The sequence below is a fragment of the Hyaena hyaena genome, unplaced genomic scaffold (assembly GCF_003009895.1).
Source record: "Hyaena hyaena isolate Hyena2069 unplaced genomic scaffold, ASM300989v1 scaffold_956, whole genome shotgun sequence".
In the NCBI taxonomy this organism is placed as follows: Eukaryota; Metazoa; Chordata; class Mammalia; order Carnivora; family Hyaenidae; genus Hyaena; species Hyaena hyaena.
This window is the reverse complement of record NW_024081590.1, coordinates 370,052-514,230: the sequence shown is the minus strand read 5'-3', so window position 1 is coordinate 514,230 and position 144,179 is coordinate 370,052. Positions and strand designations below refer to the sequence as shown.

Genomic DNA, 144,179 nt, shown 5'->3' with positions numbered 1-144,179 from the left:
CCAACCCACATCTCTTTTGCACCTTCCAAAGTGCTGAGCAAGCTATGTGTATCTTCTTGTTTCAAAGGTTCAACCTCCCTTTGGATCTTACGCAAAGATCAGTTTTCCTTTCAGAGACAACATTTGGCTGTTATTCAAATCATTTGCAGAACACAGCTAAATGAGATTCTGAATCTTAGTGAGAATCCAAGTCAGTTTATGAACTTCCATTATGTAGTGCATTTCTTCCCTCCATAGCCTCCATAAGAATGACCCATGGCGCTTTAGTAATTTACATATTTAGTAATCATAACAAAATGATAACTTTAATCAAAAACAAAAGAAGCATATTTCCCTTAAAGAGGAAAAGGAGCTGTTAAACAGTTTTCTAGATTAAGGAAGCACATTCTCAGTTGGCTCTTATTAGTTTTATTTTGTATATTGAAGTTAAAACAAAATTCTTTTAAGTGTTCAGGTGTAAAATAGTGATAGTCTTAAACAAGAAAACACTGAGAAAAGAGAGGAACTTAAAGCAAACTTCATCTTCTTCACTGATTGGAGGGCTACTCTTCGCAGTGTGATAGTGATTATACTACTCTTTCGCCTCTAGTCCCCAAAAGAACTCCAGTTCCAAAAGGGGCATTTGTTCTCACTTTCAAAACTAATTCTCATCAGCAAAAGGATAAATTTTTTCAACCTTCAGTTATGATCCCATCTATTCATCCGTTGCCACCACAATCCCAAGTCTTAAACGGAAATCTGTTAATTGAGATACTTATTGAGATACTTCCCTGTACACATCTCTATTCTTGGCAGAACATGAAACTCCAAAGAAGTGTCTCTACTTTCCATGCAATTAACATCTGGTAGAGGAAGCCCTGAGAAAGACATAATACAGAATGATAGAAGAAAATATATTCATTATATTATTAAGTCTTAGGTGTTGTGGTACAGCATATAAAAGTGATTGATTTCAGGAAGACATTTATATGAATGGAACAATAAAAGGCCTTATGGAAAAGAAGAACTTAAATTGTATTTTGAAAGGTGTCATTGGACAGGTAAAGATCACTAAGGATGAGGGGGCAATGGCTTAAGTGTTAAGAAAATAATGCAAGCCTGGTGTGTTCTGGGATAGTCAATAAAGAAATGAGAGTATCTATATATATTTGTTCCTGTAACATTTTTTCTTAAGTTACAAGTACAGGCATTGTATAACATATTTCTTAAATCTCAGGAGGTGGATGTTAAGGTAATAATAAATGGGTGAGGGGCATTAAGGAGGGCATTTGTTGTGAGAAGCACTGGGTGTTATAGGTAAGTGATGAATTGCTAAATTTTACACCTAAAACCAATTTTACCATACATGTTAACTAACTAGAATTTAAATAAAAACTTGAAAAATGTATAGCACATATCTCACGTGTCTACTACAAAGGCATCTTCCCCCCGCCATTTTATTAGTTAGACTTTCATTCACCATTTTAACTCTATTTACTAATCTCATCATAATAGAGCAAGATTATATTACATTTAAGCTCAAAGCTCACAGTTATCTCTGAATATATATGCTTCCTTGAAACATATGTGGTGCTGTTTTATATGTACATCTGTTTTTAAATTATATACATGACAGTATACTAGCCTTCATTCAGTTTGTAATTTTTAAATAAATATTCAATTAATATTCACCCATGCTGCTGTATGCAACTCTAGCTTATTGCTTCTAAATGCTGGATAGTATTTTACTGTATGTATACACCATACTTTATTTACCCATTTCTGCAGTGATGAGCAGCCAGTTACTTCTAATCCGATGCTACAATGAACATCTTTGTGCCTGTCCCCTTATGAACCTGGGCTCAAGTTTCTCTGGGATGCATCCCTGGAATGGATTACTGGATCATATTCATTTCTAGTAAGTATGCTCAGATTGTTCTCTACAATGGACATACCACTACACTCTGCCATCAGCCATGTGCAGGAGTGCTCATTTTCCTATAGTTCCTTAATAGCTGGTTTATCTCTAATTTTCACCAATCTGTTGAAAACCAAGAAATCAGCTTCTCTTTATATACTTGCTAATTCAGATTTGATTTTCAATGAATTGCCTAGTTTTTTTTTTTTTTTTCATATTTTATTTTGGGATTCTCATTTTTTCTTAAGGATTTATAGATTCCTTATGTATTTTAGGTGTTAACTTCTTTATAATTTTGATTATTTAAAAAAATCCTTTTCCAGTTTGTCAAATATCTGATAACTTGGTATGACACCTTTCATAGAACAGAAATTTGTGAAGTCCGTCAATATATTTTTCTTCTAAGTTGTGCATTTGACTTTTTATTAATGTTTTCTTCACCCATAGATTGTGACAGTACTTGCTTATACATTTTTCTAGTAGTTAACCAAATCTAATCCTAAGAAAACAGAAACAATTTAGATAGAGACTGGGGAGGACAGCAAAAACGTTTGTGTGTGTGTCTTGTAGATTATAGAGTAACTATAAAAATTTAAATAAGAACCAATGCCTAGAACTTTTTAGAGACATTGTGAACTTCGGCATTTTGCCCATTGTCTCTAGGAAAGGGTTTTCAGGTGCTCCTTTTCTCAAAAAAAGAAAAAAATGTGTCATAAGTCCTTTCCCCCTTGCCTTATTATGAATTATAGCAGCTTCCTGGAGACCTTAAAAGAGTTTTCTTAAAAATATTCTAATGTACTGCAAATCAATATTATATAATATTAATCATGATGTCAGGGCATTTATATTAAGGACAAAAAAAGTAAAAGCCTCCTATTACAAATCACATGAGTGAATATCTTGGCATTTCTTTATGATTTTAACAGGCTTATGGGTTTGTTTCTTAAAACAATTATTAGGTACTATAGTTTCTCCAGACACTTTTAAGTGGGAATAGCTATATGAGAATTAACCCCATGAATACATATAATTACTAATAGAATTAATTACTTGATTTTAAGAACAAACAGGTAAAAGTGAAAAACTAAAGCTCTAATTTTTATTGTCGTTGTGCCTATTATTAGAATTTTCTGCCATTAATATACAAATGCCCACATTTACAAACCTATCTTTATAGAAAAGTTACTTTTTTACAGTTTTACATTGAAAGTATCCTATTCTATTTACTTCTTACTTAGAATGCACTTATTACTTAGCATAAGTTTGGTATATTGTCTAATCTTATAATATGAATCCAACAATTGTTTGCTTACGGTTTCTAAGAAACGTAGAATTGCTTAAGCCTTGAGTACATTTACCTTTCTTAGCAGCTAACAGATAATAAAGAAAACAGAGATGAGGATTTCCTCTGGCTGAGTTTTCAAAACTAAATAAAGCTTATATTTTCAGAAGAAAGAGAAAATCTGGATAATAAAATAGTAGTATTCATAAGAACTTAATTTACATGCAATTCAAGGAATGACCAGTTTTCAAAGAATTTGAATACCGGAAAGTACTACACTGAATGGCAGTCTGGCAGTGCTTTTGTTTGTTTGTTTGTTAATTCAGAGAGCTCTTAATACCTTTACAGTGCCTGTTATTTTGAACACTAGCGGCCTTTTGTAATGGAGGTTGTTGTGCCAGTTTCAAATAGCCTTTACTGGAAGGTGCATCCATCCCAGCTGTTGAGTATGTTGGCTGATAACTCATAGCTACTTCCTTCTCTGAAGAATTGCCCTTCTTAGGAAGAGTACTGCCATGCCTAAGAGATTATGGTCTTCACCATCAGGAGGGCATCCCACAGCCAATGGCTGACTCTTGGATACAGCCTAGCCTTTGACTGAAGGTGAGCTAAAGCCAGTATTCATGTAAAACCACATCCTTGCTTACCTGTCTTCTTCCCTACTGCCCTAACCTCTTTCCCTCACTCATGAGGAGTCATCTCTAATAAATCACTTACACAGGAATCCCCCTCTCAGTCCCTGCTTCTAGGGAACCTGACCTAAGGTCCCTTTATAGATATATAGTAGTGCTGATTTAATGACCTAGTGCTATTACTAAAAGTTATTCTATCCCATGCCCAGCTATACTTGAGTTGATAATAACTACACAGAATATTAACTATTCAGTGCTTTTGATAATTCTCTACATCTTCATAGGTTATTTTCATTTTTGAGAAGCTTAGTGTAATACTTCAGTCAATGGTAGTCAGTAAATAATTTGCTAAATGACTGAATAGATGAGTGAATGGTGTGGTTTTCAAAAACAGTTCTTTTGGGTAGGCAGAGAGATTTTATGTATTTATTTTTTAAAGTTTATTTACTTATTTTGAGAGACAGACAGTGTGAGTGGGAGCGATGCAGAAAGAGAAAGAAAGGGAGAGAATCCCAAGTAGACTCCACGCTACTAAGGCAGAGCTTAATGTGGGGCTCGAACTCACCAACCATGAGATTATGACCTGAGCCGAAAACCAAGAGTCAACCAGCTGAGCCACCCAGGCACCCCCTAGAAAGGTTTTATTTAATGTTTAGGATTAATATGTTACTATACATATCATTTTCCATATACTTTCTTTCATGTCCTCATAACCTACCTGTGATGTTATTCTTCCCATTTTTATGTTGAAGACAGTGACCTGACCAGAAATCAAGAGTCTGATGCTCAACTGACTGAGCCATCTAGGTGTCCCTTAAATAATAATTTTTAATAAACTTATGACACAGGTGAACTTACCACTAGGCGAAATTAAAACAGATATCTGTGCCATGTCATTAATTACTCACAGTTTTTATCATTGGGTATTTCCATTTTAAATTAAATCACTTCTTCAAATTTTGGAGAATGAGAAGATAAGTATCTCCTTTTTATTTTTTTATTTTTTAAATATTTATGTATTTATTTGAGAGAAAAAGAGACAGAGTGCACCTAGGTACCACTCAGGCAACCACCCAGGCACCCAAACATAATTATGTTTCTTAACACAAGTAGTTTTTTTAAATGTTTTTATTTATTTTTTGAGAGATAGAGAGATAAAATTATAAAAAGAAAATAAAAAAAATTGAACAGCCAATTGAATCTGTCAATTGGAACTATTTGACATTTGTAGACACTCCACTCAACAATAGCAGAAATGCAAATTCTTTTCAAGGCAGTTAGAGCATTCACCAAGATAACCTTAAGAAATTTGAAGGAATTGTAATCGTCAAAGTATATCTTTGACCATAATGAAATTAAAGTAGAAATCAAAAATATGATACATGGAAAATCCCACCATAGTTGAAAATTAAACAATACACTCCTAAATAGACCATGGGGCAAATGTAAATAAAACTATAATAAGGTACCACTACACAATATTGTAAATTTCTTAGAATGGCTAAAACAAAAGCCAACAGAGGCTAGTATGAATATAAAGATACTTGAAATATCAAATTTTGTTGATGTGAATGCAAAATGTTATACATACTCCGAAAAAACAGTCTCTTATAATGTTAAATATAGATTTAACCATTTGACCTAGCTACTCCTAAGTATTTATCCTAGATAAAAGTAAACATATTCACACAAAGCCTGCACGTAAATTTATAGCAATTTTATTCATAATTTCCAGAATTTGAAACCACTCAAAAATCCTTCAACAGCTTAATAGGTAAAGAAACTGGCACATTTATACAATGGAATACTACTCAGCAATAATAATAATAATAAAAAAAAGAACAATGATTGATACTCAACAGTATGAATCTGAAAGGCATTATACTGAGTAAAAGAAGCCAGCCTCAAAAGATTACATTCTATATTATTTTATGTATTTGACATAGAAAAGGCAAGTTTATAGGTACAGAATGGATTAGTGGTTGGTAGAGAGTAAGGATGGAAGGGCGAGAGTATGTTAGTATAATGGATGGCACAAGAGAATGTTTTGTGGTGATAGAAATAGTCTGTATCCTGATTGCTATGGTGGTCACATAAATCTGTACATCTGTTAAAGCCCAAAGAACTATACCAAACAAACAAACAATTTGCATATAAGTTTTTAAAAAGTATGACGGTAAACCAAAATACCAGTTTGTGATTTTTTTAATTTACTTCATTCATTAGAATAGAAATAATGAGGAAGCAGTCAGAGAGTAGGTCAAAGATGAATTTATTGCTTCTTCAAGTAGATTAACACACCTAGTTGGTTGACCATTTGACAACATCTTGGAATTAAAAATGTACTTTTTAAGTTGTCATAATGGATCTGAAGATTGAAAGCAAACATATGAGTAACTTCTTGATATAATTTTTCTCTTTATAGTGGTCATATTTGGGATTTCTTGGTACATATGCTGTTCCACTGTAATTCAAATATTATTTTATAATAATTTTAGTAAAAAGATATTTATAAATGTGAGGTTCCTTTCATAGTACTTTAGACTTAACTTTTAAAAACTGAATGCCAAGAAGTTTGACATTAATGATCTTGTTCCTTTTGAATTCTTGTACTTCTAGCCTGCATTCGATCACTAACTAACCATGTAGTTCTTGAGCAAATCAATGAATACCTCTGTCTTCAGTTTCGTCTTTTATGAAACAAGGATTTTATACTAACTCTAAGACCCATTCTATCTTGAAACAACAACATTTTGTGATTCTAGTAGTATTCTGTAGCCATTTATGGAAGGAATAGCTTTGGGTAGGTTTTGCTTCAATCAAAAATATCTTGTTAAAAGCTTATCTTTGCATTGCTTGATGCATTGTTACATTAGGCAGTGGAAAGCCAGTCTTAAGAATTATTAGTAATATCTTCACTCTGAGTCAAACTGTTAAGGTAGGGCAGATTATCTACTTTAAAAGACTTTTTTGATTAACTTCTAAGTCTTTAGACTAGGACAGATGTGTTGGAATCATAATCCGATCTCCTATCTCCAGTGACTTTTGACAAATTCATTGATTTAAGTTTCTCCATTTTTTAAATTTTTATTTATTTATTAAAATTTTTAAAAAATGTCTTATTTGTTTCTGAGTGAGAGAGAGAGACAGCATGAGCAGGGGAGGGTCAGAGAGAGAGGAAGACACAGAATCTGAAACAGGCTCCAGGCTATGAGCTAGCTGTCAGCACAGAGCCCGACGCAGGGCTAAAACCCACGAACTGTGAGATCATGACCTGGGCCAAAGTTAGACACTCAACCAACTGAGCCACCCAGGCGCCCCTCAGTTTCTGCATTTGTAAGCAGAGGTAGTAGTAGCTCTTCAAAAGGCTGTTGTGAAGACTAAGTCAAGTGATACATGAACATACCTAACAGAATGTCTGGCACATAAGCATTTACTTCATTAGGCTCAGGTAACCTCCAATTTCTATTTTTCTTGAAATTAAGTCATTGAAAACTCAGAAAAATACTCTATATTTTCAGTACTCAAGAGTGATAAGCATACCACTTATCAGGATTCACCTAGAAACAATGTGTTACTGCTTCTTTATTTGTGGAAGGAGGAGGCCAGGATGAATGTGTCTGTTAGAAATGCAGTAGAACAGGGGCACCTGGGTGGCTAAGTCAGTTAAGTGTCCAACTTCAGCTCAGGTCATGATCTCACAGTCCGCGGTTCAAGCCCCACATCAGGTTCTGTGCTGACAGCTCAGAACCTGAAGCCTATTTCAGATTCTGTGTCTCCCTCTCTCTCTGCCCCTCCCCCACTCATGCTCTGTCTCTCTCTGTCTCAAAAATAAACTATAAAAAAAATTAAAAAAAAATGAAATACAATAGAACAGTGAGATACACCAGGTGAACAAATCATTTAAATGGGTAATTTTACTCACTACTCCTTTAGCACCAACAGTGGACATAATATAAAAGTCCAGGAGTACTTTGGAAAACTCAACTGCCACTAACACTTCAATTAGGCCATCTCTATCCAACTGCAAAATTTTGCATTACTCAGAACACATATTTCTTGCATATAGCTTTCAGTTTCCTAGCCATAGTTATTTACGTATTCTTTATTGATTACTGTGATGATTTGAAAAGAAGTTCCTCTGTATTAATTTCCTAGAGCTGCTATAAAAAATTACCACAAACTGGTGGCTTAAAACAACAGAAATTTAATTTCCTCCCCTATGTCCTCTATCTTCCCTCTGTTACACTCCCATTAACTATATTAGCTCATTCTTATCATTAAGGGTAGAGATCATGTTTTTATATTTTATTTCAGTCCCTCATTAAATCCAGTATCATGCCAGGCCCTAAGCATGGATTTTTAATCATTATAACTCTATTTTATAGTTCCAAGAAGTTTTGTTGAATTGAATTAAACATCAGAAATCTTTGAAATGGGAAATTTTGAGGGACTTGTGAGGGAGAATTTGAAAGCTAAGAGAAGAGGGAATAGTATATAACAATAAATAATCTGTCCATGAGAGAATAGCAGGAGTATTGTGAAGATGATGCATTTTGTCTAACTTATTCGTCAAGATGCAGAGCTTCCCCTATAATAATAATTCTCTACTTCTTGCGTGGGCGCTTTGTGCCAGGCATGCTGCTTAATACATTCTTTATAGTGTTTCAGCTTACCCTCTAAGCAATCCCATGATATAGGAACTGTTTTTCCAACTGTGGCTTAGAGAGGTTAAGTAGTTTTCTCAAAGTCACACAATTAGCAAATGACACAGCTTGATTTCAAAGCTCAGTAGTTTGACTCCAGCAGCACATTTTTTCTGGAAAATCAGAGGATAATATCGACTTGTTTATTTATAGTCACCTGCTTCCTAGTCCACAGGCTGGGAGAATTGACAAGTAAGTACTTTTTTTTAACTGCTTCTCTTTTTGTTGTCACTGATTTAAATAAATATTTATTTCATTTTTTAAAATAAAAGACTTCTTTATAGTTGCTCATTATTTCGGAAATGTCAATATATAATTGATATTTTCTGAAATTTCTTATTAAGCTTCAGACTTTTGAGAATTAAAGTTATTGAAACTATTTCTTTTTAAGTAAAGACTACTGTAGTTTTTCTATTTGTAAGTACTAATTTGTATTTTATTAAAACTTTTCAAAGTAAACTTCAGGAAAAAATAGACTAAGACAAATTTAGCCATGTGCAAACCAATTGATTACTTCTCTCAAAACAGACTTACTATTTATTATAGTTCATTATCTTTATGTTAGCATATAATTTTTCAAATGTTAGGAAGTGCCCTCAAGCATCATTTTCAAATTATGTATTATATTTTCAAGCTTGCGGTTAATTTATGTAATTCATAATCTAAGAGGGGATACAAAATTCCCTTCTGGTAAAGTAAACAATGCATAGTTTATATTTGACCTTTACTCATATTTTAAGAGTATTGCAATTGCTTAATCAAACCCTTTAAGACTGAATATCATGAGGTATTTATAAGTATTTAAACTTCTTGTGAGTAATTTGTATTGAATTCAGTTTTGTTTAAACATTTCTAGTAACGTGGAAAATCTTGAGGAATACCAATGAATTAAATGATAGTAAAACATTTAGGGAGTGTTATTATTATGTAAATAATATTAGTAACCAGAGCAAGAGAAGCAAAGGAAATGATGCTTGGTCACCCCCTAGTGGTTTTTCATTGGGAATTAGTACTGTTTAGCCTATGCCCAGAAAAAATTATGAAAGATACATATAAAGGGCTGCTATGATTCAGAGTTTCCATGGTCTATAAAAATATTCTGTTGTTTCAAAATCTGAAAACTTTCTGTGAAATGGAGCTTTTTTGGAAGGGAAGAGAAGGAAGAGAGAAAAAAAGAAGAAAGTAATGTGTTTGAAGGAAGAATGGAAGAGTGTAGGCCCTAGTAAAAAATAGTAAATATATAATCTTTGCCAATATTTCTATAAAAGAAGGAAGGTAGGGAAGTTATTTAGATAATATAGTTGGATTACTGGTCTATTTATTACTGATTAATTTAGAGCAAGAAAATTGGAGCATGGGGTTAACAAGAATATAAATGGATGTTAGCAGAATGTTTCTGCACTATATTTTTAGTATAGAAATCCTCTGGTGGCACAAAATTATTTAAGAAACATGTCCTTAGTTCTCATGTTTATGTGAAGAGTAATCATAATGCTAACATAGCTGTTGAGTTAACAGAGCTCTAGGCATTCCATTTCTAATGGCCTCTTAGATGTTTTCTCTTAAATCTCATGTCATGATCCTAAACAAAATATGTAGTAGTTAAAATTAAATCTATCAACATCCCCCAAAATTCTTTCTCCCTTCAGAGCTTCCTCAGTTTTTGTCAGTGATTAGCACCATTCTTCAGGGCTAGAGGCCATGATTAACTTCAGTATATATATTTTTTACCTTATGGTAAAATTATCTTGAAAATAAAATTTCATATCTGTGAAGAGTTTTGACTATGTATTTTAAAAGACCCACTTGACATAAACTTGGATCTATAACAAAGGGGCCATTTAATTCAGAAAACGTATATAGCTGATACTAATTAGTATGGTAATTAGGGATGATTGAAGTTTCTAAGTAAATCAGTTTGAAGTACTAAGAAACACTGTAACTGCCACCAAAATTCATACCAGGAAAGGAAAATTGCTTTTTATACATGGATAGTCAAAGTTATGTGTTAAAATTAAAAAATAATAAAAACCTAATTATATTTCCATAAGTCCTTTCTCCCAATACATGGAAGAAAACCAGAAGGCAGAATCTTTTAAAATAATATGATAGACTTAGAGCTTTTCCTCCATACTGAAGTTTTCTCCCTCTTAATCATACATACCATAAATGTGGCTTTTGGAACAGTTTCAGGAACTTTAATTCAAAAACATATCAGAAAAATTGAATGAATCTGGGAAGGTTCAGTACTGAAAAGTCTAAGCAAGAGAAAGAAACAGAAAAAGCAGAGAATATGTTGCTAAAAGCTATCCAAAGGTAAAAGGGCACATACACAGTAGACGTTATAGGAGATTATGATAAGTAGGATAATGCTAAATTATATACAGTGCCTTTTTCAAAATATTTTGTTTTATCCTTAATATTTTTGGATAAATACTTTTACTTTTCTGTTCTTTTTTTGTCATTATGTACAAGATGTGAAGTTAAATCTGATTCGTGTTGCTCTATCTTGGTCAAAAGTGAAGTCCATATTAACAATTTGATTTAAAATATATGCAGCAAATTTTATAAACCAATGTGATAGAGATTTCTTGATCTAGATTTAGAATAATAGGTAGTGAAGAGACCCTATTATTTGTTTAATGTACAGTCAGTGCACATGAATATTCTTTGCAGTATCTAGACCCCATCTCTTCCATTCGTATTACAGAACCATCTCATAATGTTTGTTGTGAATGTGCCATTCTTGGTGAACGTAATGTCTCCCATCACAATAATTGTTATGCCAATGCCTTGGCTCTTTGAAAATTATATTGAAAATATAATATATCTTCTTGCCTATTCTTCCCAAATATGATTTTAAAACCATTTACACCATTACTCATGATGCTTTATCACTCATCTTACTACATGTGAATATTTGCTTCAACTCTGTCTCAAAGTTTGTTGCTATACTTCATTGACAATGCTACAAATTCAAAGCTTAATCAGAATGTGCAACAAAATGTAAACCATATTAATTTCTTATTCGTGTTCAATCTAACATATTTAAAATTTTATAATATATACTAAGCACAATATCTTCCAACCATGTCTCCTCTTGAACTCTTTACTGTGAAATCAGTACATTCCTAGAATACAATCTCTTTAAAAAATCTTTTTTAAGTTTTTACTTATTTTTGAGACAGAGAGGTAGAGCATGAGCGGAGGAATGGCAGAAAGAGAGGGAGATACAGAATCTGAAGTAGTCTCCATGCTCTGAGCTGTCAGCCCAGAGCCCCGTGCGTGGCTTGAACCCACAAACCGAAAGATCATGACCTGAGCCAAAGTCAAAAACTCAACTGACTGAGCACCCTAGAATAGTCTTTTTTTGATGTTGACTATACCTCTGCATTCTACACATCACTCGCAATGGTAAATATATTCAGATTTAGAAGATTTGTTCATTTGGACGAAATAAAGGTACATTCTTTCTCTGTCAACATGATGTCACACATCGGTCAGAGATAAGAGAGGACATCAAATTAGTAGAAAGTTTTCAGGTCATATGTTACAATCAACAAAGTATGTATAATGGTGAAAATCAGAAATTTTGAAGAAATAGAAATTGAAATACTAAATCCCACTAGCTTTTTAAAAGAAAGCTACTCTTAAAACCTTACTGAATAAAATTAGATCAATAAATGTTAAAAGTGTTCCCTTGCTGGCTTAGTCGGTAGAGCATGTGACTCTTGATCTCAGGGTTGTAAATTCAAGCCCCACACTGGGTATAGAGGTTATTTAAAAATAAAATCTCAAAAAAAAAAAAAAGACTGTCGTGTGTTTATGTGTGTGTGTGCACACAAAGCTGCACGTTAGACATGAGTTTTTTTCCAGATGAAATTATATATAACAGTCACTCTCCTCAAGCATACTTACAAGTTGGAAGATATATGTGTACACAAATACACAGAGAAACAAACACATGCCAATAGTGGGAAGGAAGGGAAAAAGAGGAGGCTTTGAGTAGGCTGTCTTTTCCCTAATATGCTTAAGACTGTCAAAGCAAGATATACTTACTACAAAAATCTAAATAGTTTGTGAATAAGAAATAGATCATAAACTGGATATCATGTTAGTTTCCTGTTGCCAAAATTATTGCTCTGTGATGGCATGTTTAAGTGTTCACCCTGGAGCTCTTGTTATAGGTCCTGTTATGGAGACTGAGTGGGGGAACTGAGTTGAAGAAACAACAGTAACAGTTGCTGCTAAATATAAACCTGATACTTATGTAAGCCACTATACCAAGGGCAGAGTTAGCTGTTTAATTCCCTTCTGTGGAACATGTACAAGAATATTTGTAGCAGAATGAAATGAATTTGAACATGCAATCGACCATTCAGTTGATAGCTTTGGAAAAAAGAGCTAATTCTATGCATCTTAATCTCCTAGATGAAAGGGGATCAGAGCATTCAGCACTCAAGGACCAGGTGCAGAGACCTTTGGTCCACATTGGTCCCTCCTCTGCTGACTGTAAATTATCCATTTGTAACACATTTATTCTCTTCATGTTGTCCTTGATAATTCATTTTATGCTACTTCTATCTGAATAATTTTAGAGACTAAGAAGAACGTACCTCATAATTTGTCTAGCAACACTCACTGGATGGCTCTTTTTATACTCCAATTTTATAGTTCACAAAACTTGCACAACATTTAATCTGTGACAGTTCCAGAGCAATGTGACAGGGTATGTTCAACCACAATTGGAGTCAAAATAATTGCCTCAGACCTTTAATATTATTGTATCCCATATCCTCAGGATAGTAAATCTTTTGAGGCAACTGTAGATGCAAGTTTATTTCTTGGGGGAAAGTTTTCTGTGGATTTGTAGCAAAAGCTTTGTTACTAAACTTTTATGTTATTCTCAATAGCATAACTTTTTAATAAACTAACCAAAGTTAGGAAAGAATAATAATTCTGTTATTCTTTAAATTAAGCTGTTTTCTAAACAAGTAGCCTATCCTAATAGGCAAACTGGGACATAAAAAGGCCATTTGGTGGTTTGCTTAACAGACAAAGGCAACTGCAGGACAGCCAGGAGACACATTTAAATTCTGTTAAGAACAGCAGGAAGTATTTTGGTTCTCAGCACTGTACACCACTTGTGGTTTCCTTGAGCACACAAGACAAGTCAGCTCAAGCCTGTGAATTTTTTGCGTGAATGGAAACAACTCCCTTCTGTCCTTGTTTTTTACTGGAATGCTGACATGTGCAATGCTTGAAAATTCAGATCATTTATTGGAATCAGCCAGAGTTTACCCTGGCACTTGAAAAGGAGAAACTATTTCAGTAGTACAGCAGCGTCCATTTTCCTGTTAGCAGAAAACATATATAATAATGTTTAGAAATGTGAGATTTGCTGATTGTGTTACCTTTTGGGTGATACGAGTACAGTATGGTAGGTGAAGAGATGAGAAATCTTGGTTAGCTGTTACATTTCTTAAACTGGGCAGAAATAGTAGACAGGAACAATCATTGAAATACCATCCCTTATACTAAAATTCTAGAATATAAAGAACTTATGAATCTTAGATTAAAATTCTTCATACATTTCACGACTACTCCACAAATTTAAACCTTTCCAAGTCTGACTATGTGTGTGGTTTGGTTTTTCAAGTGCTTATGGGTTCTATTTGTGTTGGCTACCATGAACACAAATGCTACTCAATAAAAAAATCAAGTGGAAAATAAAGGTATAATTGGCAGTTAAAATAAGAATAAAAATTTACTGAGAACCATGGATGGGTTTACATTCAATTGAATTAGTGTTAGGGTTGATGGTAGTCACAAAGTAGAATTGTATATCCTTTCATCAAAGCCACTCTCAAAGATAACCAACAGAAAGAACCAACAACCTGCTGTCCCCACGTGGGCAGAAAGCTAAACCCAGTTATTCAAATGAGAAAAAAAAAGAAGACAGTAGCTATCTCTGGCAGTGAAAGAATCAATAATCAATGGGTCTAGATTTGGAAAGGAAGGGACAACATGAAATTTTATTTTCCTCTTTCAGCTGGACACTACAGACAGATTTGGAAGAGCTGATTCTGGTAAGAATTTTTGCCCTCTGCTGGTTTTGGTATTTACCAGAATTTCTGCTTGGCTATTTAAGGGAATAACATAGCAGTTTGCCAGAAAATCCCTAATTTTGTTAACTCTAAGAGAGGCCCATATGGGGGGGCCCTCCTTTGAAAATAGATATAGAGGTATCTTTAAGGCCATTAACTTGACAGATTTTGGTTTATGGTTGTTAGAGTACAAAAACAGTTTAGACAGAATGAGTACTTAATGGAGGAAAAAGGTGGAACAGTAAGAGTTACATCAATCTTACTGTCTTGTTATCTCCTACATTTTTAATTTTTCATTAGCATTTTGTAATGAATCTTTTACTGAAAACTATTTTGAAATTTGGTAAAAACTTTTGGAGATTTCTGCTTGCCAATTAGAACAGGTATCTCATTCTGTTTAATTTGTGAGCTGCTGTTTTTAAGTGCACTCCTTAAATGATCTTATCTAATTGAAACATTTTCCATAATGGCCATTATATTTCTAGATTGTAGTTCCCCTAAGGGCTGGTGACAATTTGATAGGATCCTGACTACAATTGGAGTTAACCCATATTTTTGTCCAACCATATCTAGACGCTAATGGGGTGCAATTCACTTTTCTGTCTGGCCTTATTTTGGGACTCCCAACCTGACAGTTGCTAAGCCAAGTTCCTCAAAACATGAAACAAGCTTAGTAAGATTTTGCTGTTTTTGCTAGATATCTGCAGCTCCCTGAACATAAAACAAGCAGATGTGCTGGAAGGTGGTATACTTGACTCTTTAGAATTCAAGGGTCCCATTAGCTAAGACTTTGGGCTTTTCAGAACTGAAATAATACCTAAAAGGGACTTGCTGCTGGGTTGGGAATATTGTGTATGTTTTACAGAATACCTCATTGCATGGAAGTTTTCTTGAGGGTGATGGGTGGACTAGTGCTAATCTAACCTGTTCTAAGACTAACTTATCATGGGAGACTTCTTGAGGTCGTGAGTGCTCTAACATCCTTTAAATGCTCTACCCATGCCCACCAGTTTTTGAGGCTTTTTGGCCTCCCAGATCTCCCACTAGCAATAGCCTTAATTTACATAAAATAAAACGAACGTGTGCATTTTAATGTATCAGCAGTAACCAAGAGATGTTACGAATTGCAGGCCACGAGAAGGCCCTGTGTGCACCATCACAAATTCCTGTGGAACGTTGCTGAGGTTTTCTACTGGGGACTTGTGTCTGAAAGGCTAGGAGCTTGGCTCTGGGCATATACTTCTGCCAGTTGATTTGGGCTCCAGGCAAAACTGCCAGCGCAGTTGCGCTCCAGGCATATAGGCCAGCTCAGTTTGCTCTGGGCAGAACTGTATGCCAGCTCAAGCTGATCTGCCTTGTAAAGGAAAGCCAATCATATTGGGAGCACAAGTGCACAAAAAGTAGAGCTCAGAACCCAGAGGAGTGTACCCACAGCCCTCAGAAGTGGCAAGAAAGACAGTGAACTCAGGATTCTGGGTTGCCTGTGTTTTCTTGTTGTCCCCAAAAGCTGCTGGAAGTTCTAATCCCATCACTTCCACAAAATCTGTTAAGGAACAAAAATTCAACTGAATAAATTTTAAAGATTTAATTGGTTTATTAATCGATTCATGAATCGAGTAGCATCTCATCTAGCAAATAGGGGCTCCAAAGGGCTACAGAAAAAGGAGTTTTTAAAAGTAGAGAGGAACTACAAAAAAGGAAGTTATTAGCAAAGAATCCATTGTTTTAGGCAAGGTTGCCCTTCTAAGGGGAAAGGAGAGGGTCTATCAGTAAACTTCCTAGTGCTGACCAGAAAATTCTCATGTTGACTAGTTAAAGTTTACGTTCCTGGGGATTTGAAACTACTGACAGTTTAGGTATTAACTCTTGGTTTATTGACTTGGGGTCTTAACCTAAGTGATGCCATTTTGGACCTGTGGTTTTCTTTTTAACAAGTCATCATATCATTTTCCATGATAGAAGTATCGTGGAAAGAGCATAGCAATTAATTCAGTATGTAACGATTAGTAGCCCTTGGTACATATAAACAAAATTTAACAGAAAAGATCCTACACAGTATAATAAAAATGAAAATCAGCCAACTACTCCCCATGAAAAAAATCTTAAAACTTGGCATGGACTTGAAAAGAAATGCTCAAACCTATTTGGTAAAAACTATAAACTGCTCGTGTAAGATGCAAAAGAAGGATTAAATGGGAAACAAATTACATACTTGAAGAGAAAAACACTATCAAAACGATGTCAACTGAGTTAACGTGTACATTTTACATGATTCCAATGAAGATATCAGAATTTTTTTCTGGAGCTTGAATCTTTATTATAAAGTTAACTTAGAAGAACAAATAAACAGCAAGTGGTGAGGAAAAATAAATGGGGGAATGGGTGGAATAGTGTACATGATAGACTACTGTCCTTAGCAGATGTTAAAGCGTATTATAAAATCACTGTTATAATAAGGGTATAGGGTTATTGGTGTGTAGACATACTAAAAATAGAAGAGAAAACAAACTTCAGAAAGACTCAGTTGTATATGAACATTTAATATATGATAATGGTGGCATTCCAAATATATGCAATATTATCTTCATAGTATTTTTTAAAAAGGCTTATTAAATAAGTGGTGTTGGGATACCTGTGAAGCCATATGAAAGAAGATAAAATGTGATTTGTTCTATCATGATACATTCCACATGTGGTAGATATTTAAATATATATACTAAAAAAGTGAAATCACCGAAGAACCAGAGAAAGCATTAATTCATCTGCAAATTGAGAATGGGAAAGACTCTCTTTGATTCAAAGTCCAGAAGTAATAGTGGAAAGGATTGATACATTTTACTACATAAAGTGAAAAATATTTTTATGTGGTAAAAGCACCAAAATGAAAAGGTTTTAATGACACTGGGAAAAATATTAGACATTAAATATGTTAATGTTGTGTGACTTATATCAGAAACAAAATATTAATATGTCTAATATATAAAGAGATTCTCAAAAGAATAAAGTAAAAGGCCAACAGTAGTATAGAAAAATGGGCAAGTAATCTGTATATTTCTAAGAAGAAGAAATACAAATGGCATACATCACCTAATGAAACACAAATTAAAGCTGTATTGTGATTCCATTTCTCATCTAAAATACTCTGTTGGCAATCTGTTGGAAAATAGGCACTCATACAAAAATTCCACTCAGTGAAAATGCAAACTTTTTCACTCCTATGAGGCAATTTTGTCACTATCAGGCAACATTATATATGCATTTACAGATCCAGAAATCCTATTTATAGGAATCTATTCCTAAGATGCATTAAAAACAAAATCAAAAAGATTTATCCACAATGATATTTGTTGCTGTACTATTTGTAAGAGCAAAATATAGGAAACTATGCAGATGCCCATCAATGGAGGGCTGGTTGGTAAATTGGATGATATATCCAAATCCAAAGAACTCTGCAGATCTAAAAAAGAATGAAGACTATTTTTATGTTCTTCAACAAGTATTGTCAAGTGGAAAAGGCAAGGTGGGGAAAAAAAAGTGTGTATCTTAAGTGACCAAATGCAGATATGTATTTATTTAGAGGAAAAATTTTAAAATACTGAAAAAAAATACTATATAGATACAGGTTATCTATTGGAAAATTAGAAAATGGTATGAAGGGCATAAAGATAGAGGCTTGATTTCTTTGATGATTTTTGTTTTAGAAAAACATATACAAAACTAGATGAATGTGAAATTAAAATTAAAGCAATGTTAATAAGCCTAATTTTGTATGGAGTTGATGACATAATTACACAGAGAGGAATAATTTCAAGTGATTTTATGAGACATTAACTATACATTCATAGTAAGCTGTACACTAAGGATAACAAAACTTGTATAGTCCTACATTGTTTTTAGTAATCCTATTGTGTCTGTAGGGTTGTGTGTATACATATTCTAAATATATGAATAACAAATTATTTGCTTTGACATTTATGTAAAATGCCATTAAGATAGAAAAATTTTAGTATGAAAGATACAAATATCAAAAAAATTAAGTAAACACTTCAATTCTAAATTTGAAATGTAAGTACCAATATGAACTTATGATATACTATCTTTGTTTAGTTATTTCTTTCCTCTTTTCACTGATGCCCCTATAAAATTATGCCAAAGCCAGTAGCAGTGAGCATCTCTAGCCATTTAGCACAGGATTGTTGTCTTTAAATAGAGAAACGGTGGTGCACCTGGGTAGTTAAGTTGGTTAAGCTTCCAGCTTTGGCTCAGGTCTTGATCTCATGGCTTGTGTGTTTGAGCCCCGTGTCATTCTCTATGGTGACAGCTCACACCTTGGAGCCTGCTTGGGATTCTCTCTGTCTCTGCCCTTCCCCTGCTCATGTTTGCTCTCTCCTTTAAAAATAAATAGGCATTAAAAATTAACAAAATAGGGAAATGGCTAATTCAAGATCTATAGCATAAAAGAGAAGCCTGCAATATCTTGTCAATGGGAAAAAAAATTTAACGAAAACTGCTGGGGTCTTGGTAAAAAGAACTTTAAAACCATTAAGAAAGAATACGAAATGCACTGTGTGAAGACACACTAAATATTAACACTTATATATTTATAATGTCATTTTAATATAAAAAGATATAAAAAAAAGAAAAATTTCCTGGTCACTTATGCGTGGGAGAACTGCCAACATAGTTTGTTGGAGACAGTCTCAGTTAAATCGGATATCTCATTGTAAAAATGGAACAGAATTGTCCAGAATATTGTCTATCTTGGTCAAAGTTCCATGTGATCTTAAGAAGAATTTGTATTCTGCTGCTTTTGGATGAAGTAGTATATAGATGGCAACTATATTCAGTTAATTGATGATGATGTGGAGGTCATCTATGTCCTTACTGATTTTCTGACTACTGGAACTGTTCATTTCTCATAGAGGATAGAAGTCTCAAACAATAGTAGTGGATTCATTTCTTTTGGTTCCATTAGACTTGCCTTTCATAGTTTGATGCCCTGTTGTTAGACTCATACATATTAAGGATTTTATGTCTTCCTGGAAAGTTAATCTCATTATTATTATTATTATGTAATACCCTTCTTTATTCCTGAAAACTTTCTTTGATTTGATATTTGCTCTGTCCAAAATTAATAGAGCTACAGTTTACTCTTGAACAACACAGGTTTGAACTAAGCAGATCCACTTTTATGTAGATCTTTTTACAGTACAGTGCTGTTTATATATTTTCTTTATGATTTTCTTAATAAAATTTTTTTTAGCTTACTTGTAAGGATGTAGTCTATAATGCACATAATGTACAGAATATGTTTTAATTGACTGTTTATGTTATTGGTAAAGTTACCAGTGGATACTGGGCTATTAGTTGTTAAGTTTTGGGGGAGTCAAAAGTTACATGTGGATTTTTTACTATGTGGGGTTCAGTGCCCCTAACCTCCACATTGTTAAGAGTCAAATGTATTTCTTATTTCTTTTGATTAGTGTTAGCATGTTATATTTTTCCTCATCCATTTGCTTTTTTATCTATATGTGTTCTTTATATATACTGTGGGTTTCTTGTACAGAGCATATAGTTGGGTTTGACTCTTGATTCACTCTGAAAATCTTTATCTGTTATTAGGTACATTTAGAGCATTAACATCCAGTGTAATTATTGATTTAATTGAATTAATAACTCTTACATTTATTATTTTCTATTTGTTGCCTTTATTCTTTGTTTCTGTTTTTGTCTTCCACACTATTTCTGCCTTTTGTGGTTTTTAATTGAACATGTTATCTGATTCTATTTACTCTTCCTACTTAGTATATCAATCAATTTATACTCCTTTTTTTCCCTCTTTTTTACCATTGTTAGTAGTTGCCCTAGAGTTTGCAATATACATTTACAATAATCCAGGTCCACTTTAAAATAGCACTATATTGGGGCACATGGGTGGCTTAGTCATTTCAGTGTCTGACTCTTGATTTCGGCTCAGGTCACGATCCCAGGGTCATAGGATCGAGTCCTATTCCACCTCTGCACTGATCTTCGAACCTGCATAAAATTCTCTCCCCCTCCCTCCTTCCCCCTCTCTCTCTCTACCTCTGCCCCTCTCCCCTGCACATGCACCCTCTCTCTCAGAAATAAAAAATAAAAAAATAAAAAATAAAATAGCACTATGTCACTTCATGGGTAGTGTGAGTACATTATAGTAACAAATAATTGTAATTCCTTTTTCTTTTTTTTTTTTTTTTAAATTTTTTTTTTTAATATATTTTTTTATTTATTTCTAGGAGAGAGAGAGAGAGACAGCATGAGCAGGGGAGGGTCAGAGAGAGAGGGAGTCACAGACTGAAACAGGCTCCAGGCTCTGAGCTGACAGTCAGCACAGAGCCCGACGTGGGGCTCGAACCCACGAACCGCGAGATCATGACCTAAGCGAAAGTCGGACGCTTAACCGACTAAGCCACCCAGGCGCCCCTGTAATTCCTTTTTCTTGTCCCTTGTATCATTGTTGCCAAATCAAATATGTTATTGCTATTATTATTTTAAATAAGCTCTTATCTGTTAGATTAAGAATAAGAAAAGTAGAAGTTTTTATTTTACCTTCACTTATTATTTCATTGATTTTCTTTCTTTGTGTAGATCCCAGTTCCTGATCTTTATTATTTTCCTTCTCTCTAAAGAACTTCTTTTAACATATCTTGTAAGACTTGCCTACTGGCAATAAATTACCCCATTTTTATTGTCTAAAAAAATTTTTTTCTCCTGTTTTGAAGGATAATTTCACAGTTATTTTTGTCAGGTTTCTCCTTTAAAGTTATTCTTTTGCTTTCCACTCTCCCTGTCATGAATAAATGAATGTCCTTGGTAGTTAATATATTAGTTCTTTTTATGAATTTATTTTTTTCTTCAATTATTTAAGGGCATTTTTCTGTGATGCATCTCAAATTCTCAAAACAATAATATAACAAAGAAAAGCTCAGTGATTTATGTTCAGTTAATTTGCTAAATTTATTATATTAAAATAATATCCATCAATCCTTTCCCTTCTGTGGACCAACACTTATCAAAAAACATTATGAGATATGTGGAATAATGCATGAATATTTTCTGTATCACTTTCCCAATTAAATCCTCATATTCATATTGCAATCAAAAGTGTAAGTGCTAGCGGTCCCTGGGTGGCACAGTTGGGTAAGCCTTTGACTCTTGGTACTGACTCAGGTCATGATCTCATCATACATGGGATCAAACCCCATGTCAGTGAGGATCCTACTTGGGATTTTCTCACTCCCTCTCTGCCTCTCCTCCAGTCTCTCTCATGTATGCTCTCTCTCTCTCTCACTCAAAATTAATTAATTAATTAATTAACTTTAAAAAGTGTTATAAGTTCTTAGTCTTGAGTTTATTCATCTAACAATTTCAAAATTAGATTTTGTCAAATTAATTTTAGCTGTTAAGATTGTCTATCGAAACATGTGGCTTCTATTTAAAAATAAATCTATATCATAAGCTTATAAGTACTTAGGTTAAATATTAGTGATGTGATATATAACATATGTTACTCTTATTTCTACTGAGGCAACTCTTCAAAAATTGACTTAGATTTTGATAAATCATAGTTTTAAAAATTGCCTCAATAAATTATTGTTTTGACAATACCTCCTGCATTTCTGACATGGTTTTTGTGAACAATACTATGTTTCTGCTAAGGCATGTTTGATACTTCCAGGTTTTATTCTATTGCCAAGTACAGGTACTTAATCAAAGAAGCATACGTTTCTAGGCCATATCTGATTGATACAATTGACCTTACATCAGGAGGTATATCAGGAGGTAATATATATTATGAGGAATATTCTGTTTACTAATAAAGGCATATTGCATTCCAAGCTTAGGATTTTGACACTGAAGGGAAGATATTTGTAATAAACATATTAGAAATCCCAGCTAAACTTTTTAATTTTATCAAAACTGGTTTTCATGAAGACTGTGGAGTTTATGTGCATATATTTATGGACTATAAGCCAGTTGAGTCTAAAAGGAAATGGTGTTTCACAATGTTCGTGGAAGGCCCCATGTCCTGTTGGCTCCCACTGCTGCTTTTTCCCTTGTTGGTACTAATCTGACCCATCACTGCTTTCCAGAGTGAACAGCTTTCTAAAAAAAAATTCTGAAACAAAATCACTGCTGTGTTTTAGAGACACGGGGTGTTTTTTCCTCTTAGAACTGCCTATGACCACCAGGAGGCAGATATCTATTACTTATTATTTATCAGTATTTAGAAATACAAAGTAGAAAATAGAAATATAGAAAAATATAGAAACATAGAAAAATATAAAGCTATATTTTTTTTTCACTTGAGATATGTACAAAAAAAGACTGGTTTAACTATTGTTAAATAACTTGATTTTCCTATCGTATTGAGAAATATGCCTTAACATAGAAATATTTATTCAAAGGCAATGATAGTCAATCTTTGATTAACCAGAATATCTATTACCGAATTTGCTTCAGATTAAGAATAAAATACTTTTGGGTCATGTGGTTAGCTCAGTCGGTTAAGCTTCTGACTCTTGATTTTGGCTCAGGTCATTATCTCATGGTGATGGGATCGATCTATGGGCATGGAGCCTGCTTGCTATTCACTTTTTCTCCCCTTCGGGCTCTCTTCTCTGCTCACTCACTCTCTCTCTCCCTCTTTCTGTGTCTCTCAAATAAATAAATATTTTTTTAAAAAGAAGAAAATCCTTTTTATTAAAAAATTATTATTTATAGCAATAAAATTTTAAAAGTCTACTTTTGTGATTGAGTAAATAGGCTGATATGCTTCACAACCCCTGAGTGTGCTGGTTGAGATTCTGAGGAATTTGGGACTTTTTTCTTTATTAATCAACAAGTAAGTACTTAAGTATGTATGAATAATGTGTAAGTGTTAAATTAATCATGTAATTATTACTGTATGCTTGAAATAGATATTTTTTATTTTTTAAAGTTTATTTTTATTTGTTTTAAGAGAGTGATAGAGAGCAAGTAGAGAGGGGCAGAGAGAGAGGGAGACAGAACGCCACGCAGGCTCTACACTGTCAGCACAGAGCAGGGCTTGAACTCAGAAACTGTGAGATCATGACCTGAGCCAAAATCAACAACTGACACTTAACCAACTGAGCCACCCAGGTACCCCTAGATACTTATTTAAAGGTAGTTTTCATGATATATCTAACTAGTGGAAAAGTAATTCCTTAGTCTAGGAATTATGATAGAAGGAAGAGTCTATAGATGAAAAGGGAGCATTTTCTGGATGGTGTCTCATTACCCTTAGAGGATCTCATGGATAATGGGAGGAACTTGATATCCTGGACTGAAGTCAACTAGATTAAAAATGAGAAACCTTCCTTTAGTAAGTAAGCCAATCTATGTATACTCTTTTTTCCTTTGGTCTCCTTGGTGTTTACCAGATTCTGCCTGATTTCAGTTTTATCAAGGGGAACCAAGAGAATAATCTTCTGTCTATAGTTGAATCAGAAGACTAAAATGAAAACAGCTCTCAGGGTGCCAGCAAGAGTTGACAGAGGAAATCAGTGTCATCAAATGACTAAACCTGTCTGGTGGTTCCCCCCATCCTTTTAGTGCCAATCCCTCATGGCTTTGCGTTTTATTTTGTTATGGGAACTTATGTCTCCTTCTACTATTTATTAACATTGTGACACTGCAAAGGTAACAGTTGTAAGAAAAAATTAGAGATGAACTTCAATTCCCCTTAAGGCAGTCCTGAAGTAGTTTCCCTTTCTCTCTTTCCTCCTGAATGGAATTTTGCTCCTCATAACTTGGCTTTCCTGCAATATGCTAGACAAAATGTTCTAAGTATTCCACTTGGTAGGATCCAGCTAAGCCAGGCTTTACCAGTCTGTGAGCTTTACATGGCTGAAGATCATTCCTATAGTTAAATTATTATATAGTTAGCATCCTGAAAGTACCTGCTACATAGAAGGAACTCATTCATATTTGTTCAGTAGATGAATAAGTTAAGCCTTTGTGCCATTGGGTGGCACTACTCATTAAGAGGTAGATGCCATTTGACTATGTTCTCTGAGTTATCTGAGACTGCATATCTCATAACAACACAACTATAGCATTAATAGCTGACATCTACATGAAGTGGCAGGCACTTTTCTCAGTGCTTTACATATATTAACTAATTTGAACCTCTAACATTATTTTTAATATTTTTAAATGTTTATTTATTTATTAAGAGAGAGAGTGAGAGGTTGCACAGGGAAGGGGCAGAGAGAGATGGAGAGAGAAAATCCCAAGCAGGTGCCATGCTGTCAGGACAGAGCCCGACCCGGGACTTAATCCTGCAAATGGAGATCATGACCTGAGCTGAAACTAAGAGTCAGACACTTAACTGATTGAGTCAGTCAGGTACTCTATAACATTTCTCTTAATATTATTCAGCATTCCTAAGAGATGCTATTATTATTTCTTCCTAAAGACAAGAAACTGATACCCAGAGTGGTCAAGAAAATTGGGGGAAATGATATATTTAGTTAGTAAGGAGTCTGGGTTTTGAGCCTGTGTTATTAAATTTGGTCTCTCCTAAATGTATTTTCCAAGTGTTTCCTAAAATTATCAATCATTTAGAGTTTCAGTGAATGGACAAATGACAGATTAAGGGTCTCTCTGTTATTTGGCGAATTGGTAAGAAACTTGCCGTGGTGGCAGTTGGTGGCATTGTGTATCTTCTACCCCCTCTCCCATAGTTGACAAATGACTTAGTGGAAATCTGTAGTAATAGAGGTGAAAACTACTCTTGTCACCAGTGTTATTTATATCTTATGCCCCTTCATTTTTTCTTTCTTTTTAAAATATTTATTTATTTATTTATATTTGTTTATTTTTGGAGAGAGAGAGTGTGAGCAAGAGAGGGGCAGAGAGAGACACACACAGAATCTGAAGCAGGCTCCAGGCTCTGAGCTGTCAGCACAGAGCCTGACACAGAACTTGAACTCATGACCTGAGCCAAAGTCATCACTTAACCAGCATGTCACCCAGGCACCTGGCCTCTTCATTTTTTCTTATGCCTTTCTTCCTCCCCAATACCTAGGAGTTATTCCCATACTTTGAGAAAACTTCAGATTGATCTTAGAAGCCTAGGCATGGAATGAACTCCTTTCCTTTTTCCCTTTTTCCCACATAAAAGTTAGGTAGGGCTAAGTAGAGTGCAAAAGATGCTAGGCAGGGGGCTTAAGGAAGAAAGCTGGACTTGGGAGGATGGAGATTGGAAAGCAATTCATTGAGTATTGTTGAGGATTTTGAGAATTATGAAGTAATAAAATGTAGGAAAGTAGTGCTATGTGAGCAGGAGGAGAGGAACATGGAAAGACACAGTGTAAGTGAAGAAACTCAAGTGGGAAACTTGTAGAATGAGGCAGGTGGGCTGAGAAGGTTGGAGTCAAGGAAGAAGACAACTGTGTTAGGATATTGTCAGATTGAGTCATGAAGGGAGAGAACAGATGGTCATGTTTTGCTATTTTCAGCTGCAAATGCTGTCTTTGCAAAGTCAGACTCATTCAAAATATTCTTGTATGGGCTGGAAGTACAACAAGGCACTGTTCTGAGAGCAGGGAAGAAAACAATACTGTGAAGCAATTGTAATTCCAACAAATGGCAGACTGAATATTGCTGGTTATTAAATACTTCTCAAAGTTTTACTTAGGACTTATTGTAGCATGAGACTCACAGATTCGATCCGCTTTTATATTTGCTCAGGTTGGCTTGAGTTAGGAAATGCCTTAATTAATGTTTTATTTTGTCTTTTTTTCTGATTAAGCCAATGAGGGAACACCTATTGATAAAACAAAGTTTACATTTTCTTAGAAATGTACTTTAAAAAAAAAAAAAAAAGAAATGCACTTTAAATTACTTGAACCTGGGCGGATAAAGACCAGTGGGAAAAACAAATGCTGTTTCCAAAGAATTGAATTTATAAGACCAGGGTGTCTGTGTAGTAATGAGAAGGGCTGGAGCAGAAGGTTGGGGAATTATGTACCAAGGAAAAGGGCATTAGCTTAGGACTTACATTAAAGCCTGTTTAGCAGGAAATTGAAATCTCTATTACTGATGTTACAAAACTGTCATCCATTTGATCTGTTGCTACTGAGGGAAGTAAAACTCGGGTGAGAAAATGGATGGGTTGTGCAGGAGGGAAGAAGACCAAATCTTTGGAATCATGCACCTAAAAGGGGCTGAATAAAGACAGAGCCAGCAGTTCAGGGCTGAGTGGAGATTGGACCTGTGTGAACCAGGGGATCTAATGGTTGGAAGGACCTGTGTTTCCTTGGGTAGAATCCTCTAGAAGATAGATGGGTTGGCATGTGGTTTGTTATTTCTGGGGCTACAAATGGACCTGAGAAACCCAAGCATAGAACTTTGCAGAAGAGCAACCTGCAATGAGCATTGATGTTTTAGGTGACAGTTCTGGGCTGAACTCCAGGGCCTGCTCTGTAAGAACAGATGGACATTCACCATTTTATCAGTCTCAGGGGATGAAGCTCTTTGTAGGGGGTGGTGACTAGAAGAGAACTTGACAAGGACTTCTAGAGTACTGGAATATTCTGATCTTTGATCTGGGTGATGGTTACCTGAGTGTGTTCGTTTTATGGACATATGGAAAACTGCACACTTATTAGCACATTCTAAGATTTGCTATACTTCAAAAAGTTAAAAGAAAGTTGATGTCTTACTTTGCAATACAGTCAAAATAGAGATGAGGCTAAGTTCCTAATATGTTTACAATTTTTTTCTGGTGATTCTGACAGGAGGCCAGAGTTGAGAATCCTTGATAAAGAACTATACACAAACATGCGCACCCTAGATCCCCTTGCCCCAAAAGTGAGTCCTTTCTGTTCTTAATCCTTGGAAAACAGAGTAGGGCATATAGTTTGTGCCCTATGATATGTGTCCTATGGTATGGTTGTGCCACAAAGTAGCCAGACCACTTGAAATGTAGCTAGCCTGAATTGAGATATAGCTAGAAAACAGACACTGGATTTTGAAGAATTGGTACAAAAAATGTGTTATTAATTTTTATATTGAGTATATTTTGATGTCAATCTTTCAGATATATTGGGTTGTTCACTGCTTTCTTATTTTAATGTGACTACTAAAAACATAAAAATGCATATTTGGCTTGTAGAATTGTTCTTTTGGACAGCTCTGGTGTAGTTGAAAGAGCATGGGAAATTGTCATCAGAGAAGTTTCAGCCCTGGCTTTGCAAAACATGCAAACTGCATGGCCTTGGACAAGCCACTTAACTTCCCTGTGCCTTAGGTTGGTCATTTGTAAGGAGAGAAGTATATTCATATTTCAGAGTAACTGAGAAATAGAAGCAATTTAATCAAGCATCTAATACATATTCAGAACCTGAGAAAAGGTCAGCTTTCTACGGTGCTATAAAAAGACCTCTTTCTCTTATTCTTGCGCCACATGCCAGCAGAGAAGTCTGGTGCCTTTAAAAACTGAGGAGTGTCAGGGCATGAGTAGAAAGCATGGATAAAGGACAGCAGCAGCTGCTTTGCCAGGCAGGATCCTTTTTGTGCCCCTTGTATGCATTTCTGCTGCTTCTCACTTTCCCTTTGACGTTTGGACTTTTTACTGGCTGGAATCTTAACCTTGGAGTACATCCTTGTGTCTACTTTTATCTCTTAGTCTGCCTTCAAAAACTTAACTCTCGTGTTCAGAATTCTTCTGATTCTATGTTAGGCTCCTTGTCATGGACCACATCTTTGTCTCAGGGTCCTTGTGCCTGGAACCTGCTCAGATGCCCACACTCTTCCCTCTGAGTGATCTTGTGGAAGCTAGTCTGTCAGCCACTGCTGTCAGCTGACTCCTGTCAGCTGTCAGGCACACCCTGGAGCCCTCAATGTCAGCTTAGGGGTCTTTGAGCTCTTCCTCTTTAGGGTCTCAGATTTCTACTTCTCCGCCTGACCCAGTGTCTCACCTCAGACTTAACACATGAACTGTGCTCTAGCTAACTTGGATTATTTAAAAAATACATAACCCCATGTTTTCCTATCTGTGTATCTCAGTTTACAATGTTTCCTATCTAGAGTATCTAATCTCTTTTTCTTCAATGAAATACATATTTTAAGGAATCATTCTATTGTGTCCTTCTCCATGATCTTTCCTGTTGAGTGACATTTCTCCACCAGCATATTCATGGAATGTTCCAGGTTCATCCATTATTGCTCATCATATTCAGATGAAGTTATGATTATTTATGTACTTGTCTTGCCATTGCTACTAAATTAGTATACTTTAATAAGCCAGGTCTCATGTGGCCCTGTCTTTGAATGGAGCCACATAAGAAAAACTCTCATCTAAAAACCAGAACTAATTGAAATGCATTCCTAATATTTGTATGTATCTCTTGGAAGGTCTAGTTCACAACCTATAAAAATGCTGTTTACTATCCTTTCTAAAATTTTCTTTGACTTTTTCTTCATTGAAACCTCCTGTCAATGCTCTCAAACTATCTTTTAGAAACCCCAGTTTTGGACGCCTGGGTGGCTCAGTCAGTTAAAGCATACAACTTCAGCTGAGGTCATGATCTCAGTGTTCCTGAGTTCAAGCTCTGCATTGCACTCTGTGCTGACATCTCAGAGCCTGGAGCCTGCTTCAGATTCTGCGTCTCCCTCTCTCTCTGCCTTTCGCCACTCATGCTCTGTCTCTCTCTCACAAAAATAATAAATATTTTAAAAAATTATAGAAACCCCAGTTTCATTGATTTTCTAATTTCCGCCCTAATTCTTAGCTCTTTGTTGTGCAAACTGACTTAAACATATTAGCTTAATTTTTAAAAAATTTTTATTTATTTCTGAGAGAGAGAGAGAGAAACAGAGAGAGACAGTGTGATCAGGGGAGGGTCAGAGAGAGAGGGAGACACGGAATCGTAAACAGCCTCCAGGCTCTGAGCTGTCAGCACAGAGCCTGATGCGGGGCTCAAACCCACGAACTGTGAGATCATGACCTGAGCTGAAGTCAGACATTTAACCGACTGAGCCACCCAGGCGCCTCTTTATTAGCTTAATTTTTCTTTTTGGTTTATCTATAGCAAAGAACAACTCGTGTATTGATTCTTCATGAAAAAACTCATTTTCCTCCTATCAGACTAAACTGTGTCTTGATCTGTTCTTCCAGTTCTGTGTTACAAAGGCCTGGGAATCACCTGAGCAAAAATAAATTCTTATTACACAGTGGAATTGAAGGAAAATTCCTTATAATAAGGGATGGCGCGGCAATGGGAAAAGGCTGGGAATACTGACAGAAAAAACTATGGTTACTGTCACATATTCCAGTTTCTACTAGTTAAAGAATTTGTGGTATTAAAAAAAAAATGTACTCCTTCCTACACCTAACACAGTGACCTAAACTTAGTAAATGCTCGACAAATATTTCCTAAATAAAATTGATGACTTACTGGATTTTATTTAGGACCATCCAGGAAGATAGATTCTGTTTAAGTTGTCACTCCCTAGCTATATCTATTTTTGCATAACGTTTTGCCCTTAAAATTCATTGTTATGTATTATGGATTTTAAAGAATGTGTGGGATACAAGAAAACTTAAAAATAAAACAAGACAGTCATACTGGTCACACTATCCTACTCAAGTGAAATGTGTAAAATTAATCATGGTAGCCAAAGTGCAAACATGTGTTCTCTTAGGAGTAGCCTATATCTTTCCTTGGCCATTCTTATTTCTTAGTTTCAGAGTCCAAAAGCACCCAGTGCTTCTTTAGTACTGCTAGATTTCAGTGTTAATTTCATTACTACTATTTTTCTGTGTTTTCCAAAAGATGCAGTGTTCAGGAAAAAGACCTTAAGGTTCTGTACATATATGTCCATCAGTGTCCTTTCCTTGTTGAGTATATAAAGACATGTTCCTTGGTCCCTTTGTATTATTTTCTCCTTTTTATTCTCTGCATTCCTACCAAGTTCTTTATATTCTACCAGAAGTCTTATTTTTTTAGCCTTTTAGAGTACATTATGTTTTATTAGTGTGAAGCATATTCTTAAAAACTTCAGTGTCCCCTTCTATAAAGATTAAAAATCTCCCCAAAGATCTTGTTCTCTGACTAATGTGTTGCTTAGGCTAGGAGACTATGGTACAACCGCCTCCTTTTTTTGGTGGGAGGTATTCTCAATTCCAGCAAACTGAATGGGATTTATACTACAGAAATACCTTTACCAGGATTACTATTTAGCTGGATGGCTTACTCTGATTTACTAATTTATACATACATTATCCTATTGGACATCTCATTATCTGTATGTCCTATCAAATCTGTGTGAGTGTGTGTGTGTTTGTGTGTTGGTGCAAATGTGCAACATACAATCTGAGAACAAAATTTTAAAAGTTACGTTATTTAATAAACAAGAAAAAGATGATAGAAATTAAGTTTTTATGTTCTAGAAGGCAGTATTATGCAGACTTCACTATTTTCAACTATCAACTGTATCTCTGAATTGTATTTTTCCCTAATCAACCTGTGTGTAAATTTTGTTTCTTACTTACATTGTGAGCTTCAGAAAGCAGACATTCATTTACAGATATTTATTATTAATAGACAATGAGGATACAGAGATGAATAAAAGAGGGCTATTTCCCTCAAAGAGCCCATATTCAAGTTGGAGAGATGCACATGTAAACAAATAGCTATGATCTATGAAGGTACATTTGCAGATAAAGTGTTAGAGGCTCAAGAAGTATAGAATAAATAATTTCTAGAGTGGGGCTTCGGATGGGGATGCAAGTCAAAAAGGCTCTAGAGGGTGAAACGGGACAGAGTCTGGAAGGACCAGTGAGAACTTGCCATAAAGCATGAAGAGGAACATCTTAGGAACAGGAAAGCAGCTAACATAGAATAAGGAGTTATGTAAAAATAAAATGGGCACTTATATCAAAAAGTTTTGTCTGGCTAAATTTAAGAATTTTTTAAATTAGGGGAGTGAAACAAGCAGACATGTTTTAGAAAGATACATGTGGTTGCCAAATGGATAGAGTGCTGGATGAGGCAGTTCCTGGTGTGCAGGCTATTGCCTTATATTAGATAAGTGATGATTTAAAGGGTTATAATCCAGACAAAAAGAAGTGGGAAGTTTCAAGGAGTAGGTAAGAATTAGAACTGATGGACTGAAAATCAAACTGGAGAAAGAAGAGTTAGGAGAACTGTAAGAATTTTAATTCAAGGTGGGGGCGCCTGGGTGGCTCAGTCCGACTTCAGCTCAGGTCATGCTCTCATGGTTCGTGGGTTTAAGCCCTGCATCGGGCTCTGTGCTGGCTCAGAGCCTGGATCCTGTCTTTGGATTCTGTGTCTCTCTGACCCTCCCCTGCTCATGCTGTCTCTCTCTCAAAAATAAATAAAACATTAAAAAAAAAGATTTTTAATGAGCACTGAGTGTTATGTAGAAACTAATTTGACAATAAACTATTTGTAAAAAAAAAAAAAAAAAAAAGATTTTTAATTCAAAGTTGCTGGGAAACCAGTGCTTCCATTATATGAGATCTGCAGCATATGAAGAAAAGCAGTTTTGGTAAAGGACTCATATATTGGATTTGGTGTTGGAATGTTGAATTTTAAGATGTTTTTGGGAAATTCATATTGAGCAATCCAATAGGTCAGGTGATCAGGAATGGCCTCTGGAATTTATCATGGTAAAAGTTGTGATTGATTGTATTGGCCAAGAAGTCATGTGAAGACTGGGATTAGAGAAGAGGAATAAAGCTATAATCCCAGGGAACCATATGTTTAGGGAGGTAAAGAAGTATGAACTTGTCAAGGAAAGTAAGGACTTGCCAGAGAAAAAGGAACAAAGGATTAAATACATATATACATTCACCCAGAGGGTGGGAGTTGGGGTAGGAAGGTAACTGAAGCATCTCAAAAAAAGATTCCATGGTGAACAGAATTAAACAGGATTAAATGCCACCCGTAGACTAGTAAAACATATATAAACTATCCATTATACTTGGCCAATGGGACTGATATACTCACATAGGTCTAATTCAGAGAGCTAGTACCAAGAAATTGAGTGGTTTTGCTTGTACATGGCTGCTGTGAAGAGGAGCTAGTGATACCAGTGGAAGTCATCCTGGAGTATAATGGGATACAGAACTCTAAAACATCACACCCTAATCTTGCCCGTCTCTGGATGTCCAGTCTCCAGGTTAATGCCTAGATATGTACAGCCACCCCTATGTAGAAATGAGCACTGTAGGATGTGGGGATGTCACAGACATTATGGGGAGAATATTCTGGAAGAGAAAGGGCATATCCATATATGATGGAAGACTTGTGAATCTGGAGAATTTGTTTCTTGGGATACACAAATTCTTCCTTTAGGAGGCTTTATTATATAGCCACATGAATATCAATTAGAATTATAGAACCGCCAAATTTTATTTTAGGAGAAGCTTGAGTCCTTTGGAAGATCATCACTTTTTAATTTCCGTATTAGCCAAGTCTTCAGTGACACTTACTGAGAGTCCAGAAGCTACTAAAGACATTGTTGGTAATAAGAAAAATTTAATTGGAGGTAAAATTGCAAAAGGATAAGAAATAAGGAGGAGAAACATGAAAGCAAAGAGCAGTGATTCCTATTTTCAGAAATACAAGCAGTGAAGTTAAGAGGGCAGCTGAGAACTTGAGTATATTTGTGGGAAAGGGTAACGTTGGTGAAGAAAAAAGAATAATTAACAGACGTCCTGAAAGGAAATGTTTTAAAAGCCTCAGATGATGACAACTTACATCTTAGAAGTGGGAAACTTCCTGTGTCCTGAGGGACATGACCAAAAAAAAAAAAAAAAAAGAGCTGTACAGTACTTATGACTAAACTGAAGTTGCAGCATTGTTATAAAAATGTCTTTTTACAGACATTCTGAAGACAAGTAGAGTGAAGGCAGATGGTTTGATGGGTTTTGATTGGGCACAGGTGGCAGAAAGATAAGAAAGGAAGACAATCAGGAACATTGAGGAGAAGGATTAACAGTGGATTCCAGGCTGGAGGAGAGTTGTTAAGGAAATACCCATCTTGATAAAAACAGAAAGTAGATATGGTGCAAACTAGAAAGTTTTACATAGTCAGATAGTTTTGTTAATTTTGACTTCATGGTGAAAGATTGCCAGGCTCTCAATTCCCCACATTCTGGCCTAGATAGAGGCAACAAATATACACAGAGAAAAAACACCAGAGACAATGCAAACTTGTTTTGCACTAGCTAGCATTTTGTTCCAAATCCTTGTTTACTGTTTTATCCTTGTGACCTGAGTAAGATGAACTTAAAAGATTTACATCCTCTTTTACCCCTACTGCCTGAGACCTTGCCTGAACTCAGGCTGTGTTATTTGATGCTTACTTTCTCCAGAGTCCCACCTTGGATTCTGCTTGGTCTTTGCTGCCTTTATGTGGTAAAAACAATGTAACGAAAAGAGAGCAACATCAAAATAAAAGTTCTGCTTTTCTAACCCAAGATGCTGTCCTTTTTTTTTAAATGTTTTTTTTTTTTATTTATTTCTAGGAGACAGAGAGAGACGGTGTGAGCAGAGGAGGGTCAGAGAGAGAGGGAGTCACAGACTGAAACAGGCTCCAGTCTCTGAGCTGGCAGTCAGCACAGAGCCCGATGCGGGGCTTGAACCCACGAACGGTGAGATCATGACCTAAGCGAAAGTCGGATGCTTAACCGACTAAGCCATGCAGGCGTCCCGATGCTATCCTTAATATAGTGAAACCATGGGTGTCTGTGAGTACTCCATTTTGTTATTGACTAATTTTAAAGCTTTTTGTCAGATGAACAGGGCTCTTGCATCTGGAAACTGTATTTTTTCTAGATCAGTGATTGACAGGTTGTAGAGGTGAGAGTGTGGACAGAAAAGGATGCTTGTTATATAGGGAGTGCTTTCAAAGGGGAAGTGTGTGTGTGTGTGTGTGTGTGTGAGAGAGAGAGAGAGAGAGAGAGAATGTATATGGATGGAGGAGGGAGTGTTGTAAAACTTTCAGGGAATTCTGATAAACAGTGGTCCTTCTTCTGATTGAAAATCACTGCCCTGTAGATGAGCAAGTAAGAACCAAAGGAGTGATATTGGGGCTTATGATTTAAGAGTTGGCTCTGGTAGATGATGAAGTCCAGGAAATGGGCCACCAGAGTGTAATGGATGTGAAAATTGGAGTAAAATCCCAGAAAAAGAGACTGGAATGCCGGTATGTCCGCCACAAGAAGGCCAAGGCTTTAAATTTCTCCTTTATCACTCGCAGCACTTTCTCAGTACCAAATACATAGTGTATGTTCAATAAATACTCTTCATAGACTATGTACATTTCAGAAAAAAATGTATTACTTTTAATATCAATTCTGTGAGCATGCAACATTACTAAATACAAAAGTCATACAAGCTCACAATGATTTCAGAGACTGCTACTTTTTAATTAAAGAACAATTTGGGGCCTATCACGACATCATATTTCATAGATGCTTTCTTGGTTTTACTTGGTAACTATACATTGTCTTTCTATTACTACAAGCTTCACTCAGAAGCTTGGCTACCTGGCAGTTATATTTCTTTACCCGTTATTGCTTCTCTGAAGAAAAAGAGCAATATCATTCATCTTCTAAAACGGTGCATTTTTACTGTGTCTGAATAAGACTCAAGTGTAGGGCATTTGGGCATTTACAGTGAACAGTTCTGGGTGTGTTGCCTAAAATTGGAAGCCTCTCTGTTACCTAGTGAAAAACATCTATATGACTTATGATAACACTGTTGGCATAGGATGTTTACAATTGATAAAAGATAAATTTGACAAATTCATATTTATTGCAAATGAGTTGAAAACTGAAACTGTCATGTTTCTAGTTAATTAAATAAAGCAAGTAGCATAGAATATTAAAAAAAGCTGAACCATGTTAAATAATAGACTACATGCCAGAAAAATATTTTTGGGCAGGTATAACACAAAAAATAAATTCTAATTGAATTTTTTTTTTTTTTTATAAATGTAGTCTTTCTGTGACTTGGTCACATCTGTGTCATTACTCATCTAGGTAACCTTGAGAAAGACAATTCCCTCTTCTGAGACTCACTTTCCCTCTCTAAAATAATGGAGAATGAACCAATTCATCTCTGAATGTTCCCCTAAAGATAAATATGCTCTATAAATTGCTTTAGTTTTATGACATGTGTAGTAGAAAGCTTCTTGGAGACAAACCAATATAGGTTCATTTCTTAATTTCATCATTTGTTAGCTTTTTAAACTTGGAAAAGTTATACTCTATTGAGCCTTAATTTCTTAATCTGTGAAATGGGATAGTATACCTCTTTAATCAAATTGTCTGAGGAGAAACAATTAAATGGAAGAAAATGTGCTGATAAGTTATTAGCATTATGTCAATTGGTTAGTAGGCATTGAATGCATATTATCAAACCTAATGTCTTAGTTGTCTACCCTTTCCTTCCCTTCTTAAAAATTCAATTCCATGTATATTATTGACTTGCAAGGAAAAGATACTACAGTACAATTTGGAAGACATTGTGAATTTTTGCTGAGCAACATTTGTAGAATGTGAACATTTTGGAAAGTAGATTTTTATCTTCCAGCTTGGGAATGCCTCTGGGTTTGAATATAGCAGACAAAGTAGCAGTAAGAGGTCAAAATAATTCAAAAAGCTCCATATGACTTTGCAATTTAGCACTATTATATATTCAAAGACAAGCATGACACCACATGCATTAATAATAATATATCACATAGGAATATAAATTCTCCACATACACTCAGCACTAGTCTTACCTAAACTTTACAAAACTACATGAAATCAGTTTGTAATTCCACAACTTTAAGAATGGAGAGAACTTTACCTAGATTCACAAGAAAGCTATGAGAATAGTATGTGGGGATGTTGAAAGAGTGATTTTATGGGTTGGATGTTTTAAATGGATTATGAGAGATTGTCAAAAAAAAAAAAAAAAAGCCTCAGGAGCCTCTTTTCCCGCTTGTAAGATTATTAATAGGTGCATTTATTTGAATTTTTACTGGGTACTTTGGACCCTAGTGGATTAGAATGAAGTACTCTATTATTTAGTCTTCCTTCTATTTTCTGAGAGACTCACCCATTAACATTTTTTTCTAGTAATATATGATTGAGGGCAAATGATACCCATGTCCTTATCCCACTCATTTGGATCATACTATAAAGTTAGTCTTAAGTACAGCTGTAGAGAAGGGCTGAGCTCCCTCTATGTCCATGGAGATTATCTGTGGAGATTCTGCTTAACCTACTTCATATGGGACTCTATGTAAGACCTCAAGGATAATTAAGTGGGGCCTTTATTATAAAGGGTCTTCCTGTTACTTGTTTGTCCAGTAATCCATGAGCCACTGGCATATTACTGGTTCCTTATTTATTACCATTGATAAGTGATTTTATAATACTGACCAGAGAGATTAAACAGCTCACAGAAACTTTCCATATAAGAACCATGATGTCAAAACACAGCAGAGGCTATCAACAGTATTAATGATGATTTTGTTAGCTTCTAATGATAATTATTATTGTATCACAATGCAATTCACACTAATTATTAGTAAAAGTTTACAAACATTAAAAAGTGCATAATAACATTTGTATCTGTTAGGGCTGAAAAAAGACATGAAAAACACAATGCAAGGGCTTTACTTTTGTGATTGGTGTCCACATGATTGCAAGATAATTTTTTCCATCTGTTACAGCTTCATGCAGATAAGTTGTCCTCCAAATTTAAATAGTAGCATACAGCACTGAGAAATTTGATTCCATAAGAACAAAATATTTCCTGTTCTTAAAATTATCTTGTATTCACTTTCCCACCATCCTGATTCTCCAAAATCCTCATAATTAAAGGATTTAAAAATGTATATTAGTGGGAAAGATTCTCCAATTGAAAATAAAACAAAATTTACAGATTGAATTCTGGTCTGTGCAGACACCAAACAGACTGAATTCAAGTAAAATTCACATTAATGGATATTTTCAAATGCCTGTTTAATAAAGCAAAGGGGTCTTCATGAATTGGTTAGACTTAATCAATCCATCAACAGTGAATCAAGGGAAAAGATTAAGTTAAAAAAAAAAAGTGTGATCTATCCTGTGTACACCACCACACTGTGGAGAAGGAGAAAGGCAGCCCTTTTAAAAATGAGTGGTATAAAAATTCACAGTAACGTACATTGTTTTTGTTTCTCATAAGCAATCAAAGAAGGGGGCAGTGCTGAGTGTCTATATTGTACAATACAAAACAGTGTAAATAACACAGCAGGAACACACAGATACATAATGCTAAAAACAGTGCTTTCTGGATGGTTCTTTTACTGGGTGAATACTTGAGCCAGAGATCATTAAACTCTGGGTTCAACCAACCTTTTGCAATTAGACACAATTAAATCCTCTGACATTGTGAGGGGCCAGATGCTACAGGAAGAATCATCATCTAGGTCTGTGCTACTCTCTACAAGCGTTTTATCATATGGTCAAGTGAAAGGATCCATACAAAAATGACATCCAAACACAAGCCACATGATTTCAACCATTGCTAAAGACAGAGGTAGAGAAAAGTCTGTCTGCAGCCACAGCCTCTGCCCCCATTTTTAACATGACAATGAGCAGATTCCTACAGTGCAGCACAGCCATTTTTTTCCCCCCCTTTTCACTCTTGGAAACAAATGCATTCCAGCCAGGCCTGGAGATTTGAGACATTGTCAGGTGTTGATGAAGTTATCAAAGTGGGGTGTTAGCTTTCAGATTTTGCTGTTTCCCCTTGGGCTTCCCCACTTTGTTCTGTGGAATTTCGTTGTGCATCTTCTTCACCTTCTGTAAGAGACAATGAAAAAAGGGAAAAGACAAATGAAAACTATTGCTTCTATTTACCAACTCTTCAATATATCATGTTGAAAATTTCAAAAATATTCAAAAAGTCTGAAATCCTCACAGAGACAAGTGTATTTTATTGGTGATCAATTTCTCATGAAGAAAGCATAAGTGTTTCAAGGGCTGGCTAATTCTGGTGCTATGAACTTGGGACAGCATGGCTTAAAAACAAAATAATAACTGAATTTTTACAGTTGTTAGTGATCATCTACGCTTTTGATAAATAGCTAGAAAATCTCAAGGTCAAGTAATGGCACTTAATAGTTTCACAGACTGCAGAAATCAGAAGTGATTTTAGGCAGAAATCAGAAATGAGAAGCAAGTTATCATTTCACTCCTGTCTTAATTTAAGAATATTTAAAAATTGCATTTTACATTATTTATAGTACTTGTTGATAACCCAGCTGATTTCTCAGAGATTTAATTAATTTAAATTAACAGCAACAGTGGAGGATGAAAGGACATTAAGTCAGCTGGTTGGTCCCTTGCTGGATAGTTATGACGGCCTCTGGTCTGCCCTTGCGGAGCATATGTACAATGCCAATAAAACCACTCTCATAACTGAATCCTCTGCAGCAGTCTTAGCTTGTGACATAGCAGGCAGTGAAATTAAATAATGTTTTCTTTTCATATTAGGTCACTTTATCTAAAGCTCAATACTTGCAAGCTGTAGGCAATCCTTGATTCAAAGGTTCCTATGTTTGCATGTATTAGTTCATCATTAAGCAACCAATATGGCTTAGTGGACGAAACATTTTTGAACTTTGCAGTAACATAAATTATATCAATGTTTGCTAAATGTTTGTTACGATAATTAAAATGGATAGAGATAAGTGGGCTGTTTCATTCTTTAGATAGAAATGTTGAAAGGCAATTTCTCTTTTAGTCTTAACAAGTATACACAAAACATTTCATCATACACCGTATTTCTAGAAATTAAAAGCAGTTCTACATAAATTATATCTATATCTATATTGTGATATATATTCATATATTCTGTTCTAAAAGGGTCCTCAGGGTATGTCCAGGCATTATATATCATGTTCATAAACTAGTTTCATTATTACAGCAATGAATAGCCTCTCAAGATGTGCAGATGGCCTGCATCTGAGATGTGTAGATTAGCATGCAACAAGAACTTGATAAATAGGAAAAGCTCTTAGTAACCGAAGGAATGAAGTCAAATTAGGGCAGATGCAAGACAGTAGAATATTTAAGGATGAAAGTGACTGCATAAATACAAGATGAGGAACTTGACTCCCACGAGGCTTGGGATTTCTGGGTATCTGGGGACACTTCCCAGGGTTTCTTAGCATGCTGCTGCAATTACAGAGCTGTGGCTAAGTAGAAGCTTTTTAACAAGTCAAGGTTAACATGGGACAACAATATTGTTGAATATAAATTAAAAAGAAGTTGAAACCCTCATGAGTTACTGAGGAAGTCCCTTATGGTACTCAGCTATTGATATTTTGTTTGTCATTCATTATACGTCAGTGTTGTACAGTTATTATTTTTAGTTCTTTGTACTTAGAATAATAAAAAAGTTACTACTGGTTATATTTTGCCTGGGACTTTAGGATTTAAAAAGAAATAGAAAGATTTTCAGGAGCCTGGAGAATAGCAATTAACACATAGAAATATTTACAAAAGAAGACATTTGGAAGCATAAAGATATCTGAATTATTTTAAATTGTTTAAAAATATAAAATTATTTTATTATATTTGTTAATATAAAATATCAATTTATTATTTCAATTGCTGTATACAAATTTAATATATTCTCTTGTATAAGAAAGGTCTTGAAGCTGTTGAGTTTCAATTTCAGTGAAGAGAAAAAGAAGAAATATAACTGTACTATGAATATATTAGGGGTGGCTAAAATTAATGCACATTATTTAGAATAGAACATTAATAAGAAATAAAAATATAAATCTTATAAAATATATTAGCAAATTTCAAAGACCACAGAAGAAATTTTACTTACCTCATACCACCAAATTTCAATTCCCTAAATCCTTTCCAAGAGCTATTTTGAGAAGGAACTTCTGGTAGTGATAATAGGGAAACAACAAAACCTAAAATATACATAGGTCTGTATATTCCAAGATGGTGATGTTAAAAGTTTTACTTTCAATCTGAATTTTAAAGACCAATCTGTGACCTGGTGACCTTTAGCCATTGAATAAAGTACTGTCCCTAGGTATTTTAGGGTAATGTTGCTGAGCTGTTTCATTAACACATATTCTGACTCAGTTTTCCAATAACTGGAAAGCTTTGCCATAAAAATTCTAATAGCAAAGAAGTACTGAATAGTTACCATGAGTCAGAAACTGACTTCATGCACATAACATTGTGGTTCCTTAATTGTGAACTCCTCTTTTAATTTTTAAAGGTTATTTTTGCACAAGATTTGTCAGAGAAATACATTCAGCTTTAATACTTGCAAAAGCTATGGATGAAAGTATTGGGATTCATTTAAGTACTCAGAAGTACTTTGACATGTCAAACTTGTTTTACTTTATTTTTTGGTAAAGTTAGATTGCTTGAGTAAGAAGAGGGCCAAGTCTCAATAATAAGACAAATTTTCCACAAACCCATTCTATTAAGAAAAGAAAACTGAAAGACCTTGTTATCTAAAACATTGATATAACTAACTGTTTTACTCCCGTTCTCAAAAGAATTGGTCCTGGAGATCCTTTTTCTTTGAAATGGTTATTGAAATGTTATAGGTGGCCAATACTGTCAAAGGTTGGAGCTCCAACTTCATTAAATATTTTATATAGAAATTTCAGAGTTTTTATGAGATTGGGATTTTTTAAAACCCATGTGCTTTATTGATTGCATTAGTAAAATCAGATTAAGGACTCTGCATTTGAGTGGGAAGCCCTATAAAGAGAAGTCACTGAAAATGAAACAGGAGTGATTAAGGGATTGTCCCTGACTTTTATCTTACCTAAGATTGTTTACAACTCTACCAAATTATTTTCAAAGGTGGTTTTTCATGTTTTAATCCTATGCAGGAAAATGCTACAAATCATCCCAGGTTCATAGAGAGATGTGTGTCAAACTTACCTGTCTTGTTGATATCAAGACCTGCTAATTTCAAGGCTAATTCATTGCTGTTGCCACTTGCAGAGGAAACCAGGATATCATGTATTGCATTTCTTCTACCTGTTCTTCCTGAAGCAATGAAATCTGCATATGTAGTTTCCACATCAGTCATTGCTAACAAATATCCACATAGCAGGGACTACAAAACAAAGAAAAACATAGGTAAATATAAAGTTGGTCAATGGTAACATTTAACAAAGATGCTTGTTAACTTACTGGTCTACAATATGAATGTTAAATAATTGTCTTGCTTTCATGTCCAAAAAGCAAATGATGCTTTAATTATTGATCAAAGGTCAAGGAATTCTTTCCATAAAGGCCTGGCGGTAAATATACTAGGCTTTGAGGGCTATATGGTCTCTATTCCAACGACTCAATTTTATGATTATAATGCAAAAGTAGTCAAAGTAAATGTGTTAAATACATATAATAAATTGTATTTGCAAAAACAGGAATAAGACCAGATTTGGCCTGAGTACCATAACTTGTATTGGTTTAGATCATAAAATTCTCCTTCTCTAATACCACTTTAGTCAGTCTTTAATCCAGAGAGAAGAACTTGAGATCAATAGCATACCAAGGTTGGGGGTGGAATGGAAGTGGTCCATCCTAGAAATAAGCAGAATGCAAGTATACTGTCTAGAGAGTCCAAGAACAATAATGGAATTGACCAAAATTCAGTTTGCTTTTTATTATTACCATGTACCAACAAGTCTAAACCATGTCAGTGACCAAATAACTGCTCCCAGTTCAGGGGAACAGCTTCCTTATGGCATCCCCCTTGTTAAGTCACTGCTTGAGAGGAATAACAATATTTCTTGACTGAATCTTCAAAATAAAAATTTCAAGTTTAACAAGGAATCAGTGAAAGTCAGTTTTCCCAAACTTGTGGTACACTTAATAAATTAAAGACTTATTGCAAAAAAAATATTTTCTACACATAAAATATGCTGTGTGTTAATAAAAGACCACCAAACGTAAATCTTTAATTTTTTCTATGTTTAAATTTGTGTCCTTCCCTAAAGGCCAAAAGAGGAATGGATAGTAAGATATGAAACAATAAGCTTCTGTTGTACTAATTTGTTCAAACAGAACAACATAAATAACATAATTTCCTTCCTATTCCTAAACATTCCAATTACATTTACTATAGTTTAAGATAAAAAACACACCAATAATCAAGAGAAAGGAATATTTTCAAAATATAAGAAATATGGGAGAAGCAAAAATGGTGCACCCCATATATTATCATGGGCATGCACACAGGCACTCTGAAATAACTTGATGCCAGCTATACTCTAATTTAGGATGGCAGTCAGTAGCACATTCTTTTAGGCTTAGTTCCCCCAAAGCATATTGATAAGCTGTTCATTCAATCTGGAGAAAATTTCTATTTTCCTTCTTTAAGAGGAAGAGGGAGGAGTAACATAATACACTTTTGAAATATGAAATATATGTATACTACATGCTGACTGTGACTATATTATGGACAACATTAGTTTCCATTCACTCACTATATCTACCATTATTTTTTAAGGGGATATTATTTAATGGTTATTATTTTATTTAAAATTTCAAAATGCTCCTCAAAAGATCCTGGATTTATTCATGGAATGACTTTTGAAAATCACTTGACCTCTTGGTCTTCCATTTTCTAGTAAGTAATGGGACAGCTGAGTGACATGATGATTAATGACAGCTCAAGTGAAGATGCAAAAACAATGATCACTTAAAACTATCTCATTTCTGGGGCGCCTGGATGACTCAGTTGGTTAAGCATCTGACTTCAGCTTAGGTCATAATCTCACAGCTTGTGGGTTTAAGCCTCACATTGGGCTCTGTGTTGACAGCTCAGAGCCTAGATCCTGCTTCAGATTCTTTTTCAGTCTCTCTCAACTTCTCCCCTGCTCATGCTCATGCTCATGCTCTGTCTCTCTCTCTCTCTCTCTCAAATATAAATAAATATTTAAAGAAAACTATCTCATTTCTAAAATTTTGAATCTGGAGATTCCCTGCATGGCCATACCACCTATCATTTTTTCTCCTCTTTTAATGAAGCTGTTCTTCACACTGGTTAAATCTTTAATTCCTTTTAACTTTTTTTTTTTTTTTTTCAGCTTTCTTTAGGTCCAGTCTGGATCAACTGCTGAATATTTCATGTAACTTCCTATTGGCATCAAGAAGTCCCTTTCACCTACTCTCACCTTGACCTTCCCAAGCCTCATCTAGGAAAACAGCATCGTGCACTTTCTCTGATCTCATTAACTGGGTAGCTGAATGTTACCAGAAAAAGTCACAAAATTGTGCCAATTGGCTCAATCAGAAATTTTTGACTCTATTATTAGTATACACTCTGGGTTGTGCAGAAATTCTTTGGTTCACCTCTAGTTGACTCCTCCTTATGCCTTTCTCTGTGGGAAGGATTCCAAATGCTTTCCAGGCCACACAACCAGATACCACCTGCCTTAAGATATGACTTTGCATCTTCCTTATCTGAGAAAATACAGGACATCTGCTGCACGTTCTCTTAACTTTCTTCCTGTCTCAAGCTCATTTCTCTGTAAAACACTACTCTTTCTTTTCTAGATGAACTCTTTCTTTCTAAGGCATGCTATTGATTCTGTTTCTTATCCCCTCCTGTAGGACCTTGCCCTGTCCATTGTTTTGTTTTTTTTTTTTTCTTCAATAATTTGAATCTTCTTTCTCCTCTGGATTTCTCCCTTAAGTCTGTAAGCATGTTAAAGTCCTCTTACTAAAATAAAACAAAAACAAAACAAAATAACTAAGCCAATCATTTAACCAAATATTCTTTTCTCAATCTTTATACATCTTTGCAATACCATCTCTTTCCTTTATTAAACTTCTCACAAGGGCTCAGTTACTTTTATTTTCTCACCTTTCCTTGAACAAACCTTTAGAACTGCTGTATTCCATTGGCTTTTATGTAGAATGTTTTATGGAGATTACTTTGAAATGATATATATTAACAGAAACTAACTATAAAGTTTCTTTTTGAGTGTCCATCGTGTTTGAGCTCTCTACATTACATGACATGGGCAATTACATTCTCCTTGAAACTGTCCCCTACCACATACAGCAAGCTACAGAGGCAGGATTATTACAGGTATTGTCATAAGTATTATTATAGCTATCTGTATTTGAATTTAGATTTTCCATTTAGTTGTTATTCTATATTTAATCTTTCTGTACTTAGGTTTCATCTATACATTGTGATAAATATACTTAGCTCTCAAGGTGGCTATGAGAATTTATTTGTATTATGTATCTAAAGAGCTTAACACAATGTTTGGCACATGGTAGGTGGGTCCTGATTTAAATAACAAAGAAACAAACAAATAAAACAACTGTCATTTTACTATCCTGGTTTCATCCTATTTTGACTTGTATTCTTGATAAATTTCTCTTCCTAGGGAACATTTTATAGGAACTTAGGTCAGTCCTTGACCTTTTTTTCTTCTTTTGTTTCTAACTTGAATACCTCATCTAATCCTGAGGCTTCTAATTCCTCACTATGGATAATGCAAAAGTATCCATCTTTTCCAGGCTCCTCACACACAAGGCCAACTTCCTACTATACAGGTATTTTCACCTGGTTTTGCACAAGCACTTCAAATTCAATAAGGCAAAATAAGACAACAACAAATCACAAATAGAGTAAACTGGCCTCACCAATACACTATGTTGGAACATACTTTTGCTTATTGCTCTCACTTGATATCCATGTCTAACCAATGGACAGGTCATATTGATTTTTATTTGATGTCACTTATATTTACTTTATGTAAAACACAGGAAAAGCTCTTCCTTGGATTATTGCTGAGTTTTTCCATAATCTGGAAAGAACCTACTTTTGTTGCTTTAACTTCAGCCACTAGCTCTCATACTTTGTATGCTGTAGGTTAGTGTACAGTATTTCTCCAGAGCTTTTCTGCTGCTATATTGCTCAAGTCTGTTATTCCACCTGGAATGCCTTCCTGTAACAAATCTCAGTGAAGTGGATTTAGCCCTCAAAATTCAGCCAAATGCCATCTTCTCTCTGTCTTCTTTCCCCTGTCTTTTCAGCCGGCACTCCAACTGGCCTTGATTTGAGCCTATACAAGGCACTTAAATTCTAAGTAGCATTGTGGTTACCTCTTGTAGATATATCACAAGTTCTGACAAGACAGGAACTACATTTTAATGTTTTAATTACATACAATTCCTAGTAGAGTCCTTTGTACAAAGTCAGTGCTAGATAAAAGTATGTTGCATAGAACTAAACAATGAAGAAAAATTATATTACATCTTTCATCAGTAGCCACAGAAAACCTCCCTCTTTCCTGTTTATACTAAATTATAAAATCCTAAAAATCCAGAAATTTTTACACATAAATAATCTGGGACCAAAGAGTTCTATGGTCTGCCCATCTTCACTTAACAGTTAAGTTCTGGAATGAAGGTCTACAAAGTCCCAGTTTACTTTTTTTGCTTTACCAGATTGCCTGTCTACGACTAAGTTAGGAATTTGGGTAAAGATTTTGACCTTGGAGTAATTTAGTGTATTTAGTTGTAAAGATATTTTTATTATCTACACTATCACCAATTAACCAATACAGTATCTAGGTTCTATGTTACTTTGATGATTTTGAATTGGACATACATATCAGCCTAATAAATGTTACCTCATAAAAGTTTAAGGAAAGGTGAAGTTACAGGAATAAACTTGTCCCACAATCACTGTTACTATCTTTCATGTTAGTCTCTTTATGGCTTTTTTAAAAAACACACAACTGGTATTATATCTCATCTGATAACAATGCTATGAAGTATGCAAAAATATCCTCATCTTCAGATGAAGAAAATAAATCCCAGAAATAGTAAGTGACTGCTAAATAATTCACAGAACTATGACTTAACACAGGTGTATGGGTTTGGCGTAGAAAGCACTGTATTTTGCAATAAAAGTTCTTTTTTTGCCATTATCACTTTTCTATGTAGACTGTCACAATACATATGCCTCTGGGGGTTTAGTTTCTAACCCACTTTGCTAATAGTAATTTTAAGGAGACCTGAAATGTCAAGGATGAGACAGAAAAAGTGGTGACATTTTCCATGAGAAGATATGAATTAAAAGAATGCATACTGTGTAGTGATTTGTATATCTGGGAATGTTAAAAGATTCTGACAGTATACCTATTTATAAAGAGGAGAACCAACAACTTAACTTGAATTTTCACATGTATTCTCTTAAGTAACATGAACATGAAATAAGAAACAGGGTTATGACATATGTAAATGTATATTATGCTCACCTGTAAAATGCGCATATATGCTTTTCAATTGGATTGAAAGACACTAATGATTGTGAGAACAGTTTATTCGTATAAACTTCTCCTCTCCTTATGCACTTATGAAACATATTTAGTAGGTTGATATGCTAAGTACTGGACATTCAATTATGGTAGCCATCATAATTATTATTATAATAAGAGTGATCATAAAAGCAGTATTTTGTTTTTATTTTCTTTCTCTGGACAATAGACATATTATTCAGTAAAAGGAAATATAGCTGACAAGTAGCATACATATAAATACATGAATGAAGGAAGAATACATTTTTAAACAAAATATATAGATGCTGTGAACTCTTTTTTCTCTCTCTCTTTCCATGATTATGTTTCTTTTAGTGAATTCCCATTAGGTGCTCAGAAAGAGTTATTTTTACATGCATGGTAGCTATGTTATTTTTTCTTTTTGTTAAACATTTAGACACAGCTCTTCAATTTAGTGCTATGACTATCAGAGACCAGAAATGTTTTTTACATTGAATACACCACTGTATAATGACTTGTATTTTTTTTTTTGACATTTTGGGGAAGCTATTGCCAAACAATTATGTCTGATGGATACTCACTGATAAATGATAAAAGTTAAAAAAAGTCTAATAAATGTCAGCAGCTGATAGAGGTTTAAAAGAATAGTGATTAGCACACATTCTGGCCTTATAAAAATATAGTAATCAAAAATATAAAATAAAACCTGCAAAATTTACCAGAAGTGGCCTTCACTAGAGTTTCCTGTTTATGTTGCTATAATTAGGATTTTGTAGATATCACAAAATGGTAGTCTGGATAATAACACGATAAAATGTTTTTTTTTTCATCCAGTTGTACAAAACAGCCAATTATCTTAATACTCACAGTCTGATTAGAGAGAGAGAAAAAACAATTTTACTACTTAAATGTACCATTTAAAGTTAAATTATAAAGCACAAATCTACAAATATTGATACCTAAAAATCCAATAAAAATTCATGACTAAGAAACAAGCTTGCCTTCTTTTCCCCCTTCTTAAAAAAATCTTACTTTCTCACTCTTTAACAAAAGAAACAGTACATTGGTATCCTAAAAATTCTTCACTTGTATAATGGATTTCTGAACTGAGATTCATGATTCATGTTAGTCTGTCCCTTGTTTATGTTCTTTACATTTCTAAATATTATACTTACAAATTATTTGTGAAAATAAACCAAAAGATTTTACCATAGTAGAGTTTACAGGTTTAGATAGATTGCAAGAGGCTAGGAAAAGTATGTACTTACGTCTCCTATATTAAACAAATTGAAGCATTCCACATAGATGTGTATCCTAAAAGAAGTTGGGCCTATGAAGCTGCTAAAATGATTTTTATAGTGACATTGAGTCATGAGCCAAATGGTGACTGGATAACATGCTAATTTTACTCCTGTAAATGGGGACACATGAAATGAGACTCACAGACTTGGAAGAAAGAATGGAGAGAATGCCATCAGCAAGCACTGAAGTCTTCTCTCTAATATGAATGGTATGATCTCTTTTAAGTTTAAAAGAGAAGGAAAATTCTTCCTGTCCCATATTACAAATGCAATTACATAACTTCTCAATTGTTACTTTATGAAATCATGCAAAGTGTGTTAAAAGCCCCTGAGTAGTTCACTGTGTGCTTAGGGCTTAGTCTACATTAGTGTTTCTGAAGAATTTTAGACTCAGATATTCATTACATTCTCAAAAATTTTTAAGAACACCAATGAGCTTTTGTTTATGTGGTTATATTTGCTCACATTTACTATATGAGAAATTAAACTGAAAATTTTTTAAATATTAATTCACTTAAAATATAAATAATAAACCGATTAAATGTTTCCATAAATAATATATTTTTAATGAAATATATATTTCCCAAAGAGGAAAACAAAACAACTAGTGACAAGAATGGCATTGTTTTTTATTTTGTAATTTTCTGGTTTAATTTTGTAAATGTCTGGCTTTATAAAAGACATCTGGTTTCTCATATCTGCTTCTGCATTCAATCTATCTCAATATGTTGTTTTAGTTGAATTATATGAAGAAAATCTGGCCTCACACAGATTTTTTTACTTGGAAATGTGAGGAGAGTTTTAATAGCCTTTTCAGATGATTGTGGATTTTTTTTTTTTTTTTTGCAATGTGGAACCTACAATTATATCAATATGCTTTCCTTACTCTTTTTATTAAAAGTTATTGTCTACCTTGCACTTTAAATGGATCTTTTGCTTATGCATATATATATATATACACATGCATATGTATATATATTTAATATCAAGTATTGGTCATTTGGAGGATATTGGTTCACTGGATTATACAAAATTGCCAAATGGTACTATATTGTACAATATCACATTTGTTGGTAACACCACCTAACTCATCAGAAAAGTCTTCATGAATTGGGAACCTGACAAGGTCACAGGGGCAGATAATAAGTTTTCCAAAATTATAATTTTTGTTTGAAAGCTCATATTTAATCTTTGGCAACAGACGCAGTTGTCCCTTGAAGTGACAAGCTCATTTTGTTCATTTTCAAGAATATCTCTGCCAAATATCAAAGTTTGAAAAATCACAGTTTGCCTGTCAGTTGTTCTTTCAAGTAAAAATGGTGATTTATGAAAAGTAACTAGTTCAGGTCTCAACTGAAGTAGTCACCCAAGTACTTGACTTGAGACAGCCATCTACTTTGGTTCCTGGCAGAAGTGCTTCATGTGACATTCCATTTCATTACAAAGAATTTTCAACAGAATCTGTCTGTATTTGAGGGTCAAGATTTGACAAAATTAACATTTTTATTGCTTCATCAAGTATATCTGTAGGTAAATCAAGCATTTAAAAAATATTAACTATGAGCATGTGGTGAAGAATACCAGGGTTACTAGTAGAGTTTGGTGTTGCTGACTTGACTTGTGCTAAGGTGCTGGCAGTTTTTCCCACCATGCTTTTGCACCATTCGTGCAAATCTCTGCCAAGTGAAAAAGGCAAATATCCTAAGTATTATTATGAAAATAAGTTTGAGCTTGTGAACCTACTGAAAGTATCCCGAGACTTTCAGTAAAAGGGTTTGGGAGACCTGCAGGAGTCCAGGGACCAAATTTTGAGAACTGTTGATCTCACAGTAATAAGGAAGCTATATGATCAATACTATAGATTATAGAAGGAAACTCTTTTGTAAAGAATTTAGCAAGCAAATTGTCCATTCCTAAAATATTCTCGAAGTATCAGCTGCTTTACTTCCATGCTAAGTACTGTCCATCTTTTTTTTTTTTCCCTGTATAAAAATACTACTTACTTATCTAATTCAGGGTTAAGATTCTAGTAGCTTATTCCCAAAAAGCAACCTCTTAATCTCACAAATCAGCAAGCTTCAAACTAGGTGTCCTGAGCTCAGAACAGAGTTCCAGAACTTGATGTTGCCTCAATTCCCTTTTTCCTTGAATTGAGCTATATTCTAGTCATACCTTGGAGCAAATACCAGCAAAGAAGAAATAAAAATAAAAAAAACAAAACACCACAGCTCTATAAATAGAAGCGATGTTAAAAATTCCACAAGTTTCCTCTGTTAAGGCATAATTACTGTACCAGGTCATGACATTGCATGCTCTAGAGTTATTATTTGGTATAACCAGGGCAGGTATTGCACTTCAGAAGTTTGGTTAGAATCCTATCAAAAGTATACTTTCAAAAAGTAATCTCACATACTGAGTTATATCACAGAGAAATGGCAACATGTATTAACTAGGTGAAGTCAAACCTTTTTTAATTCTGATTCCAAGGCAGTGACCTCTTCATTACAAAAACATTGCTAGAATGCATTTTGCCCAATATGAGAAAAAGAATAGAATGTCTTTGGATGGTTTTCACAATAAGATTTTGACTATTAGAGATACTATCCCATTGACTCATTGAAGAAAGTTCTTCAATTTCTCCCTGGTTTTGAGTGTATAAAAAATTCTCAAGTTCAGAAAATTTGCAATAATTGATACTAATGATTATTCTCCTTCTTCTCTCTATTCATGAATTCATCTCTGATCTCAGTGATGTGATAATTGTTACCCTTATGCCTTCATTCAAGGTTTTATATATGTATATATATATATATAGAGAGAGATCTATATAGACAAATAAACATATATATATTTCCTTTTTTATTTTTTTTAATTTTTTAAAAATATTTTTATTTCTAGGGGGGAGAGAGAGAGAGAGAGACAGCATGAGCAGGGGAGGGTCAGAGAGAGAGGGAGACACAGACTCTGAAATAGGCTCCAGGCTCCGAGCTGGCAGTCAGCACAGAGCCCGACGCGAGGCTCGAACCCACTAACCTCAAGATCATGACCTAAGCGAAAGTCAGACGCTTAACTGACTAAGCCACCCAAGTCCCCCTATATTTCCTTTTTTAATGGGCAAATTTTAAAATTGTTTTTGTAAATTCATAATCTAGTCATTTGTGTCATTACTTAATTTATTCTCTGATTCAAATCTTCTATTTTTCCTTTCTACTTTCCATTCTTAACAAATCAAAGCTTTGTAATGAGAAATCTAAGTCTAAAAGTGTTATAAGGCCAGAAGCACAGGATATATTCCTTTAGGAAATAATTTCATTAATTAGGCAACAAGTGACCTCAAAGCTACTCATAAATCCTTTTGTTCAATTCTTGCTGGCCTCTTTACCGTCCCTAACAATAGCAATTTCTTTGTGTTTCTCAAGTCTTATTTATATTTCAAATTCTTTCAAATTCTTATTCTCCATAGGAAATCCTGCCTAATTCCTTTATGAAGAAGATCAAGGTCATCCTGTATAATTTTTTTCAATTCCTCTTTCTTTATCCTCACATCAAAACTGTCCATCTCATTAATTCAAGAATCTTTTGCCCAACATTAATACCTGACTGGTGCTTTTGATTCTATCTTCTCTCTCATTATTATTCCTTCAATTTTGCTTCTTTTCCGAATTTCTCCCGTGCCTATAAAATTGCTTTCAGTTCCCCTTTTATAAAATATATTTCATCTTTTAACTCTGTATATTCTTTAAGTCACTCACTTGTTTTACTTTCATTTTCTCCCAAACTTATAGGAAAAGAGGTAGATACTAATTTTTCCTGCTTCTTCTATTTTTCTTTGGAGTTTGACTTACATTTACCAGAACTGCTTTCTCAAAGAAAAACCATTACAGATTAGTCACAAAATTCAAGGTTTTTCACAATAATCATCTATATCAAACTGTATACAACATTTTACATTATTATTTCTCTCTTGAAATGTTTTTCTCCTTTGGCTACCATAGTTAATGCTCTTGGTTTCCCCATAATTTTTTCTTTATATTTCTTCTTGCTGTTTCCCCCACTTACCTCTTAAATAATATTTATTCTTCTTGTTGTTATGTTCTCTCTGATATTCCCACTTACCCCAATAGTCTTAACTGTCATAGAGAGATAGGTAGATAGATGACTAAGAAATCTATAATTTGGGGGCCTGATATATATTTTTTTAATTTTTTAAAGTTTTATTTATTTCTGAGAGATAGAGAGAAACAGTGTGAACAGGGGAGGGTCAGAGAGAGAGGGAGACACAGAATCTGAAATAGCCTCCAGGCTCTGAACTAGCTGTCAGCACAGAGACTGATGGGGGGCTCGAACCCATGAACCGTGAGATCATGACCTGAGCTGAAGTTGAACGCTTAACCAACTGACCCACCCAGGCGCCCCCTGATATTTTTCTAAAGTATAGCTAGAGAATATTTATTGCCTATTGAAAATCTACCATGATTGTCCCCCAAAACTCAAATTCAGTAAGTTCAAAACGGAATTCCTTTGCTGTATCTCTACCTCCAAACTATTCATTCTTCTCATTATTTTAGTGTATATTACCACTATTTTGTCAGGCACCTATGATAGAAATCTTACGATTGTCTTCAATTACTCTATCCCAATAACTACTCACATCTCATCTTCACATCTAATCATTTTTCAAATTTCATTATTTTAATTTTGTCTATTTAATGTCTCTTTTATATTGTTCATTTCCATTTTTTCTCTGGTCACTATCTTCATTATCTATTTCTTGACTATTGCAATTAAATGCTAACTACTTACTCATCAAAACATTATTCTCCAATTTACTCTTTACACTATCACCAGTATTAACTTTATAAAACATAAGGTACTCAAAAATCCTCAATGGTTCCTGGAAACCCACTAAACATAGTTAAAATTTTTTGCATGGTCTTCTAGAATTTGAAGGAAGCCTACTTTACCTTTCCCTATACTATCTCTCTCATGCATGCTAAGTTTCATTCATAGCTAACATTTGCCATTCTTATGGTTTTCTAATGCTGTTTTCCTAGCCTAGAATGCCCTTCTTTCCCAGTGACAACAAAATCTTGGTAATGTCTCAAACCAAATTTATAAACCACACCCTCTTCCCATCTCCAGGTATAATGAATAACTGTATTATAGTGTTTAATATGCATAGCACCATTAAATTTGGTGCTATGCAAGAATTATTTTCATGTCACTTTTCTCTATATATTATATTTTCCCTGAGATATGGGTCTTTGAATTTTTAGTCACTTGCAGTGCTTGGCACAGAAGTCTGTATATTGTTCTTACACTATAAAAAGTATTTTGTAGGTTTATTAGAAGTATCTTACTATACCACTATCTATAGTAAAAGTAGGCTGAGGATTTTTGTTTAGTTCTTTTCCTATCTTGAACACTTTCAAAACACAAAACAAAAAGCACTCTAGAATTCCTAGTAATCTATCCTATTTTCACTCTACTGAGGGTTACCTCTTTTCAAGGTGTTTTATATATATACATATGTAAAATATATATGATAAAGTAGCAAATTAATGCATAGAATGATTTGTTCTGTCCTTCTCTTGTTAGAACTTTTTACATCATTTACTTAATATTTCAAAGGGTTTATAAATCATTTATCAGCTAATCTTTGCAACATCCCTGCTGAGACAGTCAATTAGCTGAAGAAATACTGGTGGTTGGCAAGTGACAAGTAATATTACTTGCACATTACAGTTGAAGAAACTAAAGCAGAGAGAGGTTAATCAAACTGACCATGTCTTACACAGTTTCTGGTAGTACTGATGTCAGAATGGGAGCCTGGGGTTATTCACATCAGAATTATAAAAGCATTTAAAGCCCAGGGCTGGTGCTGTTCTTTGTTATATAACACTTTCTAAATCTTTTGTCTTTTCTCCTCCTTTTCTGGGTCTGTATGATTCCAATGAGGAAAGGTACTTTTAAAATCTATACTTTCTTATTGAACTAAGACTATTTTTTTCTATATGAAATACATATTTAGCTTTTGAAAGTATGTTAGAATATGGACATATTTCTTTTCCAAATGACTCATTAACTTTCTCATCTTTAAAATAACAATGAAAGGTCAAATCAAGCTCAGTAGTATTTTCTGGTCTGCTCCAAGTTGTAACAATGACCATAAAAATAATGGAACAGTTTTTGTTTACTAGTGCTTTATCAGTAGTAACAAAATACTGATCATTTGCCAGATTCCACACTCAACAATTTATTAGAATTATATAATTTAAATTTCTCAACAACTCTGTAAAATAGGTATTCTTATTATCTCAATTTTAAATATGAAACAACAAAGGTTTGGAAACATTTAGTCATGAAACTGGTAGGTAATTTAGACTTACAAAACCAGTATGCCATTTAAGAATATATGAAACTTAATTTTTCTGTTGATGGTTTGTCAGCAATATTCTTTTAAAAGGATGTAAGCAGTTCACATACTGTTTTGAGACATTACACTATAGAATGGTATTTTATTGACATCCCTAAAGTACACTGTTTTTTAATATTATCATCTGATACACACATTCAGTGACACCACCATCTCTTTCTTGATTTCTGTATTTGTTCTAGAAACATCTTGCATTCCAGCTCCCACAGAACTGGTCTACACATGCAGGTGATGGTCTTCATCTTCAGCTGCCTCAGTCAGGGCTGTTCAGCCTTGTGACTGTAAAAGGGACTGTGACACTCACCAGGGACTATGAGTTTGAGAAGGACTTATTAAATCAACACCTAAAGAAATGGTTTCGAAATATGAAAAAAATCTGCAATACTGAGATAAAAACTTGTTTAATTAGTTTTTTGAATACTAGTGTTTGTGCAGCTTATCAACTACAGTGTTGTTAGCTCTCATAGAGTTAGTTATCAATAAATAACACTATGTGATATGGATACATTTAAAAAAAATATTATGAGAGAGAGAGAGGAGTGGAGGTGCAGAGAGAGAGGGAGAGAGAGAATCTCAAGCAGGCTCTGCACTGTCCACACAGAGCCTGATGCCAGGCTTGATGTGGGGTTCAAACTCCCAAACAGTGAGATCATGACCCAAGCTGAAATCAAGAGTTGGATGCTTAGCCAACTGAGCCACCTGCGAGCCTCTGATATAGATACATTTTAATACAACTGATAAGATGTCATGTGAATCTTCCAAAAGTACAGTTGCCTAGGATTGAGGAATGTTTAAAAAAGGCCCTACTCACAATGAACTAGAAGTGACTTCAGTAGGAGGCTGAAGCAGAGATCTTGGGCCCAGAGAGTGAAAAGGCAGTCATGCATTGGAAAGAGCTGCCTAGTATAGGAGAGACAGGAATTTGACTTATTGAGTGGGGAGCATGAAGGTAGGGAGCCCTTCAGTGAGAATACTGGGATTGCTTCTAGAATTCTACCCTAGATGAATGGCAAAATGTCATTATTTGGTGAATGCTAAAGGAAAGCAGCTGTAGCAAAAATCTAAGAATGGCACTTTAAGGTATCACAATGCCACATTTAAAGTAAATTTGGCATTCTTTTCCTTTCTGAATGAACGAAAATGCATTAATCGAAAACACACATTTTCACACATGCTAATATCTGCTCTTCTGCAATCAAGTATTTTCTGCATGTCTAAATATCTATTCCAATTGAAACAGTACTTAAGCACTCCAGTATGCCTTTTTCCAGCCAAAAAGAAAAAAACAGTTGTTATGATTATGTTTCCACATATTTAAATATATATATCATCATTGCAAATTTATCTGCTTTGCAGATATGAATTTTCTGTATAGTATTTAACATTTTCCTTTATTGAAAATGTCATTGTTCAGTATTAGAATGTTTCTCATTTTTATTATATGTGTGAATGTTAGAATTATTGATTAATCTCTTTATTAATGGAATGAACTTCAGCACAATGGTTAATACTGTTTTTCTCTACCATCATTATATTTTAAGATTTTCCATACATTACTTTATATGGGATTTTCAGATTTTTCAGAGTTTTTGAAATCAGTAGGAGAGACTCGAGAGAGAAAAGTGATTACTAAAGAATAGCAGCATGTATTAAATAAACACTTTAACAAATTAAGAAAATATTAATGTAGCCATTGAGTGATATATGTGAATATTTACATCATATCTAGTGGATATATAAATCAGTATATAGTTTGAAGATAATACATAGAACTATATTAAAATATGAATTTTAGGGGTACATGGGTGGCTCGGTGGCTTGTAAGTCTGACTTGATTTCGGTTGAGATCATGATCTCAGTTTCTGAGATCCAGCTCTGTGTATGGCTCTGTGCTGACAATGTGGAACGTTCTTGGAATTCTCTTTCTCCCTTTGTCTCTGGCCCTCTTCCCCACTCTCAAAAATAAATAAATAAACATTTAAAAATAAAATAAAATATGATTTTCTAAATGTAAAATCACTATATTAATCAGTAACTTTTTATAAGGTGAGAAGACAAATAATAAGTGTCTTTTTGTCTAGGAGAAAAGTTGTTATTCTGGAAAACCTCATGACATTTTGTAGATTATCAAAATCACTTTTCCATCAATATCGAGCATCTCTAGTATCAACTCTATTATCAGTATTGGAAATTATCATTATTACTCAATTTCATTATTAGTAACATTTAAGAAACTATTTAAAGTGGTAAACATTGGTTTTAATAAATAAAATACAACTTATATGATGAAGTTACTAAACTGAGAAACTAGTCTACTAAACTGAGAAACTAGTCTACTAAACTGAGAAATTAAAATATGTCAAAATAGAGATAGTTCATTGACCACAGTATAAACTAATTTAGGGTGGAGAGTTTCTATTTTTCTTGTTTGTCTTCTAAATTTCAAAGAAGGATTATATGTACAGTGTAGGGTGCTAAGTAAGTATTTAACAAATAAACTTTTTGACTTCATTACCTTGTGTTATAAACTAGGATTTCTTTTGTACTGACATAACTAGAAGATTTTTATTTCAGCACTATGAATTATTAATGTCTTTATTTAATTTCCATAATGTCTGTGTCAACCAAACTTATTTCAGTGTTAATAAGGGGACCTCATGCTTATTGGATCTTCTGGGCTTTAATTTTTGCAAATCACTTCATTAATTCACACCCACTTTTGATAATTTATAGCACAGCCAAGTAGTATAAAAACACATAGAATTTGCCAAAAAACTTAAACAAAACAGGTCTCAGAAGCCAAATACCATATAATTTCATTCATACATGGAATGTAAAAAACAAAACAGCTGAATAAAAAAGCAAACATAAAACAGAATCAGACCTATAAATACAGAGAACAAACTAATGGTAGTGGAGGTAAAGGGGCAAAATGGGTGAAGGGGAGTGGGAGATAACAGGCTTCCAGTTATGGAATGAATAAGTTACAGGAATAATAGGCACAGAATAGGGAATGTAGTCAATGATACTGTAATAGCGTTGCTTGGTGACAGATAATGTTATGTGAGTATAGCATAACATGTAGAGATAATGAATCACTATGTTGTATCCTTGAAACTAATGTAACATTGTATGTCAAACTATATTCAGGTAAAATGGAACAAAATAAAATAAAATAAAAAAGCAGATCTCAGATAGGAAAATAGGGCCCTGTTTGATTACACTTCCACCTAAGTGTTCAGCTTAAACGAGACCTTCAACCCTGCTGCATGTATAAATCACCTAGGGTGGCTTTTAACCTTACCAATGGCTGCCCCACTATTATATCTAATTTTCGTCTAGATGACAATAATAATTTTTTTATTGAAAACTTTATTTCATTGGTTGCAAAGGCAGCACAATAGTTATTAGGAAATGTGTGTATGTGTGTGTGTGTGCATATGTGCACACATACAGTCTCTAGTGCTTTTAAAATTATGGGGAAGGGTTAGGGCACCTGGATGGCTCAGTTGGTTAAGCATCTGACTCTTGATTTCAGTTCAGGTCATGATCTCAGGGTGTGTGAGATTGAACCCCACGTCGGGCTCTGCGCTGACAGAATAGATTCTGGAGATTCTCTCTCCCTCTCTACCTTTCTCCCCCACTCATGTTTGTGCATGGTGTGTGCACACACTATCTCTCAAAATAAATAAACATTTAAAAAATTATGGGGCAGGGTTAATCATAAATATTCAGCTAAATTCCATATATCAGCTTATTAAAGTGCAAGCAAGCAGAGAAAATAATTTAAAGACAAGTCTTGTTGTTTTTATTTATTAAAAAAAAGTCTTATAGAAGCCATTAGGAAATTAATACAAAATAGTGGAATACAAAAGTTGTGTTGCTTTGTTTACTCCCTAGTCTGTGGCAATGCAAACAACAGAAGTTAACGTAGAGTTTAAATTAAGTTAGGCTACATTGTATTAGGTAGAGCCAGACATTAACTTGTCATTAATTTTTCCAAACAAATCACATTTTTGTTCTCTTCTTTCTCTCCCCATCTCCCTTTAAGTTACTACTCACTCTCCTCCTTACCATATTGCCCCTAACACTTATCTCCTCTACCTGAAGGTGTTTCTATGCTTATTACTATTTTAATAGTTCAACAGTAAAATATTGTAAATGTAGGCAGAGGCATTTCAAGAAGGAAAGAAAATGCCCTTACACATTATTAACAGGGCAATATCATATAACAAAAAAATTTTAATTTAGTTATAGCTAAAGTCTGCAGATTGTTGTCATCCCTCTTAAAGAAGTAAGAGGGATAAGTCGTAGAAGGAATTGTTGAGGGTAATGAAAACAAGCAGGTATTTCAAGTTACTACATGCTATCCATGTTCAGTGGATTTAGAAGACAGAGGCTTGAGTGCCATCATTATTATTTATTTACCATTTGATGCTGGACAAATTACTGAATTTCTTGGGCTTCAGTTTTCATGATTCCAAAATGTGAGTTTCCAAACAGAAAATACTTCAGAGCTTTTCTAGGCCTAGAAGTCGCTAACCTTAGTGTCCGTGTGTCCTTTATAAAGGCCAAGTTTTCACAAAAGATAGTATACTTCTAAAAGCTTTAAGAGAAATGAAAGGCTATATTTAGAGTCTGTTGAGCGTTCCCGGGTGTTCTCAAGTCTTACTACTATTTTTAGGCAGGTGTAGGCCAGTAGGACAACACATTTGCTTTAACTAATGACTGCCCAGTTTTCCTGGAGTCAAAGGTAAAGTTTTCATTATTCCAAATGGTGACTTAGTAAATTATTGAAAACAAGAATTGTTGCAATTTAGTTACTGAATTGCCCTGCTGTTAACCATGACCTGACATGAAATGTGATTTAAAAGGTTGTATTTTGGTTTCAACATATAGTCTTTATTCTGCTGTTTCATTATAGACCTTATAGTGTTTTTGTTTTGTTTTGTTTATGAATTGCAGGCCAATTTACCTCAATTTGAATGCAGGTAGGAATCTATTAATTTCTTCAAGAACCTATTTTCATTGAATCATATTGATTTTTTAATACAAATAAGACTTTACCAGATTCATAGATATTTGGTAGAGTAAAAAACAAAAAATAAAAAGGTCATTAGGAAAAAACCTAAAACCCTCAAATGGAAAGTGATATAACTGACAGAAGTATATAGTGTTAGTATAGAGTAATTAGCACAAATAGACTGAGAAGTGGACTACCATTGTAAAGTTTTAACTATGCTGGTTGCCAGGAGGAGAAGGATTGCCTGACTCAGGAATCTCTTCCTTTATCTTTGTAATTTTTTTATAATCTCAAAACTTACAGAAGAGTTGAAATGACAATAAAAATAACTCATCACCCAAACCATTTGAGAGTAAATTGCCAATGCAATGCACTGTCATCCTCAAATACTGTAATATATCCTATAAACATATATCCAAATATACTCATGAAAATCAAAATCAAGAAATTAACATGACATGTTACTACTATGCTATCTAATTTTCAGACCTCTTTTAAATTTTGTCAACAATCCCAGTCATTTCCTTCAAAATAACAGAATCAGTCCCAAGTCACATGTTGCATTTAGTTATCCTGTCTCTTTAGTTTTTTAATCTGGAAAATTTTCTCAGTCTGACCTTCATGATTGAAACTTTTAAGGATTACAGACCAGTTATTGTGTGGGATTTAGTTGCTTGTATTTGTCTTATAATTAAATTCAGGATATATGTAGTTGGAAGGAATATCCCAGTAGTAAAACTCTATTCTTAGTGCATCCTATCAAACAATTTTGGCAAACTTTTAATTTATACCCTTACTGGGATATTAATTTTACTTATTTGGTTGAGGGGTGTCACCCAGTCTTCACAATAAAGGTATTTTTTCTCTTTCCTTCATTCATAAGTTTTATGGTAAGGTACTTTGTGAGTATGTAAATATCCTGTTCCTAATTAACTTATAATTCAATTTAATTATTTACATCAGTATGAACTCATAGAGTCTTATTTTATTCAATGGACTATAATTTGTTTCTATCATTATTTATTTTGAGACTTAGATTGTTCAAGATTTGCCCAGTGGGAGCCCCTTCAATTTGGCTTATCTGTCTTTGGGTGTTTCACCATTCTTTTTTTTTTTTTTGTATTTATTTACTTTTGAGACAGAGAGACAGAGTGTGAGTGGAGGAGGGGCAGGGAGAGAGACACCCACACACAATCTGAAGCAGGCTCCAAACTCTAAGCTGTCACCACAGAGCCCGACACAGCGCTGGAACTCATGAGCCGTGAGATCCTGACCTGAGCCAAAGTCGGACACTTAATAGACTGAGTCACCCAGGTGTCCCTCATCATTATTCTTTAATATCTTCCTTACTTCTTGAACCAATAATATATTCTAGAATCATTTTATATTTTCTGTGCTCTAGCTCTGGAATCAGCCATTTCTCCAAAAAGCTTTAGTTCCTTCAGTTGGAGAACTATAATTAGAAATCAGGATCTGGGGGCGCCTGGGTGGCTTAGTCGGTTGAGCGTCCGACTTTTGCTTAGGTCATGATCTCGCGGTTCGTGGGTTCGAGCCCCGCGTCGGGCTCTGTGCTGACTGCCAGCTCAGAGCCTGGAGCCTATCTCAGAGTCTGTCTCCCTCTCTCTCTGACCCTCCCCTGCTCACGCTGTCTCTCTCTCTCTCTCTCCTAGAAATAAATAAAAAAAAAAAATATTTAGAAATCAGGATCTGGACACAAGATGTGCTCATTGCTATTGGCAAGCAGCAGCCTCAGGTACTCTCAATAGACAAAGCTAGAGCATTTATGTAAATATATACATACACACATATGAAAACACATATTCATAAACACTTATATGTTCATGCACACATTCACATTATATCTGTTTATTTATGTATCTGTCTATATATTGAAAATCATGAGTTCACATTATCCTTGATCCCTATTCAACACTGCAAAGTTCATTTTAGTTTTCATCCTTTTCATATTTTAACTCCTTCCTCAGATATTGAGAAACACTGATTACCATAGCCTTAATATCCTTAGTTATTTGATCAATATCCCTGTTAGTTAAGCACATTCTTACAGCTGCCATTCTCCCATCCCATACGTTTTCTCCACCTAGCACAGGTTATGACTCTGTATTGAGTGGCTGCCATGGCCACTCCTTCATAAGGATGTCCTTCACACGCCAATCAGACTTCAACACTCTACACTTGTGCAGGCATCCTCCTCCTCTTTCTCAGGCTCTGAGATCCAATGCCAAACCACTGTGGTTCCCTGCATGCCCACCATCCCCACACCAACAAAGGCTAATTTGACCTCATCTAATAGCTTCTAGACTAAATTGTTCAAGAAGGGAAGTGGATGAGAAAAGAAATGGACAGGTATTTTGTTTCCCTACACAATATTTGAAGAGGTTCTTTATTCAGAGAATTATAAAGACATTATGAAGTATCAGATGAAGAACTGAACCTAGATTACATATTTTTGCAAATCTATATCCTTTAACTATATCTATGACACACATGTACACATAACTTTATAGCAAAAAATATGCAACAAAAATACACTTTAATACACAGCAACACACACACACACACACACAACGCTATTTGACTGTTAACTACCAGTCCATTTCTATGAATGGATTTGCAAAAGTCCTAGCTTGGGATGGCATCTATACTGGTTCTTATTGGATCCTCTTCCTCTTTTATTGCTTAGGTTTTAGGGCATCTGTTGAGTCTCAGCTGCATCTCATTAGTAAGTTGTATGATCACTGCTAATCATGTCTTGTCTCCATGTATCTAAGAAAATACACCAGCCTAGTGTCTCTCAAAGGGCAGTCTGCAAACCATTTGCAACAGAATCAGTTGAGGTACTTGTTAAAGTTCAGGTCCTTGGATCCTGTCCTAATTTCCTGCTTAGCATCTCTGTAGGGGGTAATGGATATTTGGAAAACATCTCAGCTGATTCTTATGCATTAAATACTGACACTATGCTGTAGCTCACATGTCTATAATTCTTTAAAGCTCACTGTTTAAAACACATGGGTCTTACTAACTATAGCAATTTTGTTTTAGCTCTATTAGTTCATATTTGTTATTTAACCACCTTAGACATTGATACATAAATGAATAGTCTCCAAAGTAAAATATATCTATCTTATGCAAATAAATTCTACAAAATGTCTCCACAGAATAAAATATAAATGCCTTCTAAGATCTTGTTTGAAGGAATCTTACAGATTTTCCAGATTTTAGGGAGTAGCAAATGCAAAGCTCCTGATCCTGGGAAAGTGATTACAAAAAGAAAAATCCTGAAGGAGACTGTGTGAGAGGATAGCATTATAAATGATGGGCTTGGAGAGTAAGGCCGACGAAATGTTGAATAAGAGCATGCAGGAAATGTAAAGCAGTTTAATTTTTATTGTTAAAGTGATGGAAATGGGTTTTGAGAAACATTGTGATCTGATTTATGTTTTTAAAGATTGGTCTTGGCTGTTCTACTCATAATAAGACTATAAATGTTGAGGCAAGAGAGAAAGCAAGGAGACTGTGGAAGAGGCTGCTTATTGCATTAGATGAGGCAAACAGTGGTGGCTTGGAGTGAGTTGAAGATGGTGAGGTAGATGAATTCAGAATATATTTTCAAGTTAGACCTGACATGAATTTCTCATGGACTGGATGTAGGAATTGTGGGGAAATGAGATTTTAAGGATGATTCCAACATTTTCGGTCTGAAAAACTGGATGAGTTATGGAGCGAGGAAAAACTGGAGTGGAAGGGGTAGATCAAAAATTGAGTTTTATTTGCTGACTTTGAAATGTCTACTATTCGTAGAGTGGGGGTAGTGGGAAACTGGAATTATGAGTCTGGAGCTTGGATGAGTGGTTAGAGTTAGAAGTATGAATCTGGGAACCACAGTCATCTACCCATTAAAGTGACAAGACCGGTTTAAAACTCATGAGTAGTGAGTGTAGATGGAGAGTGAAGAGGCAATGAAAGTTAGGGCATACTAAAGTTAGACGTTGAAGGATGGAGTCATGACCAAAGAAGACTGGTAAGGAATGACAAGTGAGAAAGGAGGAAATCTAGGAGAGTATGGTGTCTTGAAAGCTAAGGAGACAAAATATTAATACTAGAAATTATGAAAGCTCATTTTCCAAAATTTCCTGTGTTAATGATAATTTAATGTTTGATATTGTAAAATGAGCTTTAGCAAACAGAAAAGCAAATAGTTCATGACTGATTGCAATGTCATGGAGAATGGGAAAGTTGTGAAAATATAGGTAATTTTATAATTTTAACAATTTTAAACAAAAATATCCATATTAAAAATACATGCACCATATTTAGACATATTTTGCCTTTGTGTCAACTGCAGCTATAGGTGGATGACAAATTATAATTTATGTATCAAATTCATGGGAAAAGGGGGCTATGCCTACATTTTTATATAATTTTTATAGAATGAGTGTTACAGATTTTGAATCTTATCATATTTTGAACAGAATTTTCTGATTAATCATAATGATTTTAGAATCAGGACAAATCTTATATATAAAATTATTTACTTGAATGCATTTAGTTCATTTTTATAGGAAAAGACTAGGACTCAGGTCTTCTGGTTATCAAGTATAATTTTTTATTGTAACACATTGTTTAAAATATATAGATTTTTTTTAGATAATTTTTAAAAATGAGCTTACCAGAATATTTTAAGTTTTTTATAAAATGTAAAGTAATTAAAGTTAGAGGAAACAAATCTCATGAGGATTCATTTACAAAAAGAACTCAGAATAGGGTAAAAAAAATAATAGGAGATGCATTCTTGCATGGATAAATATGAGATTTTTAGGAGAAAATAATTGAAACTACACTTAGAAGGGCATAATACTAGCTGAATGAAATAAAGATAACTATCATGGGAATAGTTGATAATTTTGAAGGTGGATTTTGAATATGAAGACTGATACAGTTTAATATTTTTTATTTTTTTATTTTGAGGAGAGAGAGAGCGAGACAGCGTGAGCAGGGGAGGGTCAGAGAGAGAGGGAGATACAGACTCTGAAATAGGCTCCAGGCTCTGAGCTGGCAGTCAGCACAGAGCCTGACGCGGGGCTCGAACCCACGAACCATGAGATCATGACCTAAGCGAAAGTCGGACGCTTAACCGACTAAGCCACCCAGGCGCCCCGAAGACTGATACAGATTAATATGTGCTTATAAAAATGACCAAGGAGGTAGTGGAATAAAAGCTTCTTCATCCAATCACAATTACCAGTAGTGAAGGGAACTTTTGATACTGTGGTATGTGCTACTTTAGGACAGTAAAGTAAACATTTAATTCTAGAAGCAGATTATGTAAAATATAAATAAGATTCAAAATATTCATGAATGGGGGCACCTCAGTGGCTCAGTTGGTTAAGTGTCAGACTCTTGATTTCAGCTCGGGTCATGATCTCACGGTTCATGAGATCAAGCCTTGCACTGTGCTCTGTGCTGACAGTGCAGAGCCTGCTTGGGATTCTCTCTGTTCCCCTCTCTTTCTCTCTCCATCTCTCTCAAAATAAATCAATAAACTTAAAAAACCATGTCTGGTGAAAGCTAAGTTGGATTATTTCAAAGAGTTAGGGATAGATGGTTAGGTTAAATGACTTTTCTTTTTAATAACAAGAATAATTGTCACATAGAAGACTTTACTGTGACACTGACAAAAAATCCTGGGACTGCAGGTTTCCACAGTCTGATTGTTTAGAATTATGTTGTCCAGTATGGTATGTATTAGCCACATGTGGTTATTGAATACTTGGAATGTGGGCTACTTTGAATCAGAAACTGAAACTTTAATTTTGTTGGCTTTAATTTACATTAAAATTTTTAAAACATGTAAAACTAAAGGCTATAGTATGGAATAACAGTAAGAACATTTCCAAAATTACAGAAAACTCTATTGACCAGAGCTGACCTAAAATTTTAAAAACATTTTACATTTATTTCTCTTTGCTAAGAAAATCTTCTCTCTTCTTCTTTTTTTTTTTTAATGTTTTATTTATTTCTAGGAGAGAGAGAGAGAGACAGCGTGAGCAGGAGAGGGTCAGAGAGAGAGGGAGTCACAGACTGAAACAGGCTCCAGGCTCTGAGCTGGCAGTCAGCACAGAGCCCGACGCGGGGCCCAAACCCACAACCGTGAGATCATGACCTAAGTGAAAGTTGGACGCTTAACCGACTAAGCCACCCAGGCGTCTCTCTTCTCTCTTCTTAATAAGCAATATTAGCAAGATGGTTAGATATAAGCTCAAGATGCAAAAATTTACTGCATTTCTATAAGCCAGAAATAGTTATTAAAAATCATTTAAAATTTAAAGTTACCTAGGAATAAACCCAAATAAAGATGTACAAGATATTTACGGAGAAAATAATAAAGCCTACTGAAAGATATTTAAGAGGTCCTAAATAAATAAGACCTTGTTTATTGATAGAAAGACTCATCATAATGATATAAACTCTCCCCAACTTCATTTATACATTCAATACAATTTCAATCAAAATACTTAACAGAGGTTTTGTGGAGCTGCTAATTCTGAAATTTTTATGAGTGGTCAAATGGCCAAGAATAGCTCAGAAATACCTAAAGAACATTAACATGGAAGGATTTACTCTACAGATATAAAGATTATTATAAGCCTATATTAATTAGGACTGTGTAGTCAAATAGATTCCTGGAACAAAATAAGAAGTTCAGAAATTAACTATAATATACAGCATTTGGAAATCTGACATATCACAGACTACTTCCTAAATAGTCCTGGAAAACTTAAGTTATTTATCAGGAAACAAAGAAATTGGATAATGCATACAAATACATTCTAGATGAATTAATTGCTCGAATACAGAATAAACAAAAAATTTTTAAAAATTCTGCTATATCTGTGTAACATTAAGCTTTTTAAGACAAAAAGGCACTAACCTAAAAGATAAATTTGATTTCATTCAAATTAAGAGCTGCAGTTTATCACAAGATAAAAAAAATGAGAAGACATAACCTATTTGTACCATGTATAGTTGATAAGGGGAATTAATTTGTATTTAAAGAATAAAAAGAAGCTAATAAGAAAAAGATAATCCAAAAATGGACCAAAGATAGTCTCTGGAATTTCACAGAATAGGAAACATAGTAACAAACAAATGAAAGGATTCTAAACCTACTGGTAATTAAGGAAGCACAAATTAAAACTGTTTTAGATGGAATTGTAGTCTCTAAAATTCATATGTTGAAGTCCAAACTCCCATTGTGGCTGTATTTGAAGATATGGCCTTTTAAAAGGTAATTATGATTAAAAGGAATCATAACAGAGGCCCTAATCTGACTGGTGTCCTTATGAAAAGAAGGACCGAAGTAAAAAGGCCGAATGAGGACACAGTGAGAAGGTAATAGTCATCTGCAAACCAAAGAAAGAGGACTCAGGAGAAACCAAACTGACCAACACCCTGATACTGGACTCCAAACCTCCAGAACTGTGAAAACTGTGAAATTTCTGTCTTTTAAGCCTTCCATCAGTCGGATTTTGTTAGGGCAACAATAGCAGACTAATACTAAGACCAAATGAGATTTTATACCAATGAGATTGGCCATTCTAACTATGAGATATAGAAAAAAGGACTTCCAATTGATTTCATAACTTGGGAAAACATATTGTCATTTTCCTTAGAGTTGAATATTTTAATTCCCTATGACTTAGCAATTCTACTTTTACTTAACTATGGTTAAAATAAATCTTAAACATGTGTACTAGGAAACAGTAAAATATATGTTCATGGAAGCAGTGTTCATATGTCCAAAGCAATCCAAATAGCATCAATAGAGTAATAAATAAACACATTTTCTTATATTCACAATGACATACAGTAGTGAAAATTAATGTACACTAATACAATGTGGATGAACCTTAGAAAAATAATGTTGAGTGAAAATAAGGAAGCACAGAAGACTACATAAAATATGAAATCAATTTTATAAAGGTCAATAATAAGCATAATTGTATATATAGTAAAAAAAAATACATAAAAATTAAGTGAATGTTGAACATAAAGCCAATATCAGAGTTATTTCTTTGTTGAAAGCTGGCATGTGGGATCAGGGAAGAGCAAATTGATTCAGCAGTTTTTATTCTAGTTCTTAGTTTTAGTGGTGCATATTCAGGAGTTTACTTTATAATTATATCTCATAACTTAATATATTTGAATATATTCTTTTGCATGTATTATTATATAATAGCATTTTTAAAATTTAAATCCCCAATATGCCAAAGATGATCTCTAGTCATTAATTATAGAAAAGGGAGTCTACTTTGACACAATATACATATTTTACTCATTAATCTTTTACAGTTGAAATCTTTCTGCTATGGAAGTTTTCCCTCTTCACATGAGGACTTTATTTTCCATAAAGAGACATCATACTTTGGGACAATTTATTGTCGTTAATTAAGTGATACAAGTACTGTGGCTGCCAAGGAATGTTAAAAACAACTGATAACTACATCTCCTGCCTCAAGAGAATACAGAAAAAAGATGCGGGGGAGGTAATATGATACATTATTGATAAGTACTTACAAAGACAAAAATATTACAAAGCTATTTCCCCATCTAGAAACTTAGATTTTATTAATAAGTAACACTGGAGTATCCTATATTAATAAAAAAATAAAATGATCAAATACAAGTGACTTTCCTCTTACTTTGCAATGAGTTCCAAGGTATTTTAGATGGTTACTTCATCTTCATATCTGAGAGACAGAGAGAGAGAGAGAGAGTACATGCGGTTTTATGGAAATTGCATTATGTTAAAATTTACTTGTCCCTTGGAAATGCAGAAGATACCAATAGCAGATTACAGAGAAATAGCCACTGACTCAGTACTATGACTATTCTACCTACCTGTGGAAAAATATAAATACCGATTTTAGAAGGTAGTGATTTTGAAATTGCCCTTACCTTTGTCATTATAAAAATGCTCCAGAAATCATGTTTTGCAAATATTATGGCACAGAAACTTTTCTGGGGATTTTCTGTCCATATTTGAGTCATTTAATAATATGTCTAATGTAAGTATTATGCCTAAATGTAATAGGATGATATGTTAATGATTTAAACTAGATAAATTCTCTACAAAGCTGTAGTAATCAAAACAGAATGGTACTGGCACAAAAATAGACACATAGATCAATGGAACAGAAGAGAGAGCCCAGAAATAAACCCAGTTATTTGGTTAATTAATCTATGACAAAGGAGCAAGAATATATAATGGGAAAAAGATAGTCTTTTTCAATACATGATGCTGAGAACACTGAACAGCTACATGCAAAAGAATAAAATCAGACCACTTTCTTATACCATACACAAAAATAAACTCAAAATGGATTACAGACCTAAATGTGAGATCTGAAACCGTAAAAATCCTATAAGAGAGGCAGTAATTTCATTGACATCAGCTGCAGCAACATTTTTCTAGATATGTTTCCTTAGGCAAGGGAACAAAAGCATAAATAAACTCCTGGAACTACATCAAAATAAAAAGGTTTTGCACGATGTGTATGATGAAGGAAACCATTAATAAAACAAATAGGCAGCCTACTGAATGGAGAAGATATTTGGAAATGATATATCCAATAAGGGGTTAATATCCAAATATAAAGAACTTGTTTAACCCAATACTAAAAAAAACAAAAACAAAAAAACAAAAACACCCAAAAAAACAGTCCAATCAAAAAACTGGCAGAGGACTAAATAGACATTTTTCCAAAGAAGACATACAGATGGACAACAGATATATGAAAAGATGCTCAATGTCATAATCAGGGAAATGTAAATTAAAACCAAAATGAGCTATCACCTTACACCTGTTGGAATAACTAAAATCAAAGACAAGAAATAACAAGTGTTGGTGAGTATGTGGAAAAAAAGGAACCCTTGTTAAGTGTTGGTGGGAATGTAAATTGGTACAGCCACAATGGAAAACAGTATGGAGTTTCCTTAAAAAGTTAAAAATAGAAATACCATACCATCCAATAATTCCACTACTGGGTATTTATTTAAAAAGCAAAAACAGAAACACTAATTTGAAAAGATATGCACCCTATGTCTATTGCAGCATTATTTACAATAATCAAGCTATGGAAGCAACTTAAGTATCCATCAACAGATGAATGAATAAGAAAGATATGGTACCTACACACACACACACACACACACACACACACACACACACAGGAATATTACACAATCATCAAAAAGGATAAGATCATGCTATTTGACACAAAATGGATGGGTCTAGATGGTGGTATGTTAAGTGAAATCAGTCAGATTGGGGGCGCCTGGGTGGCTTAGTCGATTAAGCGTCCGACTTTCGCTTAGGTCATGATCTCGCGGTTCGTGGGTTCGAGCCCCGCATCGGGCTCTGTGCTGACTGCCAGCTCAGAGCCTGGAGCCTATTTCAGAGTCTGTATCTCCCCCTCTCTCTGACCCTCCCCTGCTCACGCTGTCTCGCTCTCTCTCTCTCCTAGAAATAAATAAAAATATTAAAAAAAAACTGTATAAAGGTAATACCTTTAAAAAAAAAAGAAATCAGTCAGATTGATAGAGACAAATACCATATGATTTCACTCATACATAGAATCTAAAAAAGTTTAATAAATAAGAAATAACCAGAATCAAAACTATAAATACAAAGAACAAAATGATAGTTACCAGAGGGAATGGGGGTAGAGGAATGGGAAAAATGGGTGAAGGGGAGTGGGAGATACAGGCTTCCAGTTATACAATGAGTAAATCAGGGATAAAAAGCACAGCATGGGGAATATTGTCAAGGATATTGTAATAGTGTTGTATGGTGACTGATGATAGCTACACTTGTGGTGAGCATAGGTGAGAGATGTGGAATTACTATGTTGTACACCTAAAACGAATGTAACATTGTGTGTCAACTATACTAACTAGATAAATTCTAGCCATACCAGTAGTGTGAGATCTAGGTTTTCACCTCATGGATACTTTAGTCATAGACCTTCACAAATATGGGGTCTTTGTTGGTCTTATAATTATCCTTAGAATCATGGAGACTCATTCTTTCTTGCAACAAATTTTATTGCTTATATGCAAAGTGTCAGTTACACTACTGGATCCTGAGAATACATAAGTCAACACATAAGGAAATAGAAGGATAAAACACATTTTCTAACACGTTAACTTTTCTCATTAATTCATCCATAAGTCATTCAACATGGATGTTATATTAAGTACTGAGTACGGATCAAATGGTGTGGTAAATGCTGAATATATAACTGCTAATGAGATGAATAGGCCCTGATTTTGACGTCACTACTGTCTTTAGTCTTTCCATACAATGAGATGTCTTTGTTATTCATTTTGCTTTAAGTTTTAATCTCAAATTGCTAATGAAAAATAAAATGGTTAGTGCAATTTTGACATGCATAGGTAAATGAGGGCCCCTTTCCCATGCCCCATTTTCCTCCCTTTTAACTCCCTATGTGCACTTACTTTCTGCCAAGACCAAAACTAGATGTGCCCAACAAGAACCAAGCTGATTTCTTCACACCATTGACTGCAGCTGCTCCTGACTTAGACTTGTTGTCATCATAGCCCTTAATTTTGATAAGCAACTAGATCATGAAGACAACCTAGAATATGATTTGTCTTAGGAGAAAGTAACAAAAAGATTAATCTGCTGCTCCACTTGACTAACCTCCTAGGATTAAACCAGTCACCAAGATCACTGTATGTACTAGGCAACAATGAGCTAAAAATGGAAAAAAGCATCATACTGTTATTGTATTCATTTTTCTCCAAGGTACTCTCTGATAAACACCATAACCATCTAGGGAATTGCAAACAGCTTCCTTGTGTGTTATATATTCACCGTATTCCAAGTAGGGTCTATCGTATCAGGCCATCAGCATACTTTTTCTGAGGTGGTTGAATGTGAGACTAAGCGTTCCTACCTGATTGGAAACCTTCTTGTCCTTAATTCATTGGCTATACTTGATTTTGTTTTTTCTTGGATCAGACCTTCAGACTTCTACCAGAAACTGCTCCTTTGGGGAAACCAGGCCTTCCAGAAACTCAGGAAACTGAAATGGAGACAGCAAGAGAAAGCAACATTTATTTGTATTTAGAGATCTCAGTTTTTTTTTAATTTTAAGTAAATGTCCAAACCTAGGGCTCCTAAGCAGTATAATAACTTAAGGGAATTCCAGTTTATAAGTTTGAAAAGTCACAAGTAAACATGACAAGAGTTTAGGTTGTAATTTGGGCCTTCAAGCCAAGCAAAGAAAAAAAAAAGAAGTCCAGTTATCTTTTGTTCATTACAACACAAAAGGCAAAAAAGACAAGTTTTCTGTCTCTTTAAAATTTACTTCCTTCCTTCAGTCTTCACATAGATCTTTAGTAAATTATTAATTTGACTAAATTATTCATAAACAAAGGAACATACAGAAGTATATTTCAAAGAGAACTTTAATGTATAATATTCACTGCACACATGCACCATCAACTCTTCTTTTCAAACACTGATGGATTTATAAGAGTGTGTCTCAGGGTAGCACATACGTCTTTTCTTGTGATGAGGTGGTGGGGAGAGAATAAATCTATTGGCTGCTAGTCAGTGATTTAGAAAAAGAGATATTAGGATAAAAGAAAAGGCTACAAGTGAAGCAATAAAGTCCTAAAGCTGTGCTTCCATAATAATAATAGCAGTTTTCTGAGTGGCTGAGGAAGTAATCTCCACAAGTTATAGTCACACCTGTTACAGACCATCTGCTGATAAATTCCAAAGCATCATTAATGGAAAACAAATGGTACTATCTTTCTTACCTTCCCTTTATCCATTGACTATTCTTATATAAATCATTTTTCTCTTCAAAGTCATGTTCTTTCCTATCTTTATATTAGGATCTAGGAAGAGTGACATGCCTTGGTACTTTTACAGTGATGGCTCTGCAAGGACTAGGGAATCATTAGGAGGCTATAAATTGTTTGAGACTGAATTTCATTGAAGCAGAACTTGAAAGAGAATTTGAAAGCAAACTGTTTATCTGGGAGGTAGTCCCAGGAAACTCAGAAGTGGAGTGGGAACTGAGAATAGAGGCATGGGAGGAATCCAGTGGTGGTGCTTTACTCAACAGATTACTCCTGGGAGACCTGCTTAGTCCTTCAGGGGAGTTCTGTGAGGCTACAGAGAGTGATTCAGAGTTACCCCAGTAGTGTTTTTGGTTGAAAGCTACACCCAGATACATGAACTCTTAGACACTTCTGGCCTGCACAGGGTAGATAATTGCAGGTGACAGCATGATTCTGTCAATCTTTACTGCAATGATGAGTGCTGGGGAGACAGAAGAAGAGCACTGACAGCATCTGATACAGTGGGGATGGGGGTATTAATGACTAGCTTAAAAGTCCAAGTGGAAAACTTAAGTTCTTGGGCTAATGGTTTTACTTTGAGGAATATAAGCACTAATATATCAACAATGTCCTTTATTAAATCAAGTCTAAGATCCTAAGTCCCCAGTCTTTTTGGAAAACTGGGTATCTTTGATATTTTTAAAGTGAAATGATTAAGATTTCAAGTTGATCATTCATTCATTCAACAAACATTTACTGAACACCTAAAATATGCCATAGGTATACTAGACACCAGTGTTACCATTATTAAAAGCATTATCTTACTATCTGGAATGCAATGCATTAGGACATCCAGGTAAGTAAATCCATAATTATAATACATATTATTACAGCATGTTATAGGAAGATACAGAAGGGCCTTAATTCATGCTGTGGACAGTGGTATATGAGAAGTATCACCACAGTTTATTGTAGAAGGCAATATGTGAGATGGATATGTATCATGAATGAGGGGTGAATTTTTGAGGCAAAGAGAAGAGAAATTCATGGTAGCAAGAAAAAGAATATTTAAGGATTAGGCCACAAAGGAATTACATATACAATCAGTATAAGGAGTACTCACTGGAGTATAAGAAAAGAAAAGGGAGAGAGAGTTAGAAGTCAGATCATGAATGGCCCATGTAGTAATGCCATGGTATGAATGTTGTGTTCTCCCCAAATTCATATGTTGAAATCCTAGTCCTCAAATGTAAAGGTATTAGTGGGTGGGGCCTTTGGGGGTGATATGGTCATGAAGGGGGAGCCCTTTTGAATGGGATTAGTGATTTTGTAAAAGAACTCTCTACCACTTTCTGCCACTTTATACAATGAAAAATCTGTAACCCAGAAAAGAGCCTCAAACAACCATGCTGCCCTGATTTTGGACTTCCAGCCCCCAGAAGTATGAGAGGAAAAAAAAAAAAATTCTGTGTTCATAAGCCACCCACTGTGTAGTATTTTGTTATAGCAGTGCAAACAGACTATTACAGTTAAAATGTGAGATTTTATCCTAAGGAAGATGTAAATCTACTGAAGGATTTTAACTGGAAAATTAAAGTTAGAAGAGAGAAAAGTTGATTTATATAACATGATCAGATGTTTTTGTAAGAAAAATTTGCCTGTTTTTTGTTTCAGTGGCTGGATTGTTGGGGAAGGGTGATGGCAATTCTGGATATAGAAAGATTAGTTAGTAATCCATTAATATAAATCAAACAAGAAAGTAAATATAGCATATCTGAATTTGTGACTGACATTTCTTTCAGTACCTGAAAAATGTTATGCCAATGTTCTGGCTCCAAGTTTCAGATTAGAAATATTCTGTCATTGGAACTGATGTTTCTCTGTAAGTAATGCATTGTTTTTCCTTGTCTGCTTTCAAGATTTTTTTTTTTGTCTTTATTTTTTGTAAGTTTAATTACGATGTGTCTTGCCATGGATGTCTTTGTGTTTATCCTATTTGCAGTTTCTCAGGTTCTTGAATCTTCAAATTTATGTCTTTACAAATTTGGGTACTTCTTAGTCATTATTTCTTTGAATACCGTCAGTCCTACTTGCTCTTGTTTCATTCTGGGACTTTGGTAATATGAATGTAAGCTCTTTTTTAATGTTTATTTATTTTTGAGAGAGCTAGAGAGAGAGAGAGAGAGAGTGCGCGCACTAGAGAGAGAGAGAGAGAGAGAACGAGCAGGGGAGGGGCAGAAAGAGAGGGAGACACAGAAATCATGGGTAGGCTCCAGGCTCTGGGCTGGCAGCACAGAGCCCACTTGCAGCTTGAACCCCAAACTGGGAAATCATGACCTGAGCCGAAGTTAGATGCTTAATCAACTAAGCCACCATGCGCCCTGAATGTTAGTTAGCTCTTCTGTTATTGTTCTACAGATTCTTTTGCTTCTTCACCTCCATCTCCCAGTCTGGTTTTCTCTCTGTTTCTCAGATCTGATTAATTATATTGATCTATTTTCAAGTTCATGATTCTATGCTTTGTCATCTCCACTCTAAAGCCTATCTAACAAGATTTTTATTTTGGTTATTATTTTTCCAGTTTTGTTATTTTCATTTGTTTTTATTGGTATAATTTCCAGTTCTTTGCTTATATTCTGTTTTTCCCCCATTTATTTCAAGGAATATATAATTGCTTATTGAAACATTTACATGATAGCTTACTTAAAATCCTTTTTAGATAATTCCAACATCTTATTTATCTTGATGTTGGTGCATGTTGTTTGTATTTTCTCATTTGTTTTGTGATTTCCTGGTCTTGGCCTGATGAGTAATTTTCAATTTTATTTCAACATTTTGAGTATTATATGAATCTGAATCTTATTTAATCTTATTATTATTATTTTAAGCAGTAAGACCCCTATATTGAGGTGTGACATGAAGACTGGGGGGTGGGAATAGGTAGGTACAGCTTTCCACTTGGCCCTGTCGACAATACTCCAGCAAAAGTGGGTACTGATTCATATTGTTTCACTGCAGACAGATGTGATAGAAATTCAGCTCTCCTGTTGCCCTGCTGATACCTGTCCCCACAACACCAAAGTAGGACCATTCATATCACCATGTTGCCTGTAAATGGGATGGAGTTTCAGCTCTGAAGCAGGTTCCCTGACACTAGGGGAGGTGGAAAGGAGGTGTTAATTGTCTTTCTTCACACCATCTCTTTCCATTGATGCTGGTTGTGGGTAAAGGCTCAGCTCTGCTGACACCAGGGTGGGAAGAGAACTGGCAACCAGCCCTGCTTTGTGCCACCTCATTCTATCTTATTGCTTCAGGAAGAAAATGGGCACTCAGCACCCTACTGGATCTCACTGACACCAGGTGACAGGGTAACGTAGGGTGACTATTAGCTTCAACTTGCAATATCCTGTACTATTGATTTCAAGTAGAGGTGGAGGGTAAGTTCCCAAAATGGACCCTAAATCTGTGTGAGGGCAGTCCAGTGATAACTAGCCCTGTCAGGTACCACCTTCTTAAGTCTCTTTGCTGTTGGATAGGGGTTGAGGTTCAGCTCACTGCTGGACCACACTGAAATAACCCTGGAAAGAGAATCAGAGTGCTGCCTGCTTTTGGAGAGCAGGAGTGGGGTAGTATAGAAGACTGGTCCTCACTTGGTACCACTAAAACCAGGAAGCATAGGTGGTAGATGCAACTTTTCCGTTGGTATTTGGCTTGAGGAGTGTATGTATTGCCAAAATGGTTTTCTGTTGTTAGCAACCCCTTTCCTCATACTTTGCCTCAGGAGACCAGGTTTTTCTTGACACTTTTTTTTTTTTTTTTTTTTTTTGGCTCTTGTTCTGTTGGTGGTTATGGATCAGAGGCTCCTGCAGTACCCTCTGCAGGATATATGGGGAGCAATAGGAAACAGAGAAGTCATCGCCATGTCTTTCCTCAAGTCCAAAGGTCCCTACTAAGACCACCTTCTTATTTCCATCTTTCAGTATCTTCCTATGCTTGATTTTTATGCTGTGTTCAGGGTTTTAATTTTAAGTGTGAGGACCTGGGAGAAATGGGCTATTCTATCCTGTTTGAAGCGCATGTCTGATGTTGAAAATACAGATTTTCACACTTTTAAAAGTCAAGTGTTTTGTTGGATTTGAAATTTAAAACTAAGCAAGGAATGAGGCAAAAATAGATTAGAGTTGGAAACTTTTTTATACATTCATGTTTCACTTAATATTAACACACATGATTATGTATAGAAATGTTTATAGATGTGTATATACATGGCTAGTATACATACATCTTTCTCTTTGCTCAGTCAGACCTAAAAGCAATGACACTCTAGTAGTAATGAGCACATCTCCCCCCAGATCTTAGTGTCTAGTACCATTCTCCAATAAAAGGATCTAGGGCTTCTTGGAAAAATGACTGATTCTCGGACTGGGAAAGTGAATATACAAGATGAGCCTAGACCCTCTTTCAGCAAAAAAAATGAAGTACTAAAAAATGCAGACTTATATGGATGGGGACATAGCAAAGTCGCACAAGGGCCAACTGTAAAAGTTCAGATTGGCCACAGCCAGAACAATTTGAGCGATAAAGTAGCATTACAGTATAACCCAAAGTATAAAATAAAAATCCATGAGTTCTTACTAATAAAAATGAATAATTGAATACATAATTAAGATAGAGAAGGAAGAACGGGGGGAGAACAGATCAATCTCCAGTGCAGAATTCCAAATAGTTTATGTAGATACTCCACCTTTAGCATAACTCCTCACTCCTTAGTTGTAGGCTGAGCATAATGACTTTCTTCCAACATGTACAATATGGAATTTGGGAAAAGAATAAATTTACCTGAAAAACACTACCTCAATCAGGTGATCAAGGTTACCCTCTGCAGTCATAATTCATGTTGATAGTATGTACCCTTGATGTGATCTGGCAAAATGGCACTCTTACTCTATGTTCTTCCCCACCTCCCCCCTACACACAAATACATAATCCCTATCTTACATGAGAAATGAATCAAACAAATGCCATTAGTGGTATTGTACAAAAAAACGATTTATAAAAAAAAAAAAAAAAACGATTTATACTACTCAAAATTGTCAAGGTCATCAAAACCAGGAAAGTCTCAGAAACTATCAAAACCAAGAAGAGCCCAAGGAGATATGACAACTGAATGTAATGTGTTATCTTGGAAAGAATCCTGGAACAGAAAAAGGACATTAAGAAAAAACTAAAGAAACCTGACTGAAGTGTGGACCTTAGTAAATGATAATGTATCACTGTTTGTTAATCAAGTATAACAAATGTAACTTACTAAGATGAGTGGTTAGTAATAGAGGAAAGTGGGTGTGTTTATGGAAACACTATACCATCTTCTCAATTCTTCTGTAAAAACTGTTCTAAAAAAATAAAGTCTATGAAAAAAAGTTATTTTCTTGTTTTATAATTATGTGACCGTATTTCTTAGTAAATATGCGAATTTTCTTCACTTTCATCAATGTTGATGTTAAAGAAAAAACTAAGTCTGAAAAGATCTATAATTCCAATTCAATAAGCAATGATTATTGGTATTTTCTTTATAGAAGAACCACTGCATAAATCAAAGCAAATTGTCTTTAAATGCTGAATTCTTTTCAGTGCTTTATATTTTATATGATTAATATGTACCATGGTCATGATTCTACTTCAGAGGGCAGAGATTATCATAAACATTGATTGTAAGCAATGTCTAAAGTACAGTGAAATTTAGAGTACATAATGTCACTTAATGTGATTCTATCTCTAATATGGCTAACCTCAGATTATTTTTATTGGTGTGAAATACAAAACTCATCGGGGAATTTTCTGCTAAACTCTTAGAAACAGTTAAGGTATGTTATTTAACAAATTCTCCTTTGTGGTTTTGAAAACAGTGCAGTTCTTCCTACTCTGACACTGGGTACAAAAGTGAGTTTGCCATTTTTTTCCCCCATGGACCCCTTTCTCACCTTTTTCACTGTGTTATATTTGTTCTATTTTCTCAAGAAGTAGCATTTAATCATTAGTCCATGTACTCATTTACTCATTGAATTATCTATTAAATGAATCTTCACTGAACACCTACATAAGACAAAAAAAAAAAAGGCAGAAAACTAATCTGGGTTGCAGTGAAAAATAATCAATTCAGTTAAAATCTTTGCTGATAACAACTGGTACTCAATTTACTGGAAATTATATTTCATTATATGGGCTCACAGACTCAGGGAAAAGCAAAACCTAAATAGTAAAAAAAAAATAATAAAAATTCCAGCCATATATTGAGTGTCTGCTTTGTATCTGACTGTAAAAGAAACTCTAAAATGATTGGGTTGTTTTGAGGATTGTCTGTTATAAATGGAATCTTCATTTTATAGATAAAAATAAAAAGACTCACAGATTAAGTTACTCCCCTAAAATGAAATGGCCCAGAAACAGCAGAACTGCAATTAGAACTTTAGATTTTATGATGCCAGAGCCTATGCTCTTATCACAATATGTACATGTGTGTGCGTGCATCAGAAGGAGAGAGGAGAGAGGGAGATGGGGAGAGAGAGAGAGAGAGAGAGAAAGAAATAGGGAACTTCTGAGAAATGGCAGGAGTACTGCTAGGTATCCATCAATAATTTAGGAACTCCTGACTATGCAAATAATTGTTAATCATAAAGCTGAACTAAGGATCTATCACTTTAGAACTAAGAAATTAAAAGGCTTCCATAAGTTGAGTTCAAATTTTATACTTATATAAGATACTTATTACAGACAGTCAAAGTATAATTCAGTGACTGAAGAGCTCTGAAAGCATTCATATCAGTGCAGTTTCATAATGTGAAAAATAGAGGATTTAAGAAATTGGCGGATGTACCTACAGACTCATTTGTTTCCATTTCTGTGAAGATAAGTGAATAAAAATGAGAAAAGTAGAAAGGAATGGCTAGCAATTTTAAGTGGTTTTCTTAATCTCCATACTAGGAAAGACTAAGCAAAAAAAATGGATCTTGAAGTGATAGTTTTGAAGCATTTACAACTGCATTTGGTCTTTTTATATCAAATAACTTAGAATATGAACTATAAAATAAATCAAATATCTGATGATAGAATTGTTGACTTGATCTGAAAGTATGAAATGTATCATGATGTGGTAATCAGAAAGTCTTAATAAAAGCACTAGAAAACTCCTTTACTGCTTCTCTTCAAAAGCAAAATTATAAAAAGAACCATGTTAAATACTATTTAGAAACAAATACAAAATTCTCATACTGTTACTGAATTTGAAAATTTTTATTTTGGTTTTATTTATAATAAATATTCATATATTTATGTAGTTGTCACAAGGTAAACATGATTTTGAAATCAAATTTCTTCATTAAGCATTGTATTTTGCTGCATTTTCTTGTAATTATAATAACTGTAATTTTCTACTAAGGAAATATAATTAACTAAAACATTTTCCTATTGTTGACTATTAAAGACATTTCAAATTTTTTGTTATTAGAAATGACATGACAGTGAACACCTTTATTCATATAATAATTTTCTAAATATAAATTATTTATTAGAGTAGGTTTCCAGACTTAGAATTAATGTGTAAAACCTAGGACCTTTCTATCTTGTGACATATTGTCAAATTACTTTTCAAAAGATCAAATCAAGTTATATTACCAAGATCTTTGCCAACATAAAATATATTTAAAATTTTTGATTTTGCTATATTTATAAACTGAAACTTCAAATTCTCTTTCTTCAAATTTTTAAATAACTATTGAGGTTGAACATCACATATATATTTCAAATATTAGTCATGCTTTCTCTCTCTTTTTAATTTTATTTATTTATTTTGAGAGCAAGGGAATGTGAGTGGAGAAAAGGCAGAGAGGAGACAAAGAGAATCCCAGGCAGGCTCAGCACTGTCAGTGAAGAGCCGCATGTGGGGCTCGAACTCAAGAACCTTGAGATCATGACCTAAGCTGAAGTCAGATGCTTATCCAACTAAACCACCAAGTACCCATAATTGTGTTTTCTCTTCACTGTCATCTCTAACTTTTCTATCTCTTCACAACTTATAGCCACGCAGCTGGAAAAAAAATTACATGGCAAGGCAAATTGGTATTACAATAAATTAAAGATTACCAATTTCAAATGGGTTTTTCAAGACTGAAAATATGGCTCTGACTTACCAGTAAATTCTTTTTAATTGTCCTTAAAGGACTAATTTATTTTTACATATCTTCCCCAGTCTCCTCAAATTTCCCTCACTCTGTCTCCCTTGTTCTCAGGAGATGAGTTGCCTCATATCTCATTAAAAAAATAGAAGTCACTGGGGCGCCTAGGTGGCCCAGTCAGTTAAGCATCCAACTTTGGTCATGATCTCATGTTCGTGAATTTGAGCCCCACGTCTGGCTCTGTGCTGTCAGCTCAGAGCCTGGAGCCTGCTTCAGATTCTGTGTCTCCCCCTCTCTTTGACCCTCCCCTGCTTGCACTCTGTCTCTCTCTCTCAAAAATAAATAAACATTAAAAAAAAAAAAAAAGAAAATAGAAGTCAGTAAATAACTCACTGTGAAATCCATTGATTGATTAGCATTTGTACAAATCTTTGTATTCCTTTTTGTTGTAACAGTTAAAGTAAAAAGCCATTTACACTATACAAAGTGGGTATTCCATTTTCTCTATCTTCTCAAGTACTTCGCAGGATTGCATTTTCTACAACTCAAAAACTCCTTACAAATTATTCCCAACAAACTTCAACTTCTAGACTAAGTAACTCCTACTTAAAATGTTAAAAACTATACACTCAACATCTTCCCTTGATCCCTGCCTATCTTCTTTTCTAATTCATGGCTGAGCTTTTCAAAATTATCTTCATATACTGTTTCCATTTCCTCACATCCCATTTATTCTATAATTCAGTTCCATCTGGCTTCTCTCACCCCAGCCTCTTTGCCCACTGCCTTGAAATTTTACTTATGAAGGTCACCAGCTATCTCCATGTCAACACAACCAAAGGATAGGTTTTGTCCTCATATTTCTAGACTCTTCTTTAAAAAAGAAAACAAAAGCAAAAAACTTTCTTTTTATACTTCTATGCTTTTATACCCTCATAATCTTCTATCTCAGTATATTTTAGTGGCTCCCCTTCCTTAATCTGATATCTACATATTCTATTAGTTATCGTAACTGCAATATACAACTATATGAAGGATTATTCTCAACATTTAGTTTTCATAATAATGCTAATAGCAGTAATCAGTACTGCTATAATGCTTCCATGAGCCAGACACTATTTTAAGATGCTGTTATATATATAACTATAGTTATATATAGTTATATATACATATATATGTATATATACTGCTATATATTCATATACACTTATATATGTGAGTTTACCCTCAAACATATAAGAGAAGCTTTATTATTATTTCCATATTACAAATAAAGAAACAGGCACTGAGAGGTTAAGTATAATTACCCAATGTCACACAATCAGTAGTTGGTGATATCCTGAGCTGAGCTAATGCTGGGTAAGTTAAAGAGTTTAGAAAAGGCAAGTTAAATGATGTCTCATGGATTGGCCTTAAAATAAGCAAAATTTAATTAATGACATATAAAGTACCAGAAAACAATGAATGGAACATTTTTTACTGAATGCAAACTACTAAGTCATAAATCAATAACTAAGTATGATTGATTCTTATTGAATGAAAATATTTCTCTGTTCTTTTGAAAGAGAAATATTCTTGTTCTAGTGTTTCACATTTTTTTTCATTCATTCACATATTTGCTCATTTATTCAACACACATTTCCTAAGCACTTTCCATGCCCAGTCTCTGTTGAAAGCCTCGGAGGATTCAATGGTGAAGGAGAAAGCACCAAGTCCTTACTCTTAATCAAATGCTCCAGAGTAGAGAAGAAGAGTAAACATGTTAATAAATCTCATAGAAGTGACAGAAATATAACTGGATAAGGGATAGAGAGGCACTGAGGAGGCAGGCTCTGGCCAAACAATAGTGGCCCTTTGAACTGAAAAATGTTAATGATCAGAGGGAAAATGGTCTAGGTAAAAGTTTCAGCAAATGCAAAGCTGTGAGGAAAATGTGCCTGGGACCAGGTGACGGTTGGGTAAAGATACCAAAAGTGTCCAGAGCATCCAGTACCCCTAAGCCTCACTCAATGGTGATTATTTGAGTCTCCTCACAGTAGATAGTTGTTAGAATTGAGAAGCAGGCCAATGATAACATCTGATTTGTGTTTTTTAAAAGATTACCTTGACTGTGGAGTCTACTACAAAAACAGAATAGCTGTACCTCTATGAGGTGTGGATAATAAATTTTAAAAAGACCCAATGAGCTCATAAATGGTTAATTAATTATCATCATTATAGTCTCAACTAGACTGCATTAATATAAGCTCAGTGATTCTGGGCCTGGGGCACAATAAATTAGAGAAACCCAACTATTTTCAAATAGTGTGATTTGAAAAATTCTCAAACTTGTTGAGGTTCAGGAATATTATTTTATTGATGAGGGCTGGATGAGAGGTCTATAATAAGAAAAGAGCACATGACAGTTTGCTTCCTCTGTCTATTCTTCCTTTCTGTGGGAGAAGTGGTAGGAGGGAGGTTACTACTCTGCTGTTGATGCAACACTTAAATTTCAGAACTAATTCAATTTCATGAAGTATTTGCTAAAAAAGTACTATATGTTAGGCACCTACCTGAGATTGGGAATACAGAGTGAATAATAATAAGAGCAGCTCTTACTAATAAGAGCTAGGTACTGTGCTAATGCATAACATGTGCCATCTCGTATTATATTAATTTACACATTAACTCAATGCAGTAGGTGCATTTATTATCCCATTTTCCAGATGAGAAATCTTATACTTTAAAGGGCTTCAAGGTTACACAGGTAGTCAGGGGTGTAGGCAGTATTTGGACTCAGAAGATCACCAACTTTCTTAACCATTACACTTTATTGTTTGCAAGGACCCTACTTGAGAAGTACAAAATTGTACATATAATTCAAAATTATACATAAGACCACCTGGTACAAGTAACTGCTTGAGAAGGCTTGCATTTATAGAAGATGCACTTGGAGAGAAGACTGTGAGAGAGGATCACAAAAACGTATTCTCTATACTAAGGGGCAACAAAAGTGAGAAAGAATTAGCCCAGGGCACCAGGGTTGGCTAACAGTATGATGTTGAGGACCAAGAGGCAGTGTTTCTCTCTCTTTTTCCCCTCATAATTATTAAATTATGTCTACTTCACAAGAAAGAAGTCACAGCATAATGGGCAGTTTGTGGACACAGCTTGAATCCTGACAGATATAGAATTTATAGTACAACACTGGCACCAAGTATAGTTTAAAGAAACTTTCATTTTTCTTTAGCCTTGAAGCAAAATACCTTGATACTCTGATATGTATAATTTTGGAAAGTCTTGAGAGAAAATATTGAAAGCATACCATTTCAGAGGAAAGTGATTTTGCAAAAGCTCTACCAGCAGAAGCAACTCCAAACCCACCAATCATTTAGTGAGCTTTGTACTGATATATCATCCCGTGTGTTGTTTCTTTATGCACTTTTCTAGAAGAAGGCTCATAAGAGTTCATTAATTCTCAGGGATCCACACTGATGGCAGAAAAGAGCTTTGGTCTGGAATTAGATCAGTTTAGGTTTTTCTGCTTACTAGAATTAGGTAACATTCTTAATCTTTCTGAACCTGTTTCCTGTATGCAAACAGGGATTACCCTATTACAGAAGGATGTGGTTAAATTAAATGATGCACATACCCTTCCATACTATGAGAACATGCCTAGTAAATGTTAAGTGATAAGCCAATATTCTACTTCCCTTGAAATGAATGAAATCTTCACATGATTTCTTAGTTAATGGTCTAAATATCAAGGCAACATGTAGCTAAAAATTATTTTTGTTCTGTCACTGCCCATCTCCACTTCCAGTACATTCTCCTTGATAAATCATGTCTCCATGTCAGTAATACTTATCACTTAAGCTATTACTGTTCATGTTTAAGATATCTCAATGTGAGATAAGTTATTACTCAAAAGGATGGCTAAGCTAGCTTTTTCAAGATTCTAATGATATAAAAATATATCTTATTCAGAACTTTCAAAGAAGAGAGCAGTGAGTCAAGATGTGGGTAGGGAAACCATTTCTTTTTTCTTTGTTTCTTTTTTCTTTCTTTTTTTTTAATTAAAATGTTATTTTCTGTTGCTTTTGTGGAGAAAAGACAGCTTACAGTTAATTTATAATATAGTTATATTTATAATACCTACACTATTGTCAGTTTTATGGTTCATAGGCTAATTTAAATTTGATTAGCTCAAAAGAAGTGTCATAAATTTACAATGATAAATAAATCAGTTTTATTTAAGCATTAGTAATGGAGATTTGCAAATATTGTCTTCTGAAAGTGCCAAAAGGAAGCACTGTTTTTCCTTCAAGTCCACAGACTCTGCTAGTTGTAAAGGCTAGTAACTCTCAAATGTAAATAGAATCAGCATTCCACATGTGGCAATCAGGAAATGATTTGTGTACCAGCTATTTTAACAAAAAAGGTTTACAAACACAGTAAATGAGTAGTGAAAGTCAAAATGATGCCCAATGTGTATGAAAGGACAGCATACGGAATTATACATTTTTGGGGTGGATTAATTATAATATTCCTTCAGAACGATTCATGTAACGTTATTTAAATAGAGAACAAAGTCAGATGGGACTACTGATTATCAAGCTGATACTCTAATACTACCAAAACTCTTCATGTGATGATATATGTTGTAGGGATAATTAGAATTTTATGGGAAGAACTAATTAAATGAATTATAAATTTCATTTATACTTTGGTATAAATATGCAAGTTGGGTTTTCTTGACTAGATGAATAATAACTATGGATAAAAGGAAACTGTGTTTGTTGTTGCTGTTGTTTGTTTTTCCAGAGTGTAAAACACTTTAAAAAGGAGTGTGGGGAGGTGGGGTTGTATTTATGGATTTGGGAAAATGGGTCCATGGACTCTACTTCTGTGATATAAACATTTATTCTAGAGCTGAAAGAGATTTGGCTCAGTTATTTCAACACATCTACATAACGGTCATGTTTAAACATGAGGAGATGAAGAGATACCAGTTAATATTTTTTCAAACTGCAAAAAGAAACCTTTCAGTTTTCAACAGAACCCCACAAGGTTCACAGTTCTTCTTCTTTAAGTTTATTTATCTAGTTTTGAGAAAGAGAGAGAGAATCGTAAGCAGGCTCCGCACTGTCAGTGCAGAACCCCAAGCAGGGCTCAAACTCATGAACCATGAGATCATGACCTCAGCTGAAATCAGATGCTTAACTGACTGAGCTACCCAGGCGCCCCTTAGAGTTCACAGTTCTGTACAATGCTTACATGAGTGCTTTCCCCTGCTGTGAATAGCTTCCCAGTCTCCTTACCAGTGGTCTTCTTATATCTTGGTCAGATTTCAAAACTCAACCATCAGCCCAGGAAATTTGTTCCCAGTTTCACTGCTGGTACCTGATCATGTTATTTCAATCACCTTAGCACATTTATACGATCTACTTCCTAGGAGAGGTAGTATATATGTGAGATTTAAATAAAAGAATGCCCATAAAGTATGTAATGCTCAGCATCTAGCACAATATGAACATGTTAGTAGTTGCTAGCTAGCATTATTATTACATCATTTACATGAAAACTAATCTGTACTAGTTGCTTTTCGATTCTATATTTCTTTTCACACATCTGTGTTCTTCCTCTCCAAATGGGATAAAATAAATAAATGAACACTTATTGATTATTTACAGTGAGAGGCAGTGCCGGGTATAGAATTAGTGACTCTCAAGTTGAAACAGACCTGGATTTCAATCCCATCCCTGCGATTTACTTGGACTTGGCTATGCCTCAGTGTCCTTACCGTTAAATAGAGATGATAGATATTTCAGAGACATTGCATGGATTAAAAGTAATTATAAGGGGCCTAGCTGGCTCAGTCATGTGACTCTTGATCTCAGGGTTGTGAATTCAAGCCCCATGCTGGGTGTAGAGATTACTCAAAAATAAAATCTTATAAAAATAATAATCATTATAATAGTGTCTGGATCCAGAAGAGGTATTCAATACCTTATTAAATGTAAACTATTATATAGTATTTGGGTAAGTTTTGAGAATCTGATAACAGTTATGTATTCCTTCCATAAAAATAATAATTCCTTCCAAAAAAATAACTCTTCAAAGCATTTTACATGTAATTCCAGGAATTTGTTAATATAAAAACCATTCAAAACCTTTAGATGGCACATACCACTCAGTAAAATTGTTATAGGGGAAAGAATTACAGTCTTCTTGAAATACAGAAACAGGCAGATTCCCTACCATCCTGGAGAAAGACAAGCAACATTTTAATGTACTTAAAATTTGGGTCAAAACTATGAGCTTACAGAATGGTATCCCCACCAGGTCGTGATTTGACCAGAAGTGAAATTCCTGACATGATTGTTCCCATCACAGGCTTGAAAACCTGGCACATGATCAAGTGCAACCTGGAGCTGAAGAGCTTCAGTCACTTGTCTATAAAATGGGTATGTTAATACCATTATAACAGTAGCATTAAAAAGATTAAGTAGGAGAGCACTAGTAAACTCTCCTAGCACCCGACAGCCCAGAAGTAAATCTTTCAGCTCTTTCATTTCTTTTTCTTTCTTGCTTTACTCATTTCCTTCCTTGCCCTGAGTTCTCATTTTGTTTCAAGTTCCACAAGGGCGAAGTCACTGTAATGCATTTACACCAATAATGTCATGTATCTTCTAGCATAATAAACAAAGAAAGCCTAATAAGTTATTGAGGTGAATTACTTCATTGTATTAACCTCATTTGTCCAGAAATGTATCTATTTGATTCTCCTTTACTCTTTGTTGTTCATCATCCATCGGCACAAATTACACGTGTATCAGATACATTAAATCTCTGGAAAATTTTCTCTGGTGCCATTTGGGGTTTCATTTTTATACTAGATAGCTTTCCAAAAGCTTTCCAAAAACTAAACTATCATTTCTAATCCTCATCTGTTTTAATATTCTAAAACGTGGCTTCTAATTAATGGGTATGGTGGCATTACATTACACTCATTCCTCTTTGCTTTTTTCTCTGATCATAACAGGTACTACCTGACAAGTTAATGACATGGGGTTTCTGAATGTGAGGAAGGTCAAGAAGGAAAATAGGGTTAGTAGGGTAAGATATTCACATACAGAATTAGTGGAACTTTAGCAGTAATAAAAACAGTGAAATTACAGTTAACTAACTAGAAGTCAGGAGAATTCTGTCATGTCACTGCCATTAATTGATCAACTAGAGTAGACTCACAAACAATAAAGAGCAACGAGGGGAAAATATATTGTTTCTGTTAGCTTCTTCTGCTTGTTGTAAGAGCACTTTCTCCTACTTTATGAAACAATAACAATGTATCATTTGAATTTAAAGTCATCAGTGTAAGATCTGTAGATATATGAAGCCTATTATACTTTATTCATAAATTTAGTATTACACATATATTCCACAGTAAAAATGATCTAGGAAAAATGTAGAATTCATGCAAAGTACAATAATTTTTAAACTTAAAAATTTTTAAAAAAGATTGCTGACTATGTCTTGGCACACTTTCCTTTATAGAATATGTTACAACCAGCCCCCCCCTTTTTTTTATTAAGAGCTACTGCACTATAGAAAAAGCCTCTACTCGTATTCATAATCATCAGTTAAATCAAGAAGCTGACTTGCTTTGAATTAGTAACTCCTCTTCATTTCTTAACAAAGAAAGGAACATCTGATAAGAAAAATAAAATCCTACTTTCATTAAAAAATATTAATGATGAAATGTTACAAAATTAATTTATTTTTCATGAATAAATATCAATAACTACTAAATACTGGTCCATGTAAATTAAACAGAGTCTTCTTTTGCTATCAGATTCTAAATATGAAATGCATCCATATTCAGGAATCATTTAAAAGCAAGTGTGTTGTTGTTGTTGAGGTTTTTTGGTAACTGCATAAGCATAATGAGTAATAAGATCAATCTATTTTAATTTATATAACTGCTAAATATAAAATAAAATTTAGAGGGTTTTTTTCACTTCTTCATTTAATTTTTTAATGAGACAAAGAAAATTACTGTGCTTTCTATCATATTTTAGTTTTTGTTCAACTACTGCTGCCAAAGTTCTTGACAGATAGTATTACCTTTGTGTGTCCTTTCAGAACAATTTTCTTGCATACCACCGCCATTAAAAAAAAAAAAGCCTTAGAAGACCTTTCAAGTATTGATTCATTTCTCAAATATGACCCAATTTAGCAGTAAAATGATGTTGAGGTTTATATCTTCTTGTTAGTGCATTAAATTTGGAAAGTTTAAACGTCTTTTCCTAGATGACAGAAATGGCTTCTATGCAAACACACATGGGCACACACATTGGCGCCCGCATGGGCACGCGCGTGCACACACACACACACACACAATTTGACATACTTTCCATCTATAATTCCACACTGAATTTTCCCTGCCATTCACCAACACCAAGGCCAGTTTATCAAACTCCATTTCCCTACTAGATGGTTTGCATTTGGGAAACAAGGAGACATTTTTGTGTCCTCGTTAGTTAACCTACATCTTATTTATGAACTAAGAAGAAATTATTTTTGTTTACTGGTATCTTGATCCTTTCATACCATTACTTCTAACGATATGGCTTGCAGGACTGGTCTTATGATTGAAGATACAGGAAAAATCTGATGCTATAAAAACATCTTCCCATCTACTAACAGATGGTTGGCAGTCAGTTCCTACCCGTTATACCTAAACCTCATCCCTTTAGCTTAAATTTTTCTTTCCTGTTGAACTTCAAATACCTGTCGTACCTTAAGATCTTAGTCATGTTTTTCTTAGCCTGAATGATCCAAAAGCAAATTTTGATGATGTGTGGGAAGGGAAAGATCTTGAGGGCACAGGCTTCTGCAGAGAATATTCGGTAACAGAGGGCATAGAAATGATAAATAGATTCACAGGGGAAAGAAACTCAGAAAGTGGAGCTTGATGAAACCTAAGTCAACATTGTAGTTTTGCCTCAGGTCTATTCTAATTAGTTAGACAAGGAAGTTCTAAAGGTGACTGCTATTTTTTTGTAAGAGTTCACCTGAAAAGCATAATTTATAAAATACTTTGTGTCCCTGCATATTACAGAGTATGTGATTCAAATTGTAAGAAACAGGCAGATTCCCACAAGGCCTTGGCCATGCACCATTATGTAGCCTGCTCACAGCACCAAAAACTGGTTTGTAGAAATCTGGTTCTTTTTTATTTTAAACTTCTCATTTCCCAAATTGAAATGGGAATTTTTTTTTTAATTTAAAAATTAGGTTCTTTTAATAAAACCACGAAAAGACTAAAATTATTCCTTGACAAGAATCTAATGTTTACTACTATAATATATTGTATATAATTTATTGACTATTTCTCCGAAGTATATATTTAGGGATTCCATATTCTAAAATTTTTATTAGGTAACTACAATACGATTCTGGTGTCAACCAAAAATCCTCTCTTATAAAGCTGGTGAAATTCTTGGCTACAACAATATGTCTCTATCTTATATTACTGTTTCTATATTAGTGGTATCCATATTCCCCGGCAGGTTACTTTTCATCCTGGTAAACTTCTCCTATGGCACTTTCTTGAATCATGGGTAAAATACAGATTGCAGGGGCGCCCGGGTGGCTCCATCGGTTAAGCATCCGACTTCAGCTCAGGTCATGATCTCACGGTTGTCGGGCTCTGTGCTGACAGCTAGCTCAGAGCCTAGAGCATGTTTCAGATTCTGTGTCTCCCTCTCTCTCTGACCCTCCCCTGCTCATGCTGTCTCTCTCTCTCTCTCTCAGAAATAAATAAAACATTAAAAAAATACAGATTGCAGAGAATTCTCCATTTATGTTTATAGTTTAAAAAATTTCAACTAAAGGTGCAAAGTCTTCATCGATGATTTCTGTAGCTTTCTCCCCAAAATTCTTATGAGAATATTAAATTTCTGGTCTTAAGTATTTGACTCTTTTCTAATGCGTTCTCTGTTAAAAGCTTTCTTTTTCTTTAGAATTATTAGCAAGAAAAGTGGTATTTTTGTGTGAAGAAAAGAGCATACTCTCTACTACTTCTCTATCAGTACTTTGGGACTACATACTCAGTTGCATACTAAGAAAACCTGGCATGGCATCAACTGGTGGGATTAAAAACCACTGTTTCACTTCCTTGCAATTACAATATTTACATCAATTTCTCTTTGTTTTATAAATGGCATATAGAACCCAGTGTGGGTGTGGCCCGTGAATCTGCTTCTCTGACTCATGATCTTAGACTTGTTGCTTCCAACTTCTTTATAAATATACCTTTTACCAAAACTGGAGGCCAGGTTTGTTTACTGCTGTTGGTTCTCAACAGTTTAATAGTATGAGGCATGTCTTGAAACTACTTCTCTGCTATATCTGTAAAATAGCTCTCCCATACTCTCCCCAAACCTTGAATTCTGCTGCCTGTTTAAACTTAAAATCTGTAAATAGTCCGCTGGGTTTGTTTGGTTGGTGGACTGGCTGTTTTCCAAGATTTTGTTGTTGATCTTGTCTGACTGTTTAAGGATGACGCTTTAGTGATGTTATAAAACTTCTTTAGAAAAGTAAACAGATGTGCTCATCTAGCCTTCTTCGAAAGACTGCAAACAAGCCAGTTTTAAAACAGAATGGCTTGTTATAGAGGGCTGCAGCATATTACATCTGCACTTACATGTGTTTTCATCTTCCAGAACTAAAAATTAGCTCTGTAGTATATAATCAGACATAAAGAAAAAGCAAAAAAGAAACGAGTAATGAAATTTTTCTGCTGGATACTTCAACAGTATTGACGGACAGGCCTGCTACTTTTAACATTCACATAAAGATGGTAGCCAAATAACCAATTCCATAAAACAACCAATTCTTCCTTGAGAAGAGTTAATGGACATGGACATCAGGAGTATTAGACCTGGTGAGAATTCTGGAAGTCTCCTTTTATAAGAGGAGGGATATGAGGTCTAGAATGGTTAAGTGACTTGCTGAAACCAGAGGCAAGACCAGGATGAGAGTTCGGATTTTCTGCCTTCCAATGCAGAACACTGAGCCTATTCTTTGAATGAATCAGCTGAGTGTTTACGCATTTACATCAAGGGAGCCCACATGTACCAGATTTGTTTCCATTGTTACTAATAGAAGCAAGTCAGTACTTTTACAGGTATTACAGTATAAAATTAGCTCATTCAGTCAAACTAGTCAAAAATTAGTCAATCTAATATTCCCAAAGAGACACTGCTTTGTAGGTTCTTTTTTTAAAAACTGGAAATGGGAATTAGATAATGTATGTTTGCATATATGTGTGTGTGTTCAAATTAAAAATATAAGAATATAATTTTTGAATTTTTAATTGTCCATTTGTATATGATTATATAAAAATAGAATACTCTAGTTAATCAAATATACTTGTAATATTTACTTGTTTTTTTCTTAATACCTTTGTATACCTCTATGGTTTTAAGGATAATTACTGGAACAGCATGGAAATATTATGTATTTTCAAGCTAACACTGCTAAAGTTTTTTAAGTATCCTAAATTATGTGGAGACGAAAATACTACTACTCTGTCTACTGTACAGAAAGTAGTTCATATTTCGCCTTGAAATAATATTGCACCAATCCCAGGAAACAATTCTTAAATTGAAAAGCTCATTCTCCCCATGACGTATTATATATACATAATCACAAGGATTTAGTTAAAAGAATTTGCCTTTTAAGGTTTTGAACACTTTTCACCATTGTTTCTATGCATTTTCCTGTTAAGGTTGCCTGATCCTGTTGCTAAGCAACCTTGCATTCTTATTGGGGCATGATGAACTAAAAATTAGTCCAAATATGCCCATTTGTATATAGTTTCTCTAAGAATATCCTGATACTTTTGTCTAAGAAGCTTTTGTGTAAGAGGCTGTGTAAGAGGATTCTTCATTGCAATTCATAGATCTGTAGGAATATAAGTGATAGAATAGAGTTTTCCAGAAGAGTTGGGAGAATGCCAAAGGTACACTGGAAAAAGTACTAGATCTTACTTCCTCCCTATATGCTTTTTTCTAGAAAGGGCAAAATCCATAAGATGGCAAGTTAAAAGATTCACCACAGGATTTCAAATAAACATAAGGAAGATGTTCCTTTTATTGACTAAATCAAATTATTGTTTTACTTCTCACTCCAATTCTCTCCACCTGTTTGCTCTTGTCCCAGACATCCCTCCTCAGTTCAGAAATACCCTCCTTTAAACAGTTTATTTAGCCAGATGGGACTAGCACCAGCAGTCTTACTATTTCCTACTGATATGTAGGGAGATATAAGGAGACTAGCAGCACTTAGTGAGAAATCATGTATACCACTCCCAATGTGCATCTGAAAAAAATAAAAAAGGTTGTTTCTTTAAACAGTCTTTTCACCTCCTGCACTGTTGGTGGGAATGTAAACTGGTACAGCCCCTCTGGAAAACAGTGTGGAGGTTCCTCAGGAAACTAACAATAGAACTCCCTTATGACCCAGCAATAGCACTGCTAGGAATTTACCCAAGGGATACAGAAATGCTGAGGCATAGGAGCACATGTACCCCAATGTTCATAGCAGCACTCTCCACAATAGCTAAAACATGGAAAGAGCCTAAGTGTCCATCAACAGATGAATGGATCAAGAAGATGTGGTTTATCTATACCATGGAATACTACATGGCAATGAGAAACAATGAAATCTGGCCATGTGTAGCAACATGGATGGACCTTGAGGGTGTTATGCTGAGCGAAATAAGTCAGGCAGAGAAGGACAAATACCATATGTTTGCACTTATAGGAGGATTAGGAGGAACTTGACGGAGGAACAAGGGGGAGAAGAAGGGCGGAAATGGTGGGGGAAAGGGAGAGAGGCAAACCATGAGAGACTCTTGAATGCTGACAAAAACTGAGGACTGATGGATGTGGGGGGGAGGGGGGATGGGCATGAAGGAGGGCACTTTGGGGATGAGCACTGAGTGTTATGTAGAAACTAATTTGACAATAAACTATTTGTAAAAAAAAAAAATAAAATAAAAGACAGAGAAGGAAAAGAAAAAAAAACAGTCTTTTCAGTGATAACAGAATAAAAGAAACAAAAATATTTGTTACTAAAGAATCATAGAGAGTGTCCTAAGTACGGAGGAGGGCCCCACTAATGTCAACCCAATAATGTATAGATGACAGTGCTACCAAGGGGTAGTCTCCTGTGGTGATACCACCTTCAAAAGTTTTGAAAGTGACCCCAGCTGTAACCTGTTTTTTTTTTTTTAATAACCTTCCATGCCTGTAGCATTTAAAGATACATCTAATACTATACTGATTCTATTTCTATTTTGAGAGTGAGCTCTTCTTACAGGTATGATCTAATATACAGAGTGTAAAGTGTTGCTTATTTGCCCCTTCTTCTAAAACTTTATTACAATTTAAGTTTATAGCTATATGACCACTCTAGATGTCAGTTTTCTTGCTTATAAAGTGGGGCTTGCAATGCTTTCCCTACAGATAAAGGGTTAAATCTGATAATAGCATGGTATCTACCATACAGTCAAAATTCAATGTGAGCTCCCTTTCCTATTACCTTCACTATGTGTGGCCTGCTTCTAGTCTTCTACGATTTACTGAAACACATCATACCTTCTAGGAATACGTGGTAACTGATCATATTCCCTTACAGTCTTCAGTTTTATCAGACTAAAGGTGCTTAATTCTTTTGTAATTCCTGCTTTCTTCTTTCCCAGCTTGGCTACCTTTTTCTGAATTTTTTAGGATTCAGTTTATTTTATCAGGCATCAAATGAAGTACTATAAGATGTTACAGTAGGTCCTGCGTTTACAAATGTAAATAAGATCCCTGTCCTCATGAACTGTAGTAAACAGACAAAAAATTGCAATTAGACCTGATAAGTTCTGTGATATTGGCAAAACTGTTGCCCTTAAGAACACATAAGTGAAACATCTAAATCAAATTAAGGAAGATGGGAGATTAGGGCAGCTTCCTGTTCTTACAGGTGTTTCTCCAGAATTGCCAAATAGATCTGTATTTGTGTTCCAAGTTTGGATTGACCAACCAGCCAGCCTTAACATTCCTCTCAGCTTGACTAAACTTTAGGCAGGTTTCTTCCTGACTACAGGCTTCTAACCTCTCCTTACTTAAAGCATTTGCTTTAGAAAACTTGCTACTGTGAATTCGATCTCTGACCCTTTGATAGGTAAATCTTCTTCCAAGCCTCTTGACAGTTTCACACCCAAGGAGTATCTTTCTCAGTTACCTGGGAGCCAAATGCTTGAAATACAATCAAGAAAGAGAGCAACCCCATTCTCTGTAGGACAGTAAGAGTCTACTTCAATAAGTGCCAGTTAGAAAACACAGAAGGCCTAATTGCCACTGACCGATCTACCCCCTTTGTGTCCTCCAGTAGTATTCTACTAGCACACCACAGCACTGAAAAACTCTCATGACTTTTCTTCCAGCAGAGTCCGATATCTCTCCCTTATTGCAGTACTCTTCAATACATTTTCCCTTGCCTGTTTAATTCTGTCCTTTGATAGGATGAATCTAGGTTTTGTACAAGGAGGAAGAGCTGATTTTTACCTGGTATTCTACTCATTGATGTCTAGCATTTAGTCAATCTTTGTAACCTGATTAAAATAAGCCCTCATGTCAATCAATGTCTAGAGGGCTCTAAACTCTCACCAGCAATGACCAAAGCTCCAGAGTTCACCACTTTCTGATTGTAACTAGAAGTATTTTCTCAAAAATATATTTCTTTACATTTATGTACAAAATGTGCCTTTGCTTCAAAGAGACTGTGAGTAAGCTAAAATATTCACTCTTCCTAGTAGCTGTTTACTTATTCTTTTGGTACTTCATTGATTTCAAGGGATCAGAATCCTGAGCAAACATGGGAGCAACTCATCATGTTCACTGTCTATAAATTACTCAACAAGGACTCTACCTGCTCTACTCTCCATGAAGCTCATTATAGTATCAATGGGGACACTGAACTCTCATAGACTGATAAAGAATTTCAGGTAGTTGACTGTGGTTTTAGCCACAATTCTGAATTCTAAAATTGGTGAAAATCTTTAAATAAATCATAATAAATTATACATTATCTTTAACAAAGTTTGCACAATGAAATTTTTTAGAGATTGCTGTAGAAATTAAGCTTCAATTTAAATTTAATTTTAAGGTGAATAAAAATATTCCATTTTGATACCCTTTTTAAATTATAAAATTTATAAAACCAATATTTTTCTAATGTGCACATCTACTATATCAGCTTTTCCTCTTTCCAAAAAAAGTTACTAATTTAAGGGTATATCAAACATTGTATGGTACCTTAGAATTATGGGAGAATGATTCTGATTACTTCCTCATGCTACATTAAAATTCATTACTCTACATTTTCCTGTACAGTTTTTTAAAAGATGCCTGTCATCTAACTCACACAAAAACCCATACACACAAATCATTCTTGTTGGGGAACAGATTTAGTATAATAAGTGGTAATTAAAGTTAGTGTGATATTTTTATGTAGTTATAATATTGTAGAAATGTTGTTTTAATATAAAGATGAATATCTTTTTTAAATATACTGGAGACCTATATAACTATCTCACAATACATATATTTATCCATTATATTAGGTTTAGAATATACTACTTCAATGATATCTTATAATTACACCTTTGTTTTTATCATATATTGTAGATGCTGAGTCTGGTGAGAAACATATCTCCTGAATTATAATACTATCATTAATAGAAAATGCAATATTCTTTTAGGACATAAAAACATAAAATTATGAAGGGAGTTGCATATATCTGGCCTTTTTTGGCAGGCCTGTTTCTCCCTGGTAATTGCCTAGTCTTTGTGTAGATGTTATAGTGCAGCACTCTTAAGGAAATCCAGCTTTCTTTGCTCTTTAATCTTTTCTTCCGACAAAATACTTGGCAAATATAGCTATTAGCTCGATGCGAAGTGGCTGTATATATATCAAAATTTCTTCACAAGCTTACTTTTAACTAAGGTACCAAATAATTTACCCAGAATCCAAAATGAATCAGCTGAAGAGCCAACTGTGCAAAAAATCCTGTAACACACTAGATTCTAATGAGCTGCAGTTTTATTAATTTTATACCGCTTAGCAAGCTCAGATTGGGTCTTTATGTTGAGTTTCTTTAACTGATGAACGCTTAAAAGCACACTTTATTTTTTTTTTAAGATTTTTATTTTATTTTATTTTTTTTACAAATAGTTTATCATCAAGTTGGTTTCCATTTAACACCCAGTGCTCATCCCCACAAGTTAAGAGCACACTTTAAACACAGTTACACCATGAGACTATGATAGGAAATGCATTAGGAATACAGACAAAGAAAAAAATCACTCACATATGCCCTGTGTTATGCTGAAGGGAGAATTTCAGCTCCATAACGAGCTTATCAATATGTTAAATGTATTGGATAGAAAGTTCTTATCTTTTGAGAAAGAACATTAAATATTATACTTTCCCAGTTTAATCCTTCGTTAGATACACCTTTAGAAATAATACTTTGTTACTATAGTTTTGAGAAATTTTAGTTGTTTCATAGCTATTTATCTCAATATTCATGAGAGATACTTATGAAAATATTTTATTAATAATTTTATAAAGATATTTAACAATAATTTAGTATTAGATTTTCAGAAAATTAAAAGGCCAATAAAGATACATCTCCTGGTTTAAACTGTAGGCATGAAAATTCTGAAGTCAAAAGTGTCCATCAACTGACGAATGGATCAAGAAGATGTGGTTTATCAATGCAATGGAATACTACATAGCAAGGAGAAAGAATGAAATCTGGCCATGTGTGGCAACATGGATGGAACTTGAGGGCATTATGCTGAGCGAAATAAGTCAGGCAGAGAAGGACAGATACCATATGTTTGCACGTATAGGGGGATTAGGAGGAACTTAATGGAGGACCATAGGGGAGAAGAAAGGGAAAACTAGTGGGGGAGAGGGAGGGAGGCAATCCATGAGAGACTCTTGAATGCTGAGAACAAACTGAGGGCTGATGGGGGTGGGGGAGAGGGGAAGGGGAGTGATGGGCATGGAGGAGGGCACTTGTGGGGATGAGCACTGGGTGTTATATGGAAACCAACTTGACAATAAACTATTTAAAAAAAATTCTGAAGTCAAGTAAATTGGGCAAAGTATTTTGCTGTTTAGTAAGTTAAAGAAACTAAATTTAGATGCCCCCCATTCTTTTACCGCATTGTATAAATGCATTCATATTAATCTGGAAAACTTTATCAGCAGGTTTACTAATATTTAAAGATAGAACATTGTTTATTGTCAGGCTGATTTTTAAAAGAGTGACTAGGAAAAGGATATATAAATTAAGTTGGTGCAAACAACATCCTGGCTAGTCCACCTCAGTCACTTTCCTAAGTTTCAAGGTTATTATTAATTACTCATCTTACAACTTTAATTTTAGAAAAGCCTCAAATTAGCAACAAGTTTGCATATGACTCAAAGTAGTAGGGGTTTTACAGAACGATTTCTTCATCTTTCTTCAATTAAAACATAGTATGATTAAGATACGTACTAATATATTATAGAGAAGTGACATATTTTTCGGTGAAAGAAGTCCTCCTTCCTGTGCTCCCAAAGGCCATTTGTGTGCAAAACTTCATATTGGTTCAACTCTGTTTTTTTTCTGATTCAGAACTTCAGTATGAGTGATGATTAGCTACACTCATGGCCAGGAAGCTCCTCAATTTAACTCACTAATACAATCTTTTATATCAAGCAGCAGCTCACTAAGTGTTGGATGAATGAGTGGACAGATCCTATTCATACACTATCATAATGACTAAATTACTCTTTAAAAATCTGAGGTTTAATTTTGTGGTCAAGTACTAAAAAAATGGAAATAGAAATCAATACTTTCTTTTATTTGTAACATGACCTCTGTCCTCAGGGGATGGTTAAAAAGGCAGTTTTCCCAGTGGTTTCAGAAAACACACTAAATAGTTAGAAGAACCAAGATATTTATGGTATATATTTAATTGGTTTGGGAACTGAGTGAACAAGTATTAATTCTAAAGACAATCTAGTGCCAATTTCAATGATGAGGCCTAAACTGCAAAGGCTTCAAACTCAGCCCTACACCTTGTTAATTCTGGCTCATTTAATAATGCTTCCTGATATTGCCACACAAACCTTTATTTTGAGATAGTAGGTGGTTTGACTGTGTATGTGTGGGGTTTTTTAAATGTTACATAGAAAGCTAGACTCAATATTTTGTATGTGTATGAGAAATATGATACTTTGGGTATACTGCTATTTATGGTAAACTCAGATTTACATAAGTTTACCTCAAACTGAAAAAAAATGCTAATTAATAATTTCCCCTTTAATGTAATTATGAACAACCTCTTCCTCATTAATTATATGGCCCTGTATCTAGGCTACTGATTTGTGCAAGATGCCAAAGCCATCACCATTGAAATATGCCATCAAAGAGGCAAATATTCCCAGTGAAGTCAAGGAATTACTCATGGTTTAAGCATGATCAAAAAGTTAGCAGGTTTTTTTTTTTTTAAGTTTATTTATTTATTTATTAAGAGAGAGAGGGAGAGGGAGAGAGAGAGAGGGAGAGAGAGAAACAGCTTGGGTAGGGGAGGGACAGAGAGAGGGGAAGACTGAGAATCCCAAACAGACTCCCCACTGTCAGTGCAGAGCCTGATGCAGGGCTCGAACTCACAAACCCTGAGATCATGTCCTGAGTCAAAATCAAGGGTCAGACGCTTACCTGACTAAGTCACCCAGATATCCCCTCCCCCGCCAAAACAGCAGTTTTAATTTATTAGTTGCTATACAAAGCTATTGATTCATTTGCTATTCAGAAAACCTCCAAAACAATATATGACAAGTAGGCTGAGCCAGATTTTGCTAACTATAGGAAACTGGTCTTCATAAAATAATCTAAAGGGCATTCTTTTTTTTTTTTTTTAATGTTTTATTTATTTCTAGGAGGGAGAGAGAGAGAGACAGCGTGAGCAGGGGAGGGTCAGAGAGAGAGTCACAGACTGCAACAGGCTCCAGGCTCTGAGCTGGCAGTCAGCACAGAGCCCGACGCGGGGCTCGAACTCAGGAACCGCGAGATCATGACCTAAGCGAAAGTCGGACGCTTAACCGACTAAGCCACCCATGTGCCCCTAAAGGGCATTCTTGATCTAAATTCAAAGAGAACCGGATTAAATATACAGAACCTTGCAGGAAGCTTGGACATGGAAAAGACTTATCGGGAAGGATGGCAATTCAGCTTTACAACTGAGGCAATGAAACTGATGGAATATGCCCTTTCCAAAGAAGTTACAATAATTTTTATTGATGGTAACAATATTTCCATAGGCCTCTGTTTCCAATAGTTATATACAGTATCAAAGAAGAACACTGCAAACACATAATTGGGTCTTTATGAAGAATCAGAAAAATATGGGGCACCTGGATGACTCAGTTGGTTAAGCGTCCGGTCTGACTTTGGGTTAGGTCATGATCTCACAGTTCGTGGGTTCAAACCCCGCGTCGGGCTCTGTGTTGACAGCTATCTCAGAGCCTGGAACCTGTTTCCAATTCTGTGTCTTCCTCCTTGACCCTCCCCTGCTCACGCCGTCTCTCTCGCTCTCTCTCAGAAATAAATAAAACATTAAAAAAAAAAAAAGAATGAAAATATAACAAATCTCACTTGACAAGAACTAAGTTTTTTTTAATAAGCATAACCGTTATTATCATTATAGAATTATTATATTATTGTTAAATAAATTATGCACAGGGAAAACAGATTGGCATCATATCAGCATTACATCACTAAAACCTAATCAAGTACACAAAACGTGCTAAGCCTAAACTAAGGATTCTCACTTCTGATCTCAAGGTTATGCCAGTTTATCACAACTCTGCAGAGAAACTCATTATCAAACTTAATGTATCTTATCCTTCACTCTATCAGAACTGTTTCAAAAGGGATTTTGTTAGTCATCTCCATAAAAAAAGTCCATGCCATGGCTTTTCTATGAAATCTTTGCAGGTTGCTATGACAATGATATTTCTAGCTTAGCTCACAATTCATACTCCTTAGTTCTTACCCAAAGTAACGAGACTCTGCTTGCTAGATGTTATCTTCTAAGATTCTGAAAGATATTTCCAAGTCTTCAGAGATTGGGAAATCAAAGAAATATTAAATGCTGAACTTTAAAAAAAACTAATTTGTTTTGAGCACCCTAATATAGCTATCTTCATTTTGCACAATCATTTTTGTTAAGAAGGCTGCACATTTTTACATGGTCACGTTTCTAGCTAACCTACACTTTTGTTTTATCCTTCTACTATTTTCAATTGTGAAAGCATTTTTCATATTATATATATAGTTTTGGGAGGGTTATTTTAATATTAAAGAATGGATGACATTTAGTGGGTATAATCCACATTTAATTTAATAAATTCCCTATTATTAGCTATTTAATTTGTGTTCATAGATAAACTTACAAGGAATTTTATTATGAATTTGCATTATTTTCTTATAAGGAATTGTTTCTTTAGAACAATTTAATAAGAGTGAGACAAGTGTTATGATTTGTTTGGCTTGCATTTACAGTATTTATAAAAGTGTAAAGTTGAATGTGTTTAGGTGAGGCATATACAGTATCCTGTTTCCACTGTCTCCCCTCAGGCCACAATGCACATTTACATTACTTTTCTGACCCTTGGAAGTATTCAAACTTTTTACTCCTGGAGTAGTGGATCAAAGGTATAAGTATTTTCATGACTTTCAAGAACTAGTATCATTTAACTCCTAAAAACCAATTATACCTATATTTTTATTTTATTTATTTATTTATTTATTTTAAATGAAACTGCACACCCATTGTGGAGCTTGAACTCACAACCCCAAGATCAAGAGTCGTATTCTCTACCAACCATGTCAGCTAGGTGCCCCTAATGATACCTATATTTCAGTGTCCCCAACTTCATTCATTTGAATGCTTATACAGTGCTCTACAGGCATTGGGTAAACAATGATGAAATAAGACAATGAACAGGAAGTTACAGTGAGGTGTGATAAAATAGAAGCTGGAACTAGGTGCCTGGAGAAATCACGCAAAGGGTAGAAACCAGCCTTTTCCAGTTAGCATCATCACATGAGGAAGGGATAGCAGGCAGATGAAGTATAGAGGAAGGCGAATTCCAGCTGAAGAAAAGATCACATAAAATGGCCTAGAAAATATAAGGGTGCTTGGGTGGCTCACTCAGTTAAATATCTGACTTTGGCTCAGGTCTGATCTCACGGTTTGTGAGTTCAAGCCCCACATCGGGCTCTGTGCGGACAGCTCAGCTCAGAGCCTGGAGCCCGCTTCGGATTTTATGTCTCCCTCTCTTTCTGACTCTCCCCTGTGTGTGTGTGTGTGTGTGTCTCAAAAATAAATAAGACATTAAAAAATTTTTTAATGAAAAAATATAAAGCAAAGCACATTTTAAGTATAAGAATGTAGAAGGTGTGGTTAGTGTTGAAAGACATAAATATCTATGAATATATATACCAGTTTTATAATAACATAGCCATCTTTAGGTGTGAACATTTTTCATCTAATGTATTAACTGTATAAGCATGTTATAATAAAGTGTTTTTAATATGCACTGGATCTGAGAAAATCAAGTTCTGGCATGATCAATAGAATGAAAAGTGGCACAGAGATTAGGAAACTCACTAGCTCTTAAAAGAAGACAGGCTTGTGTGGTTTGACAGAGCATAGGCCTTTTTGTAGAAGAGGAGGAGGTGATGGAACTCTAGCAGTAGGTGGGAATAGTTGACGTACCTGAAGTGCCAGGCAAAAGAGTTTATTTTGGAGTTTTCAATGATCAATGAAGTGACATAGAAATTTTAGAGGAAGCAAAATCATAATGACAGTTAACACTGATTCCCTTAATTAAAGCAAAATTCAGAGTGTTCTGGTTTTAGCATTGGAAAACAATCTCCAGATAATTGAAGGAAGAAAAACCATTGCCATTAAGGGGTTCTCCCATTTTGCCTATTACTGAAATGCCCAGGCCAGTCTCTAGGCCTTGATTCTAACACTTTTGTGAAGACAAAACTATCTTGTTTTGTTTCACTTTAGTACAAATGATATAGAAGAAACATCAAAAGAGTTTATAAAATGCTGAGAGAATAACTGGGAAACAGGGAAAGTGAGTAATACGAAAAGAATTGCAAAGAATTAGTTTCTTTTTAATAGATCGCTATTAGCCTAGAGTCCATGGAACTTTACATGGGACTCCAAGTATCTGTTAACTTGTGAAATAATATGTAAGACATTGTATGCATTTGTACAGTCTGTATAAAGGATGTGATGGAAGAGGATCTCTACAAACAGAATAGAAATTCTTGCAGTGGTCTGTTATGCAAGGCAAAAGCAGATGGCGCAATTTGACAGAAACAATACTATAAGGGATATAAACAATTTGGTCCAAGTACACAGCTCTCTGGGTTGTGTTGAAAGAGTTGTGTTGCATTATTCAAAAGTAATTTTTTTAAATTTTTTTAAATGTTTTATGTATTTCTAGGAGAGAGAGAGACAGCGTGAGCAGGGGAGGGTCAGAAAGAGAGGGAGTCACAGACTGAAACAGGCTCCAGGCTCTGTGCTGGCAGTCAGCACAGAACCCGAAGCAGGGCTCGAACCCACGAACCGCGAGATTATGACCTAAGCGAAAGTCGGACGCCTAACCTACTAAGCCACCCAGGAGCCCCACAAAATTAATTTTTAGGTTGTCTGGAACAAAAGTTCTTTGCCCAGTGTTCAAGACACAGTGTTTCTGAGAATCTCTTTGAAATCACATTGAAAATTCTGTGCACATGTATATTTGTGTATACATTTTCTGATAAGTCATTAAATGTTCATAAGCCCTTCTATGGTACTTGCTCATTTCATTTCTGTGCTGGGTCACCCATTTCTGAAGGTAGAAATTCCAGCTTCTGAGGCCTTGGGCATAAGTCAGCAGGTGGTAAGAACCTTCCTCTCCAATACTTTACATCTCTGAAGTGTCCTTAAACAAAGTAAGCAGCCATCTAATTATGAACATCATTTCTTACAATTGCTATTACTGTATTTTAGAAGATTAATGAATGAGAATGAGATGGGAAGTAGGTAGACAAGAGATTATTTTAAGGGCCAAAGTGAAAAGTAACATAATTTAAACTATGGTGGTATGAATGGGGATACAAAAGCAAGGATGGCAGAAGGGACAACTTGGTATTTGGTACTGTTAGAAAAGAAACAGGGCACCTGGGTGGCTCAGTCAGTTAATTGTCTGACTTTTGATCTCAGACCAGGCCTTGATTTCAGGGTTGTGAGTTCAAGTCCCATGCTGGGCATAAAGCCTACTTAAAAATGAAACAAAACAACAACAAGAACAACCATCCAAAATGGAGTCACTAGGGCTAAGCCCCATGTCAGCAAACCAAGACTTACGTCTGTCTAACTTAACTGCAGTTTCAACCTCTTCTAGGAATGTCATCTTAACTAGTCAGTCTGGAATTTCCTGGCTAGCACTAGTGAGGTAATCCACCCTGCCTTCCTCCAAAGGAATGTGGCCTTGCCTGAAACAATCTTTTCTTTTGTTTATGATTCCCTTGTTCCACCCCTTTCTGCCTTTGAAAATCTTTCCTTTCCAGCAGCTCTTAGCATTCCCTTCTATTTGCTAGATGGGATGCTTCTTAATTATGTTTTGCTGAATAAAGCCAATTAGATTTTCAAATTTGCTCAGGTTTATTTTATTTATTTATTTATTTATTTTTAAATGTTTTATTTATTTCTAGGAGAGAGAGAGAGAGACAGCGTGGGCAGGGGAGGGTCAGGGAGAGAGGCTGAAACAGACTGAAACAGGCTCCAGGCTCTGAGCTGGCAGTCAGCACAGAGCCCGATGCGGGGCTCGAACCCATGAACCGCGAGATTATGACCTAAGCGAAAGTCGGACGCTTAACCGACTAAGCCACCCAGGCGCCCCTTATTTATTTTTTTTAAAAGCACATAACAGCATTTTTTAAAACTCAAGTTGTCATTCAGTGTTTGGGAAACAAATTGTTTTTAAAAATTGTCACCAGGGCACCTGGGTGGCTTGATTTTGGCTCAGGTCATGATTCCAGGGTGGTGGGAATGCGCCCCATGTCAGGCTCTGCACTGAGCATGGAGCTTGCCTAGGATTTTCTCTCTCTCTCACTCTCTCTCTTTCTCTCTGCCCCTCCTCCACTCTCTCATGCCCTCTCTCTCTTTCAAAAAATAAAGTAAAATAAAATAAAATAAAATAAAATAAAATAAAATAAAATAAAATAAAATTGTCACACTTGGGAAAAAGAAGGAAACCAAACAGTTTATCAGTCCATGGCATATAATAGGAATATAATACATTTTGGAAAGAATCAGACTCTTATGGTGAAACTACAAATTTTAGTATTAGCCATATATTAATTTGTAGAACAGACAACAGTTGGACTTCTATAATACTAATGCTTGCAATACTTGAACTTCTGGTCACCTCAAGTTCACTAGCACTGATTATTGCAGCACTGGAGTCCTGTAAGTTTGAATTTTGAAATGTGGATGAGAAATGAGGTCATGGCATAGATAAAGAGAGATGATGAAACTATAAAAATGATAAAGATCTTGGTGAGTTGTAGTTGACCTCATTCAGGAACACTGGTTCTGGAGGATACAGGAGTAGCTTGAACAGAAAGAGGGCCACGGTTACTTCCTACCATTAAATTCAAATTAGAATTTAGAGAAGGTAGAATAATAATCAGAAAGTGACATAAATGTAAGCAGCTGACTGACTTTCTTACACAAGAGAAAGAGAAAGATAAATTTCTTTTGGAAATGGTTGGGGACTTATTTGAAAAATCCAAATATCAATTGAACTGAAGAAGTCAGAAAATATTAAGAATAAAGAAAGCTTAGTTTACTCAGGAGTAACATGGAAGTTGAGTTAGTAAAAACTAGTGTTAAAACATGTCTTTGCCACTCATCAGATGAATAATTCTGGACTAATCAGGAAAAAATATGAACTATTGTTCACATTAAGTCAATTTGAGAAAAGTGATATATTTATGTAAAGTACAATACAGTTGGTAATATGCAATGCTTTAATAAAAGTTCATGTTAAAATATAGAGAAAACATTACAAAATTATCTACTCATTTTAAAGAAAGCAGTATTATTCTTTCTCAGAAAGGTCTGAAAGTTGAAGAGAAAAAAATATGAAACATAAATTATTCACTGAAGTTTCTGAAGTATTAGAAAGTTTGAATCAAAAAGAGATTATGTTTGGGGTGCCTGGCTGACTCAGTAGGTAGAGCATGCAGCTCTTGATCTCGCAGTTATGAGTTCAAGTCCTACACTGGGCTAGGCATAGAGCTTCTTTACAAAAAGAGAGAGATTATATTTAACAATGATGTGTTACTGTTTAATGCAATGGTTAAATAAATAGAAAAGTTCAGTGGGAATACATTTCTATTAAATTTACCCCACCTCCCCCCACCCCCAACCTCTTGGAGCTGTTACACAAAGGGGAGCCAGCATCTGCTCCTAATTTCCTTTGAATAGGGGTTAACTTCCTCCAAGAGGCTTAACTTTATGGTTAAGAGCATAACCTCTGGGACTGAACCCTTTCTGCTTGAATCCTGGACTTGCCCATTTGCTAACTGTGCAACTTTTGACAAATTACTTACCTTCTTTAAGTCTCTTTATTTTTATTTGTAAAATATAGGCAATATTTATGAGGGTTAAATGCACCAAAAATGAATTAGTGTGTATTTAAGTTATCAACAAATGGTGATTAAGAATATTATTTGTCTTCAGGAGGAGTTTGGAAAGTTACATGGAGATAGTAGCTAGATTCACAAGGTCATAGGGGAAGTGCAAGTATGTTGAGGTTAGGCCAAATTGGGCTAGAATGAGCCGTTTCAAGAAAAGTAACAACTGAATGATGTCCTTCTTTCCCTTCAGTTCCCCCCAAAAGAGGTATGGTTAATTAGAAAGAGAGAACAGACTGAAAACTAGTGACTTCTAAAACTTTCTTTCTTTCCTTTAAATTTCATATAATTTTAGTTCTTTTAGGAAGGGCACAATCTCTCCAGTTTGTCACAGGCCTCTTCCTTTTCTCTTACATGTGACCTGGCCCAATTTGCTTGACACTATGGGCATTTGAGTAGAGGGAGCATGTTTGAAGTGTTCTGCACACAAAACAGAGAAAGCTATTATGTACTACCATCCAAAAGAGATGTAGATATACATGTATGTATGTATGTCTGTGGGTCTACTTGCTCAATGTCTCTCTTAACAAATCAGCAGGAGCTTCAAAGATAGAGTTTTCATCATCTCTGACACTTGCTTGGGGCAGGGGACAGCAGCAGGGTAGCAGAGAAATTTCAGATTGAAAGACAACTTACCAATACTCACAGGGACCTACATTACCATTTCTTACTTTCTTCATACCATCAGAGCTTTCAAAGAAGTGATTTATACCCTTTCATTGTCTTTTGCATTCATTCCATCTATGTATCTCCCACAATCAGGTTTACATTTTTTACTTCATTTTCTTCTGTGGTATTATAATTGCAAAAATGAAGTCAGCTTGCCTCATTTCTCTCTTCTTGATCCCAACGAAATATAAAATGAGTAATTTTGTCTCCTCTTTCTCTTATCCAGCAATCTACCCTGTAGGATGTGAAATCCTACAATGTGTAAGACAAAATTGCTCTCTTACAACATACTGAACTGTGTGTATATATGTATATTGAACTATGTATACAATTAAATATATATACTGAACTTTGTATATAATATTCATTATATACAGAGAACTGTGTATATAATATTCATTTGTTATTCATTATTATATTATTTATATGTATAAAATGAATGTGAATATTAATTTTATCCCTTAAAAAATCTAGGTAACAAATATTTTTGTCTTTGTGAGCTATATAGGTCTCTATCAAATACTCTGCTTTTTTCTTTTTCTTTTCCTACAACCTTCTAAAAACATAATAACCATCCTTAGCTCAAGCATGGATTTGGCCCGGAGGCCATAGCTTGTTTACTGCTGCTTTAAAATAACCCTCGTTCAAGAAAATATGACAAAACCAAGTAATCAGTTATTGATGTTGAATATTCCATATTTTAAGGCAGGTGAGGGACAACAAATACTATAGTGAAAATAAACTTATCACTTCCCGTATAAGAAACAAGGCAAATTGAGTCCATTTATTTACAAATAAACCAGGCAAGTTCTCATCTCCCAGTTCATGCCTCTGAGTCTCCCTTTTCTCATTTTATACAACTGTCATTTCCTGACAATGATTCCTTGCTCTCACTGAGGTAGAGTTCTCATTTTCACCTTAGATGTAGCCTTCTGACAAAGGAATTGCTGTACTTGTTTTCTTAATCTCTTATAATGTATGGGCTTTATCTTTGATAAAACACAAATGTTTCCATTGAGAAAAACTGCTTGCTTTGCCTGTTAGTTGTCTCACCAACCCTTCTTTTCCTCGGAATTTTCTATACTATGTATAATCAACTTAAATTAGTCACAATTGATTTCCAAGCCCACCAATATACCACCTCTGCCTTTCAATACTCACTCATCTTCTTTCCTTGCACTTTTTTGTCTATTATTTTTGCTTTAGATTTCCCTGTATTTAAATTCTTGTTAATATTATGCATAATACATGGCAAAGGAAACAATCCATAAAATTAATAGGCAACCAACGGAATGGGAAAAGATAGCTGCAAATGACATATCAGATAAAGGGCTAATATCCAAAATCTATAAGGAACTCACCAAATTCCACACCCGAAAAACAGACAACCCAGTGAAGAAATGGGCAGAAGATATGAACAGACACTTTCCCAAAGAGGACATCCAGATGGCCAACAGACACATGAAACGATGCTCAGCATCCCTCCTCATCAGGGAAATACAAATCAAAACCACACTGAGATACCACCTCACACCAGTCAGAGTGGCTAAAATGAGCAAATCAGAGAACTCTAGATGCTGGCGAGGATGTGGAGAAACGGGCACCCTCCTACACTGTTGGTGGGAATGTAGACTGGTTCAGCCCCTCTGGAAAACAGTGTGGATGTTCCTCAAAAAATTAACAATAGAATTCCCCTATAACCCAGCAATACCACTGCTGGGAATTTACCAAGGCGTATGGGAATGCTGATGCACAGGAGCACATGTACCCCAATGTTCATAGCAATACTCTCAACTATAGCCAAAACATGGAAAGAGCCTAAGTGTCCATCATTGGATGAATGGATCAAGAAGATGTGGTTTATCTATACGATGGAATACTATATGTCAATGAGAAACAATGAAATCTGGCCATGTGTAGCAACATGGATGGACCTTGAGGGTGTTATGCTGAGTGAAATAAGTCAGGCAGAGAAGGACAGATACCATATGTTTGCATGTATAGAAGGATTAGGAGGAACTTAACGGAGGACCAAGGGGGAGAAGAAGGGGGGAAATAGTGGGAGAGGGGGAGAGAGGCAAACCATGAGAGACTCCTGAATGCTGAGAACAAACTGAAGACTGATGGGTGTTGGTGGGGAGGGGGAGATGGGCATGGAGGAGGACACTTGTGGGATGAGCACTGGGTGTTATATGGAAAACAACTTGACAATAAACTATTTGTAAAAAAAAAAATATGCATAATACACTCATAGATATAGGAGAAACAGATATAACACCTTTCTGACAAGGCAAACACTCTCACATACAACGCACAGTTGTTTCTTCTCAATTATGTGCAGTATCTGTCTGCTGGGATGGGTCATTTTTAATCTTTAAACAGGTAAGACTAAGTCACATACCAGCTGAACATCTCCATCCAGATCCTGCCTATTTCCAGGCTATGAACTTTAGAATAAGCTTTGACTCTTAAGTATCTACTATGGTCTGAATGTTTTGTACCCACCTAATTCATGTGTTGAAATCCTAATGTCCAATGTGATAGCAATAGTAGATGGGGCTTCGGGAGTTGCTGAAATCGTGAGGGTGGAAGCACCACGAATGGGATTAGTGCCTTATAAAAGAAGCTCCAGATAGATCCCTTCCCCTTCCACCATATGAGGAAATAGGGAGAAGGTGCTAGCTTAGTAACTTCAAAGAGGGCCCTCAAGAGAAGGTAACCATGTTGTCAACTAGATCCTGGACTTCCCAGGCTCCAGAACTGTCAACAATAAATTTTTGTTATTTATAAGATACCCAGTTGGTGGCATTTTGTTGTAGAAACAAGATCAGACTAAGACCGAATCTTTCTTTCCGTAGGGAAATAGTTTCTAAACCAATTACAGAGTGAAATTTATGTATTACCTCAGCACACACCAAGTGATACCTGAAGAGATAAAGTCCAGAAACAGGTTTTCTGGAGTTTCAGGATCTACTACCACATACTTGAGAGATACAATACACTGTCATTAGTATTAGAAATTTCATATGGCAGTGGTTCTCTTCGTGGCAGTGTGGACAGCAGCATCTTACTACCCCCAGCTAGATGAGCTTGAAATGCTTCTCTCAGTCTCACCAAATTCTCTAGAATTACTCTAGTTTTGAAACTTTGACTTGGTTGATCTTAAGATTGGTTACTGTCATAGGTGTCTATTCTCTTGACTTTCAGGAACATTCATTATTAGTTTCATACCTCCAGGGCAATTTTAGAAGTATAGAGAAATGAAGAGTAGCTTATCATGATGGTGGGGGGAAGGAGGATTGTTGTTCATTTATTCAACATTAATGAGTAGTTGCCATATGCCAGGCATTCATGCATTGCACTTTTGATGCTAGAAATAGTGAACAGACCTTGTTTTCAAGTGGTCCATAGTAGGGCTGGGATGACTTTCCAGACAGACAATAATATGAGTAGGTTAAGTGCCAAGACAGGGGTTTCAATCAGAAGGGGAACAAGTTTACTATGAAAAATTTGGGAGAACAGGACATCTGATGCATTATTTAAAGAAAACATAGGAGTGTGAAAAGCAACAAAATAAGTTTCAGAAATGAACATTCAAGGCAGAAGCAATAGCATACATAATGAGCAATGGTGCTTCTAAAGAAGTGTCAATAGTTAAGTACAACTGGAGTATAAGAGTCTTTTGAATAAGTAGCACAAGAGATTTCAAGATTTCAAAATTTACAGTGGATAAGCTACTCTAAGGACATATCACCTTTTGAGGTGGCTGGGTGGCTTAGTTGGTTAAATATCAAACTTTGGCTCAGGTAATGATCTCATGGTTTGTGAGTTCGAGCCCAGTATCAGGCTCTGTGCTGACAGCTCTGAGCCTGGAGCCTGCTTTAGATTCTGTATATCCCTCTCTCTCTGCCCCTCCCCAACTCACACTCTGTCTCTCTCTCTCAACAATAAACATTTAAAAAATTTTTAAAAGAATATATCACCTTTCTTTCATTCATTCTAGAAATATTTGGTGAGACTGAGTGGCTCTTATATGCAAATGATTGTTGTAGGTTCTGCAATGAAAAACCAAGACTCTACCATCATGGAATTCTGGCTGTGAAGGAGACAGTAAATAAACCAGTACAAAAATATATTGTCTATCAGATGGAGACAAATGCATGGAGAGAAATGTATCAGGAATGGGATAAGAGTATGTGTTAATGTGTGCAAGGGTAAATGTGTGCACTTGCATGTTCATGTGCAAAAGTTATTTTTTATGGAATAATTAAGCCCTCATTGATGAGGTGACATTTGAGCAGAGACTGGAAAGTAGTTTTATCCTATCATTACATGATAAAATTCTAGTTGTGTACATATGGATTACTTTTCTAGGACATTTCCAGCAGATAAAATTGTAAATGAAAGGACCTTCGGATGGGAGAGTACTGTTTTTTGAAAGCACAGAAGGGAGGCTGGTGTTCCTGGTGTGGAAACCTTAAAAAAAATAGTGGTTAAAGTGGAGATGGTGACAGTGGAGGGGGTGGAGATTAGATAGCGCTTTTGAGAGAGTCTCATTAAGTACTTATACCCTGCAGCTCCCTCCCTCTTAGGGAGAAACAAGCTAGCCCCTGGCTGTAAAGAACAGGTATTTGGTACTTTTAGCTAAATTGTTAATCTAAAAAGCCTAAAATCTTCCTGGAGAGAAATTTTGCTAAATTTTTAGAGCTTTTCTTCACTACATCAGAGTAAGAGATAAATAAGTCCAAAGAATTGCCAATGTAGGGAAAGTACCAAAGGATTTGTGTGGGGTTTTTTGTTTGTTTTGTATTATTTTTTAATAACAGAGAAGAAAAATTACCATTACTACTCTGAATCTGAGAAAAACTTGAGCAAAGAGAAGTTAAATGATTTATTAAATTGTAAACCTGGGCTTGAGAGTGGGGAGAGTAGGAGGGCTCTACAAGCTGACCTAATTCAACCACCAACTCGGAAAAGGACCATTTCCTTTCAATAGGCTCCCCCACACCCCCACCCCCCGCCCCCCCCCAGGACAGGAGCGATTATCTTCCCGACAGCTGGAATGGCTTGGTAAGCAAGATGGGAGACTGGCTTCAGCTTTCCAAGGTCTCCCATACCTCTTCCCAAATCTCCTAATCCTTTTAATTTGAACTGTGGTTCATCTAATGTGTACTAGCAAAAAAATTCCTAGGAACTTGTTAGAAATGCAAATTATCAGGTGGGGTCCCAAATCATTGGTATGACAAGCCTTTTGATTTCCCGATTCACACTAAAGCTTGAGACCCATTGCTCTCCTTTTGGTGTGAGACAGAGAGACAGACGAGAAGGTAGGGAGGGAGGGAGAATACCCAGGAAATTGTGCTGGAAAGTGAATCCAAATAGCTTTTTATATTGGGTTTTTACTGTGGTAATTTACAAATGATTGTAAACAACCACAAATTGAAACACACAGTTACTTAAGGTCTCTTTAGCAGAAATCAATCTTGTATCATGGCAGTTCTCCTATACTTTGGTCTATTACTTGATAGGTCATTTCCTCACAGGGATGACTAACAGCAGTTCAACCAAAAATTCTCTTTATATTTAAATACCACTTTCTGTTCGAAGATGTCAAAATGCTTGACAAGTAGTGAAATGCAATTCACTAATTTTCTCAACCCCATAGCAGTAAATAGTCAGCATCTACCATCATTCCTGTTTTCTGGGTAATTTCTTGGCAGAGAAAGTTAGTGACTTGGCTATGTATGTCTGTTAAAAATCAACGGCTGAAGGAGAAAATATCCCATAGGGCTGTAGTTGATGCATTACTCACTGACTTCTATTATTATATCCCAAGGATAGATAATTATGCTCATCAAGGGGAAAGCCCAAAGAACAGTCTTCTGCTTTCTTTGTTAAACCTGGCTTTTGAAAAATCATCTGGCCCAATCTACATTTAATTATGATACGAATGCTACTTAAATCCCTGTTACTTTGGTTGCTTTCAATTGATGCCGCTTGAATAATAAGACGCAAAGGCTCATTACATTGGAGAATCCTTGAGAGCCATGACTATTTTATACATCTTTGACTACCTTGTGACCAGTGCAGTACTGGTCACAATAGTATATGTGATCAGTATTTTTTGAATGTATGGTGCATAAATTCATCAAATACTTTTAAAGTTGGAGGCCACATGTCAGAGAGCAGGAGAAAACGTAGTTAAAAACCTACTAAATTATCAAAACTTAGTGCTGGATGAGCGCTGATAAAATCTTGACCATGTCCTCTGTCATTGCATGTGATGCTGTGACACTAACATGTAATCAAAAAGAAGTTTCAGAATTCAAATTTGAGTGTTTTCAAGATGAGGATTCCTCTCACCTACCATTTCTTATAATAAAACTAAGAACCCTAGAATCAACAGACAATATACTGGGTTGTGACTTAAAATTGGAATGTTTGCATCCAATTTTAAAGGAATAAAGTAAAACTGATGCACAAATGTTAGAATTCTCATTAATGAAAAAACTAATTTCAAAATTCTTAAGGTTGGTTTCTCAAAATATTAAAATGACCACATGTCATGAGCCAAGGCACTGTATTTCAAAAAATAAAATAAAATAAAAGCCTATAGGGGCACCTGGCTGGCTCTGAACATGGAGAGTATGACTCTTGATCTCTGGGTTGTGGTTTTGGGTCCCACTTTGGGTGTAAAGATTGCTTAAAGATAAAATCTTAAGAAAAGAAAAGAAGGGACTACAAAGTTGCACCATTGCTGTTAATGACTTTGAAAAAAATGCTTGTTTTAAATAAAATGAAGTTCAACTAGAGTATACATCATTAATCTTAAAAGTTCTGGTATTATTTTTTCTATCCCCAAAATGCCAACCATGCCTATTAAGCTGACATTTGTTTTTTTACATATTATTTCCTACCCCTTTACTGTTTGAATTTTACCCTTTCTTAACAATCTTCCTGAAAATCAGTGTGGTTTATAACACTCTGTGTAACACACCAGTACTTAGGATAGTGGCTAGTATATAACAAACACATAATACAATTTCTAAATCACCTTGATTAAAATCTATACTTATCCTGGCTTTAAGCACTTGAAGACAGAAATAGTTTCTAACTGCACGGAGAACATGTGAATGATCCAGAAGAAATGTTAACTATAAATACAAATTATCTATCAAGATTCAGAACACCTCTGAGCTTTGGGATTGCTTCCTGATGACCCTGAGTTCAGAGCTATCGCAAAGGCTTATTTGAGGTGTGATACCATTTTCTAAGTACATATTGAAGGAAGAAGTTGATAAGAGAGCATGTAAGATTTTCCAGGCTCAACCAGAGCTTGACTTATCTGCATGGAAACAGCCAGTAAAAGGGTTCATTGTCTGCTGGATTAACCACCCCCTGGTGCAAGGCATGCAAGAGAGAGGAGACTAAGGTCTAGCTTTCAAGGATCCTCACTCCACTTATTTGCTCTCATAAGATCAAATTATAGGCAAGAAAGAATGTGAGAACTATTACTGTGTATCTTTATGCAGTAACAGTAAAATGCGGTTCAATGAATGTTCCATTAAATCTGACCAATCAGAATAATTTCTCCTTTCTTGGCGGAGAAGTTCTGGTGGAAATGGACAAAGGTGGGCATGGGATGGACTGCTATAACATTTCAATTATGATTACAAGTAAACAGAAATTCACTGGCTGTCTCCATCTGATAATATTACCAGAGATTTCATTGGAGGAAATTTAAAATTATTTATTGTATTGAAAATGCTACAAGAGTCTAAATTGAACTTCATTATATTGCACACAATATAAACAAGCTGGCAGAATTGTGACATCTCTCCTGCCTCCCATTCTTCCTCCTTTAACTTTTTCCCTCCCTCCCTTTCTTTCCATAAGCAAGTAAATGTGCATATAACAAATAATAGGGATCAAAATCCTTATATACATTATAGCTGTTTGGAATGTTGACTCTCACAGTAACAAGTTTTAAATACTTTAAACTGGTTTTAAATACTATATCTGTACCTTACTTCTATTATTATTATACTCAATCGTTTTGTGTGTTTACGTATCTGTAAAATAGGTAATAATAGTGCCTACTTCTTAGAGTTGTTGTGAGGGGGAATCTATTTCGTTTCAGAGCAGCATTTAGGGGGGAAAAAAACAGAACAGCATTTAGCACAGAGTAAGTAAAATAAGTGTTATTTTTCACTTCTCTAATTATGTAGAACATTTAGTATTTGGCTCCATAGTCTCAAAATCTAATCTTCATTACTGTGAATAGCTGATTAGGTAAATGGAGGGGAAAAATTTCTGTAGTAATTATTCCTTTAGTTTTTCATTTTATTAATTTAAAAAAAATTTTTTTTGATGTTTTATTTATTTCTGAGAGAGAGACAGTATGAGCAGGGGAGGGTCAGAGAGCGAGGGAGATACAGAATCTGAAACAGTCTCCAGGCTCTGAGCTGGCTGTCAGCACAGAGCCCTATGCGGGGCTCGAACCCACGAACTGTGAGATCATGACCTGAGTCGAAGTCAGACGCTTAACTGACTGAGCCACCCAGGTGCCCCCATTTTATTAATTTTTTAACTGAAAACCGGAATTGCCATTTCCTGGCATTATCTGTTACGGATAAACAGTTCAAAACCATAATGTTGTTTTTGAGAAGGCACCGGATATTTCATATGAAGAGAACTAAGAAAAAGTAGAAAATAAACTTTATTTTTTAATCTTAAGTTAAAGATGAAATTAATGGTGATATATGTGAAAACTATGGAAAAGTTCTACAGAATGAACCTCGAGTACTTACAGAAGAGTTGAAATTCAAATGACAGCAAATGACTAATTCTTAGATCAAGAACCCTTCACTAAAATTAAAAACATAAATGCTTTCTTTTTCTTGCTTTCTTGTAGGAGGTGAAAGAGTACTTGGTAGGTGTCAGACTATTTTAAAAAGCAGATTATAGTGGTGATATTTCAGAAGCACAAAAATACTAAGGCAGATCTTATAAATGACTTGTTTAAAATAATTTTATACCTAACAGAAAGTTAATAGTGCATTAAAAGTGTCCAGGGTGGTTATGGAAGATAATTTCCTGTGAATTTTAGTTATTACCTTTTAAAATGATAGATTATGTGGCACATCCTCCATTTAGGTTGCAACTTATGTTCTAGTTTAGAGCAAAAATTACTACTTTCACCTAGTAAGTGTGTGTGTGTGTGTGTGTGTGTGTGTGTAAATAAAATGATATATCTCATGAATGTCATCATTCTGTCAATGCAAACTAGATTAGTGTATTATTTAACTCAGGCAAGCCATCAGCATCATCAATGTTTATTTAGCAATGGAATCCTTTATGTAGGAGGCATTGTTCTCTAGAAAATAAGTTGATAACCACAAATGCACAAACTGGAATATGGTGGGGGAAAAAAACCAGACCATATAGATTTTTTTTTTCCTAATTAAACCTAGAAGCTTTTTAACATGACTACCTCTTTCAGTTGATGAAAGTAATCCATGTAGATTTTCCTGGTTCAGGCTCCATTGAGGTCTACAGACAAATTTGGAAGCAGGAGCACATCTAAGCCTATTTCCATTTTCATGCTTGGTTTTTGTTTGTTTTTTGAGAGAGCGAGAGAGAAGGAGGGAGAATCCCAAGCTGGCTCCATGCTCAGCACAGAGCCCAATGCATGGCTTAGTCCCACAGCCCAGGGATCATGAGCTGAGCTGAAATCAAGAATGGGATGCTTGACTGACTGAGCCATCCAGGAGCCCATCCTGCTTACTCTTAAACATGTGCAGTTCTCAAAGCACAGGGGAAACCACTAGACTGACCACACCATGAAACAAGTCTGAATTCTGGCTGAGTCACTTAATAAGCCTGTGAACTCTTTAAGTGGGCAAACTGTTAAACATTATGAACTCAATCTTCCCCTCTGCAAAATGAAGATAATCTTTGTTCTACCGACTCTGGAGAGTTGAGATAATCCAATGAGAGAATGGATATAAAAATGTTTTGAAAGTAGATAGTGTTTTAAAATTTTAATTTAATCACTGTTACTTCAGGATAAGGGTAAACTTTCCTTCCTCTATGTGAATTTCCAGAAATCGATATAAAAAATTGAACATTTTAGCAACACTTAGCAATGTTTAAATGTTACAAAACACATCCAAACCAACATATTTCTTCTTAAACAGTTCTTAAAGTAATACATACACATTCCAATGAGGTTGGAAATAACAAATGAGATCAAGAGGAAATAAGGTCACCCTGGCTCTCTACTTCTTGAGTTAATCATTGATAATTGATTTTTAAATTTTCTTTGGGTCTTTTTCCTCTGTGTATGTGACATTCAAAACCAACATTCTTTATTTATTATTTAACATTCTTCTCATGTAATATATTCTCAAAAAGGAAATTTTAATTTATTAGTTTCTGTATTGTTTCCTACTTTAAGCATCGTAAAGTACTTAACAGTGAAGGTGATATGTGAGCTATTATATGAATGAGTGAAATAAAGTTCAGCAATAGATAAATTAAATAAATATATTAGCAATTAGTGTTTTTGGGGCACCTAGTAGGCTCAGTTGGTTAAGCAACTGACTTCCGCTCAGGTCATGATCTCGCAGTTTGCGGTTCAAGCCCCCATCAGGCTCTGTGGGGCAGCTCAGAGGCTGGAGCCTCCTGCAGATTCTGTGTCTCTCTCTCTCACTCTGCGCCTCCACTGCTCATGGTCTGTCTCTCTGTCTCTCAAAAATAAATATACATTAAAAAAAAGAAATTAGTGTTTTAAAGGATATCCTCATTTTTGTGTGTTTGAGTACTTCAAATATTTCATAGCTTGTCTCATGTTTATATTTAATTAGGCCATATAAATTTTTATTATTTTTAAACAAAAAATGTTAAATAAAGGCTGCTCCACTTATAAGCTGACACAAAAGCCCTAGAAAGCTTCCTTGAACTTAAGTAACACAGTAGATACAAAAGCACTATAAAAATACAGATTACACTTGTTTAAATAAAAATATGAATAAATAAACTATAGAATTGTTGCTTACTCAGTATTCTGTTAGTAATTGGTAATAGGTATATGGAAAATGATTAAACATTAATAGTCACCTGACATTTATTAAGATCACATTTGTGTGGTATAATGAATTTACAGAATGGAATATTATATTTTATTGTCAAAGGTTACCTGCCAACTGAGAAGCCATTTCAGAGGCTCTGCTCTAAAATATATCATTTTACTTATATCCATGACACATCCCAGGATGTGATTAATAGGCCAGAAACATTAAGCCAGGGATATTTTTGTCTTGGTAATGCATTTATTTGAGAAGGCAGTTATTAGAAACCACAATAACACCAATAACCTTCAGATTAAAATGGACCCTAAAGTTACAGAAATTTTTACAGAAGTTAGCATATTTACATACTGAATTAAAATTCCTAAACTAGTATTATAATTGATGTAGTTTATATGAAATACTTCACAAATAACACTTCAATAAGTTAATAAAATTAATGGTAAAGAAAGTATCATAAATATTTGTGTCCTAGAAAGGATTTCAAGGGAATTTCTGATAGTAAAGTTAATACATGATTGGTCATTTTACTTTTATTTATAAAACCCCCAAACATACAAGATTATATGTCTTTAACATTAAGAGAAATGTATTACAGAACTAATTTTTGAAACATTGCTTTTATTTTGCTTATATATTCTAATTGAGAGATTTGGTCTTTTAAGTATTTTTAAGTTACACAGCTATCAGACATAAAGCAGGAGGGAACCCAATAGCTTATGGTGTTTGTTAATATAAGCCTCGGTATAAAAGTGTTATAAAACAGTTAAAACGAAGCGGACCCAAAAATAGACATCATTAATCAACAATGGCTATTTTAAAAATCTAGTTAATATTATACTACGTGTGTTGGATTGATGAGGAAAACTGAAATAATTGCCCCACCAAATCTGGTTCTCTTACTTGAAAAAAGTGATAGTATATTGGGCCCATGTCCTAATTTGGGGCTATCACTGCCACTCTCATGTTTCTTATTTGCATTTTATTAGGTGTAAGTGTAGAAAACGAACTAAAATGTGTCATAGTGCAGAATTTCCTTCCTCTCTTTCCCTACTCATTTTCCAACAGAAAAAGCAAAGAATACCTGATGATTTTCAATGGGACAAGTCTCTATTCTGAAACACTGGTAAAATGAGAACACACTAAATTAGGATTTTGTGGGACACTGGAAAATTATAATATGAAATACTGATAAGGAAGAATATGTTTTACACACTCTAAAACATATTTTTAAAGCAGAAAAGATGATGAACATAATACATAAAAACTAATCAAATGGAACAGGAGTATGTTCCAAGCTGACAGTCAACTCTACTACTATTCTCACATAATTGGATAGTAGTTAGTTATAACTTAGTAAGATTAAGTTTAAATACATTTTGAAGAAATAAACACATATACACATGCACATGTGTATATCAATCTGAGTTGCATAAATATATAGTCATATATTAATCACTTTAAAATTTTTAAAATATTCTTTTAACTTTTGAAAAATTAATATTCAGTGAAAAAATAAGGTTTCTTCCCCAAAACTTGATTCTGGAAACAAAGGATGTTCAAATGCTTGTCTAAGAACTTCTCTTTTTATTTTAAATGAAATGGAACTATAAAGTAATCAAAGATGTGAAATAGAAGGAAAATGTTCATAAAAATATACACATATACCTGCATATATATGCATATATATTCACACATCATTGATTAAATATAATATGTAACATATAAATATATAAAATTTATTTATAATATATGTGTATATATGTATGTACCTATATGTTTAAAGCAGGTACTTTCATTATGTATAACATCTCATCTTAGAATCCGACTATGCCAACAATCTATGCCTCAAGCCTTTGGTGGATAGCTAATGAATTCAGTATCTGAACATGCATTAACAGTATGTGTTTGGAAATTTAGGACAGACTTCCTCATAATTGAAAGAATAAAGTTATTCTCTTCCCAGGTACACATGAGTAGACTCTACCAACCAAAACAAACTATTGCAAAGTTGGCTAGTGATCACCACTCAGTTCTCACCTGTGAACAAGTGTGGCTTACATATTAAACACAATCTCCAGACAGTTTTTATACTGGTTTCTTTAAACCAAAATAACTCATATTAATAATAAAAAGCCATAGAAGAAAAAAAAAAGTTAAATTATGTGTTTTTTAAGCCCCAGAATTTAGCATACTAGCGTATGTATGTGTACTAACAATGCAATTTTCATAGGCTGTGTTTCTACTAAAGTTTTCACACTAATTGAGGCTTCTTTTTTTAATTTCACAGTTTAAGGGTGTTGCTATTGATCATATTTAATCAGTAGTACCTAGGACTGAATAAGACCTTGAATATTAAAATCCTTGTATGTTCCCTCTAAATTCATTGAGCTTCAATAAAATAGAAAGATATCATATCCCAAAAAGAGTCGTTGGTATATGATGTACAGTGGAGCTGGAAGTTAATTTTCCTTTTTGGAAAATTTAATGATATTAACCATAAGAAATTTCTTCAATAGTTGCACATAAAAATATATATACATTTGGGTATAAGGCAGATAATTAGCAGACTCTTCAAAGAAATTTGTAAGTGGAAGTGAACGTTAACAACTCTCTACAAATTAAAGTTGTTCTCTCCCAGGAACTTCCATTCTGTATTATAAAAAAAAAAAAAAAAAGAAAGAAAGAAAAGAAAAGAAAAAAATAACTGTTGCTTTTAAGTAAGGGAGATTCCCCTTTTTATCTGACACTTGCTTCTAACATCAACACCCTTCTTCAACAATCTTCATATCCTTTCTGATAATGAGTTAGTGACAAGAGTGATTATACATATGGTAAAATTTAGAAAGAAAATAAGATGCAGAATTAATAGCCAGCTGACTTTTCCCAGATCATCCAATCAATGACTTGCAGAGTTAAAAATAGAAGCTAAGTCTAATTCCCACAGCTATTGCCAGACCAGAGCCTGACAACTTTGCTTTGTGTTGGCTTCAACCTCTCCCACCAGTGGCATTACCTGCACAGAGACATCTTCTTGTGATGTTCAAGGTCATTTTAACTAACATATATTAGTATTTAACTAACATGTATTCTGGTGAAATACTGACTTTACAAAGCCCCGGTGAAGATGTTACAAGATGACAAACCTGCGTACGGGTGGAAAACACTCATAAACATTTGGGAAAAGTTGTGGTAATGAGGTCTTGTAAGCTGCCCTTGAGAATTAAAATGACAGAAATTGAAAACATTTATTAACCCTTATGTGTTTCAAACAGTGCACTAAATTCTCTTTCATGGTTATCTTCTTTAATCTTCACAACACCCCTGTGCTTTTCCTATTTTAAATACCAAGATACCACTCATGGAGGTATATATAGCTAGTAAACCATAAAGGGGGAAGTCAAACTCATTGTAATGCAAAACTCAAATTCACTTCTTAAAATACATGATTTGAACATAAGTGGTAGCCAAAACTCCCAAAATAAACACACAGATAAGGGAAGGGGGAGGTCTAGTGATCAGTATACTTTGAAGATGATGTTTGATTCTGAAAGTGATCAAAAGCTGCCTGAGAGCTCTGAGCAAAATTATCAAATTGAACAAAAAACATTAATTGTATAGTTAAACATTTTGAGATCAACCCAATTGCTCTGCTTTCATAACACTGTTACGTTATTTCATGTTACCATGTAATTTCATTTTCCTTTTTATAAGGGGTAATTCAAACATTTAAGTTTTTTGCCTGAACAAGTTAGTGACTTTTTTAAAAAATGATAACCAAATCGCCAACCTTCCTCGCTTAGTCAATGGACTGTTTAGTGTCAGGCCATTTTAGTGTCAGATTTAATTTTTCTGGTGAAATACTGACTTTACAAAGCCCCAGTGAAGATGTTACAGGATTATTACCTCAAACCTGCATACAGGTGGAAAACACTTTGAATCAACCAAAATTTTGCTTTCTCTATCACTGTGTTCTTTACAATAAATGAAACTGAAAAAGGCATGGACATAGGAGAACTATTGACTACTATTTTATTATTAAAATCTGTGTCTTGCATTTTTTTATTTTTTAAAGTCCAAATCCATTGTAGTTAAAGGAAGAAGGGTAATGTCATGTCTTCCTGTCCTGGCTAAAAGGACTGTGTTTGGCTGAATGTTTTAAAGTGCTTACTAGATGTATCTGAAACTTTAATATGCATTACCTCTAATTTGTACTCTATAAAACCTCAGAGGGAAGGGAGTATGGTTCAGCAAGAAAAAGAGGATGATAATCTTATTCATAATTCATCACCACTACACCTACAAAAATAATCACAATGAACATGTGTAGAATGTCAATTATTTTGTGTTGGGGAGCAGGTTTCAAAACTAAATGGTATTGATTTATTTTGTTGTTCAACAAATATTTTATAAATGCTTTTAATGTAAACATGGAACTAATCATTAGAGATGCAGAAATTTTTATGGTCCTGATATTTTATGGTTTGAAATAACTGTACATTTCTTGAGTGCTTACAATAGTAAATGATACTAATAACCACCCTAGAAATGTAGACACTTATAAAATATACCAAACGCTATTGTCTCATGCTTTGCTTTGCAATCCTAATATGGAGATGATTTAAGAAATGAAATTTAGACTTTTCTTCTATAGGATCACAAGCCATATGTTGATTAACTTTTATCAATGGACATTTTCAGGTTATTTGAGACTCTTGGCTACTAATCATTAGATAATCCTAGTAAAACAGGTGTGTTACAATAGTTAAGAATGTCAGCCTTGTTGTATTTCAGCTTGATCCACTGCAGGAAAGCACAGATTACTTGAAGGCAGTTTCCCCTGAACTCACTTCCTCGAGATGAGAATTAATTTGGATGAACAATGATTTGTCACAATTTATTTTGGAAGGTAGTGGTCAAAAAAATGCTAATGCAGTCTGTTCAGAATGAATCCTTCTAAAAGTACACTGTTCTCCAGTGAGCTTATCTTATAAATAAGCCCCATACATGTAATTATACTTTTCTAAAATTTTCATATATTGCTGTATATACCAAATTTTAAAATCTTTAAAACCTTTTTTAAATCTTTACAATATTTAAAATTTGATGGCCTTTAAATCTGTATTTAGACTTGATGAGTTTGACAGATTATTCTCAGTGATTCCATTGGGGTACCCACCAATTCAGATTCAACATTATTTTTGCAAGTCCTAGCAGGATTAAGTTTTATGAATGGATAGAGGGAATTAACACCCTGGTTGTTTTTCACTACATTTCAATTATCAGAGAACCTGAGTGTGAAAAATCATGGAGAGGAGTGTAAGAAATGGCATTAAAGATAGTACTGACTTCTCTGTTTATGGAGTCAAACTCTGCAGTATAGAAGAGAAGAAATACAGTGGGTCGTACTGCTGCAACGACTGCAATGACCAACAAAGCCAACGCTTGTACCCGCAGTCCCATAAACATGGCAGTGCAATGAGGAAGATGTGAGGTTCTTGTTGCTTATTTAGGCAAGGTCAGAATGCTTATTTGTTTTATGCCTGCTTTTTAAAGAAGGTTTGATCAGGGAGCAATAAAATAAAATGACAAAAGTAAATAACAGAGAAATGTTTATTAATAGGTTCTCCATCCCAGTCAACCAAAGAAAAAGCATACCTTAAAACCCTGTTGTGAACTCCAGGGTGTGTCCATCTGTGTTCTTGTAACTCTTCAGTTTTAAGCAGCTTTTAAAAAAATGTTATAAACATGTTGCTTCATCCTTGACATTTTAGCATGTTAATGTCTAATTAGGGTAAAACATGATGCAATCCCTAGCAAGCTCTTTGTTTCTCCCCTCTTGGACAGTACAAATCAAGACAGTTTTCTGAGAAGGTAGTTAAAAGTCTTGCTGATTCTGTTTTACTTCATATATACCAATATTCTGTAGTTTAGCTTAAATATGACACTTTCATTGGGATAAATTAAAAAGAATACACTACGGGGCACCTATGTGGCTCAGCTGGTTAAGCATCCAACTTCAGCTCAGGTTACGATCTCAGATGGGTTTGAGCCATGCATCAGGCTCTGTGCTGACAGCTCAGACAGAGCTGTGGTCAGATTCTGAGTCTTCCTCTCTCTCTGCCCCTCCCCTGCTCGGTCTCTGACTCTCTCAAAAAGAAATAAACAATAAGAAAAAAAAATTTAAGAATATACTAAAGAGAAACTACAGCAAAATAAAATATTTACTATAATGCAGGTACATAAATTTGAGCTAAAAGTAAACCAAATTTTAGATAAGGCTGGGTTCAAATGACCCATTGCTGGAGCTATTTTTTAAAAAAAAGCTAGCTATAGATGTTACTAGTTTTTTACACTGTTGTTATAAGACTTGAGTGACATCTGTGATGTACTCTGTAATATCTTTGAAATGGTAAAATGTGTGTTTGAGAGACCTGAAATCTGTCAATACTCATGGGTAGTATTTTCCCTCCACGAACTAGAAATGAAAAAAGTAAAATTATTTCCTTGCTCAAATCATGGTAAATAGATTCCTTTATACTAGTTGTATTCATTTTTAACATAGTTAGAAATGGCTACTGAAAATAGAAATATACTATTTTTTGAAGGAGTTTATGAATTTTTATAGTCAATGTACTTTTTCAAATTATAAATATGCATGTGTTACCTCTGACCCAATAATACCACTCCAAGAATTTGTCTATCAATACGAGAAGCACTAATCCTAGGTCTTGGCACCATCAACAACAATAACAAAACAAACCCACAAACAAAAGTAAAAGTACCAGCATATAAAGGCATATACCTTTGTGCCCATTACCACATACCTTAAAATCACAAAACAATTTGGAACTTTATAAATATTTACCAGTGGGTTTTCAATGAATAAAATTATGGCACATTCTTAGTACATCTTACAAGGAATCTACTAAAGGTGATATGGTAGTGTCTATGCTAGATATCATTAACATAATAGAAATATAATATAAACATGATAATATAATAACATAAATATAACTATATTTTGTATTATTATAATTATATTAATATGATTATATAATATTATTCAGCCTTAAAAAGTAATGAAATTTTGATACATGCTGCAACATGGATAAACTTGTTTGAAAACATTATGCTAATTGAAAGACACCAGACATGAAAGAACAAATATTGTATGATTCCACTTGTATGATGTGGCTAAAACAGGCAAATCCATACATATATAGAATAGAGTTTACCAGATGCTGAGAGGAGGGGGAGAATGAGGGGTAACTCTTTAACAGGTACAAAGTTTCTGTTTGGGATGGTAAGAAAGTTCTGAAAATGGATAGTGGTGATGGCTGGTCAACATTGTGAATGTACATAATGCTAGTGAATGGTACACTTAAAAATGGTTAAAATAGTAAATTTTATTTCTATTTTACCACAATAAAAATAATACAAATCCATTATACTTTAAAGTATAAATTTACCTTGTATTATGCATATTATAAAGTTCCCATAAAATTGCCCTTATTTTAGGAGCTTATACAGTTATTATCATATTTTGGGAAGTGTAAAGAAAGCAGCAGCCTAAGTTGACTTCTCTCTATCTGTTTTTTCTAGATTAATGTTGTCACACTTTTCTTTGAATAGCATCAGCAAGAACCATGCTAGCTTGTACTGGTCTCTCCAAGTATCAGTTAAGAATTTTTAATGTACTTTTATCCTGGCAATTGTTTTAGAACCTAGGAGGGATGAATTTGTCTTTCCCTAAGTTGGCAAAAACAAATACATTGCTGCAGACAGAATTACCAGAAAGAAATAGTAACTTTGAGGCAGACATGCATCCATCCAAAGAACACTGAAAATGTTTCAAAGTAGATTACACCACTCAATTTCTGGCAATGTTCTTCTACATATTTGGCACTACAGTACTCTAAGTCTAGAACTGTTTCTTTTTTTGTAAAAAAAAAAAAAAAAAAAAAAAAGGTTTGATTGGAAAACCCTAAATAAATCATTTGGAATGTGTTACATTCAGAACTCCTTCTGGGATTCCTTTTCCATGAATCAGGGTTCTTTGAATACTCTTCTCACTGGCACCTGCTTCCGAATCATCTTTAGCTGCCTTTGTGCCAGTGATAGTGAAGAGCTCTCATTTTAGGTTTAAAAGCAGGGAGAACAATAGAAGGAGAACCTCCTTTCAAGTACCAAAAACGTCTGGGCTAATAAAGGACTATATATTGTCAAAGTGAGCCCGGAGATGTTCTTAAACCATTTGCTAAAGAGTGCTTTAGTGGGTCCTTAGACACCTGCAATTGTATGCAAAATTCTGTGTGTGTGTGTGTGTGTGTGTGTGTACTTGTGGAGTGGAGGCACAGCCTTTACTGAATTATCAAAGGGGATGTTAAGACCCAAAAGTTTAAGAAACACTGGAAAGATTAATTACAAAACAATTTTAAAGTGCTCTGATGGCTCCAACCTTACATTTTTATAATGCTTTCCTTCACTCTTAATACTTCAAACAAACGGCAGCATGATAACTTGGAAAGAATGTATGTTAAACATTTAGGTGATATTTTTGAGTCTCAGTTTCCTCAATGTAAAGTGAACAGATATAGAAGGTTGAAATTTGATACCACAAATGAAAGTACCTGCAGAGTGTCTTGCAACTGAACAAGTACTTATATATGTAAGGAACCTTGTTCTGCTTATTCTTTTTCAAAAAATGCAGAAAAATTTCATCATACATGATGAAAACAGATAACAATTTCTCCTTTAAAGTTTTTATTAAGCTTAGCATACTATTAGTCTGTATAAGCTAATGTACATTTAATGGCATGCAAGCTCACAATAACTTTTGTTGAACATAATTATTTGAATTTGCTTTCACTATATTTATTATTATATAAATGTTTTTATAAACTAAACAATACTTACACACATATTAGGAGCCGAACTTAGCTAATGGAGAAGAGTAGGTAGAGATATATTCCTGGGAAATAATAACTAATTTCTTAACTAAAATCAAATTATTTAATATCTATGCATAGACAAAAAGTTCCTGACTTAGGATGTCAATATATGATTTTTCAACTTTATGATGGTTCAAAAGAGATGCATGTTCAGTAGAAACTACAATTCAATTTTTGTATTTGGAATTTTTCCCAGGCTAGCAAGCAGTACCATACTCTCTTGTGATGCTGGGCAGTGTCAGCAAGCCACAGCTCCATTAGCCATGCGATCATGAGGGTAAACAACTGATATACTTAGAACCATTCTGTACCCACACAACAATTCTGTTTTTAACCCTCAGTAGAGTATCAATAAATTATGTGATATATTCAATACTTACTTTGTGTTAGATGATTTTGCCCAATTGCAGGCCAATGTAATTGTTCTAAGCTCATTTAAGGTAGGCTAGGCTAAGATATGGTGGTCGGTAGGTTAGGTGTATTAAGTGCATTTGATTTATGATATTTTCAACTTACAATGGGTCTACTGGGAGGTAAGCCCATCATAAGTCGAAAAATATCTGTATGTAGTTAGGCAGTGTACTATGAGTTGCAGGTAATAAAAAGTTGTCCATCACAAATCATGTTCCCCAAGACTACTTTAGAAGAACAAGGTATCATCACACTAAAGAACACAACAAAATAGAAAGTGCAATAGGACTTTAGACAATGGAGAAAATTTATCTGATGCAAAGACAGTGGGTATGGGGAGAGCCTCATGGAAGAGACAGTGTCTGAGTGAGTAAGGTTTTGATATGTACGGAATGAGTGAAAGGAACAAATTAAGACATATAGGCATGACATCATGGGGCACAAACTGGAAATAAAGACTGGTTTAGGCTGATCACAGGGTAGCTTAAGGGGATTACTGAGAAACTAGATAAAGAGATATCTCACTGCCTGATGCATATTAACTATTAATAATACTTTTGAACACAAGTATTGGGGTGTCTGGGTGGCTCAGTCAGTTAAGCATCTGACCTCGGCTCAGGTCATGAGCTCATGGTTCATAAATTTGAGTTCTATATCCACCTCTCTGCTGTCAACATTGAGTCTGTTCCAGATCCTCTATCTCCCTCTCTCCCTGACCCTCCCCAGACCCTCATGCGCTCTCAATCTCTTTCTCTATCTCTCAGAAATAAATAATTTAAAAAATTTTCTTAATGTTTTTATTTATTTCTGAGAGAGACACACACAGTGTGAGTAGGGGAGGGTCAGAGAGAGAGGGAGACACAGAATCTGAAGCAGGCTCCAGGCTCTGAGCTGGCTGTCAGCACAGAGCCCGACGTGGGGCTCAAACCCATGAAATATGAGATCATGACCTGAGCCGAAGTTGGACGCTTAACCAACTGAACCACCCAGGTGCCCCCAAAATAAATGAATTATTAAAAAAATAAACACAGGTGTTTAAAAAGAACATGGATGAGAACTTAAAAATAAAGACATAATGAAGAAGGTTCAATGCTACATAAATCTGGCTGTTAGGAGGCCATTGACAACTTTCAAAATAGCACTTTTTCTACTATTTTTACTGTAGATACTGGTTAAATAGAAATACCCTTCTTTAGCTTTATTATTCCTACTTTTTTTTCTTTTCCATGTTTCAAAATCTCAAAATAAGTCTATTTCAATTGTAGCTAATGAAAATAAGGTAGAATCAGAAAACGATTTTTGTTATGAGAAGTCAGCTTTGACTCTTAAATTTGTACTGATAACACTGGCCACCCACTAAACTAAATGTTTTTTTTACATTGTTAGAAAGCAATAGATTGACTTCATGCTATCTTGTCAAATCTGTAGCAATGCCTGCACTTCATTTGGCATCTAATAGTGCACATCCTCCTGTTGTTCATTCCTCCTCCATCTCTTGAACACCAGGCAATTAATTTTTCCTCTCCTTTGGAAACGTTTAAAGGAAAGGAAATAAATTCATAAATCAGTTCCAGCCATGAAGTCATACATGCATTTTTTTGTTGGACTCTGTATTTGGACATTTTTCTCAGAAAAAAAAAGAATTATTTCAAAATAACGAAGTCCGAATTCAGAAATCCCTTAAATTTATTTATCTTCCTCAGTTGCACTGAAATGAAAATCTAAATTTTCTGACTTATTTTCTCTCTTCCCAGAAAGGCTTCTCAAATGCAGGTCCATAACTTAGTGAATTCATCTCACCTATGAAGCCACTGGCAGGTATGATGCCAGCTTAGGCAATACCAGTCTGTCCCATTTCTTGCCAAAGAATTCTGTTTCTTCAGAAACCCAACTAATAGTCACTTTCAGTTTCTAACTGTTATTAGGATATTCTTATGCACTAGTAGTCAACATAAAGAAACCTCAAAATTACAGAAATTTTTATTGTACTTAAGATCAATTGTACTAATCTGTATTTCATAATTTCTTTAAAATGAATTATTATATTAACATTTATATCACTTATTATTCAGAATAATTATGTATATAGTTAAATATTTGAAGATTAGTAAAGAAAGGTAGTAGAATAAAGGGTTTTGTTGTTCTTGCTCTTTGTTCCCTCTTCTATTTGGTGTGCCTGTGTTCAAAATACCAGAATCTTTAAATTTTAATATTTCAAATCTAAATTGCACTCAACACATAATAATAATAACAACAACAAGCTAAAAAAAATTGATGCTGGGGTTTTCATGATCCAGAGGAAGAGTTCCCCGAGTGGGCCACTTGGACTGGGTATTTGCCTACCTACTCCACTCCCTCTGCCTCATATACTAAAGGTAGAGACAAAGAAGCCAACTCAAATCCTTCTATAGTGTATTTTATAAAAATAAATTGTATTCAGAAAAGCGATAATGATATCTAATAGAATGAACATGATTTTTCAGAACCAATATCTTTGTCTAAAAGCAATATATAAAAAGGAAGGTGGGCAGAGATAAATTTTTAGCTATAAACCTTACCTATCTTTTTCATTGATCTCCTATTTTAATTTGCTAAAATAAAATCACATGGCTATTGAGTCAGATTATCTAATTTAAAGATAACAGATCGCCTGTTAAATAGAGTATTGGCACACAGATGCCCCAGTCTGGCTTATTGCAACTATTCTCTGTTGGTGAAATGACACATTTGCAATCCCCATCACAGCCATCTTAACCATTTCAATTATATTATTCAAATGTACATCCCCAGGTGGCAACAGGAATAAGGCATTTGAGCTCAGCAGCAAGAGGTTTGTGGGGGAAACCCTAGAACAAGTGGTCAGAATCTCTAAATGGTGAAACTGACTTGAAGATGCTCAAATAACCTGAGGTTTAGATTGGCCAGCTTCATTGGCTTTCTAACTGCCTCTCTGGAACTCTTTTGAGGTTATTGGGGAATCTTAGCACAAACACACTGCTTGCTTTTTGGGGAGGACCCGCCCCAAACCCTACCCAGATAGGTGTCTCACAACCCAGCCGGACTAAAAAAGCTTCAAGAAAAACTGGATAGACACATTCACATTTGTACTTTCACCTATGCACAGGTAGTAAACATGTAAGTATGGTTCTCTTTCTCACATCCCAACAGATTCTGCTGTCCTTAAAATCCTCATGCAGCCGCAGTGACTACACTGAAGGGAGTTATCAGGATCCATGTTGGTACTGGGCTAAAAGCAGAATTTTTCATGCCTTGTATTTGGGGGAAGGACACAAGTAACAGTATACAGAGAGAATACTAAAAGTGGTGTAGGGCAATGCCCTTTGTAGGTCCTTGACAAAATCAGTCATGGAGTAGGGGCTGTGGATAGGAACTAACAAGAACTGACCTGTGAATGGACCCGGAATCCCGGGGAAAGGGGTGGGGGCTGGAAATCAATGAAGTAATTGAGAGAGAGGATGATAAATGAAGGGAAAAGCAGAGACAAGTGCTGCTCAACCCAAGCTGAACTCCGGGAGAAAAGAGAAGTTTCTCTTCTAATCTGAGACTCTGAACTAAAGGTTCAGTATTGAAGTAGGTGTTTGACATTGAAATGGGCACAGACCCATCCTGACAACAAGGGAGAGGGGACAGAGCAAGGCAGGAGAGGAAAGATTTCTGATTACTTCATCAAGCTGCCTCGAAGGACCTGCTGCTCCAAAACCAGAAAATAACCAAGTGAAGGCTGAAGTAGAAAGATAAAAGTACATCTCCAATTATTTCACATTTTGAATCCTCTTCAATACGTAAGAGAGTCTGGCATTGAAACGGTCTATTATCTTGAAGAGTATCTGACCGTCTTCTTTGTTTGCCCAGTAACACCGTTCCTCCAATCTCGGGCACTTGGCTGATTAACATTTCAATTCCAGTCGTTGCTCCCTTTTCCCTTTGCAGAATGCAGCAGAGATATTCCCCTTCTTCCCCGTGTATCGCAAACCCCATTACTACTCGACCGGAAAGAACCGAGCGACCTGGTGGAGGCTAATAATAGCCTGGCTGCTTACCTTCTCGGGATGGAGTCAGCACACGTCCCAGTGCCCGCTGCCCCGGGGCCGCAGTGCCGCGGAGCCCGGCCGAGTGCCTGGTCAGCTCCGCCGGCCCCCACCCCACCTGCCGGCTGCAGCAGCTGCTCCCGCCGCCGCGCTCCGGCAGCATGAAGTCATCCCCCGCCCCGGGCCGGATCACCACATTCCGTACCAGTCGCGGGGGGAGAGGGACCTCTCCCGGCCGCGGGGAAGGGCGCCTGGAAACCGCTCCCGACGACCTCTGCCCCTCTGGATTTCAGGTTTCTTTTCTATTAATGCTTTTACGGAGGAAACGTTGCTGGATTGTGGACCGAGAGAGAAGAGCCAGAGGGACTTTCTCTGCATAGCGCCTTTCCTGCGAGAGCTCCCCTGTCACGCCCGCTGCATGGACAGCTCCATTTGACTGTGTGGGTTTCCCACCCTCTTCATTTTCCTTATCGGTATTGTTCATTTCGCTGAATTTGAGACTGGGAAAGTCATTTAAGATAAACATTCGAAGGCTCCGGAAATGTTTTAAATTGGCAATTAATCTTTCTAAGCCCCTCTAGCACGCCTCGCTTTTCTCCAACGCACACGCACAAATGCGCACATGGACACACACAGCCAAACCACTCACAATCATGAAAGCTGGGTCCTCTCACCCTGTCGCCTACGTAATAGAATGGGAAACTCCCAAAGGAGTGGAGAAGTAGGACCGACCAAAGAAAGCACTCGAGGAAACAGAGGGGTTGCCCCAGGATTTTGTTGCTGTTTAGTGGTGCACTTAGTGTACAGATGTTGCCTCTAACACCCTCCCCCCCGCAATTGGGCTGGCTGCTCTGGTGACAGCTATAATATTTGGAAGCCAAGAAGCAGAATCTACATTAACAGATGGCTGTATCTTCTTTTTGCTTCCGAAGGATTTATCAGAATTGGCCATGGGAATAACGTAAGCAAATACACATATAAGCCCCTTCTTAACCTTTTTAAATTGGCACCAGCTATTAATCTCTCTCTCTCTCCCCCCCTCTCTCTTTCTCTCACTCTCATTTTCTTTCCCTGCCCCCCACCTCTCTCTCTCTCTCTCTCTCTCACTTCTTCCCTCCCTTTCTTTCTTCTGACCGCTCAGTGGTTTGGGGATTTAAGGGAAAAAAGGGCCAAGGATTTGCTCTCTTTACAGGAAAGACAATGCTTCTTTCTCCCACTGTTAAGCCATTCCCAAGTAAAGATGTTCTTTGACACTAGAGTTCATTGTGAATAGTTTCCTCACTTAACTTACTTTTGGAATTCTCATCACTAGATACAATCCAGCTTTACCTTGTGGATTTGAACAGTGGCATAAGCATTGCATTGCATAAGGCCAGGGAAGCATATTTAATCCATGAAGAGATCCCACTCCTCTGTTTAGCAGTTCCAAAATTGGGAGGTAGTGTAGCAAACAGAATTCCAACAAAAATCATTAAGAATTTTTGGTCCTGGAATGCATGCTTTTTGGAAGCTGCGGCAACCTAATTTATATCTCTGAGCCTCAAATTCATAAAATTAGGCCATTACTATCACCATAGACTGGGAGGTTCTTAATCTGTATCAAAGAGTATGTAGAATCTGAATGGGAATATTACATCTTTAGTTTTACTAATCCATAATTGAAATTTAGCATTTAACATTTACTTAAGTGTAAATGCAGGCAATGAACCACAATAATATTAGGAGTACCTGTGACTTTGTCACCAATACAAGTCCCAGATAATTTCCTATTTCAGTTTTTGTAGATATCTCAAAATCACTATTCTAATGGTACAAATTGTCATCACCTTTTTGTTTTATTTAATAATTTGTTTAATTTAATATATTTTATTTGTGCATATTAACTTTATACTTTGGGCCATAATCCAATACTGCTTTATTTTGTTGTTCAAATTGTTACAGCTTTATCCATTGGGAGCTCTTTTTGTTGGTTTCTATGCTCCTTTGACATACCCCCTTTGATGTGTGTATGTGTGTGTTATTACTTTTTTACTTTCTGGCATTACAAGGTGCTCCACACCAATCTCATATAATTTCCTGCCCAGGCCTAGAATCCACCATTTCTCCAAGAAGTCCTGATTCCTTTTTATTGGAGAGTGGTAATAGAAAGCAAGATCTGGGCTTACAGTGTGGTGGTTGCTAAGGGGATATCATTTTTTAGTCTCTCTAATTGTGCAGAAATATATATTTCTACCAACAATATATATTTTTACTATAGATATGGATACATATCTATAAATATTTCTATATGTAACTATCATAGTTTTATTGAGTTCATACTAGTGTCTGGATGGATTACAAGTGTAATCCATTAACACACAGATCATTTTAGTTTCTTCCCCTTGCTAATTCATAAATTCCTACAACAATAGTAAGAAGTGTGGTTCCAACAATCTTTCATCCATTTGCTCAACTGTTCAATTCCAATATACATAGATAGCAGTATAAGAATTGTTGGCACATTACTTCAATATCACTATTTTTAAGTATCGTAGTTTAATAATAGTGAATTTAAATGCTTGTATATTTCTATATCACAGATTTGGTTTTTAAAATATTTTAATACGTGCATTTAAAAATTGGTAATTAGTTTCCTTTGAAGTTATATATATGTATGAATTTAAAAGTGTTATTTTAAGAAGAGTTAAATAATCTGCTCCAGATTGTTAAAGGGAACCATGGTAAAAAGGAGGTTAGATCCTATCCACCAAAGATTTTTTTTGAGGATATGATGAGGTGATGTGAAATTGCCCAGTGCAGGCATTGGGGAGAGCTCATCCTTGGCCATTTGGGCAGGCTTACATCTTCTTTTTTAGAATTTTAAATACTTGGAAGAGAGAATATGCTAAATCCAATGCTTGATAATTTATAATTTAGTTACAGGATGTGCTAGGTATCAGGTGCTAGAGGTAAATGTCCATATAATGTTAAGGAGGAGGAGGAAGAGAAGGTGAGGGAACCAGAAGATTGAAATGACTCTGAAGTTCAGGAGTTTTGTAGTTGAACAGATCTGAGCTCAGATCCTTTTATTCACAATCTGATTTTGTCTCATTTTTGAAATAAGAAGAACAATGGCTATTACATTGGCTTGTCCTCAGGAGTGAAAGTAGATGTTTGATCTTTTTCTTCCATTTGTCTGAGGCAGTGGAGATTAAGTGTGGCAACTTAATCCTTGGGACAGTCCTAGAACATAGTCTGTTATATATGGTATAATTTCCATTCTATGAAGCCAGACTCACTGGAGGTATAGATGGTTTCTCATGATAATTTAAGTTCCTTCATCTATCAAAATACTCTTGTCAGGTGTTTTTACTTATGGTAGCGAATCAGTGTTGATGGTGCTAGGGAAGACAAAAATTAAAGATGTAAAATGGCAGAAATCCACTGTTCGGGTACTATACCATGACAAGAGGTATAAGGAAACTAGGAAGAACAGGAAAAAATAAATGAGAAACGTTTCATGTCAACACATAGAGAATCTGTCTTCTGAGAATGTGACATACACCAGTATACCAGATAACTTCATGAGTAGAGGAGAGAGTGAAAAGAAGATTATTTTTTTTTACTCTATGACTTTTCATAGTCTTTTTAAAAAATAATCTTTTGATCATGACTTTGAGGTCTGCAGTTCTTCCTTTCTGATATCCTGGAATTAGAGATCAAATGGCCTAATGATATCATGAGTCTCAGCAAGGGACAATGTGAAAACAGAGCCAGAGGCCCCATGTCCCTGAAGCTGTCTGCAGTGGAACCAGTCCTTTGGTTTAGGGAGTTGTTCCAGAAGAGGCTCATTTAAATGCAAATACACTGTCAAGGAGTGGTAACTGAGTATAGAGTATCTCATTAACAGCCATTAACAATTTAGCAGAGATTAGCTTCTCAGATTTATTATGGAGAGAAGTTGTCAGGGTGACTTGGCTCCAGCATCTGTCACCCACTGACTTGCCAGGTCTCCTGCTCTCCTCACTCCATAGGAGTCTGCCTAAAGCTGGAAATTTGGTTTACTGGAAAAGAATTGGGCACGTAGCACATGACAATCAATATTGTTTCACATAATTTTGATTTATAAGAAAGGTTAGGAAGAGAATTTCTATAAAGTAGTGTGTGTGTATGGTGGCTGCTCAGCTTGGGTTGACTAATCATGCTCCACAGAAATCTTAAAATTTTATGACAAACATCTCTTTCAATGAGGCCAGAAAACGTATCATCTAAAACATGTACAGATATAATTCAAGAGTAGCAAAGTTATAGTTATAGTAAAAGTTGCATTCAAATAACTATAGATAGACTAAGATTTGCTGCATTAGTATGAAAGTACTGATACAAGAGTACAAGGTAACAATCATTCGAATGAAGATGGGTATTAGATAATGAATAGTATCAGCAGATATAACTGAAAGAAGAAAAAGCACTACAAACAGAACAGAAACTGTTTCTTTAGATATTGCTAAGAATTCACCTTGTTTTTTCACCGGTAAGGATTTGATATATAATACCAAATCAATATACTACAGAGAGAATTCTGTGACTGGAACTCTATATTTAATTGTGAAATGTTTATTTGCTTAAGTAAAATGCTTAGTAAAGGCCATATGATATATTTAACAGCGTGGTATAAGTAATTCTCAAGTAAACCTTTTTTTGTTTATTATCATTATGAAGTCATGAAGTAAAACAATCTACTTAGGCAAGGCTCTTTAAATCTTTTTAATTTCATATCTTTTAAAGAACCTGACCAAACCAATAAATCCTTTCTGCAGAAAGTACTCTTTAACAAAAACTTTTCTATTGCAATGAATGGATTATTAAACTAGTATTATAAAGAATTATGTTTCTATAATTTTCCATTTTTCCATGAAAAAGGAATATTCAATTCCTCAAATCCAATTTAGGCTAATGAAAAAAAAAGAAATTTAAATTTTATTTAAACATAGTTTCAGTGAAGTGTGTTTGGTCTGCAGAAGGTTGATATTTATTCAGCAAGTATTGATGGAGAGTCCAATACGTGCTATTCTAGGAATTGGAGATAAAGAAGTGAACAAATGAATCTCTTCCTTATGGAACTTATGTTCCAGTAGAACAGGACAATAAGAAGATAAATATATCTTTTTCGTTGGTGAGAAGGGCCATGAAGGAAGAGTATAATAATGCAAGGGTAGGGGCAATTATATAGGGTCCATGGACGTTTGAGCAGCGACTTGGAAGAAATATGGAAGCATGCTATATGAATATAGCGGATCTTTGAACAACATGGGTTTGAGTGTGTGGGTTCACTTATAAGTGGATTTTTTGCAATATAGTACTGCAAATGTATTTTCTCTTATGATTTTCTTAGTTAATTTTCTTAACATTTTCTCTAGCTTACTTTGTAAGAATATAATATATAATACAAATAACATACAGAATATGTGTTAATTGACTATTTATGTTATCAGTAAGACTTCCAGTTAACCGTAAGCTATTAGTTAAGTTTTAGGGGAATCAAAAGTTACACACAGATTTTCAAATGCACAGGGTATTGGCATCCCTAACCCCCACGTTGTTCAAGGGTCAATTGTACATTGAAAAAGAAGTTTGGCATATGTAGGGAGGTAGGCTTATACTTTATGTGCTCCAGACTAAAAGGCTAGTTTGTTTGTAGTGGTTGTTCAAAGGTGAAAACTGTTAGAAGATGAGGTTAGAAAGGTAGATGAGTAACAAAATCATGTAGGGCCTTTTTTGGACAGTGGCCAAGAGAAAGCTTTAAGGGATTAGAAGTTTGCCTTGGGACATGCTAAATTTGTGATGTCTGTCAGATCTTAGCAGATATGTGAAGTAGACAATGGATATAGTGGTCTGAAATTGAGGGAGAGAGATACTGTGGCTTAGGTAGAAAATTTGTGAATTGTCATAGTATTTAATCTTTAGACCAGATGAAATTACTTTGAAAGTTAGCATAGGCAAAGAATAGATGATGCTGGAGGACTGAGCAATGGGACACTGCAGTATCTAGAAAATCCAGGAAAGGGTACAACTAGTCAACGGAGATAAGAACAATTGCCCCAGAAGTCAAGTGGGAAGGTGTTAGAAGGAAGAGGGAGTGCTTATTAGTGCTATGCTGCTAGTGTTATGCAGCATCTCATCTTGAGTAAGATGGGAAATGATAATTTAGTATAAAATTTGGCAACATAGAGATAATTAATAACCTTGCCAAGAATAGTTTCTGTATAATGGAGAGGACAAAAATCAAAAATGGGAGAAAAGGAAGTGGAAACATTAAGTGAGTGCTTTGCTATGAAGAGAAGCAGAGCCATGGAGCATTAATTAGATCAGAGTATGGGAGCAAAGAATGTATTTTCTCCCTTTTAAAATGGGAGGAATTACATCTTTGTACACTGATGGGAACACCTAGTAGAGAGTGAATAATTGATGATGTGGGAAAGAAGAGACACAATAGAAGAGAAATCCTTGATTAGGTAAGGGGAGAGGGATCCAGTGCAGAGTGCAGGGTTTGGCCTTAGATCAGGGACAAATATTTCTTCTGCCAAAGGAAGGAAGGCAGAGTGTATGGTTTCTGATAGACCGAAGTAGATTGGTAGACTTGATGTTTGGAGCTTGTGGAGATTCTATTCTGATTCTACGTATATTGTCAGTAGAATAAGAAGCATCTGAGAATTTAGAAAGAGGAATAGGTATTGGAGATGTAAGGAAAGAAAAGTTATGAAAATGTCACCTAGGAAAGAGGGAAAGAAAATTGATTAAGTAGTCAGTTTTCTGGTAAGTACTAAGAGCTAGCATAGGGTTAGTGATTATAAATTAAACGAGACCAACTGGCAAGGTTGCTTCTCTTTCTCCAGCTATATTTAGCTGCTCGGCACAGATACTGAATTGGCATAAGGTTCTATTTTGCTAAGGTTGGCATTTTGCACGGCCAATACAGCTGAGAGTGAGGGCCAAGGGACTTCAGAATCCACACAAAGGAGTGATTCTAATGATGGACCGTGGACTGTAATAGGGCTAAGCAGGGAACTGAGGAATTAGACCTTGAGCACTACACTTGATTTTAATGGTACATTGGATCACAAAAGCTGAAAATCCTAACTCAGAGTGGTATGTTAATGGCAAGCACAACTAGGATCCCCATGATTCACCTGGTCCCACAGGAATACAGTGTTTCTTTCAGCTGATTTCCTGACCGTAATTTCTTGGCCCTTAAGTCAATGGCATTATCTAAAGTGAGGTGTGCATTTTTGATAAGACTTTCAGAAATGCATTTTACAAAACTTTTTTTTTTAATTTAAAATTGCTGGTATAGTAATAAGTATAACAGAATTTGCAGTGTTTTCAAGTGCTTTGCAAGTTTCACCGGCTTTGACTTGCAGATGTACTTCCTCTAGTATTGGAAATAAGAATAAAAAGTGGAAATTAAACAAAACATTTTATCTTCAAAGAGATATGTAGTTTTGTTTTGTTTTGTTTCTAATCTGGGCCAAATCTCACTATTGACTTCACTTCCATTTTTTTCCCCCTGCAATGTAAGCTGTGTATGAAGGCTAATTTTCCCCCTCACTATTTATATAAGGCATGTTTGCCCCCTGGTGGATGATTCTGTAACTGTCACCAGGAATTTCTCTTATTTTTAGTGGGAAAAAAAGGACAGAAAGTGCAAATATTATGGTCGATGGGAACTATTTTTAAGGAAACATCAAGAGACCAAAAGAGATTTGAATCACTAGATATTTAATCCTCTTCTATTAGTTTCAAAACTTAGGATGATGTTAAGGACCACACTTTAACTGAATCTGTAAGATGATAGTCGAAGTTAAAATTTTGACATTCTTTTTTAATATGAGAAAGCAGAATTGTGGGAAAAAGCTAGTCTCACTCTTTTAATTATTAAAATCCTTAATGTTTGTAACTTAACTGGGAAGGATGAGATGGCTTCTTTTCTTAAATTAAAGATTATATAAATATAAATAGAGGAAAACCTGACATTGATTAACTTTTACTTACTATGTATGAAATTATACGAATTATGAGAAAGTCCATTCTTAAGACTGTGCACATCAATGAGTAAATTTTCATTAAGAGTTTTCTATAACTTACTAGAAGAAGTAACTTCATGCGCTTAACTAAGCATTTATAATATACCTCCTAGATAGCAAAGAGTATCTTCCCGATTTCTTTCACTACTTCATTTATTAAAAAAACATAAACAAACAAGAAAACAAACTATTGAAGCCTTAACTATGTGCTTGGCACTGTTTAGGTCCTGGAAATAAGATGTAGTTGCTTTCCTTAAAAGAGTTGCAATCTGATGTAGGGACAAAAATTGCAATGAAATGTTATAAATTTCACTGCTAAAATTTGTACATGATATAAATGCTAGCAACGTATTTTAAGTTTATTCTCAAGGAGTACTTCATAGAAGTTTCATACAAGAGAGGACCTAAGCTGTTTTGGGAGGTCTTGAAACAGATGAAGAGTGGGGGATGGCTATGAGAGGACAAAAGCAGTCATGTACACAGACATGAACTTGTGGCTTATGTACCCATGCTTATTGACATAATAAGGACACCTGCTGGTAGCTTCATCATCATCATCATCATCATCACCATCATGTTAACGGTAAATGAATGCTTACTGTCAGTCAAATAAACTCTATATATGTAGCACTATCCACCTTATGCATTCAATATTATTATTATTTTACACAAACGAAAATGAAGGCTCAAAGAAGTAATTTGCTCAAATCTCAGTGTGTACATTTTCAACTGCATTCACTGAAACTCTGTAATTAACTGGCTACGTATGACTTGCTCATATTTAAGATCTCAAATAGTGGTCGATAAGTATAATAATCTCATAAAAGGTAAAGTGATCTGCTTTAATGTTTATGGTACCATTTGGTGAATGCACTTAAGTGCCAAAACTGAATAATGAAAGTGAGAAATACACAAAAATAGAGCATAAAAATTCATATATGTACATCTATGGGGAACAAAGATTTTTTTTTAATGTTTAACTTCTTTGTCCATAGCAGAATATCACATTCATATCATTGTTAAGCAGCATCAGATACAGCATCAGATGTGCATAGATATACAGAAAGATAATTCACATTGCCTACATGTTATAGATAAGTGCATGTTACAATAGTTCTGTAAAAGTGGAATAATCTGGAGTTTTCTCATTTACTTATCAATTAGTATATTTGAATCATGTTAGGTGAAGAATTATTGATTGGAAATTTTATGTTTGGTTTTTCTACACATAACAGTAAACAACTTTTTTAGATTTAAAATACCATATTCAACAAATGGCTAATTATGCTGGAGAAAGTAATCAGTGCAGTCAAGTGCCTGGAATCTAAGTGCTATGAGAAGTAACGGTAGAACTGGAAATAGATGAGATGAGACAAGACCAGAAGGCAAAGGTGATGGCTCAAATCTACTTTAGGAGTTGACCAGTGAAAGGTATTAAGTTTTTCCACACTGAAGATTTTAGACCAATTAGCCAGGTTTAAGTTGATAAAAGGATGAACATTTTATCTTTCAACTTTCAACTTTAAAATATATTGCATTTTAACTTTCCACACTGAAGATTTTAGACCAATTAGCCAAGTTTAGGTTGATAAAAGGATGAACATTTTCTTTCAAATTTCAACTTTAAAATAGATTGCATTTTAAAATAACAAACTTCCTGTCACTGAAGTATTTTAGCATAGATTGAAGCTTAGAAGTTGGGGAGTTATTACAATGAGAAAATTCTTTGATTTTCTGTTTTACCAACTCCTCATAAATTTGTGTAGTTCACTCGTTCCACTGTCACACTTAAGTGTATGAAGTCTTTAAGTGGTCATTGAAAGTTGATTGTTTCGTATGCCACAACTTATGAATGTTAGCCTTCCTTTTGTGTAAATCTTATCTTCCTCACTGAATTAGCATTATCCCTAAACAAGATTTCTTTCTTAAGGAAATGAAGAAGAAATGTCCAAACTAAGTTTTTACAAAATTGTATTATCAAATTCAGTTAACACCAAAAAACTTCAAACATAGTAGTAATAAGTCCCCATATACCCTTTACCCAGCATCCCCTAATGTAAAGTTTATATTATGATAGCACAATTATTGGAACCAGAAAGTTTACGTTGACACAATACTATCAACTAATTTTTAGACTAATATTCAAATATTGTCTATTTTCCCATGGTCCAGGTTCAAATCCACGTTCCCTTATTGCGTTTATTTGCCACATTTTCTCATTCTTCAATGTAAGCTAGTTCCTCAGTTTTTCTTTATCTTCATGACCTTGAATAAATGGAGAATCCTGGTCATTATTTTGTAAAATGTTTCTCATTGTGGATTTGTTTGATAACTTCTCATGGTTAGACTGAGGTTATGCATTTCCTGACAAGAGCACACCACAGGGAGATGTTATGCCCTTGTCAGTGCACCATATCAGGAGATTCAAAAAATTCATAGGTCTCCCTAATGGTGAGATGGCTTGGTTATAGTGATAGCTGCAAAGTTAACTATTTTTCCTTATGAAATTGAGATTGCTCAAATATTCTACTTCTTGTTTTACTTTCTCACACTAATTTTAACATGATCAATAATCCCTGATTTCAACAATTACTGTGGTGTTTGTCAAATTATCATTTTCTTTTTCCATCATTTCTTCTACATTTGTTAATTATAACTTGACTAAAAGGAAGAGCTGTTCCTTCTCTTTCATTTCTGTATTTATTCAGTTATTTATTTATATCAGAATGAACTTGTGGCTATTTATTTTATTCTGTGGGTTAAAATCCATTTCTTTCATTAATTATTTTGTTTCTCAAATTGTTCTAGATTTGGTCTTTGGTACTCTTTAAAGCTGCCTCCCTTGTTTTTCTTACATAGCCATACAAATTTTTGAGTTGTACCTTACTTTCTGGCACTACAAATGTTTCAGACCCTTCTTTTACTTTTCCCTGTCCCAGCCTTGAATCAGTCATCTTTCCATAGAGTTCTTTTTCTTTGCAGTAAATAATGGTATTTAGAAATCAGCATCTTTTTTTTTTTTTTTTTTTTTATTTCTAGGAGAGAGAGAGACAGCGTGAGCAGGGGAGGGTCAGAGAGAGAGGGAGTCACAGACTGAAACAGGCTCCAGGCTCTGAGCTGGCAGTCAGCACAGAGCCCGACGCGGGGCCTGAACCCACGAACCGCGAGATCATGATCTAAGCGAAAGTCGGACGCTTAACCGACTAAGCCACCCAGGCGCCCCTAGAAATCAGCATCTTGGTATGAGGTGTACTAATTGCTACCCAAGTTACCCTACTGCCCTTTGAGTAGACAGACCTAAAAACATATGTACAAATACATACATACACACATACAAATATGTATTCATATTTATATTTATCTATTTGGGGATGTGCATGCACACTTACACACACACACAGTTCAAAATGATATATGAGCTCAAACCACTACCTTGATTCCAGTCCAATACTAAAGGACTTATTCTAGCCTCTCTTACCCTTTCCTTATTTGTAACTCCTTTCTGTAACCTTTAAAAACCTAATTCTTATTATTCATAATCTATTTTTACTCAGTTCTAGAATATACATAAAATATTTAAGAATCAGTAACCTGTACCCCTGTAAAAAATACATTTGCTAACAAGTTTAATATTGTGTATAGTTCTTTCTGTCTTTAGCCTTGCAGTACATATGAAGTGTATGTTAAATTACATATATTAAAGTACTGTTTTCCAAAGTTATTTCGGTTAGTTCTTCCTACCTCCTTTTGTGTGATTTTGTTATTCATTTGTAATAATGTTAGGTTTATTTATTACTATTTATGTTCCATTTTAGTATCCTTTCAAATCCTGCTTGATATTAATTATTTGTTTACTTGGGTATGTGAACAATGTTCATAGTTTTATTTGGTACTATATAATAATATATACACACTATCATCTCCTTCTCATCCCTTCTATCCCATTCCCATTCTTCCTTTCTTTTCTTCCTTTCCCTGCTGCTTCCGAAAGATAATCAATTACACTTGTTTTTGGTTTATCCTTCTTTATCTCTTTTTGCACAGATGAGTAGATACATGTGCATTTTGCTATAGTCCCTTCCTTCTTACATGAGAAGTGGCATAGTATATATAGTCTTTTAAACTTTACCTTTCATGTTTGTTGGACATCACCCTATATCAGTTGATACAGATATTTTTCATTTTTTTCTTTTTCGTAGCTGCCTAGTATCCGTGGAATGTGTAAAAAAT

The 144,179-nt window shown here is 35.0% G+C and overlaps 1 protein-coding gene across 1 annotated transcript; it reads right to left on the bottom strand.

Annotated features, from left to right (window-relative positions):
- Window positions 1-35,553: 35,553 nt before the first annotated feature.
- On the bottom strand, window positions 35,554-132,015 carry PKIA (cAMP-dependent protein kinase inhibitor alpha). The gene is made up of 4 exons (XM_039221185.1): window positions 131,899-132,015; window positions 71,775-71,903; window positions 41,641-41,818; window positions 35,554-38,511 (listed from the first exon to the last, which is right to left on the bottom strand). Exons 3-4 carry the CDS (start codon window positions 41,789-41,791, stop codon window positions 38,432-38,434), a joined length of 231 nt encoding a protein of 76 aa, XP_039077116.1. The 5' UTR covers window positions 41,792-41,818; window positions 71,775-71,903; window positions 131,899-132,015; the 3' UTR covers window positions 35,554-38,431.
- Window positions 132,016-144,179: the final 12,164 nt, after the last annotated feature.

Excerpts from the sequence above, each read along its gene's own strand:
- PKIA (XM_039221185.1), bottom strand. The coding sequence starts at position 41,791 with ATGACTGATGTGGAAACTACATATGCAGATTTCATTGCTTCAGGAAGA. Across the intron at positions 38,512-41,640 it reads TCTTGATATCAACAAGACAG|AAGGTGAAGAAGATGCACAA; the intron begins GTAAGTTTGACA and ends TGTCTCTTACAG.